This window comes from Apodemus sylvaticus, chromosome 2 (genome assembly GCF_947179515.1).
Source record: "Apodemus sylvaticus chromosome 2, mApoSyl1.1, whole genome shotgun sequence".
NCBI lineage: Eukaryota > Metazoa > Chordata > Mammalia > Rodentia > Muridae > Apodemus > Apodemus sylvaticus.
This window is the reverse complement of record NC_067473.1, coordinates 134,888,971-135,033,149: the sequence shown is the minus strand read 5'-3', so window position 1 is coordinate 135,033,149 and position 144,179 is coordinate 134,888,971. Positions and strand designations below refer to the sequence as shown.

The 144,179-nt window shown below is 36.9% G+C and overlaps 1 protein-coding gene across 1 annotated transcript; it reads right to left on the bottom strand.

Annotated features, from left to right (window-relative positions):
* Positions 1–44,388: 44,388 nt before the first annotated feature.
* On the bottom strand, positions 44,389–128,750 carry Chl1 (cell adhesion molecule L1 like). The gene is made up of 25 exons (XM_052172630.1): positions 128,595–128,750; positions 123,290–123,395; positions 122,282–122,469; positions 106,726–106,848; positions 105,551–105,721; positions 104,578–104,625; positions 102,262–102,382; positions 96,037–96,221; positions 86,031–86,162; positions 79,012–79,152; positions 77,846–77,957; positions 76,350–76,516; positions 75,052–75,217; positions 71,096–71,220; positions 68,579–68,680; positions 67,150–67,347; positions 65,932–66,002; positions 61,918–62,140; positions 60,003–60,118; positions 59,174–59,378; positions 58,850–58,972; positions 54,917–55,096; positions 50,788–50,919; positions 48,622–48,694; positions 44,389–45,060 (listed from the first exon to the last, which is right to left on the bottom strand). The coding sequence occupies exons 1-25, from the start codon at positions 128,680–128,682 to the stop codon at positions 44,844–44,846; spliced, it is 3,513 nt and encodes a 1,170-aa protein (XP_052028590.1). The 5' UTR covers positions 128,683–128,750; the 3' UTR covers positions 44,389–44,843.
* Positions 128,751–144,179: the final 15,429 nt, after the last annotated feature.

Here is a 144,179-nt window from a genome sequence, read left to right as displayed (position 1 = left end):
TGTGTGTGTGTGTGTGTGTGTGTGTGTGTGTCCAAGAATTTTATTAATAGAACTCTTGGCATGGCCAGAAATAGGTGAGCACCTGGGAGAAGCAGGGAAAGCCTTGAATTACGGAGAGGGGGTTTGAAGTAGGCTAGAATTATTAACTCTTGTAAGTTAGGCTTTTGAAGACTCATTGCACCAATTTAGCAAACAATAGACATGGACTTCAGCAACTGGTGTGTATAAAAAGTAGAGAAGCTGTGACTATGTCAAGAGGAGGTTCAAGGACCGGAAACATTTAACAACTTCTCAAAAAGAATATTTTCACCTTAATGAATAATGCTATTCTCTTCCTTGGGATATGAACTATCCATGTTGGTGTCTGTATTGTCTTTTTGGGAGGGGAGTATTATATTTGTGTCAGAATATAGCTAAGAATGTAGCTAAGAATGGCCTTGAACTTAAAATCTTCCTGCCTTTACCTCAAAAGTACTAGGATAAAGGGTGCACACAGTGTATGTAGTACAAGGGATGGAATTTAGGGCTTTCTACTTGCTACTTACAAATGACTCTATTGACCAAACTAAGTCTCCAGCTCTAGACTTTAGATCTATGACTGTATCATATCTTACATATGTATTTATTGGTGACTATATATATTATTTAATTGTAAACAAAATGTGTGTGTGTCGGGGAGGGAAAGAGGGGGTCAATGCATGCCATTGTGTGCATGATGGGATGAGAATACAGTCTCACAAGGTGGAGACAGGGGTTCCCCAGATCAAGGTGACTAGCCAGACTAGCCAAATCTGGCAGTTCTAGGCTTGAGTGACAGATGTTATCTAAATGAATGAGATGGAAGAGCAATTGAGGATGACTCCCATCATCAACCTAGGGCCTCCAAATGTACTTTCACTTAATGCACATCTCTGTCACTCTGTCTGCCTCTCTCTCTCTGTACCACCTGTACACACATATAAACACATGCAAATGTACATACATGCATACACATAACTACATACTACAAGACCCACACATGCAAACCCAATGGGAAAATTAATAAACAAATTAGAACTCAAATTATGAACATTTGGCATTATGAATATTTGGCATATATACACTGACACCAATATATCACTAGGAAAAAATACATCAACCCAGACAAATTTTATCCCAATATATGCTCTATTAAAAATATTCAGCCCATTACAAGAACTTTTATTAAATTCTTTAAATGTTGGACCACTGGAAAGGACTTGAAATTGAAGTAAGTTAATTTGTGCATCAAGCTTTGTGAAGTGCAGGGGCAGGATATTATGCCAGATAAAAGCAGAATTTTTTGATCCTATGCAGACAACTAGTAAGACGAGACCATTGTCATACATCCATCCAAACATTTGTTGACATCTCTTGAGGAAAGTGCCCTCTTCTAGTAGCCACTTCAATGAAAACCCCTGATTCATAAATCACATCACACTTCCAATCTCCCTGTCTTCATCATCTTTACAGACCACAGCAGTATCTATTCAGTCATTTAATTTCATCCCACTTTAATGCAGAGTACAGTGCTGTGTTCATGTAGTGATTACCGATACTGGCTCCTTTGATGAAGAACATTTGTTCTTTGAAGATTTCATAAGAGGGAATACTGAACTTAAGTGCTTTATTCACTTGTGTGTTATTCATTGGCAGATAATAAGTGAATAAAATCAATTGAATTGAGTAGACTGTCAACAGAGAGACAGTTTGCAAAATTCCAATATTCAATCTTTCATAAAGAATTTTGCCAGCACTATAAAATTTCCAATATGTGATAGCTTTAAATACTAATGGAAATACATGACCATGTTAGAATTATGATTCACATAGAGAAGGGTCCTTGTCATTTCCATTTATCACCTTGCATCCATCTTTCCACAATACCACACAAATAATGTTGTTATTTTTAATTATAAAAAAGACAATAAATTAACATTTATAATAAGAGAAATATGACTAATATATACCTGGTAAAAAAAATTCACAAAGAAATAAATGCATATTTGAAATAGTATTGTTAGAAACAGATATTTTAAATGCCACCTGACTCAATAAACACTAAATTAGATATAAAGTGGTTCAAATAAATGATACAATTATATTTTGATTGGTACAATTTTTATTCTCTCTATAATGTCAATGATAATAGTCTATTTCTACTTCATAACATTCATATAACACCTGTGTGGAATTGGAGGTTATGAAGTAAATAATTGTAGGCATTGATCAACAGAATTTATGATCTGTAAAGTTTGGTGATGAATTCACAGGGTAGTAAGGGTCCCATGTGTTGCAAAGCTGATTATGTCAAATAATAAATTATGAGTAGATGATAATTATGACTACCTTCAGCTCACATAGGTCTATCATGATCTTTCCTATTTATACAACTGGAGTCACTGGACAATATGATTTTATATATGTATTACATTGCATAGTTGTATTTTATAAACATTGGTAAGAGTGTGGATATTTACATAAAGTTTTGTGTCATTTCACAAAAGAAGTCATTTACATACTGATTGTGAAACATCTGCTTTCTGGTTTTTATCTAGCATAAATGTGTTTCAAATTAACTTAAGCTGAAAGAGGAAAACTACATCTAGGAAGTAGAAAACATACACATATGCAGCCATGTGCTTAATACACATATATATTCTCTTCTAATCAAAGAGGGAATCTCCCAAGGTTACCATTCATTTCTGGGATTTATAATACCTCAAATACAAGTCATGTGTGTTAGCCCTGTATTTGGTGATCCTCGTGTTTATGAAAGGGGTAACAGCAGCATGTAATAAGGACACATGCTCCATTATGCTCATAGCAGACCTATTTATAATAACCAGAAGCTAGAAAGAATGCAGATGTTCCTCAATGGAGGAATGGATACCGAAAATGTGATATATTTACATGATGGAGAACTATTCAGCTATTAAAAACAATGAAATCATGAAATTCTTAGGCAAATGGGTGGAACTGTAAAATATCACCATAAGTGAGGTAACCCAATCACAAAAGAAAAAACATGGAATGCACTCAATGATAAGTGGATATTATCCCAGAATCTTGGAATACCAAGACATAATTCACATATCAAGTGATGTCCAAGAAGAAAGAAGGAGAGGCCCCTGGTCCTGGAAAAGCTCAATGCAGCAGTGTAGGGAAATATCAGGACAGGGAAGTGGGGGAGGGGAACAGGGGGAGGAAGATGGCTTAAGGGACCTGGGGATGGGGGGGAACCAGGAAAGGGGAAATCATTTGAAATGTAAATAAAGAATATATCTAATAAAAAAAGAAAAAAGAAAGGGGTAACAGATGTAGGATAGCCTCATGTGGCTTCTAAACTACACATTGATTATTTTTTTCATTGTTTCTAGAACAGGCAGATATTACAAAAAAAGTACCAAGGAAATAATGACAGAAAATGTTCATGTTCCATTCAGATATGATTAAAAATCAAATTAAAATGCAGCTTCTTAGTTGTACTAGCCACATTTAAAATGCTCAAAAGCCAGATGTAGCTTGCATAACACAGCTATAGAATAAATAGACATAACAGTCATACAATCAATGAAAAAATACACAAAAGGGCAAAAAGCATGTAATAAACATTTCTATTACTAGAGAATATCCTAGAGAGCAGCATTAATGTGGTGAAATCATGTTCTGTATTTATAAATAAATTAAGCCATATGTATGTCATATGCTTTGGTGTTTAGTAATTTTCCCTTTGAATATTTGTGCTGTTTTCATTTTATAAAGGGATACATTTATTTCTGCAAGTCAGTGGAGCATGAGGCTATCAGCAAATAGATGTCCTCAAACAAATCAATGAGGAAAAGCTCAAAATTGCAGTGATAAAATGCATAGGAAGAAATATGCTTCTAAGTACAAATAAAGACCTTGGTGTGAAGCTGTGTGCCTGTATCTCAGGGCTCAGGATGCTGATGCAGGAGGATTGATGTTAGTTTAAGGACAGCCTGAGCTATGTAGTGAGTTACAGGCCAAGCAAGAGTCTACAAAAGATATTATCTTAAGCAAAAAGAAACAAAAAAGTAAACAACTGATAAAGTTTGGTATTAAGTAGACCAACCCCTTTCCAAAACAGTGCCCAGTGAGTTACCTTTCTTGTGGCCTTGGAGAGAGCTGTCTGGGATCAGCAAAACAAAGGCCTCAAAGTCAAATTTTGGGTCCAAGCTGGATGTCTGTACTCTGCTGGAGACAGCTTTTCAGCTTGCTTTGTCTGCTCTGTGTTCTTTCTCTCTGTTCTGCTTTCTCTGGAGATCTCCAGACAGTTCTCTCTTTTTTTTCACTCTGCTGAAGACAGTTCTCCAAGTAATTCTCTCCTGCTTTTCTAAAATTCTCTGGATAGCTCATTTCTTGCAGATCATAAGCCCTGTCTTTTATTTTCCATACCAGTCCATTCATTTACTCCAGGGTCCCTTTTGATTGTCAGATCAATTAGCATCCTGTGACTCACTCAGTCCCTTGATTCTTAGGAGACAGCAAGCACACATTTTATTTTAGCATTGCAAAAGAATTCAGAGATCTGCCTGCCTCTGTTAAGCACAGACAATAAGCCAGCTGGGTGGAACACTGTCCTGAAATCAGCATTTCTACTGCTCCTGGACCTAACCTTGCTCTGTCAGGGGCTGACCCTGAAGTCTGGAGTTTGTCTGCCTTTTTAAGCATAAGCAAACAAACAAACAAACAAAACATAGCTAGATGGAATTTCCTGCAATCACCATTCCCTAAATCTCTATATCTCCTTCATTTGTATCTTTTCCTGACAAGTAGGCTCACTTGTTTTTGTTCCTCGTATAATTCATATTGAATCCTTACTTTTTGCATAGTTGAAAAAGTATTCTTGAACCCATGTTTTAAGAGTACTTTTCCACATCCTCTGGGTTGCTGCTAAGGTCTTAGAATTTACTATTTTGCTAAAACATTAGTCACACCTTAGCCTCCAGGACTCCTGCTGTCTCTAATTATCATGGAGTCATTAACATTAATAGGTAGGACATTCCTTCAAGGAGGAACATAAAATATGTACATGATTATACAAACAAGCCTTAAACCCACAGCAGCCATCCACATTCATGGAGGTCTATGCCAGCTGGCACTGTCTTGAGGGCAGGAAACCCCTGTCATTCCAGTCCTACTAAGGCCATGCCAAACCTACAGTTTCACCTGGTGAATTATGTGCTTATAAGCTTAAAGTATCAGATAGAACAATAAGCCAAGAGAATTAAACAGATGGGATACAAATGAAAAGTGGCTGTGTGGTCTTTGTCTTTCTGAGTCTTAGTTATTTCACTCAATACATCGTCTAGTTCTGTTCCTTTGTTTACACATTTTACATTAAAGATTTGACTTTTCTTCATGGTAGAATAAAATTTCATCCGGTACGTATTCCACATTTTCATTATCCATCAATTAAGTGATGGACACTTAGGCTCATTGCATTTCCAGTGAGTGTGAACATCACAAAGTAAACAAGCTATCTTTGTGGTGGAGTACAGAATCCTTTGTATATAAGCTCTGGAGGGGTAAAGCTGGATCACTGGATGGCTCTAGCTGAGTTTTTTTCTTCTTTGTTTGTTTGGGAAATTTCCACATGGATTCAAAGTTTACATTTCCAACAATATAAATAAAGGTTCTCCTTTCCACACATTCTCACCAACATTTGTTTTCTTCTTGAGAGACCTTCCGATTGAATGAGATGGAATCACAATGCAGTTTGGTTTTGTATTTGATGGATAAAGATTTTGAACATGTTAAATAAAATATGTATTGCCTACTTGTATTTTAATTCCGTTTGTAGTTTTCTGTTTTTACTAAAGTCTCCACCATCACCAGTGACCACCACAAAAGAAGTATCTGTGACCAAAGCTTACAGCATTACTAGTCTATAGGCATAGCCATAGTTACCTAGAAGGTCATTTGATAGGGACATTATATCCATTTGATAAAACACAGAAGTAGCTTCAGCTTGCCCACTAAAGAATCTTTAGCCATGGTCTTTTTACTTGACTTACGGTACCTAATATAACCCCCCTCCCATGGAGAATGGACATTAAATCCAATCACAAAACATTTGGTTACATCCGTAATAGGCTTGCCATTGTCTACTAGCGATGTCAGCTCACCTGGCAGACCAGTCATTTTGTACTATGATACATAGCTGAGTGTGTCTGATCATAATAATTCTCCTCCTACAGCCTGCAGCATCCCATCTGCTACAATGAGGCTTAGCCATTAGGCAGAAAGTGTCCATCACTGTTCTAGCTTCTTTGTTCTTCAACCAAGGCAAGTGGCATCCTCAACAACAGGCTCTTTTCAACTAGTTCTGGTGGGCAATCAACTAATTGCACTGGTATTTGCCTTTATCGTTTAGAGAACCTTGGGGCCTCTCTGGCCAAGAAAAAATTGTAGTTAGTACTTGGAAAATGTATATGAGAAAATAGAAAAGGAAATACTGGGTATGCACAGTTGAAGGGAAGCAAGGAGATTGGAAAGGAAATGGAGCAGCGAGTGTCAAGGACAACAACTAAAACTAACAATGAATGAAAACTCCAAAGTAAAACACCATGACCAAAGCAACTTGGGAAAGAAAGGATTCAATTTTCTCACACTTCCATATAACTGTTCATCATCAGAAGTAGTAAGGGCAGGAACTCATATAGAGCAAGAACTTGGAGACAGGGGCGGATGCAGAGGTCAAGGAGGGGTGCTGCTTACTTGCTGGCTCAGCCTGCTTTCTTATCGAACCCAGGACCACCAGCCCAAGGATGGTACCACCCACAGCATGTTAGGCTCTACTCCCTTAAGCCCTTATTAAGAAAATGTCCTACAGGCTTTCAGACAGCCCACTCTTTTTTTGGGGGGGGGTTGATTTTTTTTTATTCGATATAATTTATTTACATTTCAAATGATTTCCCCTTTTCCAGCCCCCCACTCCCCGAAAGTCCTGTAAGCCCCCTTCTCTTCCCCTGTCCTCCCACCACCCCTTCCCACTTCCCCGTTCTGGTTTTGCCAAATACTGTTTCACTGAGTCTTTCCAGAACCAGGGGCCACTCCTCCTTTCTTCTTGTACCTCATTTGATGTGTGGATTATGTTTTGGGTATTCCAGTTTTCTAGGTTAATATCCACTTATTAGTGAGTGCATACCATGATTCAACTTTTGAGTCTGGGTTACCTCACTTAGTATGATATTCTCTAGCTCCATCCATTTGCCTAAGAATTTCATGAATTCATTGTTTCTAATGGCTGAATAGTACTCCATTGTGTAGATATACCACATTTTTTGCATCCACTCTTCTGTTGAGGGATACCTGGGTTCTTTCCAGCATCTGGCAATTATAAATAGGGCTGCTATGAACATAGTAGAACATGTATCCTTATTACATGGTGGGGAGTCTTCTGGGTATATGCCCAGGAGTGGTATAGCAGGATCTTCTGGAAGTGAGGTGCCCAGTTTTCAGAGGAACCGCCAGACTGATTTCCAGAGTGGTTGTACCAATTTGCAACCCCACCAGCAGTGGAGGAGTGTTCCTCTTTCTCCACACCCTCTCCAACACCTGCTGTCTCCTGAATTTTTAATCTTAGCCATTCTGACAGGTGTAAGATGAAATCTTAGGGTTGTTTTGATTTGCATTTCCCTAATGACTAATGAAGTTGAGCATTTTAAGATGCTTCTCTGCCATCCAAAGTTCTTCAGGTGAGAATTCTTTGTGTAACTCTGTACCCCATTTTTTAATAGGGTTGTTTGGTTTTCTGGAGTCTAACTTCTTGAGTTCTTTATATATATTGGATATTAGCCCTCTATCTGATGTAGGATTGGTGAAGATCTTTTCCCAATTTGTTGGTTGCCGATTTGTCCTCTTGATGGTGTCCTTTGCCTTACAGAAACTTTGTAATTTTATGAGGTCCCAGTTGTCAATTCTTGCTCTTAGAGCATACGCTATTGGTGATCTGTTCAGAAACTTTCTCCCTTTACCGATGTCCTCAAGGGTCTTCCCCAGTTTCTTTTCTATTAGCTTCAGAGTGTCTGGCTTTATGTGGAGGTCCTTGATCCATTTGGATTTGAGCTTAGTACAAGGAGACGAGGATGGATCAATTCGCATTCTTCTGCATGCTGACCTCCAGTTGAACCAGCACCATTTGTTGAAAAGGCTATCTTTTTTCAAGCCTCTTTGTCGATGGCTTTTGGATGTTTTCAGCCTCTTTGTCGAGGATCAAGTGGCCATAGGTGTGTGGGTTCATTTCTGGATCTTCAATCCTATTCCATTGATCCTCCTGCGACAGCCCACTCTTAAGGAGGCACTTTCTCCTCCTCTCAGATGATGTTAGCTTGTGCCAAGTTGACATAAAATTATCCAGCTCATAATTGAAAAATAAAATTAAATCAACTGCTCAAAAACAGAACAATTGTATCCTATGTACATAAATAAGGCTGCTCTCAGATACCAGGAGTTATAGTGTGAATTATTTTTAAAGTTTCTCTTCCTGTCCCTGAGCCTCAACTTCCTCTTGTATAAGATAACTATAACAATGGTGTCATACTCAGAAATTTAATGTGAGAATTAAACGAGATAATGATATTAAAAAAATAAACTATCAGAAAATTTCAAGCTTGATGCATGTTATAAAAATATATTTATACTCATAAAATACATCTTTAGAACTGATCATTGAGCTTCAGAATTTATACCCCTAGTTGCCACTGGGAGCAATAGCATTCAGAATGGAAATTGGATAGATAAAACTGTAGCTGGGCCAATGGCCAGCCATCTGGTAACAGGACCTAGCCAGGTCTTTCTCTGCAAAAGCTGGCACAACTGCCCGTCTAAGGTGCTCAGCTGCAATCAACAGAGTGTGTGAATCTCCTGGCCCTTACCCACAGGGGCTCTGAGCAGGAGACAAGCATGGAGTTTCCCCTGTCAATTCATCTGGCACATTTGAGCCTACTGAGCACTGCAAGCCTACTACTACATACAAGAAATGACACTGAGTAGGAGGGGACCAAAGAGAAGAGTTCACGTGAGCATCATTTACAAAACCAAAATGCGAATCTTTGTAACATTTCCTCTTTGATCTCAAATTATAATTTTATCTCTAATTCAATTCAGGAATCCTTGGTCAGTAAGTGTTTGGTGAGCATTCACTTGACTGTTTGTTGTATTCATCAGTATCAAAAGCATATGGTGCTGTGACAGAACAAATAAGTACTATTCGCACAGTCTTTAGGCATCAAGAGAAAGTCAAATTCATTTGTCCTCATATAATGGGATGTTAATGTCTCAGAATAAGGAGAAAACAAACAAACAAACAAACAAAAAACCCCTGAGTGGTAGATACTAAACCCTCATTGAGCACCAGCCTACGTGAGGGATTTTATAGGCATCATCTCATTTCCTCTTTACCGCAACTCTGTAAGTTAAATATTTTTCATTGCCACTTTATGCAGGTATTTATGACAAAATGAGAGAGAGAGAGAGACAAGTACTTTATGATAATAGAACTTTGATTCCATATCTGATTTCAAAAAATGGGCTCTTGAATGTTTAAGTCAAATTTCTTCTGAGATTTAATAAAACTGGAATTCAGGATGTGATAGTTGAAATATAAAAGAACATACACGCCAGCATGACTCTTTTGAAACAATTTACTATCCTCTCACGAAGAATGGCATCTCCACCCCTCAGTCTTTAACTTTGATAGATATGAAGACTATTTAGTCCTATGGAATATCTCAGTTCTGGCTTCGAACACAAAGGCCACACACAACCAGAAAGCTTATGACTCACTAGTGACACACAGTCCTTATAGATGTTGCTGAGAAGACAGAAGAGTGAGAAAATCTCATATGCATGCTCTAAGGAATACTCCTCACACTGACACCAAGGTTTAGCTTGCACCATGACCAAATACATCTTAGGAAACAAGGGGTATATATGACATACAGGTTATAGTTTATCATCTTGGAAAATGAGAACCAGAACTCAAGGCAGGAACCTGGATGTAGAAACTGAGTCAGTGACACTAGAGGAGTAGTTTACTAGCTTATGCTGTTATCATTTTTATATATCTCAGGCCTACCTGTCCAGGGATGGCAATACCCAAAGTGGGCAAGATCCTCCACCATCAAACAGCAATCAAGAAAATGTTCCCACAGACCAGGCCAATACAGAGGTATTCCCTCTTCTTAGTCATGTCCATCTTTGTGTCAAATTGACAAAAACTAAGGAGCATAGTGGATTGATATGTGTGTGAAGGCATCTTGGCTGAATATACCATGTGTGTGATAATAACAACCATTTGTTGCTATCCTTTAAGATACCTGGGCATATATGAGTATTCTATTCCAGTATTCTATACCCATTGAAAGCCCATGCTTCTGAGTGCCTGTGTTAAATGCCTGATAACGGTATGACAGGGACATCCATTTCTACAGAACAGCATCAGCTTCTTACAGATCATCTGCAGTCTTGTCAGTTCTTTCATGGGAAAGTACTGAAGCCTAACATCTTCCTGACCAATACTCGCCCCTTCCAAGTGTCTTTCGCAACTGTGGTTATGTCACAGATAATCAGGTGGAGATCTTGATGAGAGGTTCTTTCTTTTAAGAGGCCCTTGTCTTAAGCAAATGTTACACTGTGATAAGCAGCTGACAGACAGCCAAAGGCCATTCTGACAAAAGCAAAATCTAAGGATTATCTTCCCCAACCACCAACCCCCTGTCACTAAGCATCTTTGACCAAAAGTCTCTGATGCTATCAACTTCTCCGACATGAGTATAAAAGAAAAATTATACCCATACCCCAGGTACTGCCATAGTTGAGACTGACTCTTCCTATACAGGAGTACTCTGAGATTTGATTTAGAGAAGTCTTCATAAGGAGTAGGAGTGCAGGTAGCATTAGATTTGAAGAAACGAAACACTGTGCATTTCTTATAGAAATTAATCATTGATTATATGTGTAGTGGTTTGCCATAAACATAGACAGGTACGTGCTCTCATTTGTGCATGTATGCTGTCTTCCTCTGTCACTTTCTACTGTATATTTGCATTCATGGTATTTCACTGAACTGAAAGCTTGCTGGTTCTGCTAGACAATCTGTGTGCTGAGACCTGGGGATCTGACAGAGTCTGCCCCCAGTACTCATGCTGCAGACATAGGTCAATACATAAAGTTTTTACATGAATATGGGACATATAAATTCAGGTCCCCCTCCTCATTCAGTAACTTACTTCAAACCATGTCCCCATGTGTAGAAACACCATTCTGTTATATAGAAACAGGAATTCCGAGGAGCTCTTTATATAGCACATTAGCAAAACCTAAAATGATCTACTACTCAAATTATCTATTCAGAAGATAAAAAGTAGAAATGCTTTCTTAGACAGACTGTTGATGAAAGTAAATGTTGCTAATATTTCTTGGAAAGGAATTTTCCCAACAAGTTTGTCTCTGGTTTTCCATCTCAGAGCATGCATGGATCACAGTATTAGCATGTGAATACAATAGCTTTTATGTTCATAGACTCTGAATTAGAATAGTATCAACCTCAACAAAAATGTATACACATTTATTTTACAAGCATTTGATAAGTACCAACAGAATGACAAATACTTGTATTTCTAGGAGATAGACTCAGAAAAGCTAAAGACAAGAAAGGACTTATTATTGTGTGATTACATTGATGAAGCAGTAATAACAGGGAAAGGGATAACCAAATAGGAAGCAAGCAGACTCTAGTAAATATATACTTCCTTAAGTGTTTGCAGATTTGAACTCAAAAACCAGAAACACAAAATTATAATGTGTTAAGCAAAGATAGCTTCTTTCTTCTGTCAGATTCTAGGTAGTTGTTTCACAGATAGTCTCAGATTTATGAAGTCCAGTTACTGTTCTCAAATGGAAGCCTCATACTCAGGGTCCAACACAGAGTTTTAACCACTGTCATATTCACATTACCGGGAAAAAAGAGGCTCATAAGTCTTAGAAGTCAAACATACAATGTTCACTTAAACCCATTACCAAAAAATGTATACAAAGAACAAGTCAAACATACATTGTTTACTTAAACCGACTATCTGACTATTTCCATAAGTACTAGACAGACTACTCAGAAATCTAGAAATTACAGCAACATTGTCCTTCTGAGCAGTCACTGAGCAGTCACTTGTTCCACTGGACTGGAAGTGAAGAAGCAAGAGAGAAGAAATAATAGCGACAATGGGCAATTTTGCCATAATACAGTAAATTAAAAAGAATGCAAACTGAGAGATACAATAGTGGGGGTTGGGCAGCAAATTCAGAGTGGGGTTTCAAGGTGAGCATTTGTACTTACCTAAGTTGGTATATCCTTGAGAGGAACCTAGCTATGCTAGCTATATAAGATGAGTAATATGTTACTATCACCATATAGTGATCTTAAATAATTAGTTAACATCTCAAAATATCTCTCGATAAGAATTACAGACATGGCTTTTCTTGTCTGCATGCTTCATGGGGCTAAGACTATGGAAGAACTATTGAGCCAAGATGCCATGCCACTTAACAGCTCAACTGGGGAGGAAACCACTTGTGGGATCCAATCATTATTAGCCGACCCTACTTCTTGGAATGTTTCTGAGCTGACAGTATTGATGACTTGCTAGAAATTAGTTAGTGATAGCCTTCAGAAACCATTTGTTTGTGGATACATCAAGAGGGACATTTGCCTCTCCAAGCAATGCGATCCAAGGAAGATTTTTAAAAGGTCTACCAAAATTGAAGCCACAGACATTGCAACCTAATTTCAGAAATAAGGTCTTATCTCTTTCTGATGAACTACTTCAAATCACTAATTCTAGACCATATGTAAGAGAAGCAGGTATAATAGCATTGTTTTGTTTCATTTTTGATTTGATTTTTTTTCTAGATTGCCTATCATGATGCTGTAGTTTCTTTTATACTGATATGATAACACGCACACACACACTCACACACACACTCAAACACACACATACACATACTCGCACACACTGGTCACACAGACACTAAAAGATTTGGAAAGAGGGATACAGGTATATGGCAGGAAAATGTCTCCTACTTTCCAGAACATTATAGAATCCCTTACAAATCTTCCAGAACTCATTCAAATGCTATCACCATGACTGTAGTAAGGGCAGCAATACAAAGGACTACAAGTATGGATATTTAAACAAGATCACGTTCATTCTTAAATACTCATACATATGAAACTCCAAACAGAACAGAAAGAGAAATTCAAAAAGAGAAAGAGACTTTAAAAAAGAAATCATGAAAGGGGCAGGAGGGCTACAGGAACACAGTGGTGCCTCACTGTGCAGTGTTATTTTCTTTCCCCTCAAACCAGAGAGGCAAGAGACAGCTTGAGATAGAGACCTATCAGAGTGAAGGATCAGGGGACCAGGAGGAAACGGCTCACATTCCTCCTGCTTTAGTATCTGGCAGAGAAGGCATTGTGACTCTGTCCTCAGGTGAACTATGCGGAGAAATAAAACACAATACCTCAGTCAAATTTCTCTCCCAGTACATCCCTGAAATGAACCAACACATGGAGCCTCAGTCCATCAATGATGCTTCAAAGGCATCTTATGATTTTAAAGACTATCACTAATCTTGGCCTTACATTGCAAAAAAAGAAAAAGAAGAGTCAAAGAGGATAAAAAAGACTTTAAGTTAGCGATCCCCTAGTCCAAGGCCAGAACACTTAACTCATTCACTGGATAATGTAGCTTGACAGGAAACAGTTTTAAAAATTTCATTCCTGTGAAAAAAGATTATTTTTCACCTTTAAAGATAAATGTAACACAATGGCTTTATTGAGAAAATGATCAGTTAAACACTAAATTGTTATTCCTTTCACTACAAAAATATAAGCACATGAAAACACATTCACTGGCATGCATGTGCTTGTGTTGTGTGCTTGCATGTGCACACATACACATACACACACATACATAGACACACACATAGACACACAAACAGACATACACACACAGACACACAGACATGCACACACACACACAGACACACACACAAAACCTTTCATACCTCTGGTCAAGTCATAGATACACATTAGAATGCTTTACAAAAGGAAACTCCCCCCTCACATTTAGCATATTGCACTCTTAGCAGTTGTGGACACAGTCGGTTTATTACGTTGTTGTTTTTAATAAACTCTTCCATATTTACAATTTGCCCTGCAATCAGTGCTTTTAATTGCCATCAGGGAGATGATTGTGGCTTAACACTGTGAGCATTTTTCTTTCACTGTAGACTAATTTTTATTTCCCCTTGGGAGTCATTTAGGATTTCAGAACCACAAAAAGCTGATGCTGTTTTATTGAGGTTGGTCATACAGAACTAAGGTCAGGAAACTTTTCCTGCAAAGTGCTTGACAGTAAACATTTTAAAGTTTGTGAGGCCATATTCTCTGTCACGACTCTTTACATCTGGTCTTAAAATATGAAAACAATCAAAGTCAGCATCTAAGCTGCTGTAGCTATGATTCACAAAATTATGAAAGCAGCATGTATACGGGGCTATAGCTCTCATAGCACTTATAAAAATCTGTAGTTATTAGATATTGGTAGGCTTAAGTATCTAGCCATGCCTACATTATTGTCATAATATATTATAAAGAATAAATTTGAAGTAATATATGTCAACTTACATTAAGGGTAAAGATTTCAATTTAGTATACCTAGTATTATATTAATTATATTATATTATTAAAATGATAGCAAATTGGCATAAATATGGAAATTGTTTGCTACAGGGCAGAAATAACAGACAACACAATTCGACCTCACTATCTTTCTTTCCCTTCCAAATTAAATTCAATTATTAACTCAGCTGCCTAGACAAACATGTAATGCACATTTGTAAGGGTCATTATTTTCTTTAGCTGATACCCATTAAGCCTGAATAATCAGGATAAGCATCCAATGACATGAGTTCTGACTTATAAAAGGCCCTTTAAAAACACACATCTGGTATAGAGTGGAGAGCCCTGAGATGCAGACTGTTCACTACAGTTGCTTTGTGCTGCTAAAAACAAGTGTGAAATGTCAAAAGGCAGGAAAAACTATTAACTTCATAAAGACTCTGAGCCCAAAGGAACTTGGGTAATGATGGAAAAAGCTCTATTGCAAAGACCAATATCCTGAATCCTCCCTAAGTACCTGGATAAAGTAACACATCAGGGAAGGAAAGACACTCTACTCTCTTGCTAATTGAACCTATCTTCAAGCTTTGTGTGGGAGTACACAGCTGTGTTCTCACTAAATTGCAGTGAGGAGCAGACAGAGATTCATGGTGAGTAGTGACTGGCTCAGAAGATCTGATTATGACAAACATTAACCTGTATTTTCTATCACAGAGAAATCTAAAAATTAACTTTTTTATTATCTTGATTACAAGAACAAAAAAGACAACTACTCCTGTCAAACTTCATGTGAAAATGGAATCATGGGTAAGGCAGAGAGAGACTCCTTTGTTTGGTCCACAAGTTTAAAGTCAGCTTTAATTCGCACTGCTTTGCCTATTTTATCTAGAATAAATCTCAATTTTGTTTTCTCATCAATCTCCCCCTAGATGTTCTTTTCTCTGCCTTTACAATTCTGGAATCTCTTGACTAGCGATTTCTGTCTCCATTTTTCTCTGCAGTGAGATAAAGCTTCCAGCTCCTCAGTTTGATCATGTCCAACAAATTATTCTGTGAGTTCTTGTGTGTTTACTTATTATTAGTTACCTTTGCATTTAGAATATCTTTCTTCTCTCTCTCTCTCCTTCCCTCTCTCCCTCCTTCCCTTCCTTCCTTCTTCCCTTCCTTTTTTCTTCCATTCATTTTCTCTCTCTCTCTCTCTCTCTCTCTCTCTCTCTCTCTCTCTCTCTCTCTCTCTCTCTCTCTCTCTTCCTTTCTTTAGTAGGTTCTCAAACTATAGACCATGCGATCATTTTGCCTCTGCATCATGGGTACATGGATGACAAGTGTGAGTCACTATGCCCAGCTAAATAGTGTCACTCAAATCATAGGAAGTATGTCTTAAATGAAATAGCAAACAATAGTTGTTTTAAAGGGTGCTGGACATTAATACTTCATGAACTCTTATCGCACAGAAACCAAACTTTGTTGAGGAATATAGATGATGCAAAATTATTACTAAAGCCCACAGATACAAAGAAGTGTTTGACGTGTTTGTTTTCAGCTTGCTTCTATCATGTGTAGATACAAAGGGAAGGAAGTTTACTGAAAGGCAAGAAATAACTTCAGCAGCCACCAGTCAGACAATGCTTTCATCTCAGAATATCCAGATGCCAGAAGCAAAATAAAATAAAATAAAATAAAATAAATAATTTAAAATACCCATCAAGTCTGTTACATTCAGTTATAGAAACCCTAGCAATTAAGACTCTGTTTCATAGTATAAGTGGATCACAAGATATATACTACACTTTCTGTGCATCAACATAAAAGTAAGTCTGGGCTGTATTTAACCACTAAGGGCTTGGTGCTACAAACCAGCAGTAAGAATTTTAGCCTCTTCAGGTTTAATTTTCTGTATCTGAAAATTGGCCTGGTCACAGTAACGGAAATGTAATGAGCCTGGAAAGATTAAAGAGAGAAGGCGAGAAGCTCTGGTGATGCTGTGCATAAACAGCTCAAGTAAATAGAACTTATTAGTTTGAAAGTATCTATTGCTGTCCAGAGGAGATGAGTAAACCAATTACTGGAGGTGCAGCCATACATCAATATTACTGGATTGTGGCATTAAATAAAATAGATGCCTTGAAGACTTTGGACAATTCTTAGTAGACTTTTCTAAAGTGGTATCATACTTGATAAATAATATAGATCAGTACTTACCTGAATTCACACTTCCTAAATTCTCCTTTGCATCCTGAGAAAGGGACCGACTCACTAAAAGAGAAACCACATTTCCTCATGAGGGAAAGGGAGGCCCACGGCATCCCCTTGCTTATCTGTAACATAGACCCTCCACATTTCCATTGTCTGCCTCGTGAGTGACAGCCTGAGCTCTCCTGTCCCCATTATTTTGAACCAATATATGTCTTAATAAACTTTGTGTAATTTTCTTGTGAGTGTAATCCACTCCCCTAGTGGGCACACAACCCCTCTTCAATTGTACTTCTAGGAGACTGGGTGATAGCAGAGAAAAATATGCTTTTTATCTACTTACTATGTGTAACCACATCACCCATTCGTCACACTTAACCTTATCTGTAGATACTTGTTTCCTTCCTCCTCCAAAATCATAGGTAAGATTCTAAAGCAGTTTCTGTGTCAGCCAGTTCCTGACCATTATAGTAAAAACATGAGATTGTTGGTTTAATAAAGGCAGGGACTTATTTGCCTTATTGTTTTCAAAGTTACTCTCTGGGTATCTTATATCCTCCTGCTTTATGCTTGTTATAAGGTTAACTCCTTATGCCTGGAGTCCTGCTAGAGCAAAGCTGTTCACCTTCAGGGTTCAAAGGAGAAAGGAGAAAGAGGATGCCGCTGTCACTGTCATGTTTGGGGGCACACTGTCACCCGGAAGCCAGTCATTAAGCCCCACCTTCCAATGGTACCACAATCCCCCATAGCACCAATCTGAAGACCACATCTGCAACATGTGAACATTGTAGTTGTCAGAGGATGCCAACTGAAGCCCTATTTTGCTCTTGTGTTCATCTCCTTCATCCTCTTTCATAATTTTAAATAATATTTTTCTACCTAAATCTAGATTCATTTGTAAGCATACAAAGGAAGCTTGAAAGAAATATTTGTCCCATGCCTCTGGGAGTCTTAGATTAATTGGTTCCTAGGACTGTTCACCTCCTTTCCCCATGACTGCCACGATGTCAGATTTTCTAACTGTAATTGAAAATTGATGGGCAAAATAAAATAATACACAATCAACCTAGAGACATGTTACTGCTTTGCAGGAAGATTTTTCTCAAGGGTATTTTCTGCCTAATCCAATTTGAAGCATTCTAATAAAATCTCTTGTTATTCAGAACCTTTTGTACAGCTGGAAACTGAACTATTTTGTCAAATTAGTTTTAGGGAGGTATTAGAAGGTATATTATAGAAGTTAAATCATCTTTACTCTGGCGAGTCAGGGGTATGATTGTATAGTCTTAGAGCTGTCCAATCAAAAGGCTCCCATATTACAATGATGGGGGTTCTCACTAGAGTGAAATGTTGCGCTTAGAAGTTAGGCACTAGTTTGGATATCCTGGTGAAAGCAATAATTTATATTCATTTAGTAGAGGATTCCAGTTTTGCTTTTCTATTTTATAACTGCTGAGTAATATGCAGCTTTAATCACTTCTCCTGAAAATCTTGGCCATCTGACATTGCCTTTCTTGATTTTGAGAAGTGAATTTTGGCAAAGTGTTTAACTAAGTACCTTGAGCAGGATGACTAGATCCCATTATTAATAACATTCATCCTCTGTCCTGGTAAGTATTGACAGGAAGGCCCATTTATCTCTGAATCAAATCTATATTTCACTGTTTGGTTTTAAAGATTTTAAAGTCCGGTATCATTTAAATTTCAATTAGTGTATAAAAACTGCATATAATTGACACACATCATTTAGTTCATACATACATACATACATACATACATGTAGGCATACACATACTTGCTTTGCTTGTTCTAAAATCATTGATTATACATTTATACATCAGAAAACATTCATACTGCCTTGTGCAGATTTGTTTTTATTTTTTCATGTGTGCTCATGTAGGTGTATATGCTATGTACCTTTAGCATGGGATAGACATGAAATTATAAGATCACACTACTTTCTTGCCACACTATTTTCTTGGACACCTTATTGTTGTCATATCTATGGAATACACTCTCATATAATGATACATGCACATTCATTGAACTTCAAAACTCAAAGTTACTTTATGCTTCCAAAGACAGTCTCTGTTCTCAAATTTAAAGAGTCTACATCTATGATTTCAAAAGTAGCTAGCATGTGGTAGGAGGGTAAAAGCAGGTACATACTATCTGGCTTGCTTTCTTATACTCAGTCTAATACCTAACAGATATTTGTTGTGATTTTTTTTACATATTGGACAATGTAAAAAAAATTTTTCCAGTTTTGGAAGAGATCAAAAAATTGTTGAGAGACTCGTGCAGCTCCTCTGGCTATGAAAAATAAGTTTCCATGTATGCTGGTCATGTCATACTCCAAAGCTTACTCTCATATTTTCTCTCCAGTCTTGTGTGTTAATTCTACAAGTATGTCTAGTTAACTTATAAACCACAACTCTCCATTTCATGTCACTGCACTCCCTCAGGTGCATATCAGGCTCACACTCTTTTTCTCTCATCCACTCTTTTATTCTTCTTTCATTGTTGTGTTGTACATTACCTATTTCTTGCCTTGTGAACTTTTCAGATAAGAGTCAAATATCAGTCTATTTGTTACTTCAAGTCCAGGAACCCATTTCAAAATTCTCTTCTCTTCTCTCTCTCTCTCTCTCTCTCTCTCTCTCTCTCTCTCTCTCTCTCTCTCTCTCTCTCTCTCTCTCTCTTTCTCTTTCTCTTTCTCTCTCTCATTCTCTCTATCTCTCTGTGTCTGTGGTCGGTGTCTGTCTCTTTATCTTTGTCTCTCTGTTTCTCTCTCTCTGACTGTGTATTTTTGTGTGTGTGTGTGTTTGTGTGTCTGTGTGTGTGTGTCTGTGTTTGTGTTTCTGGTGTTTGTGTAAGACCCCTCAAAACCGAGGGTGCCCCAGCACCCCATGCCTTGGAAGGCGACACCCAAATCACTTGCGAGAAACAATCTCAATGCAATAACATGAGGATTTCTTTATTCCAGAATTCTGGGTTCCACCGCCGTACACCATGCAGGGGTAGAGGACTGTGGACCCCGAGTGCTGAATTGCGACAGCTTTTATAAGTTTACAACAAAGCCCACGAATCACAACCCAATCATTTCTTAACATGGAGACCCCGCAAAGTGTGAGCTAATCGATTAGTACCACTCCATAGTTTTTAGGCCAATCAGTTTAAATTATTGGAGCCCACGCTCAGTGGACCAATTAGTTTCCTATTTGTGTGATTAGTACCACTCCATAGTTTTTAGGCCAATCAGTTTAAATTATTGGAGCCCACGCTCAGTGGACCAATTAGTTTCCTAGCTGTGTGAACTCCTGGATAGTGGTAATGTGTAAGCAGTTTACAGAAGCAAGATAAGCTTAGCTCATTTCTAGTTACCTTGTGGGGCCAGGATCACCTCTTCAAGGCCTTTCTACCTAGTTCTTAAAGGGTGGGCTCTGGACTGTGACCTTTTACCTAGTTTCTAACAAAGAGCACAAAGAGCAGGCTCTGGAATGTGAAGTGTTTGGGGCTCCTTAGAAGGCTGGAGTTAGGTTGTATTTTCTATTCTTTCATTTGAACCTAGGATTTTGGCTCTGCTAGCCTTTTACAATTATTCTTGAAGTTAAATTGTATGTTTTAGAGGAAATGTGAAATCCCTTCCAGTTCTCCTTGAGAAGATGAAGGGACAGGAGACTCATAAGCTTATGCTACAAACTTTTTCCAGTTTTTAACTCAATGTGGCTAAGCTGCATCCATTTAAAATGGGTTTTTAGGTACCACAAATCTGCAGGTTCTGGTAGATAAATGCTTTAACTATGTTGTCTGATAAGTTGTTATTAATACACTGTTGAACTACTAAATGTTTATTAATATTATTATTAACAACAATCAGTAAAAATATTAAGTTATAGTAATCAATGTTATCTCCAAAATTAGCACTAACTCAGCAATGTAAAGCATTGCTATAGGTGATCTAAAGGTACCCAAAAGGCCTATAAATGGGAGAAAATTGATAGACAGAAAAGGATATGAATTCATGCTCAGAACAAATTTCGGAATCCCAGGCTCAATTAAGTGACTCCTGTTGGCTAGGTGGAATTTTTAACTTTATTCTCAATTAGTATTCCAACTAGCTGAATAAAACATAAAAATAAAAACAAAACAAAAACAAAAATCCCAAGAAAATAACAACAAAAATAAAACACATATACTTTGATGATATTCTTTACTAACATGCACTGTGATAAACACTTCCGCATTTATAACCTCACTTGCAGGTCATAGAATTCTTGGTAGGAGAGATATCCTAGCATCTCATGTTATGCTGAACTACATGAACCACAGAGAAATGAAAAGAAAACATCCACTCTTCAAGGACACACTTCTAAAATTTTCACACCCATAAAAATCTGTGCTGGCAGGTAAAGACAAAACAATCAAAATGTCTAGGGCATTTCACTCAAACCATAGTATTCCAAACCAAATGCCAAAGGCTTATCAGCATCTTATGATGTAAAAAATGCATGTAGGTTACCACCAATGGCCTTCTAAAGTCTTAACACTTCCATCATTTTCCCAAAGTCTAAGGTAAAATTTCAAAGTCAAATATAAATCAAACTCTTATTTGCATGCTACTCTAAATTAAAAAGACCAGTTACATACACTGAAGATATATGTTGCCTATACAGATTAATCATCCCCATTCCATGAGAAAAGCAAGGGAAAATAGTAAGGAAAAACAGAATCAAAGAAATATTGGAGCCAAGACAATCAATTCTATAGCTTCATTTCTAGTATCCAAGGCACATGGAGTCATTCTGTGTTTTTAAGGACTTGAATATTGTGCTTCTGCTTGAATGTAAGGGAATCCTGAGGCTCAGAAGCCAAGCTCTGAGAGGTGAAGGTATCCCAGTGGTAGGACATCCTGAGACATGGGGGCCCAGAAACCTTACAGCTCTGAGGTGGGACAGTGTCCCAAGGGAAGGGCATCTGGAGACCAAGAGTTCAGGAAGCACAAAGCTTCTCCTGCAGCTCCCAGGAGAAGATATCCTCAGACAAGCCGAGGAGCTCAGGAGCCTCAGCCCCGCTCCTTCTCTTCTCTTCTCTTCTCTTCTCTTCTCTTCTCTTCTCTTCTCTTCTCTTCTCTTCTCTTCTCTTCTCTTCTCTTCTCTTCTCTTCTCTTCTCTTCTCTTCTCTTCTCTTCTCTTCTCTTCTCCTCTCCTCTCCTCTCCTCTCCTCTCCTCTCCTCTCCTCTCCTCTCCTCTCCTCTCCTCTCCTCTCCTCTCCTCGTCTCGTCTCGTCTCTTCTCTTCTCTTCTTTCTTTTTCTAATGAGAGAGTTCCACCAGGTAGACAATTTTATGAGAGAGATTGATTGGAGAGTCCAGGGTATGGAGGGACAAATCTAGGGACTGTTCTGTCTGTTCTCAGGAGTGAGCAGCAAGGAACTGGACAAAGAGGTGTAGCCACACTCTGCTACATTTGAACAGTTTACCGGGTTCCCTGGAAGGAAAGCTGGGGATATGGAACAGGGTGGCTAGAGAGACTTGGAGCTGAGAGAAATGTCCTGTTCAAGGCTCAAAGTTCAATGAAGGTCTCCAAATATATATAGGCTGGACAAGGCCCCTCCCCCCAAAGCTGGAAACAGAGGCTGGAAACAGGTCTGCAGAACTGGTTCTGTTTGCTCAGCAGGAGGCTAGTATCAGGTGGCAGCTAGTGTCCTTTGGAGAACAATGGGTTTCACTTTGGTCAATGTCAAGTCATGCCAGGTGACATAGTACCCCAACACAGCTCTCTATAAAGAGGTACAGTTTCATCAGTGGCCTTTTCAGGGCAGAAATTTCCACATTGAAGGCAGGTGGAATTTCAAATCCTGATTTTGGGAAGCTCAGAGATTGGCGAGATTTCCTTTTCAGAGATTGGTGGGTTTTCTGCTCAGGGATTGGTGGGTTTTATTTTTGTGGAAAGATTAAGGATTGGTTGCTTTTTTTTTTATTCACTCCCTGTTTGCTACATCAAGCTATGGTTTAGGGTGGGAAATCTTTCTCTGCTGTAGCTGGACTTTGTTATGGGGGCATCAGAGTGGGGCTGCTTGAAGTGTGTGTGTTGGATATAGGAGAGGAGGTACTGTCATTGTGAACATCTCCTGTAGGATAGTTATGCTTCAGCAAGGCTGTAGGCTGAGGGTTTGCCACCGTGGACAGCTCCACATGAACTCAGTAAGCTGAGCCAGGAAAGGGGTTGCTACCTTAGACAGCTCTTAAAGGACAGTTCCTGATGACACAGGAAACGAGATGCCCCACCTTGAACAGCTCTTGTGATGGCTGCTGGCTAAGAAGATGTTATAATGTTGCTATTTTGACAGAGAGCAGCCATTTTTTGACAGCTCCTGCTGGGACATCTCCGCAGGCTGGGCCTGCAGCAAGGGGTCTGCTGTTGCATTGACAGCTTTTTTTTTAATTGGATATTTTATGTATTTGCATTTCAAATGTTATCTCCTTTCCTTGTTTCCTCTCTGGAACCCCCCTCTCCCTTTCCCCTTCCCCCTGGGTCTATGAGGATGTTGTCCCTCCCTCCCACCCACCCACTCCCACCTCACCGCCCTGGAGGTAGAGGGTGGGAGTGACTTGGGAGGAAGTGCGAAGGGGCAGGGGGAAAGGGGGGCAGGATCCGGTATGAGAGGAGACTTTGATGATATATAGAGGGTCAGGAATTTGAACAGAGGTCTATAACAGTGGAGATGGGGAACTAGGGATAGCCACCAGCATTAACGGCTTTTGCAGCATACGGCTTGGGGACAACAAAAGCTCCTAAGGTATTTTATTCACCATTTGCAGCCCATATGTCCATTCTCTGGGGATGGCTGTATTTAATACATGTAGTTTCTCCTGGATGACTGTCCATGTTTTGACATCTCAAGCACCCTCCACTGTCTATCGTTGAGTAGGTTTAACCTTCACATCTTCTTCTTTCACCTGTTCAGGAGCTACAACTTTATCATATATGGCCTTAACTCCCAGAGTTTCTTTCTAAAATCTGCTTGGAAGTCTCTATGATCCTATAACTCCTGTATTGTGCATCCATGCAAATTGGCATTGCCAAGGTGTGCAGACGGCCTGAGTAGCTGCTGGACTTTCCTTGAACCATATCCAAATTATCTTCCGAGTTCTCAGGCAGCTAAGGACAGTGACACAAATTTTGGTGAAGCATGTTCATGGGTGGTATCCCTACTGAGCCCGAGGTACTCTTTTCTCCTAGGATATTTGAAAGTAGTCTTACTTTTCAAATATATGATCTTAGTATCGTTAGGCTCTGACTAATGACTGGAATGCCCTCAAGGTATCTTGTCCTGATCCAGACTACTTGGACTCATTTTTAATGATGCTAATTTCTTCAGGAACCATATCTTCCTATGGCCACATTTGAAACATTTTCTATACTGACCAAGAAGTATATTTTAAAACTCCTTTTCATTCTAACTGTAACCTTCTCTAAAGCAGCTAGTACTAACCAAATTATAAATGTGCTTGCAGAAAAAAAAATGCTGGGAGCTCACCCATGGAAATAATGCTTTATTGGGCATGGTAGCTGAGTGATTCAACTTTCCAGTCAGTTTCTACGGGATGTCTTGAATACCTGAGTTAATAATGTTTTGTTATTTGTCTTTCTGTCTCTTGCTAAAATGTTTTTATGTTGGCTTGCTATATACTTAATAAACTCCCTCATTCAAAACTGAATGTGTTGGTGTTGTAGTCCATTCTATAAACAATACAGAAAAGGAAAAATAATTGTGGGAAATTCAAATATATGACATGCATGTGTTCTTTACTTTGGCTTAAGAAGTAAATTTAAAGTTTTCCACATGGTTCATCAAAGACTCATAGAGTTAGCCTCAATAATTTACTAGTGGATTTAAATGTTTATTTTATTTTATCTTATTTTATTTGGTTTTTTTCGAGACAGGGTTTCTCTGTGTAGCTCTGGCTGTCCTGGAACTCACTCTGTAGACCAGGCTGGCCTTGAACTCAGAAATCCTCCTGCCTCTGCCTCCCAAGTGCTGGGATTACAGGTGTGTGCCACCACCGCCTGGCTATTTTGTTAACACAAAGAAGAATTTTTAAAAATATCTTTGAAGAGAAACAAAGAGCGATTCTTAACTATAAGGGCTAGAGATTGCATAATAAATGCTTTTTAAAACTCCAAACTAAAATTTACCATTGACTGAGGAAGAGAGGAAGAGAGCAAACATCTCATTTAAGGCATAGAGAAGTGACAATGATCTCAGTTTACCAAACTGCACAAAGGCACTGGCCTCACAGATATCAGGCCTGCTAGGAAGAAAACAGCAATGGATTTGTAGAACAACAGATTAACTAGGCTTAAATCCTCTATCTTTGAAGTCTTCCTGATACAATTGATATTGTAAGGAAAGACCAGAAACCGGAAACCGTTTCATTTCAGCTCCTCACTTCTTTCATCACGGAAGTCTTTTGTTCTCTTACCCACTCTCTGGGCCAAAGGACCAAGTTTCCAAAGTACAGTGCCAGGGTCTTGGGGAGGGGGGGGTGGGAGCATTTTTGAGAAATTGGCCACAGGGCAGAAACTACTCTTCTCATTAATCTATTTTAAGTGTGTTTATTGGAAGAGAAATAGAGTAAGGACTATGGGGTCTTCATATCCACAGAAGAGCCGTCAAAGAGGGTGCCTGGAGAGAGGCAGCGTGTCCGAGTCAGATGTTTGATCAGCGGGATTGCTGCATAATGAGGTTGCACATTCAACCCCTCGTCCGAATCTGATGTGTGTAGCTAGAGACTGACATGATGGTAAGGCTTTGGCTTCTTTTTTTAAGTCATAAATGCCTATTTTGAGCCCTGAAAGTCACAGTCTTTTTTTTCCTCCAATGCTGATATTGCAGCTGAAACAAATAGCTCATCATCATGATAAGCACAGAATGTGTACTACAGACAGCTTCCTTGGCCATCTGCGAGAGAATAGCGCACAGTAGGAGGGCATGATGGCTACAATATGCCCCACCGCTTAATACAAACCAGCCTAAAACAGCTGGTAGCAAAAGTATCGCTCCAGTGCTTTCTAATTTATTTATTGTTTTACATGCCAAAGTGTTATCAGAGTTTTATCAGTTTCACTTTACATTAGAGGAATTTCATGTAAGCTCTCCCAAGAGAACCAAGCTCTTTGGGCTACCTTGCAAAAGATTCCAATTAAGATGTCTTTCATACGACCTGACTTCCCAGGATGCCAAGACTGATTTTGCTCTTTGACCCTCCCATCACATGTCTGAGTGAGGTAAAACTCCTGCTGAGGTAAGGCTCAGGTTGACAGCTGAGTGACTGAATGCCCACGTGCTATATATGCACCTTATAAACTCACTCTGAACTTTTTTGACCCCCCCTGGTCTTCCTGGATGGTCTCCACATCTCAGCTATAATCAGCATCTTTTGAATTTGTTCTTAATTCTAGATGAAAGTGGTCCCCAGAATGTCTGAACAGTGTGAAGTCTTTACTTCCAAATCCAAAAGACTAGAAACACATGTTCAAGGTGTTCTGTTTACAAAGTAAATACTATAATTAGAAACAGGGAAGGGAATTAAGAGTGAGTCTCTCAGCTATTTAGTTAATAACAAATTATACTTTAAGGTTTCTAAAATATTAAATGACATTGAATCATCTGTAATCTAATACATATGCAGATTATATAGAAGTTGCATTTAACACTATGACAAACTTGTAAAAGATGAGATAATTTGTTTGAAGTCCAACAATGTGCTTGGTTCAAGAATACTTAGCCTAAATGGAATAGCAAGTGAGCTTCTTGATTTCAGGGTGTGTCAAAGGTCAGTATACACTGCCCAATATCAAAGCCACCTGCGCCTCCAAAGTTATGATTGTAGGCATTAATCTTTAGATTTGCTCGAAAAAAAAGAGGGATTTGGAGAAGAATATCCAAGGGATGGCTGTGAATTTTTAATGTTTCTGTCAGTAATCTACTTTTCCACATGAGATGAAGCTGGAAAAGTACACATCTTTCTACAATTTCATCAGATACAGTAGTAATACAAGAAAATAGATTTTTTTCCTGGTATTTGGCTGTTACCCTGTTACATATATTTAATGTTCATTAGCGTAGAAAGAGACAAAAGACAGATATGGAGAAAGATGAGGCAGGGGCAGGGAGAGAGAGAGAGAGAGAGAGAGAGAGAGCCTTCTCAAAATTCATATTAAAATTTAATTCCTATTGTGTTTGTAGTTTTTTAACAGATTAGAACCTTCAGAGGATGATTAGATATAGAGAAAGTCACTCTTCTCAACTATTTGGATGCTTATAAGATAGCTAAGAGAGTGAGTTCATCCCATTTGATTCCTTCATCCAGTTAAAGACTCAGAAATGAGGTACCATTGGAATGTGGGTACTGCGACCTCACCAGACCCTAAATTCTGGCTTCTTAATATGGGTCTTCACAGGATTCAAAAGTACAAGAGATACTTTTTAAAAATTATTTAGCTTCATGTTTTAACAGCACATAGAATAACAAGGCTACAACACATATTTAAGGTCATTTAGTCACATAGCTAGTGAGGGGGATGCTAGGAGTTAAATTCAGGATCATCTGATGTTTAAAAGCCACAATTCATCACCACAAACACAGAAAAGATAAAACACAGCATTTCTGTGTACATGGCAGGCATCACTGGGACTCGCTCTCTTCTGGTCCTCTTTGAATATGACTTTCCCTTGAAACAGTTGTCCGAAGAGCCACAGTGAAAGGGGGATAAGAGTTAGATACAAAATCAATGACTTTAGTTTTTCCACAATAGTGACCTTAAGACTTGATGTTTAAAAAATTCAAGATATCTTTTCTAGAAAGATAAATATTTAACATTAATCTTGTAATTAATGATTGGTATCTTGTCATTGTTTATGCCACAAAATGACGTATGTACACAATAATGTGTATTTCAGTAGGACTCAAAATGTGGGTTAGTAAACCATTGAGTGTCTTTATGTGTCCTGTGATTTTACTAATTCTTTTAGAGAAATGAGGAATTATAAAAAACAGAAAGAATTAAAAGACAAGCATGTCAATATACACACACAAACACATGTACATGCACGTGCACACAAACCATTTTGGGATAGTAGGATCATGAATGCTATAATCATCTTCCCAGAGCCTTTAAGACAAGATAAGAGCCACAATTTCTTTCCTTAAAGACCGCTGCATTCTCTTCCATTGTTGTTTCCTTAACATGCTTGCCTTACACTAGAAAGATAAAAAAATAAACCATTTAAGAGAAACTCACAGATGCAGTAAAATTAGATACTAGTACACAGGGCATGCTGTTTTGTTTCAGTTGACTCCTAGATGTTTTGAAAGTGTCCAGGTAATTATGATATATGTCTCGATGATTTCACTGAGTATGTTTAGGAAGGGCCCAAACTATTAATCTGCCTTACTTTTAGTGCAGAGTAAAATGTGAGCCCTCTGCTGGAACACCCAACTCAACAGCTTCTTCTTCAAAACAATCTTCCTATAAGGGGTGTTACTGAAGTAGTTCAGACCTAAGGAGATGTTGCAAACTTCTATAGTGCAAGCCATGAGGATTTCTTCGTTTCAGTTCTACTTGCTTTCATGTTTAATAGTCACAACACTGAATCCTGTCTTTCCCCACCTGGTTAGTATCATGTTTAACTTTACTTGTCTTGACTGGGCAGAATGTCAAAGACGTGTTAAAGAATTAGTGTCTACTGCCCATTGAGGGTGTTCCTAGATGAATTTCATATTTGGCTTGGTAGACAGAAAGTTTACCAAGGTGGATTTCTCTCCTTCATGTAGCTCTTGCCCAAAATGTTGAAGACCTCAATAGACTGCATGGCTAAGTAAGACATTATTTGTCAGATTGACTTTCTAATTGAGCCTGTATGTGTCTGGGATTCACACTGCATCTTCGACGCTTGGCTGCCCTGGTTTTCACAGCTTTAGACACAAATTATAATTCTACCATTGTCACTCCAGAGTCTTAGATTTCTGACTGAAGAGCTTAGATTTATCAGCCTTAGTAATTAATTAGCAAATTGATAAGTGTAAATTAAAGATAGATAGCTAACAACAATTATATATATATAACATATATATGTTATATATATAATATACCTAATACATAGATGTGTTTTTGTGCTTTGCATCATATTGCGTCTGATTTCTCTAGATGATGAAGATTAATGCAATAGTGATCACATCTTCCACACCTTTGAATGGTTTTACAATGTTAAATCATATTTTGTTAAAAGCCTATATTATTCCTTGTTATTTTACTTTATAAACTTGCAAACTAGAAAATAACATCAAATCTAAAATCTTTAGTGGTTCATTGAACAGTTAGTAATTGGGAGAGCCAGAGTGTGGGAATAGGACTAAAGAAGGGGTTGTTAGGTGACAGAGTGACATGAAATCCCTGAAAATCCAACTCTGGAGATAAGCATCAGGGTGAGAACTGAGTTTATACCTAAGCCTGTAGCTTATATACAGCCAGGCCCAAGCTCCTAAATCCTTGCCCAATCATATCACACCACACCATCTCTCTATGCTCCAGTGAATGCCCTGCATAATAAGGTAACTGAGAAAAAGTGTCAGAGGGAGAGTATCATCACATATGAGGACTGCTGTGAAGACAGATAAGAGGCCATCACCCTGGCCTCGGTTCATTTTAGCTGTCTCAGTGGTATGCTGGGAGCCAACATAAATATAATGCCTTGTGTGGCAGATCAGGACTCTTCCAGGAGTTGCAGGAGCTTGTGGTGCCCTGATTACCATCCCACTTTTTCCTTCACAAGGTTGATTTCAACATCCCCTATATCAGAGGTTTAAATCTGAAATGTCAGATATATCATCAGATCATCTATGCTACCACCTGTAATACCTAGGAAACATCATGAAAGAGGGAGAAGAGTAAATATAAGAACCAGAGGATGGAGAGCATGATATGAAACATTGCATGGTGGTTGCTATCATGAACATGCAACAACTGTGAATACCTGCACAAGATTCACAAGATTGAGTCCTTCAATATTCCACCCTGTATGAGGAGGATTCTCATAAGGCTCCGCCACTCTGTGAAAGACCATGGATATTAATGGTTCCTGATAAGGGTATCTTTGTGTGTGTGTGTGTGTGTGTGTGTGTGTGTGTCATTTGATCACTGGTAAGTTGTTAATATCATAGTAAGCATCTCCTTAACCAGGTTAATCTAAGAAATCAAATTATTAACTTTGGAGAGAGAGAGAGAGAGAGAGAGAGAGAGAGAGAGAGAGAGAGAGACTAGGAGAGATCCTGCTTGAGAAGAAGATCAATATCAACTACTCATCCAACTCAACCAATAACTAAAAAAAATAAAAAGAGGCTGTATCCAAGTCCTTTTTGCTGGTTCATTCTATAAAATAACAGTAGTATGAAAGTTTTATCCTATTGTTCTAGCAAAGATTCTTATTCCTAAGCAATAATAAATATGATAGAACAGACACAAAAATGTGGTTTATGTTTCCAAACTGTAGAGAGATACTCTAGGGTTTGCAGTTATGATGCAGAGTGAGGAGACAGCATAGTTCCTTGGGAGACAAATTGTTTTAGACCTAGATTCTTATATTAAATGCAGAAGTGATTAGATAAGGCATTTATTTGTATGGTGAGTAAAACACACTTCTATAAATTCTTCAGCCTAGGCTATTTTATTCAACAATGCTCAAAGGGGTACCTTTGACACTATTATGAACTTTGACTAGAAAACACACATATGCACATGAATGCAAGGCTTATATATAATGTCACAGTATTGATTCCTGGACTACCTAAAAGCCATGGTTTTTCTCCCCCTCTGGCAGTTTATCACTATACAGACTACAGACGTCATCTCCACAATAGACCTTCCTTTAAAATAGTTATGCAAATGACATCATTATAATGTGTATTCCTTTTTACACATCAGTTCATAGGAAAGGCAGGACATCCTCCTGGGTTTGTCTGGAAGGTTCTCATGTACGGGATTCCTACACCAAGCAGCTCTCCTCAGATATCTCAGTATCTGTTGTAAGCAGGACATGGGAGCAATCAGGTGGCCACTCACTTTGCCAATCCTAAATATTAGCAAGCCTTTGAAAATAATTTCCCACTTCTGAAAGAATTAATTGTGTACTGCCTTTTGCTTTTAATTCTATTTCTATCTATTGCTATTTTCCTTACACATCTTGGGTATGAATTTACCACAGCTACAACCAAGATTGTAAATTATTCAAATAATATGGTAACTCCCAAGGAGCAAGAAGTTACTCTTCCCTTCGGATAAATTTTGTTTTCAGGAAAAAAGTACTACTGTAGATGCTTTTTGTCTGGAGAGCTACCCTGTTGTGTACAGAGCTCTTCCCTGGTATACACTCATGTTTCATCATGAACACTAGGTGTCCCCACAGCTCCACACATCCTATATTTTTGTCCAAGCGAGAATGTGGAATATCCTGGGGAAAAATAATTTATAAGGGATTTACAGTAATCTCCTGTGGGCTTGCACTTTAAAAGCTGTAAGAGAGATAGGGAACAGCAGACAGGAGTGACTTGGGGACCATGTCAGAGTATTGGAGGATTTAGGAAAGTTTGGTGTTGTTTATTCTAGTGCAACAGGACCTCTCTGCTGGGCTTTGGAGAGAAATATGAGCAAAAGTTAGCTTACTCTGCCTCTAAGTCAGGATAAATGCTGAGTGACTTTCAAAGCCTTGCACAGTTCCTCAGACACTAGAGGTTATCTCATATACATGGGCCAAATTTAAAGAAATTAGCTATTGAAAATTTAGGCATAAATATTCCATAATAATAAATACTATCAAATATTAAAAACTTCTGTTACTATGGAGCTAAGCTCCTGTGGTCTCAGGACTTGGGAGGAGTTGCTGAAAGTCTTAAGACAGCTTGAAGTAATCATGAAATCTTGTCTTAGGGGGAAAAATAAAAACTTGTATTTTATCATGATAAGAACTTTATCCCAGAAATTATAAAATAATAAAATTGTCATAAATGTTTTCATTCTGATGCTTAGCTTGGTAGTTCTTTTTCAAAAAAATTTTAAAGAATTAATATAAGACTGTTATACTTAATATGTCTCTCACTTCTAGAATATCCTCAGCTTTAGCTGTTTTTATACAGATGCATTTTTACAGGTCATTGAATCCTCGGGTGTATTTTCCTGGCTGGCTGCCGCAACTAGAAGCTTAAGAATGAAATATCTCATGAAGCCCCTTGGTTTGTCACAGGGGGTGGGACTCATAATGTATCTTAACAAGTTTGCCAGGTGATAAGGTCTCCTAGTGCTGTTTCAGAATGTTAAGATAGGTGAATTCATTCACATGAAAATGTTTCATGTTTAGATACAGAAGTGACAGTTCTGCTCAATTTTAAAAGCAGTGCTGTATCTGTAACTCTGTTATACTCTGGGTTCTCTAGAGGAACATAACCCAGAGAGTGAATACACCCCTATGTATGCGTGTGTGTGCATGCAACATACACACAACAAAATTTATTGAGCTTTAAAATACTAACAATGGCAAATTACACCCGAGGTGCTGAGAACTTACCGTCCCTGAGGATGGATGGCTCACCAATGGGAGGAGCACAGAACGACTGTTTTTCACTAGTGGTGATGAGCCCCAGTTACCCAGTGACAAGGCATGCTGCCCCAGTTGTCCCAGTTCGGTGCCAATAGCCCAAGAAGTTTTTGGAGAGCCTCTGGTTCCTATTGAATAATGGAAGCTTGGGAACACTAGTTATCCTATCAGTGAAGGTATCAGCAAGTGCAGCAATGAGATGGCAACTCCATCAGTCAGAGGCAAGAGCAAGGGAGCAAAGGACAGAATAAACTTCTTTCTCATGGGAGCTGTTATCCAAAGTTGGACTGGGCCTTCCCACATCAATCAGAGGCAATTGGGAAGTTCGTTAGGCTGGGTTTTCTGTTCTGTTGATTCGAATTTGTGGCAAGCTGACATTAAAACCAAAGACAATAGTCTACACCCAAACATTGTCAGGGTCTGTCAGAGCAACTGTCCTATACACCTCTTCTCAATTTCTGTTTAGTTAAGGTCACTATTGCTGTGATAAAATACCATGATCAAAAACAACGTGGGCAAGAAAACATTTATTTCAGCTCACAGTTCTACATCATATTCCATTATCCTGGAAAGTCTAGCCTGGAACTCAACACAGGAACCTTGAGGCAGGAGAAGTGCTGCTTACTTACTGCCTTGCTTCAATGGTTTGATTAGCCTGCTCATTTTTAAACATCCATGACCATCTTACTCATTATGGTAAGCATTCTCAGAGATCTTGGCTTTCCCTCATCAATCATCAATGAAGAAAACACTCCATACGCTTACCTGGTGGAACATTTTCTCAATTGAGGTTCCCTCTTGAATGATTCTAACTGGTGCAGAGTTGACATTAAACTAGTCAGCACATGCTTCTAGTCAGATTTTACCTAGTCTTGATCCTTCACAGGAAAAAAAACTATTTTAATGTTCTAATTTTTTAGTGTGGAATTGTCAAGAGAACCATAATATGCTCAACTTTTAGCATTATGATCCAAGGTATTGACATTTCTGAATTTTACTTGTATGTGTGTGTGTGTGTGTTTGTGTGTGTGTGTGTGTGTGTGTGTGTGTGTGAGAGAGAGAGAGAGAGAGAGAGAGAGAGAGAGAGAGAGAGAGAGAGAGAGAGAGGCTTATTCTATTGTCTCTTTTTACCCTTCCAGAGATGAGGAATAGATTTGAGATAAGCCAAAAGGAAGAAGAAATTTATTTTCATTCCCGTTTCAGAAGCTTTGGCCCATGGCAACCTGAATTCTTGCCTTCAGTCCTGTGATTCTCACCTTCAGTCCTATGAGAAGGTAGAGCCATATGGGGGGTTGAAGTAGGATCAGGCTACTTGTATCACAGTACAAGAGGCAGGAGAGAGAACAGGGGAAGTGGACCCATTGTCTCTGGAAAGGCACATTCCTTATAACATACCTTTCTTTCTCCACCTCCCAATGAGGTAGTGTTAGACCCTAAGTAAGACAGAAATCGGTCATCTCAGACTACAGTCAATGTTTTTGCATATGAGAGACACTTAGAATTCAAGCAACAGGGGCAATGAGGGATGGTTCAGTGGCTAAGGGCACTTGTTGCTCTTGCAGAGGTTGTGCATTCAGTTCTCAGTATGCACACAGAAGATCACAGCCACCTATAACTCCAGTTCCAAGAAACCAGTGTCATCTTCTGGCCTCGGTAGGCAAGAGACATGAATGTGGTAGAGAAACGTATGTGCAGGTAAACACTCATACACATGAAATAAATATTATTTAGAGATCCAAATCATAACAGAATACTATTATTTTTATGGTTTCAATGTATTTCTGTGTTTTATATATTTCAATATACAATGAAAACTGTATTATTATTTTATTGTATTTGGGTTATTTAATCATACTTAAAAGAACCTAAGCCATCTCAATTTGTTAAGAAATTTGTAATAATTTACATATTTATTTATTTCTACAGAAATGTAGAAAGGCAAACAAACCATGGAACTTTTATATTTCTGTCAGTGAATTATGAAAATATGGGTTTTTCATAGTTTGTCATCATTTAGAAACAGCATTCAAGATTAGAAATGACCTTAAAACTTCATATTTGTATTAAATAAGGACCTGTGTTATTACAGTGTGATAATAGTTTAGAAGTTAAAGACGAGAGATCAAAACCTTGTACATACAAAAGAGAGAACAACCAGTGTTGATATTGTATGGATAATGATGTTGTATGATGTTGTATGGAATGAAACTGAAGACAGTATACTTTCATAAGGCAGTGGTTTTACTTTGAAACACTCCCATCTAGTGGCTACATCTTTTAACTACAACTACAACATTTTTTTATGTTACTTTTTCTCTGCTAAAAAGTCAACATAGGCATTACTGTATATTCTAAATTTCAATTAAAACATTTGATTCCCATATCAAGAATGTTTTATATCAACAGCAGTTTACACATCAAATTACTTCGCATATTACAGTATTTGATCAGTAATTACCACCCAACTTTTCAGCACAGTCCTGCAATTAATCTACTATGTGACACTGACACTTCACAGAAGCCCACAGGTTACTGACTGCTGTAACTGCCGTGACTAAGTTGTGTGTTACTTGGTCATATCAGAAAATGTTAAACTTTATTCCCACAAAGTCTTTTTAAAAGGCAAAATAATTTTTTTGAGATTATTTCTTGGTCCTATATCCCAAACTGAAAACATCACACTGGGAGATTAAGGTAGTTATAATGAAATGGTTCTGTTGAATTTTATTTTATTTTCATTTTTTAAATGTGTATGACTGTTTTCCCTGAATGCATGTCTTCATACCACATGTGTGCCTGGTGCCCTTAGAGGCTAGAAGACATCAAATCACCTGAAACTGTAGTTAAAAAGATGGTGAGCTGTCATGCGGGTTCTGGGGATTGAACCCTAGTCTTCTTGAAAAAATACCAGTGCTCTAAACTGCAGAGCTATCTCTCCAACCCTTCAATTATTTTTTTTGGTAAAGCAAAATAACAACGACAGAATACCATCCTTCTATTGTAATCAGCATACGATGGGTGTAGTTTTTTTTAATGCTTGTGAGATATGCAAAGTATTTTATTGGAGATATTGTAAATCTTAACTTCAGGAAAAGCAAAACAAAACTAAGAACTTGAGTCAACAGGGTTTGAAGAAAGATTAGATTTATTTTCTTACTATAATGTATTATGTTGTTCTCATTTGTATAAATAATTTATAAATTATAACATCAGGATAAGATAGAACTAGCTCCTAGCATCATAACAGTGATGCAAGAACACAAATGTTACTCACAGGGAATTTAGTCTGCAGTGAAAATAAAGTCATACAAAAACTAAAGTCATACAAAAAGTCATACAAAAACTAAAATTACTAAAATAATGATTGCTATCAGGAAAGAGAGGAGGAGGAGGATGGGGAGGAGGGGCCAGAAGAGGAGGAGGAGACTATTGTAGGAGGATAAGCCACCTCTAGGCAACTCCTGCAGGAGGACCTAATTGAAAACAGTTTGAGAGACCTGTGATTGCTGATGCAGACAAGGCCAGCCAATCAGGAACTTGTGTGGAGGAGATGCGGTTTGGGCCAATGGGGCACAGGTGGAGGGTATTGAAGGAACTTGCACCAACCTGCAGTATTTCTCACTTGCCTGTTCCCAGAGTCTGTGTCACTGACTCTGTAGCACCTCACCTCCCGACCCCCAAGGGCAAATAGGGTCAGGCAGTGGATCCAGGGCACAAGCAGCAAACATACTATCTTATCATAGGCGGTGCCTGACAATCAGAGAGCCTTTTTATGAAGAGTGACTTTGAGACACAGAAATAAATGGCCATAGTTTAGTTGACACAAGGTTTAAAAATATAGTTTTTTAAATACTAAGAACAATAATTGCAAATGATCAGAACAAATGAATTTTGCTGAGTTATATGAAGAGCAGAGGGACAGAAGCTTTGCTTCAGGACAGACCATGACAAGGTTGCCAGGTGCCAACTCATTTATGATCCTCTGCTTAGATATCAGGGTTGAGGCCAAAAGAAAATCAACTGAGTACTCACAAACCATCCCTACACTCTGACTGAGCTTGCTGACGTGGCTTTGTATGTTGAAGAACAAAGCAAGAGTGTCAGGAAAGAAGGGACTGCCTTGTGTGCAGGGCAAGAGTGAGGACACAGCAGAGAGAGAACGAATTTGAACTATGTTTTGGTCGTGGCCCTGTGTAAAGCGGTGGCTTGGGTAGACTGGGTCTAGGGCAGAAAGAGAGAGTGCTGAAGAAAGGAATGGATGTTTGGTTTTTAAGTCTTAATTTGATCATTGAAAGTTTTGTACACATACAGACTAGGCATTGGCCACATTTATCCCTCATTCCCCTCCTTCCACTCGCTAGAATTCCCATCACATTTTACTCTCAACTTCATGTCTCATTTATTCATCCATTCATTCATTCATTTACTATTTTGTGACTCAATGATTCCAATTAGTATGCCTATGTATGCATGGGAGCAGGGTCATCAACTGGAGTTCAGGGAACAACTTAAAAGTAGGTGTATATTTAATGAAAGGTGACGCACTCTTCCCTAGCAGACATAAACTGCCAATGGGCTCCTCAGTGCCTGCTACTTCTTTGCTGAGACTTTTTTATTTAATCATGTTAGCTATTGTTTTTAATAATTGTGTTTTTATTTACTTTATATCCCAATTACAGCATTTCCTCCCTCCTCTCCTCCCTGCATTTACCCCCTCCTCCCTCCTCCCATTCTCCTCAGAAAAGGGGGAGGCTTCCCATAGATATCAACCAGCCTTAGCATATCAACTTGCAGTAATATTAGGTCATCTTCTTCTATTGATTCTAAACAAGGCAGTCCAGTTAGGGTAATGGGATCCAAAGGAAGGCAATGTAGTCAGAGAGAGACCCTGCTCTCACTTTAGAAGTCCCACATAAAGGCCCATCTTTGCAACTGCTACATACATGAAAAGGGCTTAGTTTCATCTCATGCTGCATTCTGGTTGGCAGTTCAGACTCCTCTATGAGCTTCTATGGGCTCAGGTTAGTTAATTTTGTAGGTTTTTTGCGATGAACTTGACCCCTCTTGATACTTCAATCTTTCCTTCCCATCTTCCACAGGATTCCCCAAAATGTTTAGCTGTGGGACTCTGCATCAGTTTCCATCACTTGCAGGGTGAAGCCTCTATGATGACAGTTATCCCTGGCTCCTGTCTGCAAGCATAACACAGTTAATAGTGTCAGGAGTGGGCCCTCATGGCATGGTTCTCAAGCTGGGCCAATCATTGGTTGGCACTTCCATATATTCTTCTCCATCTTTTACCCCTGCACATCATGCAAGCAGAACAAATTGTGGGTCTAAGGTTTTGCGGCTGGGTTGGTGTCACAATTCCTCTACTGGAAGTCTTGCCTGTTTACAGATGACCAGTTGAGGCTCCATATCCTCCATTGCTGGGGTCCTCCATATCCTTGCTAAGGTAACCCTCATAGTCTTAGGCGTTTCCACTCTCCTAGGATTCTATCTTGTCCCAGAGATTCCCCCATCCCTGAATCCAGATGAGTCTACCTCCGAGTACTCTCTCTCACCCACCTCTCCCTCCTCTCTCTCTCTCTCTCTCTCTCTCTCTCTCTCTCTCTCTCTCTCTCCCCGCCCTCTTACTCTTTCTCTCTCTGTCTCTTTGCCCCACCTCATCCCTCTTTGCTGAGACCTTTAACTTGCTTGATTTTATATAGGCTTGTGATGGTAGCTATAGCAGCCACATCCTATCCCGAGGGTAGCCTCTCACACAGAGTGCTCCTTCCCATTGTCTGGCCCTTAAGTTCTTATATTCGTGTTCCCTCATGCACGTTGCTTGAGTTCTTGGGTGGGAGATGAAAGTAATGACAGCTCCTGGGCTGAGTGTCTGTGGTTTTTGGTGAGCCTCACAGCATCTTCTGCCATGATATTAAGGAGAGGCAAGTCTTAAGAACAGTGCACCTCAGTCTATGAACCATTCCTTGCTCCTGTAGAGACTGACAGAAGGTGGATGGAAGCCTAGAGATTCCAGTGCAAGAACGATTAGCACTGATTGATGTAATTCTCAAAACTAGGATGAAAAAGAGAGAAGGGGTAGAAAAGGGGGACCTATGAACTGTGCACAGACTTTGAAATTTAATGGAAGGTTTCTGGTTTTTAAATAAGAAAGCCGTTCTCTTTCCCCCATATTTACAGTAAAGAAACATTGTGAGTAGATTTGAGCCTTTAAAATAACCACCTTCTGATTTGGAGAGGTAGCTCAGAGGCTAACAGTACTTTCTGCTCTTCAGGAAAACTGAGTTTGGTTCCCAGCACATATGTCAGTAGCTCATGTCTTTAAACTCCTCCTCCAGGGGAACAGACACCCTCTTATGACCTCTGTGGAAACCTGCACACATGTACACACATAAAAGAAAAAATAAAATGTCTTTAAACAAAAATGACTTTGTGTGGATGGTGGTCAGCAGATTATAAGGAAGTCAGAACAGACAGAAAAAAATATCATCAGTAAAGTGTGGCCAGCTAAGGTATTCAAGGTATGGAGAAGAATGAGGATCCATGGGAGACTCATGGAGAAAACAGGAACAGCGCATGTACTAAAAATATCTTTTCTGCAGAGAAAGATGCCAGCACTTTCAGTTTCAGTGAATGGACACTGCACAGTGACACTGTGCACTGAACAGTACAGTGTGTGGAAGTATGTTTGGAAGAGGAAAGTGAAGTCTTCATTTTTGAGTGTGAAATGTCTTTCATGTGGAATAAGTCACAGGTGAAAACTTGAAAATTCAAAAAAGCACTAGACTAAAACTAAGTTGAATTCATTTGCACATTGCAATCAAACTCTTGGACAGACAAGGTATTTTAGGCAGAATATAGATTGACTAAACATTTGATTGAATCTGTAAAATAAATCTTGCCCCCCATATGTTTGAATACCATATTCTTCCAGAAATTAGCAATGTGCTAATCAATTTCGTTATTTTGGAACAGAATTTACAAAATATTTTTGATTTAATTATTTTCTACAGAATTATTTTCTATAGATTATTTTCTACAGAATAGTGATTTTGAATTCCTTTGTTATATATTCATATTTTATGAATATATTTTACATATTTATAGCATATAAATATTTATATATATTTATAACTTGTTATAAATGTTATAAATTTGTGACAAAGAAATTCCAAATCACTTATTCTGTAGAAAATAATTCATGTATTATAAAATACATAACTGTAAAGTTAAATATATATTAAACATATTTTATACATATATACATATTGTATACATATAAACATATATATTATACATACACTCATATGTATATATCTATGAGTGTGTGTGCATGTATTTACCATGGCAAACTAACCTTTCCATTGTTATATATAAGTTGCCAATAAATATTATACCCCCATAAATAGATGTTTTCTATACCATATTCTTCCATTGTATATACATATATTTATGTATTTATAATTGAAGCACAATATATTATTTTGTTTTCAAGTGTTTTCTCCAGGCTTCATCTGCTTATGTATATCTTGTAAGAAAGACTCATACATGATCGTAGTACCAATCTTAAGGACACAGCATACTAAGTGTACCGAAGACATAGTACTTATCTGACTTTAATCCATTTTTCTTTGACATAAGGGCTCTCTCTATATGGGACACCATGAATCTAATAATACATTTTAAAATCTCTTGGTGATATTTTACAGGAAATGGAGCCTCACTTGTGATTTTGTTTCTAATAGGACAACCCAAACGCCAACTTAAATCGTTTAAGACAGCTACTGTGACTGTCAGTACTGGGAGGAGCTTCTGGTCTTTCTCAGGTTCTCAGAAGTGTCCATGGATCCTGGCTGCCCTGGTTCTTATCAATAACAACTTGTTTTAATGTCTCCTCCTCCTTAGGATCCTCACAGCTTCTTATTTGATACATTAGAATATTGTTGTTTGTTTTGACTTTGTTTTTGCACCTTTTTGCCAAGGCTTCACAGAACATTTCAAACCAAGTCATTTGTTGCCATATTCAGTTGACTCACATTAAGCTCAACCCACCTTTCTTCAGCATTTTTAAGAGAACACAAAGGAGTGAGGAAATAAAAACACAGCCCAGTGTATAAAAACCAAGGTTTTACCATTTAAATAACTTTGTTAAATTTCTCCTCAGCCTGGATGACTCTGTAACATTAACTGACTTACCTAACTTCCTTGTTCTCCCATTGTGCAAAGTAAAAAAAAGGCTATTTTTAGGTCAAATGTGATAAAGTATCTAAGGTATTTAGCAAAGTATCTTAAATATCAAAATACTTAAATAGCAAATTAGGATCCCATATTTAAAAGAACATGTCAAAACCATCTTCTAACAATTTTGAATGTATAGAACACTGTATACATTACTAAAAAGACACATTTCTACTTTTTTCTGAAAATTTAAGTCAACTGAAAACATATACATGCTACATTTGTATTCCTCGTGACTGTGAACTTGATGTGTTTCCTAGGCCTTGATGACTTCAAGTAGTCTGTCTGTAAACACGGTGACATGAATAAAATGTTTTGTTTATGCCTTTTCAAACTTAACTAATGTATGCTTCATTTATAGTTCCAGAATCAGCAAGAACCAAGATTAGGCTTGAAATGCAAATACTGCTTTTCAACTGGATAGAAAGGGACACAAACATCTTTACAGTACACGAAGTCAAACTTTTATTGGAAAGCTGAATTTCACATGTAAGGAAAATAGTTTTGAGCCATACATAACCATAAGCAGAATACAAACACCATCTACAACACAAACACATTTCAATAAAGATCTACTGTGGACATTAATATCAGAGAAAATGGAAAAGCTAAGTGGGTGAACCTGCTCCCCATATCTTTTCTCTTTCGACGATGCAATCAGTTTAAGATACAAAACAAAGTAAGCTTTGGCTCCACACTACTTATCTAACTATAGGAACACTAGGGTACATCTACTACGATAAACCACAAACCAGTCCTATTATAACCAATTTAAGGTTGTTACAAGAGTTACGCCTTCATGGCATGTAAACATATTTAGGGTTTCAATTGGCAAATATGTTTTAAATACTTAGAAAAGCAGCCGACATCTCTCCTTATTGTCCTCTATCTCTTCCACCAGTATAAAATAGCATAAGTCCATTGTGCTCTACATTTTCTTTTTATAAACATGGGTACATCTAAAATATCAGATGCCTTTATACCAAGAGAATAAATCCACTGAGTTCACATCTTATAAATACGCATGCAGAATTAGTGGAAAATGCTTTTGTATAGCAAAGACCCTGCTTAATTTTCTTCGGATTAATAATTTTCAATGGCATGTGCAAATTGTACTCCTCTCTTAACAGCAGATTTCGTTTATTTTCTGTAGATCTGTTTTCTATAAAAATATATTTATGTGCTTAGAGGGGGAAAAGTTGAGTTGGTGTTATGTGGGGGTGACTTTTTGATACATAATTTGATTACAGGTTTGGTGATGAGGTTAAAAGGCATCTTAGATTTTATCACTTGTAAATTTTTCTTCGTACAAAAGAACACCCTGTGATAGCGATCATTAGCACTTTGTAGCACAGTTTGAAGTGAAGTAGTTCTGCATGGTGCCTAAGGTTTTATATATGTGCTGGAACCTGGAAGAGAACAGATTTTCCTGACCCTCGAACATCTCCCTCTGAAGTTATCCCTATTGACAATCCTTGAGATTATATACAATCACTTACATTAAAATCATATTGTCAGTAGACTACAGAATCTTACTGTGAAACCAATTAAGAACAAAGTTGTACATACTAGCAGCTGCCTTATGACTCAGTGGGCATCTTCCAAACAATCACTGCCCATTGTAATCAGCATTGCACATGAGAGTCTGCCACCCATTGTCTGAGACAGAAGAAGAATAAAATCCACTTTAACCAATTGGATTTGCTTTCATTTGAGCATATTGAATAATATAATTCTATAATTAAAATAAAAAAAGTCCATGGACCTTGACCTGCTTTACTGAAGAGTTCTAACAGAATGAAGCCAAATAGTATGTAAAACTTCACAGAGGCTAGCAAAAGGTGTTATAAGCCATTCTCCCATTCCAATATCTAAGGAAAGAATTATGAGATCCATTTGAAACAAAAAAAATCAGTTTTGTGTCAACTTCTGACTCAAAGATTATTAAATTCCTAATGAGTTTATTCTGAACTTTTGGATGTTATTTTCAACTTACACGACCTTTTCCCAGTCACATGTTGATGAAAAGGGTGCAGAATAATAACACAGTTATTATCAGTCATATGCTTTATTTTCTCTGGAGCTCAGCACTACAGGTCCTCCCATAAAAATAGCACACAGTAATGGATCTTCCAGAAATCTGTGCCTTAATCATCAGAAAGGGCTGGAGATCTGGTTGCCCATCTAGACTTCTGGATCCTTACACTCATACAGTCTTTCATTTGGTACTTCCAAGAGAGTAACTGAATGCTGAGATCCATGGGTTTTGGAAAAAAAAAAAAACAAAACCAACCAAAACAAACAAATAAGCAAACAAAAAACCCAAAACACCCCCCAAAAAAACAAAAATTAAAAATGAAAACAAAAACAAGCTTCTCCTGCCTATGCATTCTAGAGGATGCATATGGTTAAAAAGTGTGTTTCATGTTTATTACTATATTGACTCTTTTACATGTCCACAATTTTAATCCTCAAGCAACATAATGCACCATACCAATTAAACATGAAGAATGAATAGTATGATCAGTAATTATACAAACTAAAATTAAATCTTTGAACCAACATCACTTAACACTTAATTTCATGGTGAGGCTAAAAGGTTTACAGTAAATGTGAAAGGAAATACTAACATTTAATATTTACTTATATGTATGCAGAGTCCTTCAAAGGATTGCTAAAATGCTCTAAACCTTATGTACCACTTCAGATGGCCTGGTAGCCCACATGCCAGAAACTAAAGTCTCTGAATTTGTACTAACTTTGATAGAAGGAAAACATTAAAAAAAGATCATACCACTTAAAATACATTTACAATATGATATAAATAGGAATATGAGAATTTCTACTGTAGATAATTTTCTTTTTTCAGTGCTGGGTAGAAATTCATTCCAAAACTTATTTTGAAAAATATGAATGCATTTCCCTCTATGATTATATAATGCTTTATTTTGAGACCTCATGAGGGAGAGAAATAAAAGACAAGAATCCAATCTGTCATATAGTCTCGGATATGGAACCTCATGTTATTGTGTCTAGCCCCAGAAGGATAAAAATGGTATCTTACTATATATCTTCTAACTATACAGTCATGCCCATAATTGTTCTTTTTCTCACTTTAAAATAAAAGCACTATGTTTTAAACTGTGTATATATTAACATAATATGTACAGTGCATTCATGAAATACCCAGGATATAAACATAAAGACTGAAAGCCCTAAACTTACAAATGAAGATATAAAATCAAGACATCTACATCTTTCTGTTTTTAAATTAACCTCTGACCACCACTCCCTTTGCAGCTCCAGTCAGTCGGAGTTGGAAGAAGAAAAGAAAAAAAAGAAAGAAGAAAGATACATACAGAGCTACCAGGACTGATAGAAATTAAAGACAATCATCCAGAAATTGAAAACATTGTAGTCTGTGTAAAGATAGCAATCTCTGGGCAAATAGTTAAAAGCTCATTAAATACGAGTGGTATGACCATCTAAAACATTCATTATTAAAATTTTAAATAATAACTTTAGACTGTATAGATTCCAAAGATGTTTAATAAGACATTCATGGTCCTTTTTACATTTTAAATAACCAGCTTGCTTGCTTACAATCTTTTAACCTGTAGTGAACTGAAGTCACTAAAATAGTTCTTCAAAACTAAGTATAATTGTGCATCCAGAGAGAAACCCACACAGTTATCAACATCAATGCACACACACTGAACAGGAGAACCAGGCAGGTGTGGAGTATCTGAAAATGGGAACTTTGGATTCAGTCAGAGTGGATCTAAGTACATGATTTGTTTCGTGTTCTGCATTTTGAGCACCTGAAATCAAAACCCAAAATGAAACACAAGCCTGAAGTACTTGATATCTGATCTTTTCCTTTTTCTTTTTGAAGGCAGTGCTATTTTTCTCAGCAAAATTGCAGAATATCAACCTCTGGACACGCGTTTCCACTCCTGTGTAAAGGGCCTTATGAGACTGGGGAGGTCCGGGTTAGCCAGCCGTGGTGCATGAGTGTGCTGTGTTTATGCCCGGAGTGGGAAGGTGGCGGTTGAACTTCCATTGCTTTCAACAGATCCTTTCTCCTTAGCTCCGGTGTAGGCGCCAATAAATGATCCATCTTCGTTGAATATGGATTGGTCTCCCTCTCCATATTCTACTAAACTGTCAGCACTCTCTGTGGGCTGCATGTTTCTATTCAGGGACCGAAGGCTTCCCTTGAGAGGCTTTTCATCACTGTCACTAGAAAACAAAACAAGACTTCACAAGGTCTAATAGGTTCTATACTTTTCAGATTATTCATATTAACACAAATGACAAACAGCAGAAACGACACATCCACAAATCAGTACTTAAAAAGCCATAACCAATTTTCTTCATTCTGATACTACGTTTTTACACTTCTGTTTCCCTTTGAATTAAACCATTCCTTAGGGTTATGAAGGTGCAACATGGTTATTTATATTAAGACTGTGGTCTGAGCACATATGTGCCCCCTAAACTCACATGCTGAAATGCTAGGCCCCCAAATGATGGTAGTAGGGGATGCGTCATTGGATGTTACTAGACACAGAACAGAGTCCTCCAGAAAGCCACCTTGATGTTTCAAGGACAGATCCACAGTAAAGGGTACACACAAGTGCAATGTTAACTCTCAGCACACACTCATGCCATTTTGTCCTCACCTGGATCTCACTGTTCAGTCGCCAGAATTGTGAAAAATATTTTGTTGTTGTTTATAAGACACTTACAGCGATTGCTACCCAATGGTTGAAGAAGACAAATGTTACTTTCCTTGCTTTAGGCATTGTTTTGGTTACTGGCCCCATTTTTTTTAATTTTCAATTTCTTCTTTTGATCACATAAACTCCCTTATCCTTCCCAATTTTTCTCTTTTGTTCAGTTTAACTAATCACATTTAGTCTTTTTTTGTAAAAATTTTCTTTAAAATTGTTAAAACACCCTAATTAAACACAATAGATTTCTCTCTCCCTCCTCTTGCCTCTCTCCCTTCTTCTCTCTCTCTCTCTCTCTCTCTCTCTCTCTCTCTCACACACACACACACACACACACACACACACACACACACAGTAGAAGGCGCACTTTTTAAGAAGAACAAAGGCTTGAGCTCAAGGGAGAAGAAGGTAAGCTAGCATAAATAAAGGGGAGGGATGAACAAAGCAGTATCTATAAATATGAAACTGTGAAATAAAAATTTCAAAGAGAAAATATAAATAATTATGAATACTATTTATATAGTATCTGCTGTGTATTTTCCTCATCATAAGGAGAAAACCTAAAGTCAATATGTTTGATAATATCTGTTTGATAATATCTGTTTTTAAAAGTCCTAAGTACCACTTCCCAAATGACTAGATGACAAGAACTATCTGTGTTTGACTGACACACCACTGGGAGAGGAAAAATTCTGAGTGTCCATGTTTGACATCAGCATAACCCAAGATATCTGTGTGGTATGGTACTAGGCTTCAGAATTAGGACACTCCAGTTCTAAAAATAAAGCTAAATTTAAAAAAGAGATAATATTGGTTTAGGGGACCATGAGTAACAAAGACATATATCCAAGGGCAAAGCATGTAAGAAAACTCTTCAAACATGGAAAAGAAAAAAGTTTACTGATGAATGTAAAGTTTCAGAATGAAATGCCAGAAATTATGTAAGACTATAACTAAACACTGTAGACAAACTTTACCCATCCTTTCAAAGGAAAAGCAGAGGACAGACAAATAAGTCTATGAACAAAAACTAGATTCAGGAATTTTGTTTTCTTTCTCCTTATAAGACTTCAGTGATCTCTGCCAAATGGAATTTGAGCCATTGTGTAATGCTTGACTCTTAAATGTGTGCTGATTCACCACAACATAACCAATAGAATATGCTAGAACAATGAAATATAAGTTCTAAGACTGAACTATCAATAGATTGTAGCTTGCAACTTGGCTACTTGCTCTAGTGGTCCTGCTCTGCCTGAAGCTAGGTTATAACAAGTGCCCCAGAGACATGTACACATGGATTGAAACTGAGGCTGACTCTGCTTGCCAAAATCAAAAGTTCTTTATCCATAGGTTTGAAGGAACCAATGCTGTCAATATCCACATAAGGAAGCTTTTCCACTCTCAGCCAAACCTCCAGGTGAGACCACAGCTCTAATCAAAAGCCTGTCTCCTGAAGATCTTAAGCCAGAGGACCATGACTGGATTCATTTCACATAGGTCTTTAAAATAATACCCAATTATTATTAAAGCTTTTGAGTTTCCGAAATAACCAGGAAGCAAATTCTAATTACTACTGAACATAATTTACAACTTCTCAAGCTAATCTCTTTTTCTTTTTCTGTTTTCTTCCCTTCGTTCTTTCTCTTCTACCCTCTCCTCTTTCTTTTCTTCCTTAGATCAACCCCCATCTTTTCCACCCAATTTACATGTGGAGAAATACAAAAGTATAAAAGAAAGCATCTAAAAAGCAGAAAGAGAAGCAATGAGCATAGAGCAAAGCCAAGGTCTGGCAATGCTCAGATCTACAATACCTATTCCAGTCCACCTATTTAAACTACCCTACATCCCTGATCATGCAGACAGATTCAGGGATAAATTAAAAGAGGTGGATTTTTTATTTCATAGACATTGTGATATAACCTACATCAACATCAATATAAGTCAGAAATTGATAATAACTTTCTTGGATACAACAGAAAGAGTAGAGACTAACCAGATGGCACAGAGACATTATCCAAATTAACAAAATCAAAAAAGGGAGATATAAGAACAGAAACAGGAAATTTAAAAAACCATCTGAGCCTGCTATAATAGCCTGCACTCAACAAAACTGGAAAATCTTGAAGAAAGGGTCAATTTTCTAGACAGATTCCAAATACCAAAGTTAAAATCAGGATCAGATAAACCATCAAAACAGTTCCATAACCCCAAAGAAATAGAAGTAGTAATTAAAAGTCTCCCAACCATAAAAGAACCCAGGACCAGATGGATTTAGTGCAGAGTTCTATCAGAAGACCTAATACAAATACTCTTCAAACTATTCCACAAAGTAGAACCAGAAGGAACACCATTAAATTCATTCTAAGAAGCCAGTTACAGTTATACCAAAACCACACAAAGATCCAACAAAGAAAGAGAACTTCAGACCAATTTCACTTATGAATATTGAAGCAAAAATACTCAATAAAATTCTCTCAAACCTAATCCATGAACACATCAAAATGATTATTCACCATATCAAGTAGGTTTCATCCCAGGGATGCAAGGATGGTTCGATATATGGAAATCCATCAACGTAATCCACTACATAAACAATAATCACACTCAAAGGGAAAAAAAAACACATGATCATTTCTTTAGATGCTTTTTCAGCATTTGACAAAATTCAACATCCCTTCATGTTAGAAGTCTTGGAAAAATCAGGAATTCAAGGCCTATACCTAAACATAGTGAAAACTATATACAGCAAACCTGTAGTCAACATCAAACTAAATGGAGAGAAACTTGAAGCAACCACGCTAAAATCATGGACTAGACAAAGCTGTCCACTGTCTCCCTATTAATTCAATATAGAACTTGAAGTTCTAGTTAGAGCAATTAGACAACAAAAGGACGTCCAAGGGATACAAATTGGAAATGAAGAAGTCAAATTATCACTTTCTGTATATGTTATGATAGTATACTTAAGTGACCCCCAAAATTCTACCAGAGAGCAAAGCATTTTCTCCACTTGACAAATTTGATGAAAATGTTCCAAACTGATCACAACATCTAAAGATACCCTTACCTGTATTCACCAAATGTTTCATCTTTTGCTGACTGAACTTCTGGATCTGGATGTAAATCTTCCTTTTCTTTTACTGAAATAAAGGCATGTTATCATGGCTGCTGAAAGGTGGATAGTCAAAACACATTGTCCAAAAATTTTATACCAGTAATACTAGTATTCTAAGCCATATGTTTAACATATAAGTTACTTTTCATTTAATCAGAAAATATAAAGGATTTGGGGGGTTTTAGTTTTTAGGTGTTTGTGGCAATCTTTCATGTCATTTATCATATAAAGTGGGTACTTACCTTACTGAAAGGGTCCAGATTAGATAATTCTGTCTATGAACATAAACTACCCAATATTCATTTTTTCTAGAACTATATGAGGCTCCTAACTGACCTATGACATGAAAACCATTTGCTTCCTCCCCTAAAATGAATCACTAGGTGTTCTGCATCAATGCTTTAATAAAAAGTACTTCTATAATCAAAATTATCAAAGATACCACAGCATTATAAATAATTATTTGAGCAATTGTAGGTATGGCTCAGTTGGGTAAGTGTCTGTCAAATGAGTTTAAAGATCTATGCTGTGTCCAATCTCCCACAAAAAAGCCAAACTTGATGACATCCAGCTACGATCCCATCTCTGGGGAGGTGAAAACAGAAAGATTATAGATTTAATTGAAACACTGAAACACAAGATGGGCTCTTGATTCTTTTCTCTTTAAAATCTCAAGCAAACAAGTCCCCCTTTTTACCACTGCATTCTCTTAGTTGTTCTTCAATACTAAAAGTTGTTTGTTTTGTTTGAAAAGGCATGAATTGAGGGAGGGCTTCAGACCATGTATAGGTTCATTCTTCATAATAGTTACTATTTTAAGGATAGACAAAGAAGAATGTTGTATCTCTTCAAAGATTCTAATGAATGACAAGGAATATGCATTATAGTTATTCTGAATATAATTAACACAAGTTCAGATTTCAGAGAAATATTGGAATGTAAAATTGTGTTATTTTATATTATATTTTATGAAAAATTTTGTCATGTTTGAAATGGTTTTATGTATATGATAGATTCTCAGTAAATATTTGCTTAGTGAACCATGAGCCTAAGGAACAGTTCCTAAACTTGAATACTGTAAAATACGAGATGCTGGAGTTAAATCTTTCTCTCTTTGTAAAAGCACAATGAACTGGAAACAAAGCCAGTAAAAATGTGCATTAAAATACAAGATGAATGTAATTAAGATAAAAATAAACAAGTTAACAACTAAGATGATTTTATTTTTATTTAAGGTACCTTCCATCCAACAGATAGTGCATTCAATAGAGGTTGCCCTGTACGGTAATGAGAAATGAACCACCAGCAAGGGTGAACTCTAACAAAGCTGGGTAGCAAAGGCAGTTCTATCAAAATGTAACAGCACAAAACACCAGAGCCATGTATAGAGGCATAGAAGTAGAAGCATACTTCATATAAATGAGGTCCTTCTTAGGGTTCTAAAACATACATGTGATTCAGTATTATGCCTTCTGGATATCTGATATATCTATAAATAGAAAACATAGTGTTATAAGAATTATGCTTCTTAAGAACCTATTTAACTATTTTATATTTAGGAATTATTTTATTTGATTTATTTGTGTGTTTTTATGTGAGTGCAGGTACCTGAGGAGACTGAGGCCATCAGCTTCCCCTGAAGCTGGAGTTACAGGCTATTATGAACTGCTCAATATGGTTTCTGGCAACCAAACTCCAGACCTCAAATACACACTCTAAATGACTGAGCCATCACCACAGCCCCTATAGTCCCTAAGAATATAAGTCCCTTATACACTCTAAGAATGGCCATGTATAGACTGTTAATCTCAGCATTTTGAGGGCAGAGACACAGATTGATCTATGTGAGTTTGAAACCACCTTACTATACCTAGTGAATTTAGGCTAGCCAGCTTTAATAGTGAAACATTCTTTCAAATAAATAATCACAGATATTTAACATTATAGACTGACTATGAATATTTTCGTTGGTTGGTTAATTAAGATATTTCTCTTTAGTATATTTCATTTATAATATACTATAAAGTTCTAACTGTGTAACTTTTGTGAAAGCTTCCAAAGAATGATTCCTGATATACAAGATTCAAAGTTGAAAATCACATTAAGCCATAGTGTTACCTGAATACTTTCCACCTCTGTTCCTCTTCACAAAGCAAATAGTTAACAATATCAGTGTAAGAAGAGCAATTGCACACATCAGTCCAATAAACCAGCCTTGAGTGGAGATGTCATCATATAAACCAGCGTACTCTGTTATACAGAGAGAAGGCACAGCATTGAACTCTAGAATTAGTCCATGATATCACATTTACACTAGGGCACAATCAGCTATCAGTTTTCAATAATAAATAATCTTTTCTTTGAGCCCATGAGAAATAAAGTAATCTGAAGGGCATTTTGTTGGGACACACTAAGAAATCATTCCTTCCATCCTAAGGAAGAGGCTTTCTCCAGCTGCATTTAGCTTTGAAGATGAGAATCAGAAAGGATAGTCAAGTTAAATGCAGAAGCAGCAGCAAACAAGCCACAGCACAAGCTTCCTGGTTGCAAGCAGATCACCATGGTGCCCCTCTGTGAGCTTTGGCTTGTTTTGGTTTCACTTTTAGTTTCTGTTATTAGCAGGTGTTAATTAGCCGGAAATGCTTTCATGTGACTACTCAGGCAAACCCAGTAAGGGAAATGTGACCACAGAAAGGTCATTGTGATAATTTCACTTTGGTTATCTTGAAAGGCTATGTATGCCAACAAAAAAACTGAAATTATGCCCTTTATCTTTAGTGTACTCTATTCTTTTATCTTTTAATATATCATATACATGTAAAAATTAAGCCATAGAACATGGTGAATTGCCTAAGACTGCCCATACAATTTCATTTCTCACCTCTCCCTCTTGTCTCAATTACATCTTGAAAAATGCTATCGTTATCACCCCAATTCTTAGTCATTAGGTGAACAATATGTTCCGCTCCCGGCACAAGTACCTCTACAGGGTGAATCTTTTGGGTAAGATTTACTCCTTCTGTTATCTTCCTGATACCTTTACCTAAGAAAGGTACACAGTTAAATCATATGAATCTCAATCGCTGAAAAGCAGGAGAGAAATGTAAAAAAGAAAAACTATATATGTATATCATTTTTTGAGATGAAGAAAAAATTCATTTTGGCATTTTCTATTTTAGCTCTTGAATTATTGATGGATCCAGAAAATAACATTTCAAGATTTTTCTCTTAAAATGTTGAAAATGAATGAATGCATTGATGTCAGGTCATGAACATTTACTGATAAAATGATACTATAAATCTGCCTAGTCATGTGAATGGCTCAATTCCAAACACAGACTCAAAAAACAAAACAAAAAAAAATCAAAAAGATTTCAATAAAATTTTATATTGTTTGAATTTTTCACAGCTAGTGAAAAGTCGAATGCAGCCTCTTTGGCTTATGACTACAAACAACATCATGATTTTTACTATATTTTCATTAAAAACATAAAACACATTGTTGCCTTGATCTGCTTTTGTACTGGTAAGATGGCATCACAATGTAGCTATATATAAAGTACTTTAATTAGAATCTTCAGCTAGATTTAAGTGCAGGTTTATAGATACATTTAAATGGGATGGCTTCACTGAGATTTGAAACATATAAGAATGAATAATTTTTCCAGAGGAATTATCAATTATATGTCAAGAATTTAATCACTGACCCCAAAATAGCAGATAAAAATGAGCTCAGTTTAATTAATATACATTAATTTCTGATCCTTCAATTAAATGTGTAAATATGGACGTTGAATGCATAATTTCTCCATGAATCAACTCAACATAAAAAATGTAAATTGGTAAATGTTTACAATTTACACATGAAAATGAAATAAGACCCCTAGCAAGAATATCATGGATGATAGATGATGAAATTCTGCGTTAAGTGGGCATAGGACACAACAATACTTGATCATAACTTTTTTATCACAGAACAAAACCTAGGTATACATGACTACTGAACAATGGATTTCATTTAAAAGGGTGGCACTGAAGAAAGAAAGCCAGTTACACAGAGGAGCAAAGCCTTTAGAATGAATTACCGTAACAGAATGGAGCTAATTCTTTCTTTAAAACCCAGAAATATCAGTATGTTACTTAGTGCAAGCTTTTGAGAAACAGAAACACAAGTGATTATCTTTAAACCAGAAAGGATGCCCAAGCACATTCTATCTTCATCCTTCCCTCTTTAATTAGGAAACCACCATCAAACTGGAGTGATAACCAGAAAACAAAAGCTCAAATATTAAAGCATAAACTTTCAATACCACAGTCTTAGAATGTGCTTCCTAAACAAAGGAAGGAGAAGAAATATTTACAAAACAAATTCAATAGATTCTAATTTTAAAGGTTATGGTTATTAGTGTTCTTAGTGCAGCTGAGATATATCTCCTCTGTAGAACTGTACAACACTCTAAGATTATGTTGATGTTTAGTGGGAAAGCAATTATAATTTACAGCATGGCAATATATGTCTACAGAAGAGAAATCAGTATCAACAGGGGGGAAGGGCTGTAGCTGGAATACTGAAAATGCAGATGCCTGGAAAAGAACACAAACACCTTATTATGGTACACTTTTTAACAACCAAAATAGGATAATGAAGAAATATGCCTTTATACACTGAAGAATGTTATTTCTAACTTCAGTATGCAGCATAGATGTAGCATTGGTATGAAGCCACCTATCAAGAGTTACACTCTTCAAATAATTTTGACAAGCATGAATGCAACTAAGCCTTGTTTGTCCAATGTATATGGTAGAAAGCAGAGCATACCTAAGGCATTTCTATGGACATTTTTTTTCATGCTTCAAATAATAAAAAATGGGTCTAACATTTCTCCTGGTCAATCATTGCTTCCGTCAAAAAGTACAACCATCTCTATGGCTTTACATCTTGCATGAAAAAGATGGAAGTTGTGTATTTAAACCACTACTCTTGGCCCTACTGTGAATTGAACTTATGATACCAGTTTGCACCCCTGAGAAAGATTCTTCTTTAGTGACTAGACCATTGTCATCATCTGGAAGTCTAATATTTTCTATAGATTCATAAGCACATCATTATATTTGGTCTGTGATTTATCCTCAACTACTGGGTTTGGGAGACATGCTATTTGAATACTGTTCCTATATAAGCAACTTGAAGGTAAGAGAAACCACAGACCCCAAGTTTTGTAGATAAGATGAGAACAATAACAGGGAGAAACTTATATTAAAGTTTAGAGTTTAACCATCCCTTGCAGTAATACAATGAATGATAGTGATTCATGCATTTGAATCACAATGTGTCATTAATAAATAACACACAATGTGACTTTCTCAGTTCTCTCCTATTCCCAGTATTTCTTCTATAGATTTACATTCCCAATCTACAGTTCGGAAAACTACTCAGAACAGAAATATATTTTGCCATAAACTATTTGTAAATGAACGATTTTGTTTCCCTCACTATCCTCCTTCCATTCACTCCCTTCTCTTCTCTCAGATCCTCATATGTCTGACAACTCAAACCCCACACAAGTCTTACTTTCTTAACTTTATGCAAATATAAGCTATTGAACACATTTTGCTTTACTACATTATTTGCTATTTCAATCTTGATGCACCATAGATATGATAGATCAGTAAGAAAAATCCTAAAAATGTCATTGGAGAAATAATTTTGCAAGATATATTGTTACAATATGGGGAAAATATAGAAACTAATTATAGCTGTACCACATATGAGATCACAGACTGGTAAGTCATTTTCAATTGTTACTTAGCTCAAATCACCATACAGTAAAATTAAACTTGACAAATGAATTCATGTACTATGAGTCAAGTCACGGAAATTGTAAATATTACCTCCTTTACTGTAATATATATACCAAAGTGAAAGATAAAAATTTTAGATCAATAATATTCTCCAAAGAAACTATCCTTTTAACTCAGTGAGAAGCTTTATGAGTCATGTCCACTAATTTTACTTAAGTAGAAATCCCTGACCTTTTTACATACTGAGCTATGGTTTAGTTATTCAAAAACACAAAAATATGAGCTTTACAAACAAGATCAGGAAATTCAGCATCTGTTTCACTGATACAAAATGGGTCAGATAGATTTCTCTCCATCATTTCCAATTCACAAAGACAGGGTTCCTGCCCTGCCCCTTCAGGGTGACTGTGGGAATGCACAGCATGCAGAAGGCTCATGTACTTACTCCCCTCTCCTAAGGTGGAACCTTCCTCACTTATTGGCTTCCCACAGCCTCTTGAGGTGCATGCCCTCAAGTAGAATTTGTATTTCGTTGTTGTGTTGAGGTTGGAGAGGTGCCAGCTGGATTTAGATGGAGCGGTAATGTTGATTTCATTTAATTCTCCAAGTTCGTAGGTGTCGTTCACTAAAGAAATAAGCATGAAATTAGTGGCTTGAGATTTCTCACAATTGAAGTTACAGTGTTTTGTAGTTTTATTTCTATTTAGTGAAAAATTTGTTATTGTCATTCATTATTATCAACTCTTTCTAGGTACACAGAATTATTATCACTAAATCGCCTTAGAGAATACTAGGTTATAGCCATGGTAAAACTCTTCCTAGAATGAGACTCACTGGCTGGTAAAATAGGACTTTGAATACCATGTGAAAATGGAGACAATGACCTTAACAATATTATGTATACTAGGTATTTTACCATTACTGAATGTTTACTGGATTCTTAATATAAATACTTTCAATTTGTCTTGTTGTTTGAAATAATAAACAATAAAGTACAATGATTGCTTTATGTTTTCTAGGGTTTCTCTTAAAATGTGGCTTCAGGTGAGCGTAGATGGTTCTGGATTGGTGACAAAATTATTCAGCATCTTTAGTGCATCGGAGGCATCATAAATAAAAAGCACATTTAATATTCCTAGTCTCCTGAATGTAACTTCGCAATGCAATACACTATGGAATTTTGGTCCCGACTTTCATTATTGTTTGACTGACTAGAAGCTATGATGTGCTGTTACTGCAAAACCCCATCAGATAGTACAGAACTACGTGTGGGAAGCTGAGAAGATGTGATCCCAACACCAATAAAGGCTCTTACCATTTCTCTTAGATGCCCCCCAGGAATTGCTCGTAAGACTCTACACTTCTGGAGGGACCAAAAATGTTTATCATGAGCCATGGGAAAAAAAATTGAGCTGGAAGAGAGCCAGACGCTTTGTCTCTTATCTCTGATAGTTACAATTTATAGTACCTCAAAGTACCAGATGCTTGAGGAGAAAAGTAATCAAGCTTTTCTCAAGTTGTGAACCTTGAAAACTATAGTAAGAACCTACTTGGTGATATCCATTGTTACAATAATGCTAAGAATATTACAGGAAAAATTAACTTTTAAAAAAATTGAGGCCTACTCCATAGCCTTTTTTTGTAAACCTGGCCAAGAATCTATTGTTAGAAGGTTATAGGCCCTAGAAAAGAATGTATTACTGTGATTTTGCTAAACATACACACACACACACACACACACACACACACACACACACACATGCTATCAACCTGTATTCTAAATATTTATCTTTGTACCCAAAGATTAATGCAGTTCTCAGTTTTGATCATAGTGGTTTCTCTTTGTCCATGGGTAGTTCTTAATACAGAACTCAAAACTGGTCAAAATATAGCAAATCAGTGACTGCATAGTGGTAAACTTAAACAGGACATCTAAATGGCATGGTCTCTCCAAAAAGCGTCAGTAAATTTTGTGGAAGAATCATAACTCTAACCCTGTAAGAGCCAGAAGTTGGGGAAGAATGCTCTGAAATTGTGCCTTTTAGACATAACATGGACAGTGACCTCACAAACTCATTGCAGCTATGGTAACCAGCTCAGGGTTGTGCTCCACAATGTCTCAGAACAGAGAAAAGGACTCTTTAGTTCCCACTTTGCATTGAGTGGATATTGACAGTCAGCAGTGACCAACAGAAGGGCTGTCACTTATTTCAGTGGGAAAAAAATCACAGAGAAGTTGTCCATTCTCTGTAAATACCCCACTACTCATGCTCATGCAAGCAACCTTAAGATAGGAGTAGATCATACACATAAAAAGACATGAGAAGAAAAGGAGATGTACTGGGAAGGAGGGAATTCCATAGAAGAAGGAAGGGGATGAGTGAGGATAATGAGTAAGATGGACTAAATTTTATTATAAATATAACAGAAAAATAAGAACACATTAAAATTTTTAAAGTGGGTAAATTTACTGAATGTGCATCATATTTGCCCTTATAAAACCACAGCTTGCAGTTAACTCCATAAAAGTCAGGTCATCTCTGAACTCAGCATATAGAGAATCAATGAACTACTGAACTGATTAATGAATTACAAATTTTTAAATATCTACTGTGCTCTGAATACTTAAATGCAAAAAATATAAGGAAAGGCTAAGTGCTACAGGGACATGTTTAAAGTCTGAAGATGCTAATGGCAAGAAAACAACTAGGAAAAACAACCTCTTTGCTCTCATAAAAGGCACATTTACTATTTGCATAAAAATACCTTCCTTGTTCTGTATAAGGCAATTACATCAACAAACCAAGTGGTAATCTAAACATTGCAAAGACAAAAATATTTTGGTCACTTTACCACCATTAACACTACAGAGGCAATTGAAATAATTAGTAAAATCAGTACAAGATATAGGGAAAGTATATACCATTCTGTTATATACAAACAGCAGTTAATTAGAATGATGAAGACCAAAAAAGTCATACTTCATAAAATACATCCAACATTTAATATTAATAGAGTCATAAATAATTTAATTTTAATGATTTAAGAAGTACAGTAATTATTGCTAAGTATTAATATTTCAACTACTCCTGTTATGAGAATTAATTTTAAATCAAATTTAAACCTTATAGACAGATCAAACAAATGTTTGAATTAGTAAAATTTCAAAGATAAGATACAGCTTCACTAAACCAAATGAAAAATTAAAACTCTTAGATTAGTTTAGTTCTGTCCACAGTTTTAAAACTTGATTTTTTGAAAGAGTTGTGGATTATGAACTCAGAATCAAGTTTGCATCCTAACCCAGAACTTAATGTTGTATAACTAGAGTAGTCTATATGTGTCTGTTACTTCATACAGTACTGATGTACACCACAGTATGTGCTTCCAAGGTCAAATGTAACTTACTCCACTGCAAACACCCAACAAAAACTATTGAAACATTCCTTCTCTTGGATTTCACTTGTATTTACTTAAATAGGGGTGCTGTGCTCAGTAGGGCTCAGTGGAACCTAAAGCTCTATGTGACCCAGACATGACAGTTCAAGAAGCATTAGAGGGATCCTCCAGGGCCATGATGAGGTTGGCTTTTGTGAGTAGGATAGTCCCAGGGTGTGGGGGCTACTTACCAGCTCATGGCCATAAAGTCATATCGCTGAACTGTGACTGACGCTGTGCTTTTCATTTTGAAATGATGCTTATATTGGAAGACTGTTAACAGGTCTAAGAGATGAGGGTCAAAAATGTTTCTACATTTGTTCAACCATTTTCCATCTAATGATATAGAAGCTTGCATGGGAGAGTGACTCAAGTCTCTTAACATGATCTGCCTAACTAGCCAGCTACCAATAAGGGCTCCTCACAGATAAATTGACTTCTGCTTGAGTTTGGACTCATTCATCCACTGCAGAAAAGTCAATCTTACTACGGAGCTATATGTGCTCTGAACTTCCTTTACACTAGTTATTAACTTTGACCTCTGGCATGATTCATAATTCATAAAGCTACTTACAGATGAATGGTAAATACTCTTTCCCTAGTATTCACTGTTTAATTTGTGAAACCGGAGTCCATAGACTTTTTGTAAATACAAACTGTAAACACTTAATATCATGAGCAACCTGTAGTCCCTGTTGACCTAACTCACATCTGCCATTCTTGTTAGAAAACAGATACATGTAGTAATAAATAGATGGGTGTACATAATCATGTTCCAGTAAAATAGGAATTTATTATTAAAACACACAGAGGCTCCAGTTTATCTCTGAGGCACTTTACTGATTCTTGTGCTATGTGGAATAGTGTTCATTATGACGAAAGCTAATTCCTCAGATAAAAACTGAATCATTTGTAGGTTAAAGTTCAAATCTGTACTTACTTATTTGGTATTGTAAGAGATAGCCAGTTAAATTTCCATTTAGTTTCTTAGGAAGGCCCCAGGATAAGGTGGCAGTGTCTTTATCAACTTTGATGACCTTGAGAAAACTCGGTTGTTCAGGTACTAGAAAACACAAGACCATATAAGACACTTATAAACTAATAAATCCTAGAAAAACAAAATCTCTCTATTAGAACATACATTTATAGAAACTCAGCTGTGAACTCCTATGAGCTGCACATTAACTTTCAAAAATTAAGGGACTGTTTAACACAGTCATTAAGTAATTTGCATAAGTGACAGCTTCTATATTTATTCTCTTACCTCCTTCTGGTGTCTGAAATATATAAGGCTCACTCTCTGGACCAGCTCCTTTGGAATTATAGGCTAAGACTGTTAAATGAAATTCACTAAAGGCATCTAGAGACGGAACCATTCCAGAGTTTCGCTGTCCTGAGAACCTTAGAATATTCACTTCTTTGGGATGTGTCCTTCCATCCAATAGACTTTTTGTTTTCCACCAATTTATCTGCAATGAAAAGGAAACACTCTAATACAATTACAATACCAAATGCTCAGCTGACCTCTTGAAATCAGTGAAAAATCCCAGGCAAGAAATGAATGCAATAGTTATCAATTAGGAAGTAAAAACAAAACAAACAATTATTTAAAAAAAATCAGCCTGGAACAACAATATGATCCACCCAGTATTCCCAGGGCTCCCAGGGCTCCCAGGGCTCCCAGGGCTCCCAGGGCTCCCAGGGCTCCCAGGGCTCCCAGGGCTCCCAGGGCTCCCAGGGCTCCCAGGGCTCCCAGGGCTCCCAGGGCTCCCAGGGCTCCCAGGGACAAAAACATCAACCAGATAGTATACATGGTATTACCCATGACTCCAGATGCATGCATAGGCAGCAGAGGATGGCCTTGTTGGACATCAAAGGGAGGAGAGGCCCCTGGTTCTGAAAATGCTTGATGCAGCAGTGTAGGGGAATACCAAGGCAGGAAAGCAGGAGGGGGCTGACTGGGGAACAGGGGGAGGGGAGATAGCTTATGGGACTTTCAGGGGGGAAGAACCAGGAAAGGGGAAATCATTTGAAATGTAAATAAAGAATATATCTAATAAAAAATTAAGAAAAAATATCAGCCTAGTACCAACCTGGTACCCTCTTAGAAGTCCATGGACTGTTTCCTTAGGAACTGATGACCAGGTAACTTTAACTAATGTACTGTTCATAACATCCACACGATGGATCACAGGAGCTGTACTAGGATCTGTAAGGCATTCAAGATTGATTAGGCTCCAGTGACTTGCACACAATCCTGACAATCTCTTTCCCAAAGTGATCTTTGGAACATTTATCCTAGGGAAATCATGTGTGTACTGTTGTCTCAAATAATATCAGCAGTTTCCTGTTACAGCAAACTTTCTCAGCCTACAGGGGTTACTCTATCCTATTGAGAAATGGTGGCAAGAATAAGGACAAAAGCAAATAGAAATTTAAAGCCATGTCCACTGGAATAGTCTTTGAGTTCAAAAAAAAAAATTCAGCTCAGTAACATAAAGAAATGATTTCAGAATTAGTTCAATATTAATAACAACAGTTGTCTGGGTCACATTTTGAGTTATTTATATATTTGTATAGTCAATCTGACACGGTCCAGGGTAATCAGGGTAAAGGGAACTTCAAACTGAGAAAAAATGCATTCAATGCCTTGCCTTTTGGCAAGTCTGTGGGGCAGTTTCTAGATTCATTTACTGATCTTGGAGAGCTTCACCTGATATAGGTGCGACCTTCCCAGTGTTGGTGGTCCTGGGTTGTACAAGAAAGCAAGCTGAACAAGCAAAGTGAACAAGCCAGTTGGTAGCATTGCTTCATGGCCTCTACAACAACTGTTTTGGCCCTTGGTTATTGTCTTGAGTTGCTAACTGGGCGTTCTTCAGTGATGGAGTGTGAGTTTTAAGCTGAAATAAACCCCTTCCTACCCACATTGCTTTTGATCATGGTGTTTATCATAGCAAGGGAAATATAGCTAGGACAATAGTCAACATCAACTGAGCATATACTGTGCTTTACCTACTTAGAGAAATTCTAGCAGGACCAACTCATATTTACTTTAGTATATCCTCATGAGATCAGCATTGCCATTTTCTACAGAACTGAGACTGCTAAAAGGGAGACATCAAGACAAATTGCTCATAAATAATGTTCTTCATGTCCTTTTATTTGAGTAAATAATTTGAAGACTGGGAGAATGAGAGCTTATTTGTCATTATTGACCTTTCCCTCTTTATTCCAAAATAAGAATCTAGATGCAAGAAAATAATAATATGTCCTAATGTGCAAAGTTGTCCAATGCAGCCCTTTATTTTTGGAAGGATAATTGCAGCAGTTATTATGCTATTAGTTATTAACAATACAACCTCATTTCAGCTCTTTCAAAATTGTGTATATGGTTAGAATTTCATAATCAAATCTGAGTGTGTAACTTATGTATTAGGAAGTCTCCAAGCATGCAAATGATGCTGGGGGAACTGTAGCAAAATGTTGCTAACAAGTCCTTGACATGAAATGTAAATATAACAAAACCTTGAAAACTCCATCCTGATTATGTTCCTTCCTTGAGTCTTGTGATGATGTGATCAACATGTTATTGATTTTCAAAGTATAAAGAACTTTAACAGGTTCTTTGATAAGGATGAAACTTTTAAATTTTGTTGTTATGATTTGGGCTTTTTGCTTTAGTTTTACAACTTTTTTTTTTTAAACACTGTTTCATGTGTCCAAGAGACTCTGCCCTCATATGGAGCATTTTGTCACGCTACTGCTTCAACACAGAGCTTTGTTCTTGTTGGGCCAACACTCTATGAGCAAGCTACAATCCCAGCCAAAGTACTTTCTTAACATTTGATTATGACCAATGTCAACCCTAACTGATGGACATGCATGTATTTTTCGGTCTCACAGGTAATATATTCTCTCTGCAAGTAGTATGTACTCAAAAATGTTGACACAAATTAGTAACCTGAAAATGTTCTTAGTGTGTTAAGGATTTAAGGGTGAACCACTTACAGTCTTCCCCTGAATAGAGTGTCACTGGCTGAGGGTCAGGTCCAGAGCCTAGTTGATTAATGGCTTGGACCTGGACATCATAAGGAGCATAGACAGTTGGTGTCATCACACGTAGTGTGTGGTTTGTAACTGTTTCTTCTTCCCACTCTTCAGGGGCTCCCTGGGGCTTCCAGCTCACTTTGTACTCCAGTCCTGGCCCGTTCTGTTCCATGGATTTTAAAGGCTAAAACAGAAATAAAAGTTCAGTTATGTACTGGTTGATATATTGACCTAAAGATAATAGTAACTAATTTAAAGTGTCTAAGACTTATTCGAAAAAAATAAAGAGATCTTATCAAGGCTCCTTTGAGTCAGAGGCAGATTTATCATTTTATTAGTTTAGTTTTATATAGCAAGCTCCACTATTACAAGACATGAAACGTCAACACTTTAAAATTATAAAATATAAATGACTATATGCAAAATAAACAACTAATAATTTTCAAAGAGTCTTTAGGGTTTTCTTAAGCTTCTGCCATATTCTACCTTTTTACTACCAAAGATATGAAAACTATGTGACCAAGAACTCTTGGTTCACAGATCTTTGGGCAGAATAGTTTCCTCCAAAAGATTCTGTCCCATCTTCTATGAAAAGAGAGTAAATTCTTTTTCTAATGAATACTTCCACAGCTCTTTGACACAAAATGGCTTTTTTTTATTTACTTTACTTTGTTGTCTAGGAAGGTTTTGTGGAAGTGTTTCTGATTTTTTAAAAATTAGAAATTATTCCACTTTATTTTCAGTTTTTAATTAAGAGAAATTTGAAAGAAAAATAATATGGTTTAAAGAACCAATTTAATTTCACATATGAGTACATCATTTAAATGATTAATCTATGTAAAATAATCACTTATAATACATTTTTCATTAGGCTTGGAAGTTGATTTACATCGAGAGTCATTTTGTTTGTCTATGTGGGTAAGTGAATGTCATATAAAATGCTCTTCACTCAGGACAATTGGCTAAAATGCTTACTAGAAGCCTCGATTGGATGACATTGAGAGCATCACGCTTTATCAACAAATCATTTCAGTTTTATAAACCACTTACATTAGCCAAAAATGTTCATCAAGACAAAAAAAAAGACTTAATTCCCAAAGCTACTTTTTATATTTATATTAGCATGTGTTACAAAGTATTTTTCAAAATATTTCATATACGTATTGGTCCAAATCCTTATAATAACTAGAGTCCTAAACACTATCAAATCAATAAGATATGAACATTATTTAATTATTTGTTTTTTAATTACATGCATGGGGTATGTCTGTGTGTAGATATGTGTAAGTGAGTACAGGTGCCCATGGACTCCAAAGAAAGCATTGGGTCTCATGGAGCTGAGGTTGCAGAAGATAATGAGGCACCCATCATGGGTGCTGGGAAAAGCTTTAGTCTTCCTTAACACAGTATGTACTCTTTTTCAACATGCCAACTCTCTAGTCATTAATAAAAGGTTTTAGCTTTAAACTACAAAAATAATCATACATTTTCATTCTTTAATGACAATAAATATGTAAAAATATTATTCAATTTGCTCATATTTTGCTCCAAGAAAAAGGTAAACAACATTCTCTGATAAATTTAATATACACTGTGCCAGTGTTAAGAAAAATTGCTTAGCTATTTGGCCAAATCTTTGTTTCCTGGGCTTCTGAAGTAATTTATTTTATTTATTTATTTATTATTTATTAATATTTATTTATTTTTGCTTTGTGATAACAGTCAACAAGACTGCAATAATTCTCAAAAAGCATTATAAAACCAGTCTCAAAAGAGGGAAGACAAACCAGGTGAAGAGGCCACTAGCCTTCCCTTTCACTTACATTCCAGTCAACAAGGAAGAGGTCTCCAGAAAGGCGCTATTAAGTTAGCTATCTAGGAATCTACAGATGTCCTTTGAAGGGCCTGAGAAACCTATGCTGGTGTGACATATTATGTATAATATTCTGGAAAAAATAGTCTATGTATATTACAGAGGGAGCCACACATGAGGCAAGTTTACACATATCAGTATAGACATCGAAGAAACTGACACCTACCATAGTTGTCTTTTAAAACACTATTTGAACTTATTTACTAATTTTAATGATAGAAATTATATGTACTCATTGCAGACTATATGTTGCTTTGTATATGTTGATATTGTAGAATACAAAACAGGTAAAAAGTACATGTAAGTTTGTACTACATCAAACATATTTATCTTTGAGTGGTGAGAATAGTTAAAATTCACCCTTCTACCAATTTGTAAGGACGTAGCACATTTTCTAAAAGTAATCACCATGCTGTTTCTTTATTTTTCCATTTAATTCTCCTTAGTTTCATTTTAAATATGGGATGATTTTTTTTCTTTTGAAACTTTCAGTGCATATTATTATTCCTTTAGTACTTGGATATTGAATTACCCCAGCTATACCTATTTAGGATGCTAGTTGAAGAGCTTCCTAATTTCTTAATTTACCTTGATATCTGGATGAATTTATTCATTTGTTTGTTGTTTAGGTGTTAATCAGGCGTTTTCTTCCAACTTAGTTATGTTATTGAAATCAATTTAAAAAATCATTTAAATATGCTTAGAAATAAGGGACGTCAAGCAAGACGTATTTTTAAAAAGTATCGTAGAAGATCTAAATGCACACTTTACTATAATAAATTTCTGAGTAAAACAGAATGACATAATTTTACTTTTCTTCTCTCCAGTCTCTTGCATGGAATCCTGCCTTGCTTCCTCTCAACACTCAAGTTTTTTTCTTTTCTTGCTATTGTTAAACACACACACATACACACACACATACACACACATCTAAATATATAAATACAACCTACTCAGTCTGATTACTTTTACTTGTATGTATGTGATTTCAGGACTGACCACTTGGTATTAAATAAACATTCAGGATTTTCCTTCATGAGGAAGACTCTTTCACTTTCAGCATTCCTGAGTTGCCTGTAGTTATTTTGATTTACTACATGAGGGGCCTAGGGTCTCTCTACTTAGCAGAAGAGAAATCATAATTGGTACTGGAAACCTAGCAAATCACTTAGGCTAGAGAGATCATGGTTCTTACTGATAGGCCTACTACCACCAATTTACTAAACAAGAATAATTCTGAACTGCATTCTTTAATATAGACCCATATACCTGTAGATAGGTGTGTCTCTCAAAGAAATTTCTCTTTCCTCTTTCAGTAGGAGAAAATTTAAGAAAATGACAACTAGACCAAATAGAGAGAACTTGCAACTGCCCAGAACAAGTGGATACATAACTTACATAACTCTTGGTTCCAGAAGAAACTTGGGAATTATATAATAAAATAATAGCATAATGGAAGTTATCTCAGCAGATATAAACTGTTCTTCCAAATTCAAAGAGTGGTATTATTTAGTGACATTTGCTGGTAATATATTTCTATAATGTGAGGATTCTCAGTGTCTAAGTCTAAACTGAGAAATGATGAGATTGTCATCAGAATCAGAAGTAAGTGTTTATAAGGCTGTTTACTATTACCTTTTACAAATGGTGACCATATGATGAAAGTTTCTTTTTTATTATATTTTAGTTGTAAAAGTTTCTAAAATATTCAAGGTAAAAGAGTTGATATTTGAAATTTCTCATAACAGATCCATCTAGATCAATTTGTCATTAAGTCAGTTTCTAGAATTAGACCCCATTTTAACTCATTTCTTTTGTTTGGTATTTAGTCCTTGGAATGGAGAACAAGCTCTCATTCATTTGAGACAAGCACACTACCAGTGAGCTACCAGTGAGCTAAAACTCTAACCCTATTTACAGCAAATCCAATCACTGTGGTCCTAAAACACTGACAATAATCCAGAAATGTAGCCTGACTCCCCAATCATATTTCATTGTTCTTTTAAAAAAAATACTGGTGTGTCAATAGAGTTAGCAAGTCAACTTAAAATGAATAAACAAATACCAAAGAGAAACAGATTAGCTAACAAATTAATACACACCTCCCATTTTATAATCATTTCCTTGGGTTGAGACGCTTGAACTCTGATGTTCTGTGGATTCTTGTCTGGAGCTGAGAAATGGCAACATTAAATTATTTTTCTTCATAGTGGTTTTAATATCATATAACACCCAACCCCTCAAAAACCGAGCAATTAAATATTTTACAATATTTATTAAATTCAATAGTTTCTAAGAAGATTTAAAATAGCTTTGCAGAATAAATTTTATTAAGAGGAGTACGATAAGTTTCTTGGAGTTCTATAATGACTATATGGTCAGATATCTCAAATTTAAGCCTGCTAGTTAAAATTCGAAGCTTGTTTTAAGAAACATATTTTTATTTTCAAACTGTACTTTTCTGTCACAATTATTGAGAGAAGTATATGCTGTGAATATGTCTGTAAAAGAATGAATCCGAACTTTTTGTATCAATATTAACAAGCAACTTTTATAGATATAAAATTGAAAGAAGCGTGTAATATATGCATGAAATACATTCTTGGAGATATATTTTACTGGAAACATCTTAACAAGGATTTTAACACTGAATCCAGTATAAAAAAAAAATGTACAAGCACCAGATTAAAGTTTTACTTCATCTCGCTTCTTCCTTGGTCAAAAATGTTGATTATACCCCAGCATACTTATTTTACTCAGGAAAAATCAAACACCAAACTATGACCATGACACTGCCCAATGCTAATTCTATCATATATATTGTTTCTACACTGTCTCTGTTAGTGATTCATAAAATTATCCTGATAATTTAGACAGGTATGGAAATATGTAAATTTTAAATTCATAAGAAAGTAACACTAGTACCTAGTTTTATATTTTTAAAGGATCGTTATATGACCCAATGGTGTTTCTTTGGAAATCTGAATCCATAGTTTTCTCTATCCACTAAACTTTCATTTACAATTTCCATGATAACATCTGCTTTAAACATGATATTGATATTTAGCTATTAAAATTTAGGCAGTATTTTCTCACACCCCATATACCAATTCCAATCTCCTTTTCACTATCAAACAAATTAACAATTCTGAAAAAATACATATATGGCATGCTACATGGCTAGTTTTTAAAACTTTTCAAATTATTTTGAAACCTAAAATCCTATATTGCATGCTTCATTTTTTTTCAATTCATTAAAAAACAATTACTGGGCAAACATCAAATATTTTGTTAGAAAACTGATGTTAGACTTTGCATACCTGCTGGCGGAGTTTCATGATGGTCTGAAGGCAAGCTGGGGTGGCTTCGTCCAACTTCGTTTACAGCTGTGACCCTAAACTGGTATCGCACATAGGGAGCCAAAGATAACACAACGTCTGTTTCTTCTCCCAGGACTTTAGTTAGCTCCTCCCACTTTCCGGGTTCCTCTCTGTTCCCTTCAAATTCTACAATGTACTCTGAGGGAAGAACATGAACAAGTCATTAGGACATATAGAGTCTGTTGAAGGTTTATTAGAATTTATTTGCAATATTAAAGAGCTTTTTTTTTTTTCAAAAGGAAGAAAAATGATATCGGAGCTGAAAGAAGAAAAAAGTGGCTTTCTTGAAAGCTTGAAGTCTTGGATTCATTTCCCAGAGCCTATACCAAAAAAAAAAAGTGGCAGTATGCATTTGTAATCCTAGTACAAGAAAGGTGAAAGTAAGAGAATCACTAAGGTTCCTAAGCAGCTAGCCTAGTCACCTTGACAAGTCATGGGCCATGTGTCATCCAGTCTCAAAAAATAAACAACCAACCCAAAAGCTAGCCAGTGCTATCATTTCTTAATGATTCCCAAGAATGATCAGTCACACGCACACAAACCACATACACACACACACACACACACACACACACACACACACACGCACACACACACGCACACACACACATGCACACACACATGTATGTGTTCACATACACACACCCACATCTGTATACAGAGAAACTTGCATACACCAAAACATACAACAACATGGTTGAAGAAAAAGAGTAATGTCATTTCTAGGAAAATGAGTTAAACTGGAGAATACAACCATCTTTTAAGTAAATTAAGCCAATCTCAGAAAGTCAAAACTATTTGTCCTTTTTCATTGTTGATCTTTATACTTTATGTAAACACATCATGAGCATACACGATAGATGAAAGTTAAATTAAAACTGTCAAGCTAGACAGGACAGACATACTTGCAGGAGAAGGGCAGTAGGAGGGAGGGTATGGGAGAATGAGGGGAAGTCTGATCAAGGTAAAATGCATATTTATACAAAGACTTAGAACTGTGTAGCCAACTAAATGCAGTTTATAAGAGTATTTTGAGAAGGTTAATCCAGGGACTGGAGAGACCGCTAAAAACAGTTAAGAGCACTCACTGCTCTTACAGAAGAGCCAGGTTCAGTTTCCAGCACTCACAACACAGACCACAGCCACCTGTAACTAATTTCAGGAGATAGAGTGTCCTCTTCTTACCTCTACAGATATTGCACTTATGGGTTGTACAGATATAAAAGCAGATAAACACACATACATAATTTAATAATAATAAGTAAATCTAATTTATTATGTAATCTACTATCTATTATATAACCAAAATCAACATATTCCTAATTTGACCCTCTTGGGTAAAGATAGAGGTCATCTCATTCTCTCCTACCTATGATTTTGCTGTTGTGGTCATCTCCCGCTTCCCAGGATAGCCGGACACTCCTGTTTTGTCTTTCTGACAAGTGAAGGTTTCTTGGAGGATCTGGAACACCTAATCAGTAATAAAAGATAGCTGTAACATGACAGCAAGAAGCTTACAGGAGCAGTAAGGATGTCAGAGCAGAGTTTTTCGAGGGTTTTAAAGATCATTTATCAAGCTTCCTGCGATGACTTAATGCTCAGAGTTTCCAGTGTGTCTATAACCCCTCCTCTCTGAAGATGCACTGGGATGATGGTAATAATCGTCTTTTTATACACGTATGTTTTTTTAAAGTTCACAACACTTGTATCTGTGTTATTTGGTGAGAATGCTTGCCTCACTTGGGCAGTGATTCAAAGAGAAGCTGAACCTTCCACAGATTTGCCTTTTTGTCAGTGATACATGAAAATAACAATAAAATATCAAGGAACTACCTGAGAATTTGTCTAAAATTTGTCTAAGTTCAGCTATGAGTGACCTGCCGCAACTGAGTTTCTTTATAAACTAACATGATCTTAATATTTGTGGTGAAAACTAAAGAAAGCAGTAAAGAAAGTGGAGATTGCTGCTTTCTATCCCTGATTTCCAACTTCAGAGACATTTGCAGGTTTCCTTCCCTTTGGAGATCACTCTGAGCTACACATTCGAGCAACCCTAGAGTTTTTTCTCTTGGGGACTTACTACGAATCTAGAATGTCCAGAGGTTGCCCAGCCCATTCTAGTCACAATGCTTCATTTAAGATGAAAATTTGATTCCTTGTAATATCAGACCCAGAAGAATGGAGAGAGGCTTTTATGAACTGATTCTCAAAGTATTTTTATGTTAAATCTTCTGCAAATAACTTTGAACTAAGTTTGTGACTAAGTTTTAAAAACACTGTTATCTAGGACAAAATATGTTAGAAACAATGTCTGTCTCCAAAATCATTTTTATGGCCAATATTTGATGTTTTAGTTAGATATTAACATTATAATTTAAAACCAATGAATCAGTTTTAAAAATACATCCTATCCTAACTAAAATTCTTTAAATATTACAGGATATGTACATAAATGGTATCATAGTCATTGTTTAAATTACCAAAATTTCATGGTGCTAGAAAATGAAGGATAATTCATAAGACTGAATTTTTTAAATTTGCCAGGAAACAGAGAAGTTGGGTACCAACCACCAGAAAGCCAATCTTTCATTGCTGCCATCACCAAAATACTTGAGGGGTAAAGCTCATGTGTCTGGATGTCCTATATTCATTCTTGCTTACCAGATATGTTGCTTCTCTGTCAAATATAGCTGGAATAGTTACTAGAGGATTCAATGTTTCCACTTGTCAAGTCCCAAAGAGGCACACTTACCTAGAGCTAAACATCTGATCCACTGAGTCAAGTCTATACCGTCTACCATGTAGACTGTACTTGGTTGGACTCAACTTAGTAGCTTTGGCTTCATAAGAAGGATGCCAGCACCAGCTTTCTCATTTTCCGTACATGGAAAATGTTAAAATAACTGTAGTAGGTAATGTCTCAGGCAATATTTAGCTCACTACATTAGGAAATGTCAGTAGGTATTAGCAAGAACTCCTCCTCAAATACATGTGAGAAGAGTGTCTGGAGCCTGTTTTTGAGATTGACTCGGAATACTAGTGATAGGGGCAACCCTTCAGAAGAAATTGTGTGGGCAAAGCCTTTCTGGAGGAAACTGGATATTGGCAGTAGGATTCAGCAAGCCTACTGTTGCTTGCTGTGTAAGAATGGGCATTAATGCACTCCACAGCAATGAGGATGCTGTCTTTATCTGTAGCATCAAATGAAAGCTACAACTTAGATGGTTTGCTGGTGCTTTCCTTACAGAGCAGCCTTGCAGATCTAAGAGCTTGTGGTGATTCAGTGGAGAAAGGCTACTGGAAAACAGGCAGCAGATGGTTTGAGTTCTCTATATGCAGGTGATTTCAGGGCTAACTGTACCATACTGATGACACTGGAGAAGTGTGCACCTTCTTTTTCAATTAGTGCTTTAAAAACTTCAAATATATTCCTTTAAAGAATACTTGATGTCTGCACTCAACTTCATGGGGCCCTTGGAGCTTAGACAAGTTTCTGGTATAGAACATAAACATAAAGCACCTGCCAGAAACATACCCATTCCCCAGTCTTCCACAGAGCCTACTTTTATTTTTCTAAACAGTAAGAACAGGTGGATTGAGACCTTTGGTTGTCTTTCTACTGTCAGCAACCCTTCTCCCCTGCTACTATTGGCAAAATTCTCATGACGGGAAAAGAAACTATGAATTAATTTTCTTTTATATGAGAAGTGTAGAAATAATTTGAAAGTGATGTTGTACTTTAAACATCAATGATGACAACAAAAAAATTAAAATTCACTATAAGAGCAGAGGCTGTAGGAATCACTGGCTTTAATACCTAGAAACAAGGGAAGTTAAGTATCACAAGAAGTGTGGAGAGTGATCTCCTTCACTTATTTTCACTTACCAAGGACGGTTACTTGAGTTTCTTCCGAAGTACTATCAAGAGACGTTTGAGCAGAACAGGAGTAAATACCCTGATCTTCTACTGTGATGTTAGATATGGTCAGATTAGCTCCATCAATCACTATTCTGTTGGGGGAAGAGGGGAGGCAAACACAAAGTACATGACGAAGGTAAGAACAGCTGCAACGACAGAAATACAGTCCATTAACAACACACCATGCAATCTCCTTCATAGAAAATGATTCAAGAGAGTGATGAAACCAGTACATACCCTGAAGCTGTTACTGGAGGAGGACACTGATGAAGATTGAGAATAAAGTCTTACATTGTGCACACATGATTACACAGTATTAAATAGGATCGCAATTTCTGAAATTACAAAATCCAATCGTCTGTGACCCATGGGCTGTGAAGGAACTCTGGGCTGGCTGCCATACCTAAGAAGCGCACCCAGATAATGAAGCTAGGATGAGCTTACAGAGTTCTTGTGATGTAAGCAGGGATCCTCACGCAGCATAAAGGAGGATGCTTGTGAGAAAAGAAGATTCTAGAACCCTACACAATTCCGCTATAATGGAATCTGACAATATCCATTTTTTTATTTTTCCACAGCTATTTGATTTCTTAATCATTTTAGTGAAGTTATTGAAAGTCTTTTAACCTCGAGTTCATTTTTAAACTCTATTTAAATCTTTCACATGTACAGTTCATCTTTCTCATGAGTAATATTGGAAATGAGGCAGCTGATCACACCAGTTACCTAGGAAGCATTCTCTGTGTTGAAACATTTCCTTTGCAGAGTGGAAATCACTTCATCTTTAATAGTGTGACGGGAAAAACTGTGGTCCAGCCAATTGGGAGGCAAACACAGGTCTTACAGGAGGAGAGATGATGAAAGTTGCTTTCCAAGCTACAGAATTGGGATGTCATCATACTGGCAGAGCCTCATGGCGCTGACCAGCATGTGGAGCTGACTACAGTCCCTGGCCACATTTAGGTCCTGTTTGTTCTGAACTAACACACATTCTTACAGCATTCCAGATTCACGTATGTAACTGCTCTAGACAGAGACAGGCTTTGGGAAGGTTGAGGAAATTCTAACATAGAGTAACATCATAATTATCACAAGTCAATAAAGAATGAATGAACTGATTCTGATCTTTCTGAAACATACAAACACACACACACACACTATATAGCCATGCTGTTAGTCATAATATCATTGGGTTTTGTTTTGTTTTTTTTTTTTTTTTGTCTTTCTTTATACTTCCTCTATTTTATCAGAAATGTTTCCAATGTAAATCTTTGATTTATCACAAATGTTTCTAATTTCATCTTCAATTAATTTAGAAAGAGTTTTTACATCAAACATTTTTTATGTAAAATTTTCCATGAAATAGTCAATTTTAACATGTTTGTCTATTTCTTGAATTTTACCAGAAATATTTTCCATGTAAATCTTTGTTATCTGAAAATGTTTATAATTCCACCTTCAATCAACTTAGAATTATCTTTGTGCCTATCATTATATATTATATATATATATAATTTCCATGATAATCTTTAATTTTAACATATTTTTCTATATATTTCTACAATTTTATCAGAAATATTTTCCAAATAAATCTTCAAGTTTATCAGAAAATGTTTATAATTCCATTTTTAACCAACTTAGGAATACTTTTATGCCTACCATTATTATATCTATATAAAATTTTCCATGATAATCGTCAGACAATACCCTTTTGATATTTCCCTTTGATCTAAGAGTTAGCTTCCACGATCTATACAAAGCATTTAATGGGATTGAACACTAGGTGGCAGTCCTGTTCTTCATTTTTCAAATTATTTCAACTAACTTCAAAACTCAGTTCTATATATTTTGACAGTTTGCGATAGTTTGCTACACAAAATAAACAATTTATCAATTTCATCTTTTAAACTATACTTATATAGATATCAACATGAATCATCACAATTTTTACATTATGTTCCTTTAAATTTAAAATACATTTATACTAATAGATATTCAGTTCAAACATGCTATAAGTAATGTTTTCTTTGTGGAAAGGGTGAGTCTTTCATAATTGAAATTTTAATGCTAAATTAAAAACTGAAAAATTTGAAGACTAGAAAAGTTCACTCACATGTGACTGCCTTTTAACTGGAAGTAGTGCCCCTCATTCTTACATCAATTTGTATAATGAAAAGTTGTCAGCCAGTACTAGTAGCTGTCGAGGGGCAAGAATTACACTATAATAGCTTAGGGGCTATAGCTGAGACTGATGCCTTTATATTGAGAGATGGCATATGTGCAGTACAGAGATATTATCAACAAGGTCAACAGAGTGACATCCATGAAAGGAACCAATTCGAAAAATGATGAATGGTCCAAAAAGAATAGTGAACAATGATTTGTTTCCTATATTTTCTAAGGCCATGAGATCTTAATTCACAATAACCTTAGGCTCCAGCTTTTATTTTTTCTTGTCAAGACATGTAATAAAAAGTGTTGGCTGAAAGGTATCAAGCAGACAGTGCGAGGGTACCAGTCCATTAAGTACCAGTCTTGGGATCTGAGTATCAGTAAGCTGGAGTCCATTCTTTTAACCAAGACTCTGCTGTGCTCTCATCTAAGGAGGGCTTGTGTTATTTCTAGACCTTCAGAGTTACTGTGTAACTTCAGATGAGATTTGACTTCAAAATGATAATTTCCTATCTCTCACTCAAAGACAATACAAGGAGAAGCAGAACTGACCTTTATGTGATTTAAAAGAGCAAGCAGGATTTCCAACTCTTTTGATTCTATTGGATTCTATTGATCACTCTCTTTCTTTGATCCATTTAAACTCCACTGACTCTGAACCCTCACTCAAACTTTCTTCTAACTTATGTACTCCTCCTGTTCAGAATGGTCAGAAAAGTATCCTCAGCCTTTGCAAGCGTGAGTTTTACATTCACAGATTTAACCACTTAGGGATGAACAGTATCTTTTAAACTTGCATCTGTACTGAACTATACATTTTTTTCTTGTCATTTTTCTCTAAATTACACTGTATAATGATTATTTTATGAACATTCATGCTGTATTGAGTATTAAAATAATGCAAATGCAACTTATACCATAAATAAAAGCATGCAAAGTAAAGAGGACATAATAATATATAATAATATAGAACATAATAATTATGTTCTATATAATATTATAGAACATAATTCACCACACAGATTTCGGTGTCTGCATAGGACTCAGCAAGCTCTTCCTACAGACAAGCCAGTGAATGATGGCAATACTTTCTACCACAATGACTGCCAGTTATAATTAGGGGTTTGTGGGTGAGAAGGATTTGTGTGAGAATGACAGGTGGAATAATGGAATGACTATTGACTTTTAGGAAGAAGTATGAACTATGGTTCTGATAGACAGTAGGGTACCAGAAGCTGGCCTCTCCTATAATGTCATGGGAGCAGGGTTTCTGAGGGGTACACAGTATTTTTCAGATACTTGGATGACAGACCAAGGCACATGGGTAAGAGCTTCAAACAACAGTTAGCAACACCCTTGACAGCTTGCTCTTCCAGTCGTCCCAGTGGTTCAGGAAGCTCCTAAACCTATGCAGTTAATCTACATCTCACACATGGATTCTGTTTCCTTCACTGAGGAGAGAAACCATGCTTTATAAAAATTAAGGAGCAAAAACAAGAAGAAAAACATAAAACAAAACAAAACAACAACCAACCAGCCAAACGAACAACAAAAAACAGAACTAGTATCTTAAGCCCTGAATCCTGACACGAAAAATGAAACAACTGAATGATTTTTTTTTTTTACTTTAATGCAGTGTGAATAACTTTAGGACTATTTTTCTAATTAGCACTGTTAAACACACACACACACACACACACACACACACATACACACACACACACAATGTCTTTTCATAGCAGTGTACTTACCTGCCATCTTCTGTGCCATTCATCTCAAAAGCTTTTCCATCTTTACTCCAGGACAACTTCAAACTGTGCTTCAAATGTGAGTCACACTGGCTTTCACAGTATAGTTCAAGCACATGTGATTTAGGGATTCGAGGATTCTTAGGAGAAACTCTGACCTTTGTAGCATCTATATTTTTTTCAGTCAAAAAAAAAAAAGATATTAGTTAGAACTACAGAGCACAGCTCACGTTGTTATTAAATTGTCTGCAACCCAAGCAACCAAAATGGTCATGATCTGTCACATTCACATTTGATGTGTATTGTACTACAGAACGTGAGAAAATTAAAGTGCATGCACAAATTAATGTTAGAAACGCGTCTTGCTATTGTTTGCTAATGTAAATAACTAAAGTATCAGCTAACAAATGTTTCTAGAATTTGAAAATAATATAATTTCTCATTTTGTAGTGTCCACATATATAACCATACTATAAGGAAACTTGTCAAGTTAGTTGATTTTATAGTCTTATTAATTTAGAAATCTAAGCTAAAATGATGAAGTCCTGGCCTAGTTGTACTATCCACACAAATGTGGAGAATTGGACCATAAGTCCTGCAAAAGGAGGCCCTGCATCTGCTTCCTTGCTCAGAAGTATTTCCAGAGCTTACAAGGGAGGACACTATTAACATTTAGTATTTATTTGTGGAGTTTCTTGGTAAATGAGTGAGGGATCACAATGACTTAGGGTAAAAGCAATTGCTGTTATTGAAACTGTGAAGCACAAAGACTAACAACTATTGTAAGTGTCAATGAAGGCCAAGCCTATCAGTGGCTTCCGAGGGATTCACTGAATAAGAATGGCTGCTTGGCAAGGATATTTCTGGTTTAAGGAGAACAAACCAGCCTGCCCAAGATGTCGAGCTGCTTTTCTTTTCTTGAGAGATTGAATTTCTATGATTTTGCTAAATGCTCAGACAGAAACTGATACTTGGTAGCATTTCAAGTTTTCTACTGGAATAAAACAATGAAATATAAAAAATACAATAAGACAGATATTTCATAAGATACTGATTGTCATCTACCTGTTATCTAAGGGTACTCAGCCACCTGCTAAGGTGGCCCAAATCCATGACCATCACACCCATCCATATTAGCAATAGTCTTTGAGAAGAAGTGCAATGGAGGGCTTTTGAGAAATGATCAAAGAAACTTTAACAAGTGCTCAAACTTAAATGACACTGTTTCATCTGAGGACACAAGAAGCAAATGAACCCCTATGAGAGGTCATGAAGGTAAAAGCAAAAAAAAAAAAAAGTACTTCTAATGTCCAGGTTGGCTGTGATGACGGCTTTCCCCATTGTATTGTCTACCCAGCAAGAGTATGAGCCTGCATCCTCCTCAGTAGTTCTGTAGATCTCCAGAGTGCCATTTTCATGGGTATGGTACCGACCACCTTCAAGAGGATGTGTTTCATCAGCTACTTCCCTGTGGAGATGGATATATGGGTCATTTTTTTAATAGAGAAACATTTTTTGTGTGCTTCCGATATTGTTCACTGATATCACCCAGAATTAAATGTTCTTTGGGTGCTTGGTAGTAGACCTTTGAAGTGTTCCTGTGGAGACTGATTTCTCTCTTAGAACTGTCTGGGATGTATATCAGAGCTGGCCAACAAACTATAGCTACAGGGAACCCAATTCCTTCCTTGTACTGTTGGCTCTTTCTGTCTTGTAATTCCTAGTAGCACTTTGCATGTGTCCTCTGAGCTTAGTAAATATTTTCTGGCTTATTTATAGTGAACTCTTTCGTTAATGATTGCTCTGGGCTAGCAAACGGGAAAGCTAGTAATTGAAACAGATAATGAACCTTCCCAACCCCATGCTGTCCTGGGGGAACATTGGTCATTCAGAAATATTATAAGCCGGGAAGTCTTGCCTCTCCTGTGGGCATGCATTACACTTACCCTATCAACCTCAGGCTCATTTTCCTCTATGTTCATCCATTCTCCAAGCATTTCCTGTCACAGCCTGATTAACCCTGCACATTTCACAGTGAGTGATGGCCTGTGCTCACAAGTTCAGAGGACAAATGGGCTGCTGGCACAGGTTCTTAGAGAGTGGGGACGGAGCTGAGGATGGTGTGGCACTTGCCTCAGATGTAAAATTTAAAGCATTTCAGAAATCAAGATAAATAGTATTTTAATCAGATATTATCGAAAGCTAAAAATCAAATAATAATGGATAAAACGTCACAATTTGTTTGACAAATTGTAACTTTCAATTGCTGTAGCCTAACCTCACTATTTCTGACCTACTCCAGGTCCTGTAAAGCAACAGAGCATTGATTTCACAGTAAACAAACCAACTTTTATCAGTAAAGCAACTACCATAGCAGATGCTTAAGGTGATATGTTTAGATTAAACAAGAACATTTGTAAGATCAAAATGAATGTCCTTCCTAAGTCTTAAGTCTGTTTGTAATTGAGTATAGGTTAAGATAAGCAGCCCAGAGGCCACAGAAAGCCACAGACAGACTCATCATAGACAAAACAAAGCCATCTTCAAAATTGTCTTAGAATCACTTTAATTCTTTGCTTTCTTTATGAACACAAATGGCTCTGTAAATTTCTTCAGATGAAGAAAAGAAGTCTAGACTTCTGGCCAGTGTTTTGAGGAGAGATGAGTAATTGAATTTCTTTCCTTATTTCTCAGAGGCATTGGCTCTCTGTAGCAACACAGATGCAGTCCAGGGTGACAAATGACAGCTCAAGAATCCCTCACATCCATCGCCTTAAGGAAACAGTAAGTAACTTACCAGACCACTGTGGCCTTGGGTGAAGCAAAGTACTCGCAGTGTAAGAAAGCACTGTACCCAACCACTGTTGCATAATTTTCTTCATTATTAGTTTCAATCAGTGGAACAACATCTAGTCAAAAATAATAAAAATAAGTTTTAAACCTTTCTGCAAGCATTAGGTACAGAGGATATTTTTTATGTCCTTGGTGTATTTAGAAGAATGGAAGACTGCTGAATATTTTTGGTGCGTATTCCTCAATTTCAGTATTATACAAAATCAGCACATTGTGAATGAGTAATTTCAATATGAGACCCAATGGCTATAAACAAAATGAACAATGCTCTGATTTTTCTTCCTCATGGATTCGTGTCCAAAATTCAGTTGAGTCTTTGGAGCAGAGAGATAGCTCAGTCAGTGAAGAACTTGAAAGAACATTTACAAGCACCCGTTTATTCCCCAAACCCCATGTTAAAAATAAAAGGCACAAGCTTGTAATATTGCCAGTGGGGATTAAGAAACAGGTGGATTCCCTGAGGCCCACTGGCAGACAATTGAAGGACACTTGATAAGTTTCAGACCTGTGACTGATACTGTCTCAAAAATGAGGTAGTGTTAGCACTCCTTCTAGGCTCTGCCTAAAAGTAGCCTGACAACAGCCAGGTAGGCCTGGCTTACTATAAATTGGCCTGTTTGGCCCCTACTTGCTCTCTGACCCTGCTTTCTCTGACTCTTTACTCTCCCTGACCCGTTTTTTCCTTTCTCCCCTTTCCTCTCCCCACTCTCTCTTCAGGTGTTCCTCCCTTCCCTCTTCCTCCTCCTAAACTATCCTCCTCTCCTCCCTCTGTCTTTCCCTCTCCTCTCTTCCCTCTCCCTCTCCAGTTCTGCTCTTCTCCTGTCTGTCTGTCTGTCTGTATGTCTCTACTCCCTTCCTGACCCCTCCCCCATGTCCCTCAGCATGGGCCCACTGTGGCACCCCTCCCACTGCACCATACTACTCTTCATCAAAGTACCCGAGGACTGATACCCAAGGATGTCCTCTGGCCTCCACATGAACACAAACACATGCATTCCCTCACTGTATCTAACACCACCATCCCATAAGAAAAGCAGGTACTTGTGACCCTAACTTTGAGGATTTTCCTTAAGAAAACAGTCAGAGAGGCCAGGACTCGGGTATGCTCACCTACAACATCAATATTGGCATTGGCCAGAATGGTTCCGTGAATATTTGAGGCTTCGCACTGATATACAGCAGTATGATTGGGCTGTAAGTTTGTAAAACTGATTTCCCTGGGGAACATAACGTCACCTGGAAATGGATGATCTGAAAGAAAAAGAGTGAATGTTGGTATGATAAAAAGCAGAATATATAAAACATTTATGAACCATTTATTAAATGTGTCACACAGTATCTATATTTTAAGACCAATTTAGGGTGAACAATAGTTCACCCGTGTCATCTTTACATTTGGCTCAATCTACAGGGGTAACTTTTCAGACCCTTTTGTGTTTGCCACATTTTTTCCAACGATACTTTCAAATAATTATTATGAATAGCCATGTTGTCCTACTGCTTGTCTGTATCCCTGACCATAAAAAGATTGGAGGTTACCTGCTTTACATTGGAGTCCTACTGTGAGCTGATTTACACTTCATCATCTGTGTCTACATGTTAACCAGTGCAGAGTGAAACAATAGGCCCTAACTGGCCCTGACTTCTCTCTGGGCAGCATTTTTCCTGGTTCACTCTCCTTTCTATTATTTTTGGATCTGGGCTATTATTTTGCATGTTTTGGATTATCATTTAGCCATTTCGAATATGTAATTCACAAGACTTAATCTTTCTTCTTCCTCCCTTCCTCCTCCTTTTCAGGTGTGCAGCATTTTAACAATGAAATCTAGCCTACTTTCTTCCTCTCTGAGGTGATCCCCTTTCTACTCTGTGGTCTCTGGTTACTCTGGTGGGTGTTTACTCACACTTGAAGATTTGGAGCTAGTGACAACAGTTGAGAGAAGAGTAAAGTCTGTCTTTCTGGTTCTGAGTTATTTCATTAACTATTGTATTTTCTAGTCACATCATTTACCCACAAATTTCATATTTCGTTTTTATTTATAGACGAATACTATTCCGTTGCATTCAAGTACCACACTGGCATCGTTGATATATCAGTTGAACTACATTTAGGTTGTTTCTATCTTCAATCTGTTTGTCACTAGAGATAAATCCTAGAAACATTTTACTGGGGAACAAACAGATTAAATATCTTATGTTAGCATTTCTTCTAGGCTCTGCCCCACAGTTACCTGGCAACAGCCTGGAGTGCCTGAATCACTATAAAAGGGGATGCATGTACCTTTCTCATTCTCTTCTCTTGCTCTCTTCCCCTCTTCCCCTCTTCTTCTCTTGCCCTCCTCCCCTCTTCTCCTCCCCCGCAGTCCCTTCTCACCCCATTCCCCTACCCTCTCTCTCCATGTTCAGCTCATGGACAACCTCTTCTCTTCCCTTCCTCTCCTTCTCTCTCTCCTCTGCCTTCCTCTGTTCTCCTATCCCCTCAACTCCACTCCCCATGCCCTAAATAAACTCTAGTCTATACTATATCTCAAGGAGAAGGGGTGCTTCAGCATGGGTCCTCAGAGGCACCCACTTCCCCTGCACCAACCATATCCCTGGCTTATTTCCCCTTTTTATAAAACACGACAAATTATGTGTTTAATGTGTGTGTGTGTGTGTGTGTGTGTGTGCACTAATGACTATAGAATGCTAATGAGTAAAGCAGCTCTGAATTGAGGAGAGAGGGGCCAACAAAAAATTAGAGGGAAATCATGTAATTATATTTTAAATAAACTACTATTGATCCTGAAACTTTCTTTTGGAAATTATAGCACCTACAATTTCAGTGCACTTATTAAGAGCCAAAGAATTCCACTGGCTTTGGCCACACATTACAACATTGTCTCTGCTCATGACCTGCTACATCAGCATTTACAAGGCTTTGTAAACATCAGTTTCAGAGAAAAATGGACATGACATATCTGACAGTATCTGGTTCTCCATCCCAAACACTTGCTATGCTACAACAGAAAGGCAGTAGGAGAAAATAATTTGTGGCTAGAATTGTTGAGAGGAGGAACAATTCAAACAACTTTAAAGCACATCAGTAAATAATTTCTTTCTCCATGTATTTCCATTATACAAAATAACAACTCCATTAAACTTTTTGTTTGGGAAAACAGGAACTACTACATATTGGGAGACCTTTTTTATATATTCCTTTTTCTTACTGGAACCATAATGTGGGCATTCCTCCAGTCTACTGTGATGTCTGTGAAGATGCATAGTGTGTTCTCAAAAGCTAAAGATCAGGAATCTCCAAACAGTGTCTAATATTTGTGGAACCATAGGAAACAAGGACAAAGGATGATGGTTTATTCATCAATGTTCAGTAGGCAGAGAAATAGGTCCTGACTGTCACTCACAGAACTATGCCTATGTGCCTCACCTAGAAAAGAAACCATGTAGATGTAGGTAAACCTGGGGACTTTGAGATGGAGAAGTTATACTGTTGTCTAAGTTGACTCCATGTAATGACACTGTTTCATGAAGATAAGAAAGTCTTATCTGGGTGTGAAAACAGAACACTGTGACAGTGAGAAATCGGCCATGGTTAAAGTGGTGTCATCCATATAGATGGATCAAGAGAGGCATGGACAAAGAACATGGACAGCCTGTAATAACTCTAAAGGCAATGGAGATAGAAATAAAGGGGAGGGGCAAAGAGGGAGAGGGAAAAGGAGAGAGATACTTTGATTGCTTTCCTGTGAGTCTTGCATTGACCTTCTAACTTACAGAATTATGTGACAGCAAAATTGTACAGGCTCAAGCCACCATTTTTTTGTTAGTGTTTTATAGCAACATCAAAGGTCTAACACAAACACAAAGGTCTAACAACTTGGAGATAATTAATCAGCTACCTCTTCAGGATTAACATGATGGATAAACTTCTAAATTCTTAATGACGGATCATAAAGGACCTCATGAGGGACTGAGTCACTGACCTCATCCTTTTCCCCTAAACTATTACACAGACCTTAAGGCTGGCAGAGCTAACTTTATCACCCCTGTATACCACCTTGCATCGCAGCTACAAGATGAGTTTCACAGCAATGTAGCATTGCAAAAGAAGAATTAAGACCATATCATCCTGTGTAGATGAAAAACAACTAGCGCTCAATCAGCTCTCATTCTGGGAAAGAGTAGAAATTGAACAGTACACTACACATTATCAAAAAAGGATTTGTTGGGAGCCATCTGTGATAGGCTAAGGCTAGCAGGTGGCCTTCCTGGAGGTGACCTACTGTTTTTGCATAGTCTGGGCTGTGTATTCAATGGCAAGGTTCCAGAGAGTTCATCTAAGGATTACTTCTTGCAGTTGATATGCCTTTCCTGACTTTATGAAATTAATATAATTACTCTTGGGCATTAGCCCACCCTATTGGTCAGATTTATTGCAGATAACCATAAAGATGAACTTTCATGAATTAATGCAGTTTAGATGAATTAATGATTCTATAGAATTCCTGATTTGATTCAACTCATTTTAGGAAAAAAGTTTTAAAAGATGGTCTTACTTGTTTTGCTAGAAAGATGTAAGAAGGTTAGAATCAAGAAAAGAACATACCTACTCCTCATAATGATAAGTAAAGGCTGCATTATAAGATACAATGAGTTTTCACAATCACACTAAAAAAATAGGCTACAAATTTGTGTTCAAAGAAAAACATTTATGTCCAAGGAAGAATTTACAGGTGTTGCTTTGAACTTATAATGAGCATATTAGAATGAAATGCTACATTGAACTTGTGATCAGCATCCTTCTGTGACTCCCATTTTATAAAGAACTTTTTTTTCTAAGAAGGTATATAAAGTCCAGAGGAAATAAATAAAGTTGTTGATTGAATGGTTTGACTTTGGGAGCTCTGCCCCCCTATTCATGCATCCATGCATCCATCCATCCATCCATGCATATATCCATGCATCCAAGCATCCATCCATCCATCCATCCATGCATATATCCATGCATCCAAGCATCCATCCATCCATGCATCCATGCATCCATGCATCCATGCATCCATGCATCCATCCATCCATCCATCCATCCATCCATCCATCCATCTATGCCTCTATCCAAATGTATGTCTGTTTGTCTGTATATACATATAGGTATATGTGTAGATATGTAAGCATGCATGGATACCTGTAGAGCGTATGAGACCGGTGATTGGGCCTAACAATAATGTGACTGTGTTAATGTGTAAATGAGAATGTGAATGTAAATGTGAATGTATGTATGAATGTATATGTGTCTGTGAATATTTGTCCATATAAAGCACCTTAATACTTCCTCTTTACTTCCTCTTTGGTTCACAAAGAGTTAATCAGCCAGGTCAGTAAAGGGTTTCTGGCTCTCTGACCAGAGAAGTCAGCACTAGCAATAAATCCTTTACCTAATCACCTGCTGTTAGCAACAAGTGTCAATAAATCTAGAGGCCTGCAGCTAGAGTAACTTAAAGTCAGGATAAGAATAAGTTATTAGAGAAAGCAACCCTAATCACTCAGAGGACCAAGTCTTGCCCCTGATGTTGCTTTTCACAGAGACTGGAGCTAGGATCCTGACAAGAACTGTTTTAAAATCTCAAGAAAACATAATTTTAAATAGTTATCTTTCAAAATATACTAGTCCTGACACAATCCCATAATTCTTCCTATATATTTCTCTCTCATAAATTCAATGAAAATAATACAATATGGTGGGAGAGCCCTCGACTCAAATTTGTGTTTTTCTATGCTCCATTCAAGCCCTGAATTTACTTGTGCTGTCTCTTCAAAAAATAAAGACAAACAAACAAACAAACAAACAAACCATAACAGTTTTCAGTCAAGCTCTTCTAACAAAACCCTATGTGATTGCCCATCTGTCACCAAAATCCCAAGACTCTAATCAGGCCTTGTCATTGTCTTTGCTCTGATGCCTTCGTCTATTGAATGATTTCACCAGCTAACTCATGCCCCTTCCTCGTGATCCTTCCTCATGCTCTGGGCTTAAACCAATCAGGTCTGTTTCCATTTATCTTTTCTCCAGAAACACACACCCGGGGAGTCTTTTCATATACTCCTCTCTCCACTCTGAAGGCACTCACAGAGAACTGACAGCAGTCGGCTTCCTAACCCTTTTCATCTCTCAAAGTATGAATTCTTATAACCATGACTCTCCACCTTGCATTTCAAACTTTACACTCTCCTTGCTGTACGCCTCCTTCCTGTGGACAAATCTCTCAACATGAACCTTCCAACTCTGTCTCCTTCTGCCTTTTTATTACTCACTGAATCCAATTAGTGCTATCTATACCTGGATAGGTCTTATCCATTGAAACATGGCTGCCTGCCACTTGTCATACACCAAATGAAATATGTCACCTCTCCTTTAGCGGCCATCAAATACCAATAACTCCTCAGCTAGGGGTGGTGCCTCATAAATCTCCCACACCCATCAACACTGGAGTTTTGATGGACAGATCTTACGCAGTTACAATAAGTGCTGTGAGTTCATGGGTGCAGTAGCTACCTCCTGTACAGAAGATAGCATTTCATATCTTCACGCCCAGCTCCTACATTGCTTCAGCTCCCTCCTCTGTAATATTCCCTGAACTTCGAAAAAGCATATAGACGTCCCATTTGGGGCTAAGAACACAGTCAGTCACTCTCAGCACGTTGTCCAGTTACAGGACTCTGTACTAACCACTGTCCACTGCAAACAGAACCTTGTCTGACCAAGCCAGAGAGCCCCCCTAATCTTCAGGGTTCATAAGGTGGCTGCCTTGGCCCACCCTTAAGGCACTTCAGTATTAGTTCAGTAATCTAAGAGCATGTTCAGGGTGTGAACTCCTCACCCTCGTGTATCCATCTCCTATGATTGCTGTTTTATACAGATCCTGTGCAACACATTCTCAGAATAGTGTTTTGCTCAGGCCACATAACAAACCCACAAGTCACAGCTATTTCCATCTCTGTTTTGTTTAGGAAAAAAATAAGTTTTAAGAGGCTCAGTTACATTCTCAGTCCCATAGTTAGCAAATGTCAGGTTGGCCATGCAAACAAGGGCGGCGTGGCTCCAGAGATCATAAACCATCTGTGCACTCTACAGATAAATTATGACCTGAGGTAGCTGGCGAATTAATCTCCTTCAAACACGACCAACTACCACTGCTTCCATCCTGCTGCTTGGAAAACTGAAGCTAAGCTGATCCAGCCACCAGCTCGAGGCCACAGACCCAGGAAGAGTCGCAGCCCAGAGATGACTTTGGTTTGTGTACCACAAGGAGACATGGATAATATGGGGAACCATGACAAATAAATAAATAAATGGGAGCCCCACACCTGCACTTAATATCTTCTCCTCCATGGGGCTACTTAAGCAGAACATAACACACAGCATAGGTTCTGTCCTTCTGTCCAAACAAATATTTCAAAATAGCCTCAGCTCTGGAATCAAATGAAAACCTTTGGGGTTTGGAGACTGGTGCAGTGAGGAACCTGGCCCCCAGACCTGGTCCATTTCCTTTTCTCAATGGTCAACCAATATGGACAAGACTCAAAGGGATTGTTTAGTGTTGTCAACAGCAGCTAGGAAACTATTGTGTCATGTATAGTTTCGGGCATCACATGTGTCCTGGAGGTAAAGTGTGGCCAACAGTATTCTGGGGAGGGGAAGACTCAAGGATGGAAGATATTTTATGGGTGTAAGAAATACCAACTTGCATCTTAAGCTCTCATCTACGGAGCTACTCCACCAGTCGTCCTTCTCAAGGGCAGGAACAAGGGATAGTTCATATTAATCCTTTTTCTCATTCAGTCATTAGGTCATTACTTACTTATTATATAAATAACTATATGTAACATAATATATATAATTACATTAGTATATGCATAAACACTATGCAAGACTCTTGCACTGTGTTGTTGTCATCAATTAAATCACCCATAAGGAAGCACTTGATGATTTTCTAGCAATGTGTTATGCTAACACTGCCCATCCCATCTTCTTCATACATTACCAAACTGTCTGATCATCCGCTCTCCTGTTCAATTGCTGCATCCCCTATTATGTCACTCTCAGGTCTTTTGTTAGGCGGTTTTTAACTCACTTTCAATTGGCAAGCCATTGACTCTCCATTTGATTGTGGGTTGAGGATCTCCTTCTGCCTCACACAACAGGATGCCGTTGCTCCCGGTGCTATACACAGCACTCTGAGGTTTCTTTTTCCAGCGTGGAGGCTCTGAAGACAAAACAAAGAAATTTCCAGAATGTGTCTGCATAGCAAAACATCCAACCACTGTAACGGGCCTGCATTTCTACCATATACCAGCAGAGGGCAGACAGTACAAAGTATTCCATAGCAGCTCCTGTGGTTAGGTTCTACAAAGCAGGATGGGTGTATTTCTGTGTGTGTGTGTGTGTGTGTGTGTGTGTGTGTGTGTGCGCGCGCGCGCGCGCGCATGCTTGTGTGTGTGTGTATCTGTGTGTGCTTTACATTTCATGTATATAAATATGCATACTAAAAATACACAGCCGCCTTAACTGTATACATTTCTCTTACTGAAATATGAGGGAGGGATAAGCAGATGGTAACTCATTTAGGGCTGGCTACTGTTTCTATTCAAGCTTAAACGAAGTAGCTGAAAAAGTGGATATGCAGGAAATAGACTCAGAGAGCTTTTTAAATAACAGTAAAATTCCTAAAACCTTGTTCCTTGATTGTTGACTCTATCATTTGCATATATGTATAGCAATTTGCATAACTTATCAACTTGGAAAACATCATTTGCAAAGGATGCTCTGCTTGCAAAGGGGCAGAAAGGAAATCTAAGAACATTTGACTTTTATCTTTGGAAACAAAGCAAAGAAACAGGAACAAATGATCTTCATCTTTTGATGCATAAAACTTGAAACGTGTAACTTTAAATGGAGTCTCAGAACACAGCAAAACAAGCATCTGCATTGCAAACGTTACTGCCACATCTTGTCACCATCAGGGTAGCACTATGACAGCAGTGTATATGAGAGTAGAAGTGTGACTGAATACTATTATTGTTGTTGTTACTGTTATTGTTGTTGTTGTTGTTGTTGTTGTTGTTGTTGTTTACCAGCATGTATAGCTATGTATACTTTCTTGGATACCTTGTGCCCATGAGGAGAGAAGAAGGCCTCAGATCCCTTGCTTGGGGTTACGTAGAGTTGTGAGTTACCATGTAGATGCCGCAAACTAAACCGAGATCATTTGAAACAGCAGCTAGTGCTCTTCAAACACTGAGCCACTTCTCCAGACCCGTGTGCATGATTGATAAATAATCTCAAAAGTGGCCTAATAAAATTGTAAAGTAGTAATTCCCATCAACCTTAGCTTGCTCATTTTTCCTCCAAGAACTCTGGATTTCTGTGTTGATTAAATAAAGGAAACTTTTAAAAGATAGGTACATGTATAAAGTGAGAATATCTTTTAAATGATTTCCGTAAAAGAAAAAAGGGGATTATATGGGAAAATTATATTTATTGAAAGAAAAGAGGAAACAAATACAAACAGGTAATTCTGGCAAGTCTATGTGCATGCAAGATGCATAGCTTTAGAATCTCCTAACAGTGTGGGTTCAATTGTTAATTTTCATGTTAAACGCCTGTGTTTATAATAGATTGCTCTAAAAACTATTGAGTCCCTTATCGTAAAGTACAATGGTCTAGATTAGAAATTGAGTTACATTTTGCAGAGGAAGACTGCCTACATGACATTGTACTTTTAAGGTTTTATTTTGACTATGTGTCAGGTATAGGTACTTATTCAACATGTGTGTTAGGAACCAAAGATAGGTCCTCTGGAAGAGCATCATATGCTTCTAACCACTGAAACGTCTCTCTGTGTTCTTCTCTTTTAAATTTTTTCTCAGTCTTTTTATGCAACTAGCACAACAAACTTCAACATGTGCAAGTTACAGGAGTAAAGCCCCACGACTGTGCAAACCATAATGATTATCGTAGGAACTCTGACTGTTTCTTTCCAAGCATGTACAAATAAAGATCCTATAATAAAAATGTTATTTCATCCATCTGTATAATAAAAATCAATTTTCCAATCCCTATCTTCTGTCTATGAATTTCATTAACCTTTGTTATTAATATACCTTTGCACACATATATTAAAGAGATATTACTGTGAGAATCAAATGGAGGGGTGAGGTATTGCTTCATCTAGCCTTTGACCTTATGGAGATAATACTGAGCTTTGGAGAATTCATCTAATCCTTTTCAGGGTCATCAGAGAAAGAATCCTCATTTCCTGTTCTTGTCACTCCATGGATCTCAGAACAGAGCCTCTGAGGAAACAACAGAGACAGGCAGAAGTAGGGAGAAAGTCCTCATGGGCTGGCATCTTGTGCAGTATAACTAGGAATCAAGGTCAGTTCAGTTGTCCAGTTGAGTCTTTGCATTTCCTCTTTCCCTCCCCTGTATCTATCCACTGACATAAGAAGTTTCAAACATTTTGTAGTTTGTAGCAATCATTCCTAAACATTAGCTTGGCCCTTCTTCATAAGATTTTTAAAATTATTTTATTAGATATTATCTTTATTTACATTTCAAATGTTAGCTCTTTTCCTGGTTTCACCTCTAAAAACCTTCTATCACATTCCCCTTCCCCTGCTTCTCTGAGGGTATTCCCTCACCCACCTACCCACTCCTGCTTCCCAGTCCTGGAACTCCCCTACACTGTGTCATCCAGCCTTCACAGGACCAAGGGCCTCTCCTCTTATTGATGTCCAACAAGACTATCCTCTGGTACACATGTGACTGGAGCCATGGGTCACTCCATGTGTGCTCTTTGGTTCATAGTTTAGTCCCTGGAAGTTCTGGGGTGGGGGGAAGTCTGGTTGGTTGATATTGTTGTTCCTCTTATGGGGCTACAAAACCTCTTCAGATCCTTCAGTCCTTTCTCTAACTCCTCCAATTGGAGACCCTGTGCTCAGTCCAATGGTTGTCTGTGAGCATCCCCCTCTGTATTTGTCAGGTTCTTGCAGAGCATCTCAGTAGACAGCTATATTCAGGCTCTTGTCAGTGAGAACTTCTTGGCATTCACAATAAATTAAAGACTTTTTATAATTCAATGAAAACAATGGCACAACATACCCAAACTTATGGGACACAATGAAAGCAGTGCTAAGAGGAAAACTCATAACTCTGAGTGCCTCCAAAAAGAAACTGGAGAGAGCACACACTAGCGGCTTGACAGCATATCTGTAAGCTCTAGAACTAAAACAAGCAAATACAAGAGAAGTAGATGGAGGGAAATAATCAAACTCAGGGCCAAAATCAACCAAGTAGAAACAAAAAGATCTATACAAAGAATCAACAAAACCAGGAGATGGTTCTTGAGAAAACCAACAGGATAGATAAACCCTTAGCCAGACTAACCAGAGGGCACAGAGATGGTATCCAAATTAACAAAATCAGAAATGAAAAGGGAGACATGATAACAGAAACTGAGGAAATCCAAAAAAATCATCAGATCCTACTACAAAAGCCTATACTCAACACAACTGGAAAATTTGGATGAAATGGACAATTTTCTAGACAGATAACAGTAACCAAAGCTGAATCAGGATCAGATAAACCATCTAAACAGTCCCGTAACCTAAAAAGAAATAGAAGCAGTCATTAGTAGTCTCCCAACCAAAAAAAGCTCAGGACCAGATGGGTTTAGTGCTGAATTCTGTAGGACCTTCAAAGAAGACCTAATACCAATACCCTTTGAACTATTCCACAAAATAGAAACAGAAGGAACACTACCCAATTTGTTCTCTGAAGCCACAATTATGCTTATACCTAAACTGCACAAAGACCCAACAACAAAAGAGAATTTCAGACCTCTTTCACTTATAAATATCAATGCAAAAATACTCAATAAAATTCTTGCAAACCAAATCCAAGAACACATCAAAAGATTATCCATTATGATCAAGTAGACTTCATTCCAGGGATGGTTCAATATATGGAAATCTATCAACATAATCCACTATATAAACAAACTAAAAAAAACACATGATCATTTCATTAGAGGCTGAGAAAGCATTTGACAAAATACAACACCTGTTCATAATAAAAGTCTTGGAAAGATCGGGAATTTAAAGCCCATAAACATAGTAAAAAGCAATTTACAGCAAACCACTAGCCAACACCCAACTAAGTGGACAGAAATTTGAAGTAATCTCACTAAAATCAGGGATTAGACAAGGCTGCCCCCTGTCTCCCTACCTTTTCAATATAGTACTCGAAGTCCTAGCCAGAGCTATTAAAAAACAAAAGGAGGTCATAGGGACACAAATTGGATGGGAAGAAGTCAAAATATCACTATTTCCAGATGATATGATAGTATACTTAAGTGACCCCAAAAATTCCACCAGAGAACTCTTAAACCTGATAAACAACTTCATAAGTTTTACAAGCACTTCCACATCCATGAAGATGTTTCTCTCCTTTTTGCCTCCTTAAGCTCAACAGATGTAGACACTGTCATAAAACTTGAGGGAACCTGGCTATGACTTTTAAATGCTGTTCAGGCTGAGACATTCACAATTGATTTCACTAGATGACTCTTTGCTAGTTCAGTATTGAAGTTAGCACAGAGTCCTTAGAACAGTGATATCTAGAGAGCTAGGGTTGAAGCTTGCTGTCTTGCTTCTTCTTGGCATTGAATGTCTTCAAATAGATGTATAGGGTGAGCTTTTAAATAGAATTCAATAGATAAATAAAGACTTCCGTGAAACAGACATAAGGAAAAAAAAAACTTAAAGCATCTTGAATGGGAAACAGTCATAACTGTCTGATCATAGATTTAATGAAATTATTTATCTGACTGCTACTGGGTTCACAAAGACATTGTCATGAGCCTGAAGACATGAGCTTGATGAGAAACTCAGGGTGGCAGAGATGCAGGGCCAGAGAATCTGCAGAAGTTTCCCAAAGCTCACAATACACAATGATGTGATGGGTAATTTCTAGTAAAGGGTTGGAGAAGAGACCAAAGATAAAAGATGAGTAAATCTGAAAGTGTAGGGGAAGAAGCCATGGGGGGGTCTCACTCTTTTCTCTACCTGCCTGAGATATGTGGTAGCTAATAAAAGATGCTTCCACTAAAACTTCACCCAATTAGTCATAATAAAAAACAAAATGCAAGATGATAAGTTTAATTTATAATGTCCAAACTGGAGACACCAATGCATGAATCCTGACAACATTATAAGCAAGCTGAAAATATTTGCTATGTGAACAAAAACCAAACAGAACATGATGTTTGGTATTTATTAAACATGTAACACAGTGTGCATTTTTAGTAATTTTTTTGTAATCACAGAGGTCTACTGAATATTTATAATCTGGATTTTCATGGACCAACATCTCTGTACATCAGGCAGGCTTCTGCTTCCTGTGTAGCTTAGGATGATCATGAACTGTTAATCCTCCTGCCTCCACCTCCCAAGTGCTTGGAATTCAAGAGTGCACCTTCAGGCCCAGTTTATGTGCATCTGGGGATTGAAGCAAGGACCGTGTGCACTCACTACCAATGTCTTGGGAATGTGTTTATTAATTCAAAATCAGGTATTCATGGTATCAGTGATTGGACTGAGATTCAGCATGTGGCATTTAGGTACTGGAGAGTACTTTGGATAATATTAAGGATTGCATAGGTATGCAAAATGATTTATATTATATTTCTGAAACATTCTAAATGACGCCAAAGTATGTAAAATAAAAATTGTTGGTGGGGCATTTTTCACTCTTTTCTTATCACTTTAATTGCTACTGATATACTGATGTCTAGAATTACATATTTGTGACAATCTTATGTAATTATTATTATTATTACTATTATTATTATTTGAGTGTGCCTGTGGCAATTTTAGAGAGTCAGTTGTCTCCTTTTATTTTAATGTAGATTCCAAAGATATAATTCAGATATAATCGCTAAAAGCCTCTTTGCCACTGAGCCATTTCACTAGTCCTTAATTGTATTATTATTATTATTATATTGTATATATAATAATCCATAATGTAGGTGTCCAGAAATTATGGTAATATCTAATGATGATATCAGCTGTTTTTCTCATACAAAATATAGTATTTGAGTTGTAATCTGATTACATATTTAGACTATTTTAACCTAACATACTAGTTGATGGAACTTGAGTTTCTGAATAGAGATGAGAAATAACAGACAGGATAGTGTACAAACTATACTTGTGCATAGCCACACAGGGTATTTTCACAATGGACTAGAAGATCAAAATTCATGAGAGAACTGCTTTTCTGCCACATGACAGTCCTGATTTAACTTGAGTTTCTAAATAAAAGGATGAAAATGAAGAGGAAAATACAAGGAGACAAAGAAAATGTAATAAAGAAAACCTCCCATCTCCTGATAATTAATGATGTTTATAGCTACTGCTTTCACCCTTTAGGGAGAAAAACATTTCTTGATGATGTTCAACTGTTCCCATGCAGGTGTGAGGAGAAGCTTAAACATGCTTCTAAGTGTATGTTTACTATTTTCTCACAAAAGTGAAATGATTCAATATACTTCATGAAAATAAAAATAATATTTACATCTCAGAACTGCTAATAGCTATTTTACAAATAGTGGAAATAATTTCTTCAAGAAACCTATATCCCTTTGGAATCCTACAGTCAACATTTTAAGTTGCATAATTAATTTTACTAGTATAATTTTTTTTGCAACATTTGCAATTCTTCTTGAACGCTTTAATAGTCAAGAAAACCAACCGAGGCCAGATTGTTAAAATATTCAGCTACCGTAGCAATGCAGCAACCATCTGGAAAGATTTTCTAACAGTCAGCAACTCAGAGTAGAAGCAGCTAATAATGTATGTCTGGTTCAAGTGTGTGTGTATGTGTATGTGTGTGTGTGTGTGTGTGTGTGTGTGTGTGTGTTAATGTGTGCTTGAGAGGAACCAAGGGCTAGGGAAAATGTCCCCATCAAAAGATGAAGCCAGCTATTGACTATTATAAATAAGGCTGCGATGAACATAGTGAAGCATGTTGTCTTTATTACATGTTGGAGAATCATCTGGGTATACGCCCAGGAGTGGTATAACTGGGTCCTGAGGTAGCACTATGTCTAGTTTTCTGTGGAACAGCCAAACTGATTTCCAGAGTGGTTGTACCAGGCTCTAATCCCACTGGCAGTGGAGGAGTGTTTCTCTTTCTCCACATCCTCTCCACCACCTGCTATCACCTGAGATTTTGATCTTAGCCATTCTGACTGGTGTGAGGTGGAATCTCAGGGTGTTTTGATTTGCATTTCCCTGATGACTAAGGATGCTGAACATTTCTTTAGGTGCTTTTCAGCCATTCTGTAATCCTCAGTTGAGAATTCTTTGTTTAGCTCTGTACACCATTTTAACGGGGTTATTTGAGTCTAACTTCTTGAGTTTTTTGTATATATTGTATATTAGCCCTCTATCAGATGTAGGGTTGGTAAAGATTTTTTCCCAATTTGTTGGTTGCCATTTTTCCTAATTACAGTGTCTTTTGCCTCACAGAAACTTTGTAATATTATACGGTCCCATTTGTCAATTCTTGATCTTAGAGCATAAGCTATTTGTGCTCTGTTCAAGAAAATTTTCCCCGTTTCCATGTGCTAGAGGCTTTTCCCATTTTCTTTTCTATTAGATTCAGTGTGTCTGGTTTTATGTGTAGGTCCTTGATCCACTTGGACTTCAGCTTTGTAGAAGGAGATAAGAATGGATCAATTTACATTCTTCTGCATGCTAACCACCAGTTGAACCAGCATCATGTCCCTCAGCAGAGGAATGGATACAGAAAATGTGGTACATTTACACAACGGAATCCCCCTCAGCTACCAAAACAATGAATTCATGAAATTCTTAGGCAAATGGCTGGAACTAGAAAATATCATCCTGAGTGAGGTAGCCCAATCACAAAAGAACACACATAGTATACACTCACTGATAAGTGGATATTAGTGCAAAAACTCAGAATATCCAAGACACAGTTCACAGGCAAAATGAAGCTCATGAAGAAGGAAGACCAAAGTATGGATATTTTGGTCCTTCTTAGAAGGGGGAACAAAATATCCATGGGAGGAGATACAGAGACAAATTGTGAAGCAGAAACTGAAGGAAAAAACCATCCAGAGACTGCTCCACCTGCATATTTTCCATATAGAGTCACCAAACACAAACACTATTGTGGATGCCAACAAGTGCTTGCTTACAGGAGCCTGATATAGCTGTCTCCTGAGAGGCTCTGCCAGTACCTGACAAATACAGAGGTGGATGCTCTCTGCCAACCATTGGGCTGAGCACAAGGTTCCCATTGTAGGAGCTAGAGAAAGGACTGAAGGAGTTGAAGAAGCTTGTAGCCCCATAGGAGGAATATCAACCAACCAGTACCCCCAAAACTCCCAGGGAATTAAACACCAACCAAAGAGTACATGTGGAGGGACCGATGGCTCTAGCTGCATATGTAGTAGAAGATGGCCTTGTTGGACATCAAAGGGAGGAAAGGCCCTTGGTCCTGAGAAGGCTTGATGTCCCAGTATAGGGGAATGCCAGGACAGGGAAGCGGGAATGGGTGGGTTGGTGAGCAGGGGGAGGGGGAATGGGACAGGATTTTCAGAAGGGATACTGGGAAAGGGGATAACATTTGAAATGTAAATAAAGAAAATATCTAGTAAAAAAGATGTAGCCAAATTATAGACAAGTGTCAAATAATGTCTAAAATTATAGTGAGATACTTCAAACTTCTCTAAATGTCTTTTTGAATAACATTGTCAGAGGAATATGTTATTATTGATTGATGTTAATGTTAATGTATAACATTGTGTTCTCTTCTATAAAGATTTGCTTTGTTGAGATAAACAAAACAAGATCCCCCTTTTTAATTTCCCAGTTTTCTCCTTAACTAAGATGTAGTATAGAAAGGGTTGACAAATTATGTTAATCTAAACAGACTTGACCCAGTCAATTATTGGAACATTTACTTGTGAGTGAAATTTGAGTCTAGGAGTCTTTTCTTTTCCATTAATTAAAACCAAAGGCCACCACGGACATGCTCCTTGCACAAATTGATGCTTTAAAAGAGAACTTTGTCAGAATATTAATGGAGACCCTGTGGCTGTAGTTCATGAACTGGCAGCCTGGGAGAGATGATCTTCGGCCATAGGTAAGCCAACACAGCACTATGTGCAAAGTTCCAAGATAGTGACTAGTGCATTGTCTTATTGACACAGATACTTCAACTGCAGAGAGAAAGCCTGGTTGCGATTGGATCCTCAGGAAGGAGTCGGTGTCAGTCAAATTTACAGCAAGATCGAACATTCTCAACTCCAGCACTGTAGTCACAGCCTGGGTATCTAATTACTGTGACTACTACTTGTGAGAGCAATGTCATCATCACCAAATTTCTTAATTACAAAAAAGGGCAGAAAGTCTCAGTGGATCCAAAGAGTTCAGTTTTTATGGGCAGAAGATGAAAGTAATATGTTTTGGTACTATTTGATAAAAAATATTAATATTTGCACCATATGGTCTCTTTGTATTTCCCTCTAAGCGATATATTGAATACCAGGGCACAGAAAAAAAAAAGGCTAGAATGAGGAATGGTGTAAGACAATTCATTGACTGTGATCACAGACACAGAAGCTAAGCGGCAAGATTAGCAAGCATTCCCAGCCTCCTTCCAGGGTCCTTGCAATAATGTTTGATTACATGAACATGACCTTATTTATGAGCATCATGTGTGCATTATAATAAAAATCATTTCATGCAATAAAACCTTACAGGAGGCTAGGTTTAATGACAGTTTAAACTGGCCATGGAAGTGGTGTATGTTTAGTGCCTTACATAAGTCCTCTTCTTGACATTCATGCCTTCAGTATGGTTTGGGGAGATAAATTACAACACTGGTTATTTAAGTATAGTGTGACTCAGAGCCCACACTACAACTAAAACTCCAATCTAATGATCAACTTTGGCACATGCATTGTTGAGGCAAAGGTCTGTAATGGTTTGCACGTATTTTTCTCTCTGAAGTAGAAAGTTAAATCCTAATGGGAGGAGACATACCTTCTACTATGACATGAAAATCATGACTGGCTTTCCCCAACAAGTTGCTGGCTGTGCAGCGATAATTTCCTCTGTCCTGGTAGGAGATGTTTTCTATCGTCAATGTCTTTTCATTAGGTTCAATTGTTGCTCTTCCCTCTGGTAATTCACTACCCAGTTTGCTCCACTCGACTTGTGGAGTTGGTCTGCAAGAAATATAAAGAATGCATAGATAAATAGATATCAATTATAAATAATCTCTCATGCCACACCTATTATCATGGTGAGTTTATATATGATCGAAGTTTTATCAGCCTTACCAATGGACATATGTGTTTAAGCATGAAGCTTGGACAAGCATGTTTCATCATAAGCTCTTTCAATAGTCTGCTCTAGGGGAATCTTGTCCTTTCTGTGAAGTAGGCTAACTCCATGTGCGGGCTGAATCAGTGAAACTGTATGCAAAATGGATAACTGAAGTCCAGAGGAATAATATTGCAAGGTATTTGTCAAGTGTGAAAATCTACCTGTGGTCAGAGATCAACAGCTCCTTCCCCTGTGCTTTCAACACCAAGGCACAGTAGCCAGCAGAGGCAGGCAACAATTTCCCCCATGAATCCTAATGAAGCCAATTTTGGCTGAACTGACTGAGGAGTGGAGCCAAGTGCGTGGGCTGGATGGAGGAGCAGCTCTTTCATTTCAGGACAGCTTGGTGTACTCAGCACAGACCTTGCTTTGGGGGAATGGGAAACAGAGAGAAGGAGACAAGCCGGAATCTCCCTAATTCCAGAGCATTAAGGAGATTGGTTCACAAAATCAAAACAAACAAAAGCAAAACAAAATGTAGGGATAACCTTGCCACATGTCCTACACTGAAGGAAAACAGAATCTAGAGCCAACATATGAGGAAAAACCTCTTGTCATAAAAGTGAGGGTGGAAAAGTGACATCCTATGACTACTGTGACTTCATAGTGTGGCTGATAAACAACTCTAAGTGGCATACAACTTGCTTTCTCTCCTCCTACAAGATTGGAAAGCCCATAATTGTAGTATTTACCATATTTCTGGTTTTTAGTCACTACTCTGAGAATGATCTAAGGATGACATGAATTGCTGTTACCATTACTGCTCCACCTGGGGATCCATCCCACATACAAACACCAAACCCAGACACTACTGTATATGCCAAGAAGTGCATGCAGACAGGAGCCTGATATATAGCAACCTCCTGAGAGCCTATGGCAGAGCCTGACAAATACAGAGGTGGATGCTAGCATCCAACCATTGGACTGAGCATGGGGTCCCCAATAGAGGAGTTAGAGATAGGACTGAAGGAGCTGGAGGGTTTCCAACCCCATAGGAAGAACAACAATATCAACCAACCAACCCCCCGCCCAGAGCTGCCAGGGACTAAACTACCAACCAACCAAGGAGTACACATGGGTCTCCAGCCCCATATGCAGCAGAAGATGGTCTTGTCCAGCATCAATAGGAGGAGAGGCTCCTAGTCCTGTTAAAGGCTGGATGTCACAGTGTAGGGCAGGGAGGTGGGAATGGGTGGGAAGCAGGGGGAGGAGGGATGGGATAGGAGGATTCTGGGGGGATAACATTTAAAATGGAAATAAAGAAAATATCCAATAAGAAAAATGTAAAAAAATAATCTGATGTTCTAAGAAGCTAAGTAAATAAGACTTATCAGACTCAAATTTACATTGTCTTCTTAGTGGGTTCTATTTGGTTTCTGCTTTTCCTAGGAGTCCATCCTTTCTAACTGTATAGTTCTATGCTTACCATCAGACTTCCATTGGTCAGCAAGTATATAATGATGTTTCAAAATTTATTATTATTTTATGTTTATGAGTGCTTTCTCTGCATGTACATGCCCTACATGTGTGTCTGATGACCTTTGGACCAGGACAAGGCATTGGGTCCCCTAGAACTGGAGTTCCAGATGGTAGTGAACCATCAGGTGGGTGCTGGAAATCAAATCAGGTCATCTACAAGTGATCTAAACCACTGAACTATCTTATCTGCCCAGTCCCAATAGTTAAATTGATGTCTCAAATTGTTTATTTCTGTTATTTCAAATTACATGCTCACACTGAAAATGAATAAAATAGCTCAATTATTAGGAAACAATGACATTGGAGATAAATATAAAATTCTTTTTTTTTTTGCAAACATTTCCTATTTTCCCTTAAAGCCAAAGGGATTAACCTCACAGTTTTGTAACAACCTCCTTTTTGACCAAGCCCAGTACACATGGCAAACATCCTTCGGAAATGGTCACTGCAGTCAGACAGACACATATGGGAGTATATTGATTAGCTGTTGACCTCTACAGAGCATACCACCAAGCAGTGGTTGGATTCTGAATCTCCTACCTGCTTGCCTTTTAGACCATCTGTCAAAATGGCAATCTGCCAACTGACAGGCTGCCCTGGGCCTCAGATCCTCCCAAACAGATTTCAGTAAATCTGTGCTTCAGCAATACAAGCAATCTCACTTTCCTGAATTTCTTCTTTTACTTCTGTTCTTGAAAAACAAATCATTTGGCTAGCACTCTTTACTTCTTACAGACACATTAAATGACTTAAGTCAGATTAACACAACATCACAAGTAGGGACGGTTTATTCAGCTAGGTTAATATCTCTTATATTCTGAACAGTTCGGTTTTGTATGCTTTCTTGCTTTATTTTTAAAGATCACTTACTAACAGAATCTGAACAATGCTGGAGTGTGGAAAGATTGAGTTGTTTAATGACTTTTGCTTGTTTTTATAACATCAAATATTTATTTCAGTTCTTATGCGGTAAATTTTCTTCTGATTCTTGGTGGAAAAGGCAGGATCCACAGAAAGCTTATGTCCTTAAATTCCTCATGAGTCTGCTTTCATTTCACACTGTGAGTGTGAAGTATTAAACAGCACATTCTCACTGTCAATAAGATGGCAGGGATGTGAATACATTTCTCGCCTAATGAGAGTCAAAATTCACCTAACTCTTTTCCATTTGCAGGGAATCTATAAGCTCTAAGCTTTTGAACATGTGCATGCCTCTGTCAGCTTCCCTGGCTAATTAATAACATCAGCATTTGTGTGTGGGGGTGGGATTGTGAATGCTAGAGTGCATGTATGTGCATACAAGCACAGGTTGGAGGAGGACATCTGTGTCTTGTGTTCTGCTTCCTGACCCTGACCACACCCCTGATCACACCCTGGCCCACTGCTAGGTGGGTTTGCATCCTGTCGAACTTTTTAGGTGAGTGCTGAGAACTCAAACTGAAGTCCTCAAGCTTGCACAGAACCAGTTCTTAGCTCACAGTCCAAGAGTTTTTATTATGAAAAATATTATTATGTGTTATTATTATGAAGTATTATTATTAATAAGTGTCATTATTATGAAGCTCTGTGGGCTTCTTTTGCCTAACTTGATCTGGGAATACTTACAGCCAGGGAATGTCAGGAAGAAACTTAGTTAATGATGTACATGACAGAATACTACCACTATAATTAGTAATTTTTACTTTATTACTCTAGAAGTTGTGTGATTTTAAACATCGTTGAGATACAGTCAAAAACCTTTTCAATAATATTGTTGGAGATTTAGCAATGAAGAGTCAAAGGAAGACAGGAAAGAATGAATAGCCCATATCAGACCAAGTAGGGTAGGAGGAATCTCTTCTAACAGAGTATAAGGAATCTTTGTGCTGCAAAGAAGAACTCTTTGTGGATAACCATTTTCTTTTTCCTGTGTGCCTTCCCCAATATTCTAGTCTCTGCAAGGCATGTGGGGGTATCTTTGTAAGCGGAAGGCAGTCTGAACAGATGCCAGTCACCACCAGAAGTAAATGACAGCATTAGAAGGGGATGATGGAGAAAGTCTCTAAAAGGTTTGACTGACTCAAAGAGTTAAGCTGAACAGTGCTTAAAAAAAAAAAAAAGCCTGAAAGAATTTAATGTCCACCACTACAAATCCATGCCGACAGCAGGTGGTTAACCATGAGTTACAGCAGATGGCAAGGCTTTGACCTTCTGAGATAAAAAGACAGACCAGGGCTAGAGAGAAGGCTTATCAGGAAAGAGCACTGGCTCTTCTGGCAGATGACCTTGCTTCATCCTCAGCATCCACATAGTGGCTCCCAACACTCTACATTTCTATTGCCTCTTCTTGCCTCTGTGAACACTGCACACAGGGAGTACACAGGCACACCCACAGTCAAAATGACCATGCACATAAAACAACAACAACAGCAAAAACCTTCAAAAAGCACACAGAAACCTCTTTCTCCACTGAGGCCATGTGACAGCATATTGAAATCATTTATCAATGAACAGTGGTAACTTAAGACTGATAAGCAACCTAAATGAAAAGAGAAATGGGCAAAGTATTGGAATTGTACAATAATTAAAATCCTTCCTTTTCTTCACCATCTAATTTAAATCAGGTCATTTAAACTTTTCAGTGACTTATGAACAAAGTTGGTTTTTATTTTTTTATTTTTACTCTTAATTACTATTTAATAACTTTCAAATCCTAGCTGATTAAAAAGACTCCCATTACTTACAACATATTCGTGTCTCAAATGAATCAACTGGAAGATGGAATGCCTTTCTCCACAGCATTACTGATGGGAGACTGTCAAGTCAGCAGGAATACTTGTAGAAACAGTGAACTTGTATGACCATGGCCTCAGTTACGTGAATGTACAACTCATTCAGCAAAGGCAAGAATTTTCAAAGATGACAAAAATGTCAACCCTTAGGGTTTTGGTAGGAGAATTGAAACAGGACCCCGCTGTTGGAGATGTGAAGAAGTGTCAGTAGACCAGCTTTTGATGTGTGCTTTTCCCCTAAGTCTTATCATCTGGACATTCTCTTGCACAATAAAGAATTTTATTTTATAAAAATATGTAGAGTGTTGGGGTGAAGTTTTTATTGACTGTGTAAAGATTGTTTCTGTATTATATTAATGCTGATTTTTGAACCAGCAGAGATTTGATTACAAGCCGAACTTTGGTATTGCTAAGCGTCACCTGCCTTGGTGTTTTGTAAACAATGCCTCTCTTCCTTTCTGATTGGTAAAATAAAAATATGATGGCCAATAGCAAAGGAATGAAAAGGTGGGACTTCTGAGAGGAGATAGGAACTGTGGGAAAGTGAGATGAGGTGTGTTTGGGGGGCGGAGCGAACGGAGACGCGGAATTTGCCAGGGAGATGAAAGATGAAGCAGGCAGGAGATAATGACAGTTAGCTAACAAACAAGTAAAAGAACTTAGAATAAATAGGTCAAGAAGTTGAGCTAGTTGATAACAAGTCTAGCTGTAACTCTAGGCATTCATAATAAATATAAGTCTCCCCGTGTCTTTATTTGGGAGCTGGTGGTCCTATACAATAGAGACCTTTGGAGATTAAGAGGAGGGCAATGCAAACCAACTGATTCTAATAAGACTACCGAGAAATGGACCCCAAAGAATTGGAAGTTTTCCCAGGAATCTTATGCGGGGAGAAGGGAAAGGAGTCAGCTAGAAGGGAAACTTGTGTTCCCTGGAAAGAGATTTCACCCAGTTCTAACAACTTGTCCCCACTTTATTGGATGAGACTGAAGTCCGGGCAACGACTGATGAGGAAACGGTATGTGGGATTTCTTCACCGTGCACAACCTTGACGTCCACTTAAACTTTAATCTCACTCCACAATCAGAAGTCGGGCCTGGGGGGGTCTTCAAATCGTTTTATTCCTCAGCCCAATAGGAGCATGTTGAATAATTTTTCCTGTTTTCCTTTTTAAATTAGACTCTTTTAGATGGCTTATTGAGCATAGCTGGCTGGAGCTCTCTTTGGGTCATAGACTATAGCCTCCTATAGCACTATAACAGTAAGGTTAAAACCCAAAAAACGAGTAGAAAAAAAAGAAAAAGAAAAGAAAAGCACGGCTCATGGCAGCGGAGTAGCTACTAATGCGCATGCTCTAAGGACAGCAGAAGCCCGTCCACTTCACTAAGGTTTGCCTTGATCCCTGAACTCCTGATGCCACAATGAAGGCAAGAACCTTTAAGTCAATTTCAATTGTAACCTTAATTCTGTATAAGGAAGCAGAAATGTGTTTCTCCAGAGAAACACAAATGATGTTCATAAGCTTTTGAAAAAAATAGTAACTTAAGAGTATGCATGCAGCAAAGTCTTGACTTCTCAATCTTTAACACACTAGATGGGGTAAGGGCTGGGCAGAGGCCAGGGTACTCACAGGCCCTCCGCAAAGCATTCGAGCAACAGAGTATCCCCTTTGAGTACAGTCTTTGTGGATGAACTTCCAGTTTGAGCAGGAGGCAACAGAAGTTTGGGTTTCCTTTGTTTGATGGAATTTGCTGGAAAAAAAAAAGAAGAGTCAATGCTATCCCCAATAAAGGTTGTAAAAGTTCTATGGTACGAGGTCGTTCTTAAAGCATGACTTCACATCCTTTTATGTATATATTTTGGTGTGATTCTTAAACAGACTTCTCTCGTCCAAGGAAGTATGTGCCTCTCAGTTTCTTTACCAAAGTTTCTAATTGTCATGATGTATACTATCTGTGGTTTTTTACAACTTGAAGCCTCACTCAAGACGATTTCGTGAAGACACCCTCAAGTTAACTGGTAGTCTGACTTTTATTATATGGTTTTACCATACCTTGCAATTTTTTATAATTATATGTCTATTTTATTTATTGATCAAAGTATTAGATAGGATTCCTTCTATAAAAATATATACAGCTTCCTTCTTCCAGTACTTTATTGAGAAATCAGACTGAGGAAACTTATAGTAGATAACAGGGAGCCATGAGTTTATTTAGCTCTCCAGTAAATTTCTTCTAGTAGCAGATCCTTAAGGATACTAAATGTTTTAGAAAATGATTCATAGTACTGTCTGTTTGGAAAGTATCAATTGGATACAGAAGAAAGAACCCAGGTGTCCCTCAATGAGGAATGGATACAAAAAATGTGGTATATATACACAATGGAGTGCTATTCAGCCATTAGAAACAATGAATTCATGAAATTCTTAGACAAATGGATGGAGCTGGAGAACATCATCCTAAGTGAGGTAACCCAGTCTCAAAAGATCAATCATGGTATGCACTCACTGATAAGCAGATATTAGCCTAGAAATTTGGATTGCCCAAGTCATAATCCACACATCAAATGATGTCCAAGAAGAAGAGCGGAGTGGCCCCTGGTTCTGGAAAGGCTCAGTGCAGCAGTATAAGACAATACCAGAACAGGGAAGTGGGAAGGGGGGAAACAGAGGGAGGGAAGAGGGCTTATGGGGCTTTCGGGGAGTGGGGAGCCAGGAAAGGGGAAATCATTTGAAATGCAAATAAAAATATATTGACTAAAAAAAGGTAAATATAAAATATAATGACTTCATTCACACTGTATTTTTATTTTATTTCCAAATGTGAACATAAATTGTTTTTCATATTCAGTGCCAATGTGATTTTATCTTTTTATCAAATGAAATAGCTGACTTTCCATTATCAGAAGAGTGAGTGTAAAGTACAGGAATCCATGTGTAGACTGTGTTCCATTGTCTTGCATGAATTGATATATTAGAAATGATTTTTGAATATGTATTATAAGACATGGGTTTTTTAAGTACTTGAAAACATACATGTAGATTACTAATCTTACCTAAATGAGGTTGGGAATGAGACAGCCCCCAAGTGGAGTGTTTCATTCACTTGTGATGAGATCGCAGTATATTAGAAATCTAAGTGGAGCCCTAGTCCACATAATGTAATGACTATTTATGTCATTTGAGTATGGTTTGTAATATGGAAAACAAGTCCACTATGTAACTCAGGTTAAAACTCAAGAATCATAGATAAAATGCAAATTCTGATAGATATTTGATAGAAAAATGAATAAAATTTAAGGAGTTCCATAAAAAACAACAAAAAATGGAGATATACTAAAAACTGCATTCTTCCTCAGTGAGATTGCATAGTGATTTTTAAACTGTTCTGACAAGTCTTGCAAATAAAAATGATTCACTTAACTTTCTTAACCCCAGAGTTTTTCTACTTTTCTTGATATTAATCATTTATTTTCTCTTCCATTATTTAAAGCTATCAAACTTCTGTGCTATGAGTGAGCTATTAGAAAAAAAAATCAAAGTAATAAGCCATTACATACTTACACTTATAACTATACTTAAAACTACAGATATAAATTTATATGTTAATTATATGCTTATATAATTAATTATATATGATACTTTTATATATGTATCAATATATAATATATTTGTATATATTTATACAAATAAATTATATATTGTATATTACTTTTAATGATCACATATGCACATGTAGATATACAGATACATATACATATACACATGTACTTATCCCTTTATGTAAACTCTAAAGGACTATGAATCATAAAACCTTCTATCTGCATTAAAATGTTACTTGACAGAATACTGTCTTTTTAATAATTGCTCTAATAATTATAAAATGAGCTGAGCATGTATGACTAAATGTAAAACTTTATGTCTAAATTCTACATATGACCAACTTACCCTGGGAACTAATTTCTGTGGATGACCTTGAATCATTAGCATGCTTTACTGAAATAAAAAAGATGGAAGAAACTAATACAAACATAATGGTAGATGCTGATATCAATAAAGTATGAAAATCCATGGACTTATTTCTGGGAAAAAAATACAAGATGAAGTACAGCCATGCCCATTTGAGTACTGTCTATGAGAATACAGTATATATACTGTATACACTGTATATATGTATATATATATATATATATATCAAAAAGTTGTAAAGAGATAAGTAATTACTCTATTACAACAATTTCCGGCTATTGAAAGCCTTCATAAAGTAGACCCCCAAACACCATATGCACACACAATAATGGAACAAATTAGACAATGAAATGGTCATGTTAACCTTCTGCTCTACCAGGGTCAATTACTCAGCCTGGGAGATTCTGGGATTATCTTTTGCCTTTGAATCTTACCACTTCATCTCTCACTAATTACTCCATCCCTTTTGGGAACCCAGACATGCATTTACAGCATCAAATATGAAACAGAAAATCAATTCAGATAACTTTGCCAATTTGGGGAGGACAAAGAAAAAGCTTGATGCGATTAAAAAAGAAAAAGAATATAAATGGTGATTTTCTTTTGACTCAATTTTGTCTCCTTCATTTTCAGCCTGCTGATTTATCCAAGGTCACGGTGAGCCCGTGCCCAAGATGTGCTTTATGCTCACTGAAAATGAGTAGATCCTGCAGACATGAAATGAAACACATTTGTACTGTGAATCGAGATTTGATTTTCTGGCTGCCAGAGACAGAGCTACTGTGGATCTGCAGCTGCAGATGTCTAGATCATCTGTATGAAGTCTCTAGACTTAAAAGACACAATGACGGAAAATACCAAGCAGCTTTAAATGGCTTCAGAGAGAAGAATGAAATTATACACAGATTTGCATTCAGCATGATTGAAGGAAGAATCAATTATTTGGACTTACAACTGTTCACAGTTAGTTTCATTGGCATTTTTTGTACAATCGTTCTTAATTTTGGAAATGCAGCGAAGCAACAGTAATCATTCCGACTGTCTTTTTCTTCCACATTTGCAAAGTACAGATCTCCTTTTTGGCTCATGTACACTCTTTTATCTTGTTGAATGTGTTCTAATTCTGCAAAGGGGAAAAACACAACTCGTCACTGAAATGTGCTGTTTCTCCTCACGATGCTTCATCGGATTTTTACATTTCTATTTCCTTCAAATATTTTATATTATGATGTTTCCTGCTTGCTCTTCCTGCAGTGGGCAAGCAAACAGAAAAAAAAATTAACAATGAAATCCTTGCGAGGCTGGGTATCTCACAGATAGGCTGCCAGTCTGGTATTCTGTCTCTCCTTACAAACTGGTCTCTTGCTTTGTTTTGGCTTCTAAAAACTGTTCAGTTCAGATATCAATTACTACCCTTATTTTCTATGGATGATGTTTCTCTGAAGCTGGGATCCTCAAAGGTGATGACTGTACCATTGATCAGCCTGCACTGGGTGCAGCTATGTAATTCTAGATGAGTGAAGGCTTTGTATTTTGGCTGCAGCCAAGAGCAACTTTACCCTCTCTCCTCTAGATGCTGCACAAATATTATTTTCTTATGCAATGCAATGAGAAAACACCTGGAGGGCAGTGAGGAAACAGGTGACAGAACAGGCTTTTCAAGAAGAAGCTTCACCTTCGAAGTCACCAAAGTAATAAGAGCAAACACAGAGGCTGACACTGAACATTTTGTAAGTCAGTGTTTTAGCAGGAAGAATTAAGCTAAAACAGCAATACTAAACCAACAATCCAATCCAATTACTTCAACTCTGAGCTATTCTGTGTTCCAAAGGTAGAGACTGCAGAAGGCAGGCTTTTTTTCTTTTGCAGGCATGTTTGACTAATCCCCTCCCAACCAAATACTGTAAAATCAAGAGACATGATGATCTTCCAGTGCCTTCACATATACACTCCAGTTTATACTTAGGAGTAAGAGTAGAACTGCAAATGTATCTAATTTTGGAGTTTATTTGATTCTACAGGATACTCAATCATATATGAATGATTGCTTTCATTGGTTTCATTGAATCATATACATAGTTCACAGAACTAAAGTGACCTTGATTGATGGAACAGAACACCACTTACCAATATTCATCCAATAGATGTGCAAAGGTGGGAGGCCTTTGGGAGGGTTGCAGGGTAAGACAATGGAATCCCCTTCTTCTACATCAATGGGATCAATTTTTTCTTTGGGGAATTTTGGAACACCTGATAAAATGATAACCGTGAAACATTCATTTTTAATGTAACTTTAGTATGTTCTATGTTAGTAATAACTAATGACATTCCTTTTGTTTTTTTTTAAATAAGCAATTAGGAAATTATCCATGTTGTTGTTCTCATATCTACCCTACAGAGGAAAATAAAGAATCTGGCATAAGGCCTTCTCTTCTTCATCTGTTCCTCCAGTTCAAATCCCCTGGCCCTACAGCAGTAAACACTTGCATCTTCCCTCCACCCATCTCCCATGGATCCCACAAATCTTTTTCATCCAATCTTTCTTCCCCAATGCCTTGCTTTGTCCCAGGTCCTAACTCCAGCAGGCATGCTGTGCTAACCCAAAGGCTACTCATCTAAAGCAACAAGTAGGCTGAAGGCAGAACCATAGGTCTCCTAGAATTCCTGAGATCCAATCTCCCAGTTTCATCTTCAGCTCTATAGTAGGAAACTTGCTTTAGGCTCCCTTTTCTTTCTGATCTCATTCTAATGAATCACAGTGCCTTCTCCTACAACCTTCATTCTCCAAACTCAAGCAGTACCCAAATCCAACACTAGCAGTTACTCCCTGTGCTTATACCACCTGATCAGGTAAGAAAACCAGGTAATACATGTCATCATACTCACTGAAAATCCACAGAAAAAAACAAAAACCAAGAAACTAAATACATACCCAACTAAGACAAATTTGGAAATCAGCTAGAGCTATAATCATCCCAAACCTAGCTGCCTAGATACTAGCATAAAAACACTATCAATAACAGCCAAAGCAATATGTCTCCACTAGAGCCCAGCTAACCTGCCACTGCAGGCCTTCAATATTTCAAAAAAGCTGAAATACAAGTAGAAGACCTTAAAACTAACTACATATGATAGATATCCTTAAAAAAGGAAGTTAGTAAGTCTCTTAAAGAAATCTAGGAAAACAGAAAGAACAAAGAAACGAATACGTAGATTCCTTAATGAGAACCAGGGAAACACAATACTAGAGGAAATGAACAAATTCCTTAAAGAAATGAAAACAATAGTAACATCAACAAAAATACAAAACAAAACAGAAGAAACAACCTACAAGCAAACAGTTGAAGAAAATGTATAAAGCAGTTCAAGACATAACATCGGAAATAGAATCAATAAGGAAAACAGAAATGAATGGAGTTCCAAAAACTTAGGAATTTGAACAGTAGCTACAGAGCAAAGTACCACCAACAGAAAACAATTTATGGTAAAGAGAATCTCAGGCCCTGAAGATAAGATAGAAGTGGATACATCAGTGAAAAGGTAATGTTAAATTTAAAAAATTCTTGCCACAAAACATCAAGGAAATCTGGGTTACCATGAAAAGAGAAAAGCTAAAAATATTAGGAATAGTAAAAATAAAGGTTCCCAGCTCAAAAGCCCAGAAATTATACTCAACAAAATTATAGAAAAAAAATGTGAAAGAAAGATGATAATGAACCAGCTCGATTTCATGTTAGTTAAGGTAAAACAACTCAGGCTGTTGCTGAAATAAAATATTGCTCTTTCAAAAATGTCAGGGAGGCCCCATTCCCATCTTGTGGAAGAAGAGGCAAAAAACTGAATGGTCCAGAAGTGATGAGGATATCGGGAGAACAAAGCCATCTGAATCAACTAATTAATGTTCATATTATATCGGAGAGACTTTAGCAGCAAGCACCGGGGTTCTCTCTGTGTATAATATACTTATGTTTTTATGAGATTCTCCACTATGAAATCAAAGTGGGTCCCTGACTCTTATGCTATCTCTAGGGACTTATTTTCCTCCTGTTGTTTTACTGTGTCCAAATTCAATGATTGTTTTGGTTTATCTTATTATACTTTCTTTTTTAATGTTTGGTTGTTATCTCTTAGCAACCTGCACCTTCGTTTGTTCTAAAAAGATTGAAAGGTTGTGGATCTGGAAGAGGAAGGAACATAGAGGACTGAGGGGATTAGAGGAAAGGAAAACCTTAATCAGTATACATCGTATGTTAAAAGAATCTGTTTTCACTAAACAAAGAAAAAGAATCTCACATGAACTGTTGTATAGTTTCAAGATATTTCATGGAAACACTAGAATGTTCATTGAGTAAGTCAGATAACCCAAGTTCATTCCCTAGAGCACATCTGGTTAAAGGAGAAAACTGATTCCTGAAATTGTCCTCTGACTTCTGCCCTTGTGCTCTGACACAGACACAGACAGAGACACAGACACACACGCCACAGACACAGACACACACACACAAAACACACAAACACACAAAATGCAAAAATGTAAACCATTAAAAGATATTTCTGAACCAGCATATGGCTGCTGTGTGCTATGAACGTTTCTCTGAGATGCAATGCAAACCACAGGATTGGCTCATTTTAGTTCCCACAGACATGAAATCATCTTTCTGCAAACACTGTGGAGATAGTTATCTATTATCTCCATAGTAATAGATAACTATTGCTTCTGTTAGTTCGATGTTGCCCATCACCAGCTTTATTGATAAGACAGTGGTTATGATTGGCAAATACCCTATTCAAGTCACTAGCTATACTAAACAAACAGACAAAAATATGAAGGCACACAAGAGGCAATGAGAATCAGACAATGATGAACAAATTTGATCACTCTAAGTTGCAGAGAGAACTTGCACCTTGGGATGACTCCATTAAGTGCAACCTTAAATGAAATGGGAACAACACTAGAAAGGAGAGTTTCCAATATTTCATTCTATTGTCTCCTCCTCACACTGGAATGGGTTCCCCGAGGAGCAAGTGTGGGAAGAATGCAGGTCAGAACTGCGAGGAGTGGCAGCCACGACCAGTGTTGCAAATACATATACAAATTTGCACATATATGGATATTAAAAATGTATTCTGCCTGAATGTTATATAGCTGCCTTCCAATTCTGAGGAATTTCAAGTTTGTACTGTAGAATCACCCAAGTTCTGATCCAAGATAATGTTTGTAGGATGACATCTACCAAACAGCCCTGGCCTTATGGGACTTTCAAATGAGTTTTCCACCATTTTTTTTTTTTTTTTATGTTTAAGCAATGACTCAAAAGAGATTGCTGTATTTTCTGGAAACCCAAGGTTCTTCTTTTTTTAAATCTCAATTTTGCACATGTCTGGCCAGTCTCTATAAAATTTATACTGAGAACTTCTGTCTGTTTTCTCTGTATTTATTGTGTAGCCCTTTGGCCTGCATCCCATCCCCCAGGCATCAGGGCAAATTTGCTGCCATTTTGTTGTAACCATGTTCCAGCTGTTTACAAAGAGGTTTTGGTCTAAATTCAAGGACTTTCCCAAGCTGAGCACTGCAGGAGGAAGCAGACTGTGGAACCACAACACAAGTGCAGGAAAGTGTCAATGTCTTCATCCTTCCCACAACTGATGGGTCCATCTGGGTCATCACATTTGTGTGAGAGTTTATTTGTTGACATTGGCTGGGTATACAAATAAGAGTCATCCTTGCACCATGCATTTTCTACAGTACTATGACATTCCTACCAAGAGACAGGAAGGTTGTTGAATACCTCCACTGTTAGCACGCCAAGAATAAAATAATATGCCAGCTAATGCTCTGGCATTGATAGATAGGAAGCACTCCTTACCCATATGAAAAATTAATAATAGTGTTACACACTCAAACCTCCAAATTCCAATGACTTATTTAGTACCACTTGCCACATTGAGAACCAGTGTACACTAGTATGAAAGTTAGCAGTGTACTTGGACTTTGATGAATCTGTTTATATTCAGAACCAAAGGACAGCATGGGATGAGAGGCACACATAGGAAAAATGAGGGGGTATATGATTCTCTCATATGCAAACAATGCAGTGCTTAATGGGGATACCTGGCTCGCTTGAAAGTAGAAAATTAGTAAGATATATGATATATCAGTAGTTGGAAATAGGCTCCCTCAAAGCATGTAGAAAAGTCTAATGATTCAGACAGATAATACAATTGGTGAAGTACTAGCATCCTTATATTAATTAAGTCTACATTATGAAATTCCATTTCCCAAACTGTAAACATGTAGTTATTCAGTGGGAATCTAATCCATCCATAATATAAAGGAAAAGAAAAGACAATTTATAAGTCTACCAAGCCCTTAACCACACACTGTTATTCTTCTGAACAATTTGTAACTGTTGAAATGAGTATCAGGAAACAAGGAAGCTTAGCTATCTTATAATTTAAGATCTCAGAGGGATATCAGAGAAGAAATTATTTAATCTGGATTGTTTCATTATTATTTTCGGACCTTGAAACTTCTAGGCTTCACTTTGGGATTGGAAGAACATTTTTACAATGTTCTGTTTTTGTTTTTGTTGTTGTGAAAACATCATGAATCAAAGCAATTTAGGGAGTAGAGGGTTTATTGAGCTTATACGTGCAGGCCACAATCCATTATTGAGAGAAATTAAGATAGGAAATCAAGAAGGAACTGAAGTACACATTATGGAGGAATGCTGTTGATAGGCTTATCTCTGGCTCCTGCTTTCTTTTATAGCCTGGCTTGCTGTGGTGTTGCTCACAGTAGACTACACCTCTCTGCATCAATCATTATTCAAAACAATCTCTCACAGACGTGTGGCCACAGAACAACACGACCTGGGCACTTGCTCAGTTGAGGTTCTTTCTTCCCAGATGATTCTAGGTTGTGCCAAGTTTATGAAGAAAACAAATGAGTACAATGCTAAATTAAATTCCACAACACAATAGCAGTCATGGAGACAATTTTAAGTCATGAAGAAATGATTATTTGAAAACCACCCTGAAAGTGACTGAGTGATTTTGATTCACTGATGATATTTATAGCATTATTTATTGAGGAAAGATAACAATAGTTAGTATTAAGCAACAACTTGTGTTTATGTGAGACAATTTCACTCCTTTGTCTTTGTCTTAGATTTCTAAGGAGCCCTCCATCATCACAAAAACTCAGTCTTCTGGAGCAGACTTGACCCTGAATAGTCTTCCTGAAAAGGTATCAGAACCTACCCACTCATCACTGTCTACTTAAATGGGGCTTCAAATATGTCCAGAAATCTGGTCTACCTCCTATGTATATAATGATACTGCAGATCTATTTGCACAATAAACTGAAGCACTTGGCAATTTTCTCCTTTCCATGATTCTCTGATGGGCCCTCTTTGTGTCCATTGTTCATCATAGTGAATAGCACTTACTAAAGAATGTGAGTTCTTGAAGTCAGGAAAGCCCATTTAGAAAACCTTTCCCAGAGATATATTGACCACAAACTAACTTATCTGCTTGATTCAAGATACAGCTAACCTACAAATGGAAACTCTGTTGTAGCCTTACAACTTTAGGTGCTGCCAGCAAGGTTTGAAAACAAATTACTCAGATTTTCTCAACATTCAGAGAGAAAAAAAAACTCTTCTTATTTAACAGAGAAAATACCTGACCAAAAAAAATTCTGTCTGGAGCAGTAGTTCTCAATTGATGTGTCACAACCTCACAGAGCTCACACATCAGATAGTCTGCATATCATATATTTACATTATGATTCATAATAATAGAAAATTACAGTTTTGAAGTAGAAATGAAAATAATTTTATGGTTGGGGATCACCACAACATGAAGACCTGTATTAAAATGACAAAATATTAGGAAGATTGAGAATCACTGGTCTAGAGGGTCCACTAGGATAAACAGGGGAATATCGAAATTATTAGATTATCATTTCCTATTTAAAATAGCAGAAACATATGTAAATAATATCTTAAAATCTTACAAAGTATAGAGCAGAAATTTAGTACAGGTGATGACAGAGCAGAAACATGTATGGAGAAAGTTGATCAGCAACCTGGAGGATGGTCAGTATTAGAGAGCCAAAGTATAGGCATTTATATAATCAATTTAAACTTCAATGATGAAAAAATAAAGGAAAAGAGTTTCCATCTACACACATCTTAGTCACAGTCACAGGATATAGCCAGTCTTGTTTTGTTTGTTAGGCTATCCCCAATCACTAATTCTGAGGCTTAGGTAAGTATCCCCCAAATGCCCAGGTGTTCAATGTTAAATCTCTATGGCCAAAATGGCCATTTTAACTATATTGATTCTACCGATCCATGAGCATGGGAGGTTTTCCCATTTTTTGAGGTCTTCTTCCATTTCCTTCTTCAGAGTCTTGAAGTTCTTGTCATACAGATCTTTCACATGTTTGGTAAGAGTCACCCCAAGATACTTTATACTGTTTGTGGCTATTGTGAAGGGGGTCATTTCCCTAATTTCTTTCTCAGCCTGCTTATCCTTTGAGTATAGGAAGGCCACTGATTTGCTTGAGTTGATTTTATAACCTGCCACTTTGCTGAAGTTGTTTATCAGCTGTAGGAGCTCTCTAGTGGAGTTCTTTGGGTCACTTAGGTAGACGATCATGTCGTCTGCAAATAATGATAGTTTGACTTCTTCCTTTCCAATTTGTATCCCTTTGACCTCCTTATGTTGTCGAATTGCCCGAGCTAGTACCTCAAGTACAATATTGAAAAGATAAGGAGAAAGGGGGCAGCCTTGTCTGGTCCCTGATTTCAGTGGGATTGCTTCAAGTTTCTCTCCATTTAGTTTGATGCTGGCTACCGGTTTGCTGTATATTGCTTTTACTATGTTTAGGTATGGGCCTTGAATTCCTGTTCTCTCCAAGACTTTAAGCATGAAGGGATGCTGAATTTTGTCAAATGCTTTTTCAGCATCCAATGAAATGACCATGTGGTTTTGTTCTTTGAGTCTGTTTATGTAGTGGATTGTATTGATGGATTTCCGTATATTGAACCAACCCTGCATTCCCGGGATAAAGCCTACTTGATCATGGTGGATGATCGTTTTGATGTGTTCTTGGATTCGGTTGGCAAGAATTTTATTGAGTATTTTTGCATCGATGTTCATAAGGGAACTTGGTCTGAAGTTCTCTTTCTTTGTTGGATCTTTGTGAGGCTTTGGTATCAGCACTATACAGATTCAATGCAATACCCATCAAAATCCCAACTCAATTCTTCACAGAGTTAGAAAGAGCAATTATCAAATTCATCTGGAACAACAAAAATCCCAGGATAGCTAAAACTATTCTCAGCAACAAAAGGAAATCTGGGGGAATCAGTATCCCTGACCTCAAGCAATACTACAGAGCAATAGTGTTAAAAACTGCATGGTATTGGTACAGTGACAGGCAGGAGGATCAATGGAACAGGATTGAAGATCCAGAAATGAACCCACACACCTATGGCCACTTGATCCTCGACAAAGAGGCTGAAAATATCCAATGGAAAAAAGATAGCCTTTTCAACAAATGGTGCTGGTTCAACTGGAGGTCAGCATGCAGAAGAATGCGAATTGATCCATCCTTGTCTCCTTGTACTAAGCTCAAATCCAAATGGATCAAGGACCTCCACATAAAGCCAGACACTCTGAAGCTAATAGAAAAGAAACTGGGGAAGACCCTTGAGGACATCGGCACAGGGAGAAAGTTTCTGAACAGAACACCAATAGCGTATGCTCTAAGAGCAAGAATTGACAAATGGGACCTCATAAAATTAAAAAGTTTCTGTAAGGCAAAGGACACCATCAAGAGGACAAATCGGCAACCAACAAATTGGGAAAAGATCTTCACCAATCCTACATCAGATAGAGGGCTAATATCCAATATATATAAAGAACTCAAGAAGTTAGACTCCAGAAAACCAAACAACCCTATTAAAAAATGGGGTACAGAGTTAAACAAAGAATTCTCGCCTGAAGAACTTCGGATGGCGGAGAAGCATCTTAAAAAATGCTCAACTTCATTAGTCATTAGGGAAATGCAAATCAAAACAACCCTAAGATTTCATCTTACACCAGTCAGAATGGCTAAGATTAAAAATTCAGGAGACAGCAGGTGTTGGAGAGGGTGTGGAGAAAGAGGAACACTCCTCCACTGCTGGTGGGGTTGCAAATTGGTACAACCACTCTGGAAATCAGTCTGGCAGTTCCTCCGAAAACTGGGCACCTTACTTCCAGAAGATCCTGCTATACCACTCCTGGGCATATACCCAGAAGACTCCCCACCATGTAATAAGGATACATGTTCTACTATGTTCATAGCAGCCCTATTTGTAATTGCCAGATGCTGGAAAGAACCCAGGTATCCCTCAACAGAAGAGTGGATGCAAAAAATGTGGTATATCTACACAATGGAGTACTATTCAGCCATTAGAAACAATGAATTCATGAAATTCTTAGGCAAATGGATGGAGCTAGAGAATATCATACTAAGTGAGGTAACTCAGACTCAAAAGGTGAATCATGGTATGCACTCACTAATAAGTGGATATTAACCTAGAAAACTGAAATACCCAAAACATAATCCACACATCAAATGAGGTACAAGAAGAAAGGAGGAGTGGCCCCTGGTTCTGGAAAGACTCAGTGAAACAGTATTCAGCAAAACCAGAACCGGGAAGTGGGAAGGGGTAGGTGAGAGGACAGGGGAAGAGAAGGGGGTTTGCGGGACTTTCGGGGAGTGGGGGGGCTAGAAAAGGGGAAATCATTTGAAATGTAAATAAATTATATCGAATAAAAAAAAAAGTAAAAAAAAAAAAAATCTCTATGGCCTCTGCTGGGAGATGCTCGAACTTCTGACAGGTGAAGCCTAATGTTTAAGCTTCAGTTATTGGGAATACAATCTTGAATAGAAATAAGGGACGGTGGTCCTTGTTCCTTGCACCCTAGATCACAGTGGAGGCAGAGTTTACTCTCCCACATGTTTTCATCACAATGTGCTTCCATAATGCTAGCCCAAAGCAATAGTGACAACCCATCAAGGACTGGGCAGTAGAAAACTGTGAACCAAATTAACCTTTTTCTCTTTATGAATTGATTATCTCACAGGCTTTGTTACAGTGTTGGAAAGCTGATAAATACAACTAGGAAAATGACTAGCACAGGAAAGGAGCCTAACAATGACTTGGTAACTAATTTACTGACCAAAACTCTGTGCCATAGACATCCCATTTAGCTATTGGTTTTGTCATGCATTTGTAATTGATGTAATCGATTCATCTGTTGGGCTGTTTCTCTTGTTCATTCCCAACCAGACTAAACTAGGATATTATAAAAATAGAAAACTAAGCATTGGATATAAAAAAAATCTTGAATAGAAATAGATATTCATTTTACTAGATATTAACTTGATAACTGAGAGATAAAAACTCTAAAAAGGGAACCACCAAGTTTCTATCAATATCAAAATAAAGACAATTTCCCAGAGCTTCAGAGAAAATCCACTGTTAAACAAGGATTCTTGAAATGGTCTTATTCATGAACTTCAAAGGAATGGAATGGAAACTGAATGATGAAGTACTGTCAGGACAGCCAGGAAACACTGTGTAAGAAATCTAATTGGTTTTACTCATTTCTACAGCAGCAGAGAAAGAGAACAATTACCTCCATTAAAGCCCCGGTCTTTGATCCACCATCTCTTAACTGTAACACTGCTATAGTCTGGCCCAAATTATCCTCACATAATCATGATTTCACAGATAACACTTAGGTAATGAGAGAAAATATTTTTAAAACCTGCTAATTGTTGTATCTTCTATGCATCTGCCCTACTTCTTTTTCTGCAGCAGGTCTAGCTACTGCCTTGCCCTTTGTCTCCATAGCAACCACTTGAATTCAAGTTAAGGATCACCCCAACACCTTGTCTTTTACAATGTACATTTTACCTCTCTTTCATCCTGTATTTCTAACCCCATTTCAGTTAAAATATGTATAATTGAGACATACATATATGAAAACACATACATAGCAGTCTCCAGGCAAAGAAGAATCAGTATATGTTTGGAAAAATGTAAATGTAAATTTTAATTTCAAATATTTTCTTTCTGAGCTTTGCTGGATCCATTGGAGCAGAAGCCAAGATTAGAAATGGCTGACTAGATACTAGATGTTTTCATGATGCTCTGGCATAGTGTTCATGGCAATACTTTCTGATACAAAATATATAGAAATTTCCAGCTCAATGTCATTTTAAATTTTAATGCATAAATGCAGTTCTGAAGTATACATTGTCACCATTCTGCCTGGTTATTTTTATTAGATAATCTCAATACAGGAGTCCCTTCAGCAGGATTATCATGCCACATGGTTTTGTTTTGCATACATAAAGAGACCATTAGTGAAATTAACTTAGATGATACAGAAAAAGACAAACACAACGGAAATCCTTTGCACACGGTCCACTCAACCAAGAACATTACTATTTCCTACCTGATTCTGACCCTATCAAATCCTACCTCCATTAATGTTTAGTATTTTCTTGTTTTTCTTTTAAAATTTCCTAACTAAATTATATTCTTAATCAATGTCTCATGTGAGTTTACAAAACTTTAAACTGAAGTAAAATCACACCATATGTATTTTTGTAAGATTTGCTTTTATAACTCCTAGTGCTCCTGATTCTATATACTGCAGAAAAATATTTTCTGCATGATTATATGATAATTTATTCACATTACACATGGAATCTTCCCCTCAAAAAAAAGTTAAACTTATGTTAAAGTTTCGGAAAGGATGACTCACTAGAACTTCAGTGACTTTGGAGAGGGTAATATTGCAAGTCTGGAACTACATTACTTTATCCTTCAAGTCTGTGTTTCCTTTAACACCATTGTAACTATCAGGAAAATTCATGTAAGTTATGCAAAGAGATCCATATCTTTCTTCAAACCAAAGTCTGTGAATGTCATCACACAGTATCTGATGCTTGTACCAGAGATTTCCTCACTGAACTTTAACCTACCTGTCTGATATGCCTACCAGCACATTTTAAATTTTTCTGATTTATGACATTCTTTGCTCCATTGCTATAAAAATGTCCTGAACTTTTAGCAGACTAGAATGTAGAATTTGGACAAGTTGGATCTGTGCTGTCAAGCTACTGCCAGTCATAACTGGCCCTAGAAGAAACTCTCGCAGTGATATGAAAGCCAAGCTTTTGCAACAGTAAATTTCACTGTTAGATTTGCCTTGTATGTGCACTATACACGTGTGCAAATAAATAAATGCATATAAAGAAGACAAACCGATTCTGGTGTCCTCAAATCCCTGTTATAAAAAACGTGGATGTACCTGGGATGGAGATGAGAGGGGAAGGGGAGTAGGGGAGGGGAAGGGAGGGGAGGAGAGGAGAGGAGAGACAGAAGAGGAGAAGAGAAGAGAAGAGAAGAGAAGAGAAGAGAAGAGAAGAGAAGAGAAGAAGGAAGAAGGAAGAAGGAAGAAGGAAGGAAGGAAAGTGCCCCACCCCATATAGCTATCAAAGTAATGAAAATTGGTGGATTCTTACCTCAACATAACCAGTTCATTTTATTTTCTCTTTTAAAATTGGGGTATTTTAAAGCCTCAGTTTCATTATCTCAGACCGAACAAATGCTATTGATTAGAGTAATAACTACATGCCATCTACTTTCTAACACTTATTTCATATTTTAGAAAACACTAAGGTATTTCCCCATAGAGGTTAAGTCATGAATGCCCCTAGAACACTTAGAAAGAGTTAAGCTACACAATGATGAGGTAGAATGTCAGAGGGAAGACAGTGTAAGTCCGTTAGGAAGTGTTTCATAGAAGCCAGTGCTGTCCTGGGGAAGGGAGGAAGAAAGGGAGGGAGGGGTGGAGGACAATGAGGAGGGGAAGGGGAAGGGCTGGAGGGAGAGAGAGGGGAAGCAAAGGAGAAGGGGTGAAGGAAAGAACATAAAGTAGAGAAAGAAGGAGGCGAGGAGAACTGGGAGTGGTGGACGAGTGGGGAAAGACTAAGGGCAAAACTCAGCTTCTCCTTCACTGTCTTCACATGAATAAGCAGGGGTTGTCTCTGGATTTATCAAACTTCCATAGAGTCAATTCAGCTTCTCTAGCCATACACAGAACTACCCACTGACCTAATCATTCATGGTTTCATTGAGGCTTGAAATCAGGTAAGCCAAGACTCTATACATTCCAACTTTTAAGATTTTCAAATTGAGCTTTGCATGCTCAATTTATCATTCATTTTGGTTGTATATTACAAATGTATAGGAAAATAAGAATTTTGTATAAAGTCACTTAGTGTCAATTAAGAATAAATAGCCTTTCAAACTCTGTTGAATCCTCTAACGCACAAAAATTGATTATTCAGTCTTGTTTATCTAGAACATTTTAAAATTTTGTGTAGATTGTGTATGTGTGTGAGTGTGTATGTGGTATGTGTGTGTATGTGGTGTGTGTGTGTGTGTCTATGTGGGGGGTGTGCGCGCACTCCAGTGAGTGAGTGCTAAAGTTTATTAAGCTCCTTCTTCCATCACTCTAACATACATATTGAGACAGGCAATTGCACTGAACTAGAGTGGCTGGCCTGTGAGCTCCAGGAGTCTGTCTGTCTTTCCCACCCAGATACAACACTGACAATACAAGCCACTGTGATGGCACATTTTACATACTGGGACTCAAACAAAAGATCTAATGCTTCCAGAGCAAGCACTTTACTGACTGGGCCATCTCTTCAGGTCCCATTTTTCTTTTTTCAGTCTCAGTCTCTCTCTCCCTCCATCCCTTGGTCCCTCCTTCCCTTCCTCCTCCTCCTCCTCCTCCTCCTCCTCCTCCTCCTCCTCCTCCTCCTCCTCCTCCTCGTCCTCCTTCTTCTTCTTCTTCTTCTCTCTCTCTCTCTCTCTCTCTCTCTCTCTCTCTCTCTCTCTCTCTCTCTCTCTCTCATCATTCTCAAATATTTATTCTCTTATACATACTTCCTGACCACAGTTTCACTTTTTCCCACTCCTGCCAGTGCCTCTTCCCATCCCGTTTGCCTTCGGGGGAAAAAAAGAGCAAACCAACCATCCGAACATGGCCTAACAAGATATACTAAGACTGGGCACTGATACTCACACCTGGCTGGCTGGGTGAGGCAACCCAGGAGAAGGAAAAGGAAAAGGGTTCAAAGCTCAGGAGAAAGAGTCGGAGACACCCTCCACTCCCACTCATTGTTCAAAGTCCCACAAGAACTCCAAGCTACACAGCCATAAGGTATATACGGAGAACCTAGATCAGACCCATATAAGGTCCATTGTTGTCTCTTTGTTTTCTGTGAGCAGCTATGAGCCCTGTTTAGTTGATTCTGTGGGTCGTCCATGTTCTCCTGGTGACCTAAACCCCACTAGCTCCGATAATTCTTCCTTACCTTCTTTTGAGGGTTTCCCCAGATTCTGCCTAGTGTTTGGCTGTGAGTATGCTCCCATCAGATGGTGAATAATTACTGACTTTTTTCCTAGTACTGTTTGATTCTATCCTGTGTCTCTGGACTGTCTGGCTTCTGGTTCTTAATCATTCAGGTGGTGTCAAGTGTGGGTTCCCCGTGTGTGCCACAGAAAACTAGACTAAGTAACAAGAAAGGATGCATGCATCTCCCTGGGAAGGAGATTTTTCAGGTGGACTTGGGGTGGGTGGGGATGGGAACAGGAGGTATCAGCTGTGGGTAGGGATGAAAAAGAAGTAGGGAGAGTGTACTACAAGAGATGCCTAGATTTGGGGGTTCTTGGGGGGCAATGTAGGAACTTACTGCAATGGAAACTCCCTGGGATATTCAAGAGCGATCCTAGTAAAGTCTCCTAGTAATGGGGGATATGCAGCTAGAACTGGCCACCTTCTACAACCAGGTCATGTCTATTTTCGTCTTTAGTGAAGATCTATGGGTCTCATAGTAAAGGTTATACATCATTGAAAATAGTTTTCCAGTTAATTAACTATACACATACATATCCAAACCCTAAAGATATATATATATATATATATATGTGTGTGTGTGTGTGTGTGTGTGTGTGTGTGTGTGTGTCACAGCCTTTCAAATCATTCTTTCCAGTCTTTAACAATTATTTGAGCTGTGAGTTAGAAATACATTATTTCATTTTCAAAGATAGATTTTTTTTAAACTGTTGTCATGGATTTCTAGATCAGTTACATTTTGATCATATTTTCTACACAGCTCAAGAAATTACCAACTGTGCCTTTTCTTCACACACACATGAAATAGATCATTTTACAGTTTAGGTACGATCTTCAATACATGTTCTTTATTTGCAGTTTGTATCTGGTTGACTTAAGTCTTGTATGTCCTTATTAATATTCTTTTTTGCTTCAATGATAATATGACACATTTATCTATTCTTGTCAGTTCTATTATTATTGCTTCCCATCATCTATTATAATTGCTTCAGTATCATGTATGATTAAGTATTTAATTTATAGAATATTAAAGTAATTTTTGAATGTTATTAAGATTCATTTAAATATCTGTGATAATTCTTCAAATGTTAGTTGTTGTTTTAACAGTTCAGAATTTTTAGCGTTTAGATATTCTATATTACTATATAACTGTAATATATATTAATTTTTAATTAAACTACTCATTTAATTGCTCTTATCTTTAATTTGGGACGCATTTAGATTTACTTAATTTTTGCATTTTTCCTGCCTTATTTCACTTCTTTTCCATATCTTTCCTTTATTTCTTTTTCTTCCTTTTCTGCATGCCTCACATTCTGGTATCATTTATATGTATTTTCAGTGCCATTATAAATTTGAACACACTTAATTATAGGAGTATAGATTTGCTTACTATTTACTGCTCTAGAATTTTATAAAAAGTAAACAAACCATAGGTCAAGTAAAACAAATGAGTGGATATTTCAGTCATAGAGGTAAACTATGTCAATGATTTCATAATCAGAAATTAGTGATAATTTTAGAAAATGATAGCTTTAAATGCAAAGCATTTATATTTTGTCATGACATCTACTTACTCTCTGTGTTGCCAGTGGAAAGATTTCTCCTCCTATGGGGAAATGACTGCTTAACTGGAATTGTCCAGCTAGCCTATATACATGTGACAGTAGGTGGAGAAATTGCTTAGACACTTTCCCTCAAAGTATTTAAAAGCCTATAAACAACTATCTATGCTTATTTCTTGTACTCTTTGATTGAAGTAGCATATTTTATAATCCTGGATCCAGAAGAAAGCTACATGAAAATATAGATTCTGAAAAGCTAGCAGAACTGGACTCAACTGCATTATCAAAGACTGTCTCTGTGTTGATATAAAGGCTTTGAGATTATGTTATTGAAACTGAGCTAGGTTTATCTAATCATAGATTTAACCATCATCATATATGGAAACTAATTACTTTTCGCTGGATTAGGTAGAAGGTTAGTGAAGCACAGAATCGTTATGCTACTTTCTCACAAAATGTAGACTGTAAATATCAAGACTCTGATGAGAATTTTTCTAATAATTAAATATACACTGATTAAATTCATACTAGTTTATTTCTTTAGATGCCATTGTGTCTACCTAACACTTCACTAGACCAATCATCAATGCAATCTCTACCTGAACACTTACCTGGAACTATGAACTCTATTTCTTCTGATACTGCAGTTCCTAGTCTATTAGATGCAAAACAGCGGTATTTTCCTTGAAAGTGAGAGATGTGGCCCTCATTTGGGATCTTGAATGTGCCTGAATTGTTAGATGCAATTATCCGAGGGTCAGAAAGATCGAAAGGTTTATCATCCTTAGTCCATGAAAATCTAGATAAAGTAAAATTCACCCTAAGTATTAGTGACACTTGTTATATTTAAAAGGTTTCAATAAAAAAATACACAAATTATAAAACCAACACAATTTATGATTTAAATATACATAAAGGATCTTAACAGGGTCAAAAACATATCAAGCAAGGTAAATACGTGTAAAGCAACAGAAGGAATGAAAGGCAGTTCTATTCTTTTTTTAAATTGACATTATCTTGAAAATGCTTCTGATTAGAGATATAACTATGGATCATTTCTATATATTAGCACATGAAGTAAAGATAAATATAGAATTTGCTTGCTTTGTGAATGTCTGTGTGTAGAACACACACAAACAAACCAAGCACACACACACAAGTGAACTCCATTAATACCCTTTCCAATAGCATTAAAATAATTTTATAATGACATGTCATTTTTGTTATGTTATTTTCCCCATTTCAATGCTTTCCATTTTATAAATAATGGTAAGAAACTTATAATTTTACCCTTTGATAAATTTATTTTCCATTATTTCTGCAGAGAAAGTCTTTATAAATAATGAGAGTACATTAGTAAATAAGAACTGGTTATGGCTTTCCAAAATCTATTTTAGAGTTTTATTTGACAAAAAATGTACACAGTTAAGTTCTACTTTCATGGATAACAATGCAACCATACTTTTGTGACATGTATGAAATAAATACATTTTAATTTTGTACACTTAACTACCATTTACTTAGAAAAATCTGTGCTTCAGTCACATGCAAATTAATATTCTACCTAGTGATCATCACATTAAAATAGCATACTATAAAGTTCACTAATATGCACTTACTTTGGTTCAGGGTTTCCTTTCGCTTCACATTCAATTTGAAAATACTCATCGAAAGGAAAGGCCACTTGCACATGTGACTGCTTTATGATTGTGGGAACCTGTTGAACTGAACATCAAAACAGTATACTAGAATAATGAGGTTTTCAAACATGAGACAAGATTAAATAATAGAAAACAACATGTGTTTTCTACATTGGTAAGTGTAATGGTTTATCTTTGGTGTCAACTTGACTGCATTTGGGGTCACCGTGGAGACATATGACTGAGAGCATGTATCTGGCTTTGTCCAGAAAGGTTTAACTGAGAAAAGGAGATGTGAAATGTGAATATGAAATGTGAACAGCACCACCCAAGGTGCTGGAGATCACTGAAGAAAACGGAGTAACCAACTGAATACCATTCATCCCTTTTTTCCCCTGACTATGGACCAACTCTGACTATTGACCAACTATATCAACCTCTCCTCTCCTTCCCTGCTACAACAGAGTTCATCTAGTCAAATCATGAACCAGGAAAAACCCTCACTCACATTGGAGCTTTTAAGAAATACTCTACCATAGTAATTAGAAGAGGAATTAATACAGTAAGTAAGAGACTAATCTAAGAATTTGACTTCTTCTCTGTAGCATATATTTATATCTAGAGAAAACACTGCTGGCTATCACTTTATAAATAAATATAAATATAAATAAAAACACTGCTGGCTTCACATATAAATTTCAGTTAACCCCAGAAATATGTAATAAATTTTTAACAGAGAAAAAATTATCTTATTAAAACATTAAAGCATCTTTTTTCAAAAATGATTGGCATTGCATTTATGTTGGCACGTGTACTCATTTTTACACATTTCTGTCATTTGGAAATTTATCTTTGTCACTTTTCTTATTTCTATTTAAATATCATAATGATCTAATTTAGCATCTCTCACCCAAATGATATCCTATGTCATTTTTGATAGTTCTATTACAGGGCATTTTTTCCATCTCCCTTTCCACGTAATATATTTCATTAAATAGCTTCCATATTACAGACTTTTCTATTATTGAATTATCAGTGTATGATAAATTTGCAGATATAGATATAATGGAACTGACTCTAGAGTCAAATGCTAAAATCATTTCACAACCAATGCATTATCATAGTGGTTCTAATAGCCAGAAACCACTGATTAATGGCTCCTTTAAGACTGCTAAAAGTCCATATTTGTTGCAAAAGATTTTTATTTTATTTCTATTTATTGTTTTATTTTGAGAAAAACTTATCTGACATTTCCCATTCATGAATTCATTTTTTATCTGGTTTTTTATAATGGTTCTATTTGAACCATTATTAACCTCCTAAAATCAACTTAAAATAAGAGTAAACAAAATACATGGATGCTGATGACAGTCATAAATAATGATATATATAGTTGAGTCATTCTTTAGTACAGTTCTGACAACAGTGTATTTATATTATTAGCTTATAAGGTAATACAAATCAGTCAGTAGTAGGAACTGGCATAGGCATAATGTTTTTGTGAAATACAATTTGTAGCCAAGGAAGTGATTACTGAGCACAATTCAACTGTAAAGGTACAGATAGGACTGGCAACCCTGTGACACTGGCCAAGTCTGGACTTCTTTGCCTTCTTAAAAATTGCAAACTACCCAAAGTGCTTACGTTCAACTGGGCTATAAGTAACAATGTTAAAAGCATCAAAAGCTAAAACTGAATGTATTTACTTGAAAAATCTTTAAATTCAATCTAATTATATGTTAAAATAATAACATTTTATGGAAAATACTAAACACCAGGGGAAGAGTTCCATTATTATAACCCTAAACAACCTAACTCCAACCCTAATACAGCTTCCCAAAATATTTAAATAAAAAGAAAAAATGCATTCCAGTCCGATGATTCATATTATTATTTTTTCATAAGCAACTATTATGATATGAATTCTAAAACCTGAGTTATATGCTTTTTCTACACTGTACGATTTTACCTAATTTTTGACCTATGTATGATTTTTGGACCAGTCTACAGTAGTCTTTAGAAAAAGCGTGGGCTTAGTGAGCTATGTAGATATGACAAATATTTGTACATTTTGTAACAGACAATTAAAATTTCCCTCTACAATCAAAATGCTCAACATCAGCATTGATCTAATTTGGAAAATCTCTGATGTTCGGAGACTTTTTTGTTCAGGCTTATAGTGAAAGACACAAGTCTTTTATAAGAATAATTTTTGCTTGAAGACTCAAATTTGGTCATTGACAGATATCATTTATATTGCCAGTTTATCTTGAAGTTTCAGAATTATCTGGTCATTCTAAGAAAAAAATATCTGCATAGAACCATCTGACCAACCACAATTTATCTGTCAATCATGTTTTCAAGTAAAAATAGTGTGTATGCAGAAGTAATGATATAATCAAGAAATAAGAAGATCCTTTCACTTTAATGCAACAGATTTATTTTATGCATATTTTACAGTGCATTTAGTGTTGTTCAGAGGTGGAGAAATGAGTTAATTTATTTCTATGGATTCAACTATTTCAAGCTTGAGCAAAATTGTTTTGGTTTGAAAGTATATGGATATAAGTTCTTGTCCAGGAAATGCACTGGACAGTTGGAAATGCACTTGTCCAGGAAATTCAGTTGGACAGTTGATGCCATCATGCATGCTAGGAAAATAAAAATTGCCCCAGTGTATATCTCAAAAAATCATAGCAGATGACAATGGCAGTACAAAGGGGAGGAACAGACACTAGGGTATTAATTTCAAAACACTTGGATCTCCCACATCATTTAAATATACCTCTGAGATCCTGGAATATCCACAAGCCACCATTTAAGCATCATCAACCAGCTTAGGCTTAATAACCCAAAGTTCTTCTCAATATAAAAATTGCATTTATTTTCTTTTTGCCTAATAAATGTAATAAGTCATTATCACTACATTGCACATAATGACTCAAATTCAGGTGTTATCCACTGGGTTTTGATCACCATTTTAGTAATTGCTAAAATCATCCGAATACTCATTGGCAGTTGTCTAATTTCTGATTAATACCATTTCTAAACAGAGGAGGTATTGAGCTTCTTGCAAGTTTATCCTGTTCTAATTTTTTTCCAATTACAAATGGTAAGGGGGCACAACCACAGCAGTCCCACAGATACCAGCTGATAACTTAAGAACAACTTGTTTATTACAACATTATTCTTTCTTAAATTTGCTAAGCTTGTAAAGGTTCTGCAATAACTAATTATTCAGGGAAAGGAGCTAATAACCTTTGGGTATTTTGTATGAATATATATTCCACATTACAAATCCTTTCCTCTATAATTAGGCCAATTACAGAGACACCAGACTCGTTGACATTCAAATTGGATACCTGCCTTGGTCACATTTACTAGTGAGTGCTTCAGAGTGTCAAAATAAATGGGCAATATTCAGCTGCTCTGAAAACATGCTATTAATATTTTATAACAATTGTCTGAGGACATTACAGCATGACCATTTATAAGTAACTGAAACTATCAGAATAATAATAAGTGACATGAGTTAATACAAAATTTCACATCCTTCATTACTGAAGAATAAGTGCAAAACCACAGATTATGTATGTGTTTGTTAGAGAATAAGGTCAGAGGCTTCTCTCTGGAATACCACATGCATCTTTGCTGCCCTTAACTTGGACCTGCACTCTTTTACAAGAGAATCTAATGGGGATGGAGAGATGTGTCAGCAGTTAAAAACACTTGCTCACTTCCAGGGAACCTGCATGTGTGCCTGTGCAGCACGCACTCAGTGCCATCTTTAGGCTTCATTTGTCACAGGCATGTGCATAGTGCACAGACACACATGCAGGCAAAACAAAACAAAAACAAACAACAATTCCCCTCAATAACGGAATTTATTTCAAAGAGAAAACGTAGTCAATATGAGGGTATATTATATTCTCAGATGTTCAGTGATGAATTTTGATATGCTTATATAAGTTGTAAGATTTCAGCTACATATGAGAAGAATTGTACATGTGAACATAAATGTGTGTATGCAGAACAGGGAAATGAACTTCCTTAGCAGATGAAAATACAGAAACAGGGGCTCAAGCATTTGGTCAGAATAGAACAATGTAGTTCTCACCTGACTACCAGGACACTGTGTGTTGGAGAATAGCTTCTTTAAAGTAATTAAGAGTGACATTCAGAGGAGATTTTTAAAACACATTACAAGTGATTTTCTTGCTTTCTAGTCACATTGAGTCTAAGTACTTCAAAAGGAAAATTTTACAGTAATATTAGCTCTTTTTAAATATTGATTAAATTGTCTGAGATAAGGACTGTACCTTTAGCACTTACATGATCCATAATGATGCACATCTCAAAGACCTTTTATAGGTAGAAAAATCCTCCAATTATCTACATTCCTTCCTTTATAGACCATCACACAAAGTGTGTTTACAGCTGCATTATTTTAGAACTATTAATATTATAATTTGTTGAAATATATGACTGACCTCTTGCATTCAATTCTACCAAGGTACTATAAATATATATGCATATGACCACTGACTAATGACTTAAAATAATTCATAGTCTAGAATTCCTAGATTGGGAGGCAATATGAGCAATAAGGCTTTGAACTCTAACATGATGTTTTGTTATTTTCATAAATCAGTGTTCCTATTTTTGAGTTAAATTTTGTTTGGGAAAGAATCTGAGGCTTCTGGAGCTGGAAAGATGACTCAACAGTTATTACCTTGCTGCTCTTGCAAAGGGACCAAATTAGTTCCCACCTCCAGTGTCAGACCTATTACCCCAACATCAGGAGGATCTGACTCCCTTTTCTGGCCTCAGAGGACACATTCACTCATATTCATATACCCCCACCTGAACACACATATACATAATTGAAAATAAATCAAATCTTTTTTAAAATGTGATTTATTCCTTTTTTGTTATGTTTTTTAATGTTAGTAATTTCTAGATCTTCTTTCCCCTTAAAAGGAACCTAAATATACTAACCTAAATGCATAAAAGTGAAAGCTTTTTGTAATATTCCATATCATCTTACACATAAGACAAACACCACCTGCTATCTCCATTATATTTCTTATAAATGACTAAGGTTATTTGAAAAAATAACTAAGATGAAAAGTTATGAGTGCAGCTAAATATCCTGGCCCAAAAAGATAACTATGAACCTTCATGATAATTCAGATATTGCATACAAAAATTATATCCTCAATCCACATGAGCTCTACTTCAAATGCAGACACAAACTTCCCTAACAGGGAATCTGTGATTTTACCTGAGAGAGGTATTTCAGCTGTTGACAATTTGAACAGGAGGAAAAGTAGGCTCAGGATCAGGCCTCTTCCACGGAATGGCAAGCCCATCGTTCCTTGGAAAGGAGGCAACTTGCGAAGATTGAAAAAGGTCTCTAATATTTTCTATTCACTGAGAAAATGAGAGAAACCTGCAAAAAACCCCAATAAACAGAATACCTGTTAATCAACTTAAAATAAATATGAATGCAGCAGAAATTAAACAGACTAATTATTAACAACTTAATGTGCCTACTATCTAATAACACAACAATTTGAGAGCCAAAAGATAGCTAATATATAATATATTGTAAACCACGAGTCATTCCAGTTGATCCTATTTGTAAGTCAGACTTAAATTTACATGGAAAGCTGTTTCTTGCACTGTAATCAGTCTGTGGTGATGGGAATAATTTCATTAATTTTATTCAGAAAGTAGTGTTCTCTTGATCAATTCTTTAGGTGAATCCTAAGGATTATAAAGACAAATATTATACTCTTCTTGTAAAGTACATTTCATATATTTCTAGAAAAAAGAAAGGAAAAAATAAGGACATGATGGAAGGGTTTAAGAAGACAGAATTGGTCAGTAAGAAGGCTCTGCCAGAGCCTGAAAAATACACATGAAGGGACCTATAGCTCCAGCTGCATATGTAGCAGAGGATGGCCTTGTCGGCATCAGTGGGAGGAGAGACCCTTGGTCCTGTGAATGCTCTTTGCCTCAGTGCAGGAAAATGCTAGAATGGGGAGGCGGGAGTGGGTGGATGGGGAAATACCCTCATAGAAGCATGGGGAGGAAAAAAAAGAAGCATGGGGAGGGGTATGAGATAGGGGATTTCTGGGGAGGGGAAACCTGGAAAGGGGATAACTTTTGAAATATAAATAAAGAAAATATCCAATAAAATAAAATAAAATGCAAAATAAAACAAATGAGATAATCATGCAAGCTGCAAGCACGAGGATCTAAGTTTGAATCTGCAGAAAAAAGGAAAAAGTCAGGTATGGCCGGACCTGGTAGCAAAAATCAGTGCTAGAGAGGCAGAGAGAGGAGGATTCCCTGAGCTCCCTTAGCTAGCTAGTCCAGCCGATTGGACAAAAAGTAACACTGGTAAGACTGGGTACAACTAAATAGGGTGAAAAGATGGAAATTCATTGTATTCATGTATAAAATGATCAAAGCATAAAAATTAAAAAGTATAAAGGTAGAGATTGATGAAGGAAGGCATCCAGTGTTGACTGTTCCATATGTACACACGTAAACATAATCACTCATGGACATGCACAGGTATCCATTTCAACCTACTCAAACAAATACACATGCACATGTACACATACATCTACACACATAAGTACACAAACACATATAAACACACACACAAACACACACATCCTCCAAATAGGGCAAGGCAATATACTTTAAGTAAAATTTACAAGTTTGTTGTTGTTTCAAGCAGAGAAAATTAACAAGTATGCTATTGTTTCAAGTAGAATCAAATTCCTCAGCTGATTTCCATTTAAAAATGAAATAGGCCTTAAAATTTTGACTTTCTTTCCTTCATGTTATTAGTTTATTTTTCTTCAGGACATATTATGGCAGCATCTTTACATTATCCACAGTAGACCTGAGATGATAGCACAATAATTTGCTCAGGGATGTGACTGTCTTCAAAGAATGCAATATTCTTAAATTTCCTAAAAATATTTCCTAAAAAAAATTCCTAAATTTTCCCTAAAAAAATCAATTACCTTATTTGGTCATTAAACATTAATACAGAAACAGATCGCTACATTTAAATTTAATTCCAAGCACATATGCCTTTTAGTTTCACCTCAAATTCCAACTCAAAAGATTATAGAAGCTGAGCAGACAGCTCAGTGATTAATCTTTGAATTCAATTGCCAGCACTGCAAAACCAAAAGAAAGTAAGAGCTAACTGAGTCTATTGGCTCAGTTCCTTTTGCTATGGCTATGACGACAAACAATGTTCTAACAACTTAAGGGCAATACGGTCTATTATGACAGAGAAATCAAGGCAGCAAGAGCTTGAGTAGCCTGATCACATTGCCTTCAATCCAGAAACTGACATGGGTGTAAGCCTGCGACTGTTCTTTTCCCTTTGTTACATTCAGAGTCCAATATCCTAGCCAGGGATTGCTGCCATCCACACAGATGGGCTTTGCCACCTCAACTAACACAGTAGAGAAAATGTCCCAAAAGACTAGTCATAGGCATATCTTCTACGGGATTCTAGAGTCTGTCAAGTTGACAATTGACACTAGACATCACTTTGTCTTTGCTATACATGCATGACTAATCACATTTAAAGTAAAATAAGTAAGTAAATAAATAAATACACCTAAATCCAAACAATTCCAAACAAAAACATGAGCAATATGTGTATGTATCTATATAGAGATAGAGACAGATATACATACATCTGAGTTCTACACATTAACATAAAGTTTCAAAACACTCCATCTACTTTAAAATTGAAATCTCCGAAGAAAATATTAACATTTTCCTTTTGAACTTTTCTTTCCTTCCACATTAGACTGTAGATAATAATCATCTGAATTTGCTACTTATGGTGACATACTACTCCTAGCCTATATTATTTAATGTTCATTAGATTAATATTTAATACCCACGGCTTCAATGGCATCTCACTTATGTTCTAAATGAATTGGCCTCCACTTGTTATGAGCAAACATTTTTTAGCCATGATGATGTTAAAAGGCCACATTTCCATGTCAGTATATAATGTATCGTCACAAGCATAATTAAGGATGGTCAAGTAAGTCAGAACGCATTTATTGATTTTTCTTTATTTACATTAATGAAATGAATGGTCTCTAATTGCTCTAGTAAAGTAGTTCATAAAAGCCTGTTGATCAGAATCATCCATCTGACTTGAAAAATTAATGGTCAACCAAGACATCCTATACCATAAAAGGACATGGGGGAGTTATAATACTGTATGTTTATAAACCTTGCACCCTGGAGGCAGAGGCATGAGGATCATAGGCCAACTTGGTATGAATAGTTAGTTCCAGCCAAGCCACAACTACATAGATGCTACCACAAAACAAATAAACAAAAATGGTAGAACATGGAATCTTAGCCTTACAATAAAATTACAATGTGTCGATGAATATCAAATTCCAGAATACAGTTCATAATTCTATAGAAACTGCCTTGCATTTATCTGCAATTTGCATGCACATAAGGTTTGACATTAAAATTTTTAAAAGGTAAAATAAGAGACCGCTTTTAAGCAAGCCATTAACAGTAAAGCCAGAATCCGCAAATAGCTACCAGACCAAGGAAGAAAGTAAACCTTAATTTCATTGTCAGAAACATAAAGGGCACATTCTTAGGTAACTCTATTTTGAAGCAGAAAACAGCAATAGAATTATAATCCCATTTATCTTCTTTAAAAGAATTTGAATTTAATGACTCATGCCAAAGCTCAAAGATAAAAGCAATTATTGGAACTCAGGGTAAAGCTGACACATCAGACAAGTGTAAGATACACAAAGGTATTTTGAGATCCAGTTACAAAGAGACAATTTCTAATAGCTTAGTTTCAGGGCATTGACTATAATGCAAGACAAATCAATTCAATGTCATAGTATCAAATTTGGATAAAACTCTCTTATTACTTTAGCACATTGTTGGAAATAGATTTATTTCTGCTATATCAAATAAGAAGAAAACCTATATATCACATCATACATCTGACTTTTCCAATTGGATAAACTTCTCTTGAACAATCAGTTGAATAAGAATTCTGGAATAGGTTAGTTTAGAGGTATTAGCAGAGATTCGCCAAAGTGCTTCTTCCAAAGTACCAACAACAAGGTGATTTCATTGATACATCTGGCAATGTTTTGTTCGATTGTAGTGCTACAGACTAAACAGAGGATCTTCTACATGCTAGACAAGGGCCCTACAATGGAGCTATATCCTCAGTTTTCTCTGATGTGTTTAGGAATTTCAAGGTAACAAATCTAGAAACAATTGTTCCTTTAACTTAAGTTAATCTTTTATCTTTGGAAAGTAAAAGAAGTTAAGAAAAGCTTCATTTGATTCCACTGTGCCTCCTGAGAATATGCTGTACTACTAAGACCTTGTTGGGCAACAAGAATAGCAAGCCAGATCCAGCATATACAGATGTCCAGCAGATACATTCAGCATTATGGACTGAGCAACTACTGGATACTTGTACTTTGTGTTCATAGCCAGACATTATTGGACTAGTTGGTCTTTAGCCTGTAAGCCATTCAAAAATCTCCTTTGTTTTTAGAGATGGAAAGAGATTAATGCTATAAACTCATTACAATAGAGTACCCTGATGAATACGCTAGCCTACACCCAGCCAAACAATAAAAGGAAAGCCATTTAGGACTGTCACTGGCCAGTGACACCTCTGTCATTATCAGTTACAGCTAGCAGAGGACAGGAGAACCTCCCAAAGAAACAATGGACTATGGAATAATAGTAAATTATTCTTACAGACAGCTCAGTTGGTTTTGGGCTGGCTTGACATGTAGCAATAGCTATTTTATGTTATCCAGATGGAAAAGCACACATACACACAAAAACCCTGGTATAATATTGATAAGTGCTAAAGCTGTGAAATGTATATTATTTTGTATTTTTTAGGGTATTCCATAACAAAGTCAATTTTACCAAATTTTACCAAATTACCAAAGTTCCTGACTTTGGTTAATAATAATAATTTCCTGACGGTCATTCATTCCTTGCATGTTCAAAATCAGCTTAAGATATTTCAGCAGTAGTAAGCCATATTCTTTTTTTCTTGTTTTCTCTTTAATATTTATTTTTCTTTATGTTCTGATAAAAAAATAGCAAAACAACATGAGAAAAAGGGGTTTATTCTGGCTACCAGTTTAAAGGCACAGTCCATCATGAAAGGAAAGTCATGGAGACAGAGTCTCAGATGAGGCAGCTAATTACAACCACTGTCAGGAAACAGAGAGATATGCACACATTGCTCAGCCCACTTTCTTTTTTGCATTGAGTCTGGGCTTCCACTTCACACAGCAGTACCACTTGTACTTAGAGTGGGTCTTTCCATGTTAATAAACGCAATCGAGAAAGTCACAGAAATTCCCAGTGGCTGTGTCTTCTAGATGTGAGTTGATCATTAACTCCCTTGTTAACTTATTCTTTTGTTCATTTTTTTATTTCTTTATATATCTATTTGAATTTCTTTTTTTAATATTTTTATTTTCTATATTCTTTGTTTATATTCCAAATGATTTCCCTTTTCCCGGATCCCCCCTCCCCATATATCCCATAAAACTTCTTCTCTCCATCCATTCTCCAATCACCTCCCTCCTTTTATTCTCTGTCCTTACATTCCCCTCCAATGCCAGATCAATCCTTTCCAGGATCAGGACCCTCTCCATACTTCTTCATGGGAGTCATTTGTTATGCAATTTGTGCCTTGGGTATTCAGGGCTTCTGGGCTAATTAATATCCACTTATCAGAGATTGCATTCAATGTGTATTTTTTTGTGATTGGGTTACCTCACTTAGGATGATATTTTCCAGATCAAACCATTTGTCTAAAATTTTTGTGAATTCCTTGTTTCTAATTGCTGAGTAGTATTCCATTGTATAAATATACCACATTTTCTGTATCCATTCCTCCTTTGAGGGGCATCTGGGTTCTTTCCAGCTTCTGGCTATTATAAATAAGGCTGCTATGAACATAATGGAGCATGATCCATTCTTATCTCCATGTACTAAACTTCACACCAAGTGGATCAAGGACCTCTATGTAAAACCAGACACACTGAAACTAATAGAAAAGAAACTGGGGAAGACCCTAGAAGACATGGGCACGGGGGAATAGTTCCTGAACAGATCACCAATAGCTTATGTTCTAAGATCAAGAATTGACAAATGGGACCTCATAAAATTACAAAGTTTCTGTAAGGCAAAGGACACTGTTAAAAGGACAAAACGGGAACCATCAAATTGGGAAAGGATATTCACTAACCCAACATCTGATAGAGGGCTAATATCCAATATATACAAAGAACTCAAGAAGTTAGACCCCAGGGAACCAAATAACCCTATTAAAAAATGGGGTACAGATCTAAACAAAGAATTTTCACCTGAAGAAATTCAGATGGCTGAGAGGCACCTTAAGAAGTTCTCAACATCATTAGTCCTTAGGGAAATGCAAATCAAAACAACCCTGAGATTTCACCTTACACCAGTCAGAATGGCTAAGGTCAAAAACTCAGGAGACAGCAGGTGTTGGCAAGGATGTGGAGAAAGAGGAACATTCCTCCACTGCTGGTGGGGCTGTAAGATGGCACAACCACTTTGGAAATCAGTCTGGCGGTTCCTCAGAAAACTGGACATGACACTTCTGGAGGACCCTTCTATACCTCTCCTGGGCATATACCCAAAGGATTCCCTGGCATGCAGTAAGCCATATTCTTAGACACAAGGTAGACATATTTGTATTTCTGAAAGCCCAGTGGCATTTATTTAAAACAAGAGGAAAAAACAAAAAACAGAAAGACAGACATGCTAAGGCTGGCATGCAGTTCCTCCCTTATTTAATCTTTTTGGACATCAAAGTATTCATTCAGTATCACTTATACAGCTAGGATATACTGTGAGGCAATGTATTTTTTATTGCTTTAAGATGTTAGAAAGCCACAGAGTATATGAAAATATAAGTCCAATTCACAGTAATCATTTAAATCCTGACAGCTTTGAATACACTTAGGATACATTTTCATGTTTATTTTGTATTTTGCTTATTAATTCACCAATAGTTTTTATTGGAGACTTATAATTTTATAAGGGAATATAAATAGTCAAATATGAATAAAAAAGTTAAGAACTTCCAATTTGCATAAACACTCCCATTTCATTCTTATAAATCCAAAATAAAAGCATTTCTTTTTTTAAATTTATTGATATATTTATTTACATTTCAAATGATTTCCCCTTTTCTGGACACCCACTCCCTGAAAGTCCCATCAGTCCCCTTCCCTCCCCCTGTTTTCCCACCCAACCCTTCCCACTTCCCTGTTCTGATTTTGTTCTATACTGCTTCACTGAGTCGAGAAAAGCATTTCTAAGGAAACTCAACATCTCTGGCTGCTGTGGATGTATTATGAATAATGACCATTCCTTAATAATCATTGTTTTTCTTCACTTAACAATAATAGTGTCATGTTTACTAAGGACTGTTGACCTGAGAGTTGAGAGTCCTCTAATGTTCCTCATGAATTGTAAATACACACTTTCACCTAGTAAATAAAAACTTATTGAAATTGGTATGCTGGAATTTAAAAAACAAGAGGTTTTTACTTCATCCAAAAGAGGGAGGAATAACCACCACCTTAGAAAGCAAGCAAGTCTGAGACAGTATGTTTGGCCTCAATGATACTTTATTTATATCCTTGGACATTTCTATTTGCAATTATTCACAAATCTATTCAGGAAAATTTTCTAAAGAGAAAAAAGAATAAGGCGTATCAAAAGAAATAAAGCTATTATAATCACTCTGAAAAAGAGCTACATGGCTGCCGCTAAAAGGCTTGGAACACAAAGCTGGAAATGCCAATGACCCTCCATCTGCCCTTTGTCTCAGGGACATGAACTATACACAACCAAAAGAAAAAAACTCACTATATGACACTCCTTTCCTCCAAGGACCAGAACCCATCTGTCACAGACACCATGAATTCCAGAGACTGGAAACAACTTAGTATATTGTAATTCATTAGGTATTTTTTTTTTCAGAATGCTTGAAATACAACATAATATTTCTTCAGAGGTAGCAGAACAATTACAGTATGGCACTGGCATCCAAATAAAGAACACAATAGTTTTGTATTATAGTGTGAACCATTACTATAACTTGAAATTGTGTGAATTTTCCTCTCCTTGCACATAAAAAAGTGCTTAAAAATCACAAAGCAGCATCCAGCAAGCGGGTGCAGACAAAACCATTTGACACTTTCATGATGGAAGAGAAGTCATCCTCACTTCTCTCTGACCTCAAATGCTCCTTTATGAAATTCCTTTTTATGCAATTGTCAGACTACAGTAAAAGATTCCCCTGGTTTGAAATCAGGTCATAGTTGGGGTAAAAGGTCTAGCAATTTCCATAAGCCTGACGTGTGATTGGAATCACCCACCACTTTGAAAGTGAGGAAGGATAAACACTCAGAAAATTAAAAAGGGTTTTTGTTCAGTCACTAGATTGGCTCCTATCATGAATCAATTTACACATGCCATAAACAGACTAATCCTGAAATAACTGCTAATGGCTTTTCACTCTGAAAACAAAAGAAATACCATACATTATAGCCATCTCCACTTAGACTGTGTTTCATGTCACTGAAGTGACAAGACAAAGGAATTGCTTGAAGTGTTAATTCATCCTTCCTGCAGAGGTGGCATATTTTCATACAATGGATCAAAGAAATGCAGATTCTATTACAAACCAATTGATTTTATTGAAAAATATCAGTCTTAGTTAATAATTATGTGAGATCCACTAATATATTTCCTCTATGTAGCCATATAATGTGGTTTAGCATTTATAGGCATAACTTGAAATATAATATGCTAAAACAAATACACGCTAGTTTCCACCTTTGTTAGTCTATACATCCAACAAAGAGTATTCTATAAAGCTGTCTAATTATCTTTTATTTCATGGGATATTGGGGGAAAAAACTACCCCAAATCAAAGTCATATAGGAATAGAGAAAATAATTTAACTTCCCTAAATGAAAGTTACCTTCCTAGTATTTTTTCACAAAATATTTTATATAGTGATGGTAATCATCTACAAGGTATTTTTAGTAGGAATATAAAATTGCATCACAAATAAATGCACAGCTAGAAGAATTTATACATATTTCCATATGTATAAATCTGAGTGTGTGCTATAATTGGTTAAGTAGTTGTGCAGTAAATAATGATGTTGTATGTACATTGCTATTAAATCACTCATTTTGGAAAACATTTGGGGATTCTTACAAAACTCATTTCTGACTATACAATCCCGACTTTATATTCCTTAATTTTCACTAAAGGACCTTGGAAACATGAAACCCATACAGAATCCTGCACATGAATGTTTATAGCAGCCTTATGAATAAAACTTGTCAGTGTTAAGTAGCAGTGGGCATAGCAGTCAGTAAGTCTATATATCCAACAAAGATGTATTTCTTAGTTGTTTTATGTTTTTATAACAAATTCCATGACAAAAAAGCAACCTGGGCAATAAAGGGTTTTCACAGTTGACAATTAAGGTTAATCAGAGAAGGAACCGAATCAGGAACAATGGCAGAAATTATGGACAAAAGCTTCTTACCAGGTTGTTCTCCAAGCTCCTCCAGCTTCCCTTTTTATATGACCTAAGAGTCACAGCCCAGATGTGGCACCATGCATAGTGGGTTGGTTTTCCCACATTAATTATTAATCAAGAAACTTCCTACAGAACTGCCTATAGACCAATCTGATTGAAGCATTTTTTTTCCCTCAAATCAAGTTTCCTCTTTCTAGATGGCTCTAGCTTCTGTGAGGTCAATAAACACTAATCAATAAAATGGGTAAATAAAAATAAAACACACTATGGTACACCTATTGTGTAAAACATTATTGCTATGAAGAAATAAATGATCAATCCAAGAAGAAAATCAAAATATGAAAAAACCCAAATGTAATTTATTTAGTGAAGGAATCCAATTTGGGTTCCTATGCACTTTACTCATTAATTGTGGAATATTCTGGAAGACAGTCACAGCATCAATGATTACCAGAGATTAGTAGTTAAGGAGGGAAAAGAAAGACAGAGAAAATACACTGTGTGAAGTACAGTAGTACACACATGCTACTATAAATAACTCAAGGCCACAAAGAGCATATTTTAGCATGTCTGTTTATGGGAAACAATTGTGATGGTTAAGGTTAGCTCTTCCACTATAGCATGTGTATCAATAGTCTAGTAGGGCTATTAATAAGGTAGTGATATGGGGCAAAGATCACTTTATACTTCTTGTTCAATTTTGCTGTGAACCTAAAAACTTTTCTAAAGTGAAATCTACTCTAAAATCTCTGCAGTGTATAGTGAGTAGCAATCATAACTATCACATCAGCTTTCAAACATCACACATAAGTCAGGTTCTGGAAAGAAAAGCTTATATTAAAGAAAGGATCCATATAGACTTCCCTCAGAGTTCTATATCTAGATTCATGCCAAAATAAATCACAGAACACTTATCACATAAATCTTGGTATTCACTTGACAATTCAATAAAATAATTTTTATTTTCTCATCATCTATTCTTCTTTATTCTCTCTGTTCTACGTCAGTGTCCTCCCTTTCTTTTGAGCTTTGGTCAATATCATGCAAGACACTTAAAAAATACTGATACATAGGAAAAAAGTTGTTTTGATTATCAATAAATATTAAAATGTTTATTATGCCTGAGACATAATTGTAAAACTAACCATAATGAGAAGTTTGAGGCTTGAAAAAATGACACTAAATTACATAAAATGATTGGTTTTAATTAAATATCACATATAATAATAGCAAAGTGATTAGAAAATCTACACTTAAGTTATGAGCAGTTTCATGTTTTTCCATGTTTTTGCATTAATGAAATATTTGAAATTAGCACACTGTACTCATAAATCTAAAATTTAGATGAAAATGCATCTCTTTCATAGAATTCCAGCCTGTTTTGTGCAAGGTTTTGAGTCATTTCCTAATACTACAAAATGATAAAGAGATCCAGTTTAAAGATCTCATAGATATATTTGCATCTAAGTAATTCACATATTTGTGAAACACAGTACATTTTCTGAGGCTGGTGTCATATTCTACGCATCATTATTGTGTCTTCTATAATGTAGCATTCAATAGACCTTTCAGAAAAAATGAATAAATTTAATGCATATCTCAAAATATATGCAAAATATATTCTACATAGTGAATATCAATTTTAAATATGTTTTTCTGCAGTTACACAATGATAACTTCAAAACTTATCTCTTAAACCACTTGTCAAAGTAAATATGGTTTTGAATGCTTAACATATTTGAGCTACACATTGTTTTGTTTGAAGCAATAATTTCATAAAGGCTAGCAGAAATAGAATTTTCAATGAATCCCATTAGTTTTATCAGTATCTAGTTAAGGTTAACTATATTCATAGAATTTAGTCATTCTGACAAGCGCCAACAATGTCAAAGGATTAAATTTTCTTAGATTTGCTTTCAAATACTTAAGTGTACATGTAATTCTTATGTGGATGGTACTGCATTTTAATCAGCCTCATAAGTAGGATGATATAAAATCTGAAAGGAGTTAGTTAAACTTTCATAATCATTCATCAAGTGAAGCAAAATAAGCTTATATTTAGTTTAGGTAGCTGATTTAGTTTTAAACGTATTGGGTAGTTGGGTAGTTATTACGACAGGTGTTAGAAGGTTTCAGAGAGGAATAAAACTGTTTAATGTGCAGACAGCCACAAAGAAATCTCAAGATAATTTAGTTCTATTTCAAATTCTACTCAGGCCTTCAAGAAATATTTTGCTTTCTAATTCTGATTAGAAAGAAGTTGGTCCCAGCTACCACCTGGTCTACTTCTAAGGAAGTGGTCTTGTAAGGTTCTGGCACAATGCTGCAAAGATTTAACAGCTGAGGTCCACTGAGATATGGATTTGTTGTAGTGTTATGGCCATGTGTGTCCCCCAAAATACATATGTGCATAAGGCACATATGAACATATTATGGCTAATACACTTTTTTAATCTTGAAAACTTGTAAGTTAAGGCTTGCCACACAAAACCTGGTGGCAATGTGATGAAATAAATAGGAAAGGCCAACACCTGCAAAAAGGGCTTAGCCAGAAAAATAAAGAAGTCGTATTAGGTCAAGATACACATATGCAAAATCATGATGGGCTATAATAACTCTATGGAAGAGGCAGTATCAGAATTAAAACTTCAGAATTAAATCTGAAAAAGCTATGTACTCTTGTGTTGTGATAAAGAGACACAACGAGCTATACAACTTCTAGAAGGAAAAGTTGAACAGTGCTTAGAGATTCAGGGCGTTAACTCTTGAATACCATGGCATGGAGCTGGAATTGTAGCAGATAGCTTATATCTGATACACAAGCACAAATGTGTGTGTGTGTGTGTGTGTATGTGTGTGTGTGTGTGTGTGTTAAAGACAGAGAGAGAGAGAGAGAGGTGAAAATGGTGTTGCTTTTTGACACTTCAAATTATACACCTCCTCCAGCATAGCTACATTTACCAATCCTTCTCAAACATTTCAACTACCTGCAGGCTAAACATTAAAATATATGAACCTATGGGAAGTATTCTCATTCAAACCATCACAGCCATTAACCTTACCTTTTAGCCATTCAGTTTTAACACATGAATTCCAACACAGGTACTTTGTTCAGTAATTGAAAAGTACCTATGGATCACTCACTGAACAGGATGATCATAATAATTATCAACTGCTAGAGAGTATTAAATACCTCAATGTAATAATAGTAGATTTGATTCAGGCTTACAATAATACTACATGTGTGGGCACATATAACTTCTGTTTTCCCATATCTATGCTATTTTATAAATAGTGTTTTGTTGTAATCACTTTTGTTTTGAAATCACTTTTTTTCCTTTCTCCAGAGCAAAAGTACTGAGAGAAATTCATTGTTTTAAAACCCTGAAATAATTTTAAACTATTAATAGAAAAGCCTTTAGACTTATTTTCTCCTAAAACTTGTAATTTATCTCTTCAACAATCCAAATGGCAAATAATTTTAATAAAAAAGTAGTAAGGATTATCAAGAAGTTACCTGTAAAATGGCTAATAAGTATATGAAAATGTATGTGGAAACCAGTAATCACCAGGAAGATGAAATAAAAACCACATGAAGTATTTATGGAATGTTTTATCACACCAGTAAATATGACTATTATAAAAACAACATCAATAAATAAAACATGGTAAGGATTTAGAGAAAGGAAACTTTTAGAAGTTATTTTAGGATTTTAAATTGGTATAATTGCAATGGAAAATTGTATGGGTTTATAAGAAGAAATTAAAAATACATCTATAATCAATAACCAAGCAATGCTTACTAAGTGTCTCCTTAGTAAGCATTTGAAGGATATGAAATCATTAGGTACAAAAGATGCTTGCAGCGGTTGGGATGCAGCTCAGGTTATAGAGTTCTTACTTAACACAGATAAAGCCCTGATTTTTGTTCTCAGAATCTCATAAACAAGATATAGTGACACTTAAAAGTATTCAAGAGGTAGAGACAGAAGAATCAGAAATGCAAGACTACATAGCGACACTCACTACAAGGTCAGAGTCATCTTGAGTTGCATGAGACCAAAAGAGAAAGAAAAGAGAAAACACGTGTATACACTCATGTTCACTAAAGTATTATTCACAAAAGACAGGATGTATAACCAACTTAAATGCACACTAGCAGAAAAGTGGATATAAATAATGTGGTATGTTTTTACAATGGAATGCTCTTCATCAGTAAATAATTTTTTTTAAAAAAACGCTGTCACAAAGTAGGTAAAGAAAAGCACTGCATGATTATAAAGCTTCGGGATCACAATCTGTGCCCCAAGTCAGGATGGCCACTTATTCTCACTAAGCCAATTTAAGGAATCAAAGCAAAAGTTAAAGCAGAACAAGGAAGTTTACTCAGTGTGGCTACATTGGAAAGATGGACAAAGAGATCCAGTAAATCCCCATGTCTGTCTTTTTTATTATTAATCATTTTATTTGTTTATATTTCAAATGATACCCCCTTCCTGTTGTCCCTCTACAAACCCCCCCATCCATCTCACCCCCTTCTTCTCCCTCACTTTGCCTCCATGAAGTGGAGGCACTACACTCCACCCACTCCCCCACTCTCTGCCACACTGCACTAGCAACTCCTATGCTGAGGCATCAAGACTGCCTATGACCAAGGGCTTCCCCTGTCTTAAGACTCATAAAGTTAAACCAAAGTTTAAATAGAGGACCAAGGACATGTATATCCAAGCAATCCCAGAGGTCCTATTCCCTATTGACCTATCATTGTCTTAGCTTATTACAAGTTACTATAACTGTGTCAAAACTCTTTCTAGAAGATGTTTTCCCTCTAGCTCATATCTTTTCCTTCTTCCAGAATGAGATTTCCAGAAAGAAATTCCACTTCTTTGCAGTCAGTTGTTTCAATAGTCTGACAGTCAGACTGAGAGATACAAGTGTTTCTTTAGAATACCTTCAATTTTGTCAGACCTATTACACTTTACTCTTGTTGAAATAAAACCACACTGAGAAAGTAGACTGGTACTTATTAAAGACTGGGGAGATGAGGAGAGTATGGATGGATGTGTTTATAAGAACAAAGGAATAACTAGAGGGTATAAGTTTTTGCATACTGTTATATTAAAGTATGATTACAAGTAACAGAGCTGTATCATATACATAAAAATAACCAGGGAGGAAGATATTGAATGTTTGCATTTCAATTAGACAATAAATTGCAAATGTTTGAGATGTAGGCTGACTTAGTTCAGCTGATTATCCTGCCACACAATCACCTACCAGGGTATCACAATATACTCCATAAATATGTAGAGTTATTACTTATCAATTAAACATAAGTTAATTAAAATTTTAAAGTCATAATCTATAAATATACCCCACTTGTCACATCCAAATCTCCAGGAGACTCATGATGAAGCAAATCAAATGTGATCAAATTGATTTGGGAACATTAAATAAATAATATCTATGCATAACCACATGCCAGAGGTGTCTAAATAGGATTTAATTTTGCAAATTTATACAGAAGGTGTAAATTTTTGGTTTACATACTCTATTCTCAGTGTCCAAATGCTAAGAAATGTTTTAAATAATTATAATTCTGTCTTTCTACAAGTGGTCAAAAGAGGTCTGTTCTGTCCAAGCTACATAGGACACAATATGATTTTCAGGCACCTATAAGAAATTTATAAAGACTTTATCATTTCCTTTGGCTCATCTTCTGCTTGGCTGATGAGATTAGAGCTGACAAAGTTGATTGATCATCCTGAGCTCTTTTATGAGGAGAATTATTGTGGAATCCCAGGCCAGTGACCTAGATCCTCAAACCCTCTATATCTTGTGTTTTCTTCCAATGAATAAGAAATAAGAACTGGAAAGCAATATCAGGTCATAAGCTGTCATTTGAAACTTAGTACCTTCTTCTATTTGAGTGACAATACGTACAACATGCTGGGCTAGAACTTTACAGTTTACAAAATTGCATATGTCTAATGACAATTGGCTTTTGATTCTAATGCTAATATTACTTCTTTTATATAATATGTCACTTTAATCTGTTTTTATTTCAAAATAAAACAGATTATTGTAAATGGAAATCATGTCAAAGGAAGTTATAAAACAAGAAAGTGAAAGAAAACACATCTTTCTTCCTCCCATTTCTAACAAGAAACATGTAAGAAGTGACAAACA

What these genes read in the sequence shown, in the direction of transcription:
- Chl1 (XM_052172630.1), bottom strand. Translation starts at nt 128,682, where the DNA reads ATGGGCTTGCCATTCCGTGGAAGAGGCCTGATCCTGAGCCTACTTTTC. An exon ending in GAATGCTTTGCGGAGGGCCT is followed by an intron (nt 96,222 to 102,261) that starts GTGAGTACCCTG and finishes TATTTCTTGCAG; the next exon opens with ACCAACTCCACAAGTCGAGT. An exon ending in CCACAACAGCAAAATCATAG is followed by an intron (nt 67,348 to 68,578) that starts GTAGGAGAGAAT and finishes TTCTTCCCTCAG; the next exon opens with AGTACATTGTAGAATTTGAA.